The 144,179-nt window shown below is 42.3% G+C and overlaps 1 protein-coding gene and 2 long non-coding RNA genes across 6 annotated transcripts; 1 reads left to right on the top strand and 2 right to left on the bottom strand.

Annotated features, from left to right (window-relative positions):
• Positions 1-11,672: 11,672 nt before the first annotated feature.
• On the bottom strand, positions 11,673-17,218 carry LOC310898681. Its single transcript, XR_014583533.1, has 4 exons — positions 17,091-17,218; positions 16,129-16,274; positions 15,111-15,304; positions 11,673-14,394 (listed from the first exon to the last, which is right to left on the bottom strand). It is a non-coding gene; the product is annotated as an uncharacterized lncRNA (long non-coding RNA).
• A 24,075-nt stretch (positions 17,219-41,293) lies between these two features.
• On the bottom strand, positions 41,294-111,387 carry FAM53A (family with sequence similarity 53 member A). Of its 4 annotated transcripts, none has more exons than XM_083834987.1 (5): positions 111,290-111,387; positions 90,165-90,417; positions 82,488-82,542; positions 79,401-80,200; positions 41,294-42,484 (listed from the first exon to the last, which is right to left on the bottom strand). In XM_083834987.1, exons 2-5 carry the CDS (start codon positions 90,240-90,242, stop codon positions 42,161-42,163), a joined length of 1,257 nt encoding a protein of 418 aa, XP_083691113.1. In that variant the 5' UTR covers positions 90,243-90,417; positions 111,290-111,387; the 3' UTR covers positions 41,294-42,160. The 4 variants fall into 4 exon arrangements, with proteins under 4 accessions (XP_083691113.1, XP_083691110.1, XP_083691112.1 ...); XM_083834984.1 differs by having other exon boundaries at positions 79,401-80,203; positions 111,290-111,386; XM_083834986.1 differs by lacking the exon at positions 111,290-111,387 and adding an exon at positions 110,042-110,175 and having other exon boundaries at positions 79,401-80,203.
• LOC310899046 lies at positions 110,431-119,273 on the top strand. Its single transcript, XR_014583949.1, has 2 exons — positions 110,431-110,562; positions 115,162-119,273. It is a non-coding gene; the product is annotated as an uncharacterized lncRNA (long non-coding RNA).
• Positions 119,274-144,179: the final 24,906 nt, after the last annotated feature.

Below are 144,179 nucleotides of genomic sequence, written 5' to 3'. Positions count from 1 at the left end.
GTTTGAATAAAGAAAGGGTCACTGCCCTTGGAGGCTTGCCTCTCTCTTTTCCCTTTCTTAGACCACATAAATAGAAGAGTAACACCAGCCCATAAGCTGAATACATCAGGTTCTGATCAGTACACCAAAGCTTTTGCAACACACGAAACTCATATATGCAGTCACGTGCGTAGTGTGTCACATGCACTTTAATCCTACGCAGGATTAAATGTGCAGATTCTTGTCTTTCTGTGGTCTGTATCTCCTGTTGCATAATCCCCGAACAGCGCTCTGCCCCTGGAATAAAAATCTGAGAATGTTTTGAACTTTTTTTAACCTCCAAATAGAAGGCCAGTGGTAGGATTAGTAGATACAGATGGAAGAAGGACTAGGATTACAAGTGGGAACCCTAAAAACCATACCCTTTTTCTTTATCATCCTCAAAGGCTCTCACAGCTCCCCCTCTCCCTTGTTTCTTCTCACCCCAATTTACCAACAAAATCCCTCCCACCACATTGTCATTGACTTGCAGCCTTCGTTTATTTTTTCAGTGTTTGGAAACAACTTCCATGCTTAAAAGCAAGATAAATCTAACCAAACTGTCCTCTACTCTCTCATTAATCTTGCAGTAGGAGAGTGGAAGCACCCCACAACCAGGGCCTTTCTGTGAGTACATCCAGTACCTTGCATATGGGGACACCCATCCCTATTAATTGCAGCTGGGGACACCTAAGAATCCTGTGATGGTCCTGTCTGCAGACACAAAGGACAAGGCAATCCAGGACTCAAGCTGTTTACACACAAAGGAGACAAAATCTCACTGTTCCCTGATGTAAAATGGGATGTAAAATGCCAATATTTGCTCCTCAGCAAATCCAGCTGGGTTATCACTGTATTGATCTCTAGGTAGGTACAGAGCTTTTTGTTTGTTTGTTTGTTTGTTGTTTTTTATTTCAATGCTTTTGGCAGCAAGTGCTGGGGCTGGCTGCTCTACATAACCCTGGTTCACCTCTCTCTCTTTTTTTGAGGACAGAGATTATATCTGCACCCCTGCACCCTGCTTTGCTTTGTAATCTCTGTTGAATATATTCAGTTTAACTATATTTTCCCTTGTCCGCTGTTTTCTTCTTTAATCTTGTCTCTTGCCTCCTCGATATCACAAAGAAACTTCTTTTTGTTGGAGGAAACTAAAGCAAAAAGACATTAAATATGTTTGTCTTCTCTAGGTCATCTGTACCTCTCCTGTTCCTCATTAGGTAATGGGTTTCTGCCTGCTGCTGTCTTTCTCTTACTTTACTGTATTTATAGCACCTTTCTCCTTGTTTCCTAACACTCCTTGGTGGTTGTAATTCATTTAGCACAGCAACCTTTCTGCCCTACATGCTTATTTTATTCCTTGATCTCATCCTCAGTAATGTGACCTCATTCTCCTTTTTAAAATGATTCTTTCGGGACTCCTATCCTTATCCTACCCTCTGGCTATCTGCAGAGGGTAGAGGTGGGTCTTCTACCATGAGCTTTGTAGCCTGGCTCGAGCGCTTATCACCCACAAGTGGAGCTGCAGCTCCTCGCCTCCGGCCACACAGAACGAACCTGCCAAGTTGTGGGAGCTCGCTCAAAAGGGGGCAACACAAGTCTTTATCAACCACACAGCACCCACATCACTCCCAGCCCTCCCAGCACCCACAGACAGGGCTATGACCCACATCTGAACCATATCAGGGATATGGCAGATGAAATCCTCTTATCCACATCCCATGTCGCTGACATGTTTTGACAGCAACAGGTGGGAAATGGTGGGCTCCCTGTTCCGTTCCTCATTTCCACCAGCAAAGGACAGGGGAGCATCCAGAGGGAGGAGGACAGGGCACTACAGAAACATCTCAGCCCCTCATTACTGAGGGGAAGCCATGGCAATTTCCCTCCAGTTTTAAAGTCTGTTTGACACCTTAGCATCAGCTAGAGGCTTATTTGGTCTTATTCTGAAGCAGAGATGAGCATTTACATGTGCAGAGCCTCTGTGGCAAGGTTAAAAGGAGGCAACCTTCTCTCCTCCCCACTTCCTACTGCACACAGGAACTGACACCTCCCAAAACCACCTCTAGAAAGTCTGCAGTGAATTAACATTGCCCTGGCAAAAATAAAGCTGTTAAAAACGTTTATATCTTTAAAACATCTATCCCCTTTGGCAAAAACATCTGATATAAAAAGCAAAAGCAATCACACAGTACAGATAACCTGAACAGAAGTGCAGGGGATACTTATTCTGTCCTGCTGCCTGACAAAAAGAAGTTTGCCCACATTTAACTTCCCCAAAGCTTCATCTGTTCCTGCTATGATGCACAGCACCGCAGCTCCCGCGCAAAAATCCCTGTGCTTTGCTGTACCCATCAGCAGGCAGAAATACCTGTTGAGTGGTGGTGGGGTCCAGCCCCACTTCCTATAACCCTGCCCAAACTGTCTTTATTCAGACAAAGAACTGATCACCACCCCAGTCCAGGTAGGACATCAAAGACTTCCCGTGTCCCATTTGGACTTGGTGAAAACAAGGGTGACTCTGCCAAGAGCTGACTTGGTCTCACCAAGAAGCTTTCCCCCTCATCAAAAAAATGACAAATAATTTGCAAAATGCTTGCATTTGCATTGATACATGCTGACTCTTCTGGGCGAGGATGTTTTTGGGGCACTACCTAATCCCAGCATGTACCTCTTCAAAACCCTTCTTCTCTGGGATTGCAAGGACTTGGCATTCAGAAGCTGAGGGAAGAGATTTCTGTTGTGATTTCTGAACCAGCAGCCCAGGGTGTTTCATTTCAGCGCACCCGGAGGCCAACAACTCCAGAGAGAGTCATCTCCTTTATTTAGAGACCACAAACAGTTATTGCAGGGCTAAGAGAAGAAGTCAAGAAGCCTCCCAGGCTGCTCTTCCAAACTTCCTAGATGAAAACCTGATTTTTAAATATTTTGAAGAAGCATTTTAACACTCACTCACACATACGTCTAGTGCACCAGAGCATCAGTTATAATATCACAGAAGCACTCTCCTATTGCCATATCTGTAAATGATCTCAAACCTCTCTTTATCATGGAAAGGATGCTTTTTGTTGTTTAAAACTTAATCCTTTAAATTGGTGGAGACTCCAAGGAGCATCCCAAAGTCATCCTAGAGCTGCCTGCAGTTAGCCCAGGAGGAGATCAGCGGGGCTGGTTTATTTTCCAGCCCGCAGCTGACCCAGGCCCTTGTTGCTGCCGATCTCACCCCATCCGACCCCGGGGGGAAGCAGCCTGGCCCCAGCAGCTCCGTATCAGGTTGTGTGAATGCAAGCTAAATGCAGTAAGCAGCCCTAATTAATGCTCCTCATGTTTATTTGACTCACCGAAGATACACGTCAATCTAAGTAGTAAATCTCATCGTTGCATAGGAACTATAGGGATCAGTTCATTCCTGAATGTGTCCTGGATAGAGCCCAAGATATCTAATACTGTGGGGAAAACACATATTGAGTGTCAAATTAAAGCAACAGCAGCTCTGCAACAAATGGCAACTTCCTCCTGGAGGAGTCAAAGATGGCTGTACGTGCTGGTGCTTTTAAATGTACTTTCAGAGTATTAATAGAGCTGATCTGTTTAAAATAGTTCCTCTCATTCCAGTTCCTGCTTTAACTCATACCCAACTGCAAAACAGACTGTGGCTTTTCCTGCTAATACGCTCCCTCACAAATCACAGCCATGCACAGGTTCCCTTTCAGTATTTTCAATTTACTTTTTTAATGGGAGACAAATGTGTCTGATTTGCTGACTGCTTAATGAGTCTTAAAGACTTTCCAGGCGTGCAATGGGATGGTGCTTATTACAGCTGCTTGCATGTTGTTTTATTTGCTTACTGTCTGTACACTAACATCTACATCAGTGTATTAGGTAAAAAAATAGAAACTTCAGTGGGAGTATTCCCGTTTACACTTGACAAGAGTCAGAAACCAGCACATCAAACTGACAAGATATACATGTAAACAATTGCTTCACTTTCATAGTTGTGGAACAGCTACTGCTATCTGGCTTCCCATCGTGAGCCTCCTGTAGAAGCACATCAAGGGTCTGATCGTGCCAAATTCAGGTCTAGGTTTAAGCACCTAGGGTTTATTATTGATTACACAGAGGGACTCATTGTTTTGGTGGCCATGCAAAGGGAAGATATCTCTTAGTGGATTTATTCATGCATTTGGGGGTTGGATTTATTTATTTATTTTATTATTTTTAGGGTGACAACTCCATCAGTTGCCTCCAGCGCAATCTTGCAGACCTAAATATTTATATTACCACCTGCCTTTCCACCTGCTTTCAGCCACTGGGCCAGAAATGGGAAATGTGGCTTGAAGCCTGGGGACAAGGGGAAATGCAGAAGGGAGAGGAGGTGACAGGGGAGCCCAGGGCAAGGATGCTCAGGGCATGAGAGCAGCTGGAGGAGATGAGAGACAGTCAGGGTAAGAGTCATGGGCAGGGGTTGAGGGGGCTGTAAAAATAGAATATAGAAAATATAATTTTGGTTAGGGTGTGAGCAGGTTTTCAAATCTCTTGCTGTTCCTCTCCCTTTTTTCACAAAGGGGTTTGTGGGGTGCTGGGATTTGTATGAGCTGTGGGTACGTGGCTGTGCACACTGCAGAGCGCCTTTGGCGACAAAGAGCCAGATGCAGTGGGTTTTATCAGTCGGATAGAGTTTGGGGAAATAAAGAAAAAAAAAAAACACAACAAAATAGATGGTCATTGGAATAGAAATAAAAAGAGAAATTGTACATTGACCCTGAGCTCATCTGACCAAAAAAAGGAATAAATCCCTCATTTTTCCAGCATAAAAACCTATGTCATTTTCTAGAGACTCAGAGGCCTTAGATCTTACTGCTTTGTCTTTCCTACTGCTAGTAGGGCATTCAACCTTAAGAAAACAATTAAGAATATGTTTTCCCAGGGTATCCCAGGCTTTTTACTATTCAATAGCAAGAAAAAAAAATGAATTAATATTATTCTGTTGGTTTCACAAGCTGAGAGAGGACTTAAGGATTTTCCCCTTTCAGAAAAATTTTACTTTGCAAGTCTCAACTGTACCATATTAACCACATTTGCTGCAGAATAACCCCTTTAAAGTTTAGCATGCATTTGAAATACACAGGCACGCCAGATGAAAACCAGCAGTATGAAATTAGTGCATCAAGAGAGAAAGGCAAGGATCCGACCCAATCCTCTCAAGCCGGCCGCTGTGCATGTGTGCTTTCCACTTTACTCACAGCGCCCTTGATTTCTCAGGCTGTTTTGAAAGACAAAAAGAAAGTTGGTAATCATACACCGACAGATGGTTCCTTGGTTAGCTGCTCTTTATTTAGAGTGAAGCAACTGCGATTCATCAGATATATATATATATATATATATATATATGGTTACATATATATATATGGCTACATCGTGGTGAACTTCCAACTCAAATCTATTTCTAAGAAATACTGAGCAGCAAAAGATCTATTAATAACAAACCCTGGGATGACTTTAGATTTATGTTTTCAACACACATATTCCATTGTTCATGATGCCTTCATCCAATTTTGTTTCACTTTTCAGTGACAGAGATGTCTAGAAAGTTTTCCAGTCAATGCCACATTAAATAGATTGTTTTTAACACCGATAATTAGGAATTAAATATTTCTTTCTTATTTTTGAACTGTTTTTCTTTAACCTCACCTTAATTGCAAATTGATAGCAAGGGAGCTGTTTGGTGTTTATTTTGATCCTAAACATTTTTCATTGGTTACTTTGGGGCAAACGTTATTTTTTTAGCACCTACCCGTATGCACATCAAAGTTAAGCTGCATCAGTGAACAGTCCTTTTGAATGGAAATTTACAACACTCCATATGCACTTAAAGTTAAGAATGTCCCTAATAACTTGACTAGATGGAGGCTTGAACTGAAAATTTGGCCCATTGCCTTGATGCTGGGAAAGTGTCTCTCTGCAGTAAATAGAGAAAGTATGTTACAGTCCAGCTCATGCCTAAGGCTGCATGTTCCTTTCGACCCTTCTGCATTGATGTAGGAATTCATTGCACATTTTAGAGCCACAAGAACAGCAATTTTTCCATGATACCCTAATTAGGGGAAAATTCAATTTAAAACAAACATATAAATTTAAAAAATAAATAAATCAGAGACTCTTTGGGGGCTTCTGTTTCATGTTTCCTACCTTAGCAGACATCAGTACAGACCTGCCCTAGAATTTGTGAATGCAAACAAGTGCCCGCATGAAGCAGTGTCCAAGTTTTCTTTTACAGATGTGAAGAATGCTTTTACTGATTGTTGTTTTTTTTTTTTTTTTTTCTAGCAACACAAACTCTGACCTAAAATCAGAACTAATCACTGTTTCAGGTACTGAAGTGGGTTGAAGGAAAAAAGATTACAATTTTGACTTTTAAAAAATACATTAAAAAATATTTAAGATTTGAAAAACAGGGGACCATCTCTATATTTAGCTACCACAAATAACTTAATATAGGAGTGATCATTTAACTTTAAAGAATTCCTCTGAATTTTGTGAGGGAAAATCCCAAAGATCTCTAATCTCCAATATGATATCTTTAATTCTAAAAAAAAATCTGATCCAGGCATGCTCTAAATTCTTTTATATTTAGGCCTGACATTTTGGGTTAGTCCACTACAAATCTGTAAAATTCAGATCTACCTCAAAACCAGGCCATAACTGTAGGGATCAAAGCTCATTTCAATACCATTTCCAGGTCAATCAGCACTATGAAAATTTAATATATTTTTTTTAATTCTTCACTTTTTTCTCAGGTTATTACCACTACCAAGTATTGGCCTCAAGGCTCATTCTATAATATGGAAAATGAAAGGAACAGTCCTTTTCTCATAGGTGTTGCACGGATATACCACATTCCTCGCGTTCTAGCCTAAAAATGTATGTATTAGTTTTCTCTGAGGAACGTCATATTGACACTAGACAGGATAACGGGCATGAATGACTCACTGCCTTGCAAACCATGTCTTCCTCATCTTCCTTTTGCATAAAACTCCCTTCTTATTCATATAAATCAGTAGACAAATGGGCACTTCTGGTGTTGTGTTCTCAGTTCACCTGCCATGCCTTGAGCTTGCCCAAGCACTGCTGAAATGCACTAGGCTGATGCCACGTTTAAGACGCCACAAGGAGATGCAATGGGAGGTCCCTTAGACACATTTATCCAGAGGCCCAGGAGAGCTCAGTGTAGGCCCTTTGGTCCAGCCAGGAGGGCAGTCCTTCCCTGTCTCCTTGGCGTGAGAAACAGGCCCATCCTCAGCACTGGGCCCTGCAGGCACCTTCCTCCTTCCCTGGCTCTGCGGACCCCCTGGCCGCTGTTCTCCTCCTCCTCCCCCCCTCTTTGGCACAGACCTGAAACCCCTACGGGTCACACAGTGGGCAATGAGATTAGGGCCCGGATTTGTAAAGATGATGCCTTTTTAGACAGCTTAACAGGCCAGATGCTCATCTGAGGCTCAGGCCATCTGTCTACTCAGGGCCTACCTGTACCAAACAGGTTAGTGCCAGCAGAGCAGTTAAGAGAGAGGGGGAGATGATCACAAACCCCAAACCCTGATACCCAGGGATGCAGAAGGACCTCCTGACATGGAGCATGTGGAAGAGAAAATGGGAGATGACACTCACGGCTGATATTGTAAGAGGGAGACAATCCCAACTGCTCGCATGCCGAAGGACTTCATCCCTCTTTCAGCACATATAAAGGAGTCCAAGCATCAGTAAAAGGCATGATTATAATAACTTTAAAACCCTTTGCACTGCCAGAGTAGTGTGAACTGAGCCTCCCCTATAAATGAGAGTCGGGGCTGGTCTCCTAAGCCAGCTGTTCCTTTAGTGCAGTGATCTGTCTCCATGCTTGCTGATAAGCAGTCTGTGCCCCGTGACTTATAATAAAAGGGAACGATGGTCCCCGAACAAACCCAGAGAAGAGGTATTGATTTGCAAATAGTTTAAAAGAATATTCAAGGGTCATGAGCTGACCCTTTTTCAGCGCTGACATTTTATATCAGGGAGGATCCTATTGAGATGGGAATTCATATCCTAGACATTGTTTTGTCTTGTTTCATAAATAAGTTGAATAGCTTAATTGATTGACACCCACTGCACTTTCCCAGCTTCCTCAAGCTCAAAAGTACACTGCTGTTTTCTGCCATAAATAATATGAACTTTCAATCAGTTGCCAGGCACAAAAAAGAACTGAAAATTCTTCATACAATAGCGGCAATCTGGCATATGAGGCACTGCAGGTCTAAAAAGGAGAGCGGTATTTGATATCACCAGGTATTCATTTTCTTCCTGTGGCAGCAATAGCATTTTCCAACCCAAGTGACCTAAACCCTAAACAAGAAATACCCAGGGGCCCCTGCAGGGAGGAAGGCTATTTTGTCTCAGCATTTGTGTTTGTCCCAGGGCGCTGGGAAACCGGTTTGCAATCCTGTGAACATAACACGGAGAAGGATATGCTGGACCACCAAATACAGTCCCTTGGAGGTGCCAGTGCTGCATCCCCTTGTCCCTTCTGGACTCTGATCCAACTCTGTCTCAAACCAAGCAATGTTATTTGCTCCCAGAATCCCCACTTGTCTCCAACTTTCAGTCCTTTGGTAGTTACAAGCCTCCTAATTTCCAGTCTATGCTTATTCATGAGATCATGAATTAACGTTAATTAGTTAATTGAGATCAACCTGTTTTCATGGCAGGTTTATTCTCTTACTTAAATAGCTCTTTTCCTCCCTGGGTGTTTAGCTTCCCTGATGGATTTTCATTTTTCCTCCTCAGCCTTGGTCTCACAAAGGGAAATAAGCCATGTACTTTGAGTCTTTTAAAGGCAATTGAATGAACTTGTCAGTAATTCTGGTGACTTTTGGTGAGCTCTTGGGTAAGCTAAAAGCCCAAGTTTTCAAAAACTAGGCACAAAAGTGAGTTTGAAAGTGTCAAAGATTTCCTCTTGAGGGAGAAAGGTGTGGATGTAAGTGCTTACCTTCAGCTGCCCAGCTTGAAAAAAGTTAGCTTCTAACCTCCCTGTGTTTTAATTTCCTCATCTGTAAAACAGAACAGACACCACAGGGCTCAGAAGGTAGTAAATAGGGTTTCTAAAATACTCTGATATCTTTAAAAGAAAGGTTCAGTTCTAAATGCGAAACTCTTCTGACTGTTGTTCTTGTCTAGCTACTTTTTAAGGTCTGCAAACCCTGGGGAGGTGACACAGAGCCACACTAAAGCCAAGGGAATCCTTCCCTATTGATTACAGTGGAAAACTTCTGTGCAAGAAGTTACAGACAGGGTGACAGGCATCAGTTGATAAGACAGAGTAATAAAAACTGGGAGAGAAAGAACACTGATAGAAACTATTGCAAGGCTAAGTGCTAAGATCAGTATTTTTTTTTTCTTTAGAAGTAGCAGCAAACAGTTAAGTCCATTTTTCTTGTTTTCAGAAGAAATGTCTCCAAGGATGACCACCATACACATCTTCATCTGTAATTAATAAATGCTTGGAAGGACACTTTCCCACTCAACATATGAAATTATAGATGATCCCTTAATTCCCTAGACATTTGCAAGCCTTGTCTTGTCAGAATTGAATTTACTACAGCTGATTACCCTGAGAATGCACTGACCTTCTTAGCTCCTGCTGTGGTCTTTATTTTTTCCATGGCAAATAATATGGGGACCAGAAACTGGGGACTTAGTAGTAGGGATTATGTGATACTAATGAGACAAAGCTTATTGTTGATGTTAACTGTTATTACCACTAAAAAAAGTACACAACTCCAGACAGATGGACTTCACTTTGTTACACCAGGAGGGAGCAAATGCATTTTGACAGCAGCAGCATCTATTTAAAATCTGGATCACATCTGGTGCCTCTCTGAGGCAGACCATATCTGATCAACCAGAATTATGGCTCTTCAGTCTCCAGATGAGTTAGAAGAAATTCATTATCTGTTTTGAAGCCTGCTTCTCTTTCATCTACTAAAAATGAAATAAGATTCATTGTCACTGGATCCATTTAGCTACTGAAAGAAAAAAAATGGACAGTAATTAAACTAACTAGAAGGCTCCACATCTGAAGACATGATTAATTCTTTAAAACACTGTGCGTGTACGTACTTGGCTCTCACTAGGATTCAGTCTTAAATGGTTTCTTAGCTGACAAAACACTCTAAGACTGCATCTCAATATCTGGTTATTTGATGAAGTCTTGGGAACCCCCATGTGAATTTCTTCAGGCTCTGTCAGAGGCTGATATCTGCCATTCAGTCACATTTATCCCTTGCCTGGGCATGAAGCTTGGGAGATATCAGCTTGGGGACAGCGATGTCCCCATGGTGCCCCCCAGGATGTTCTGGCCATCCTGTGTAACCCTTTCTAGACCAACAGTTTTGAATGCTGAAAACTGATGCCAAAATGCTGGGAAATCTTCCACACAGAAGAGATCTGCCGAATTAATACATCCCAAAAGATGGTGAGAGCCTTGGTTAATGAATGACTAAGAGTAGAATATAAAGGGATAAATCCTGCTCTCTGTCACTTGAATTTCTTTGTATGATTTTTCCGATTACAGAGGGGTTTTTTTTCTTGATGCTGTTGATGATAACAAGAGTCACAGTCATGAGTTAGCCCCTGAAATTCTTGTTACTGCTTCCCTCTTTACCATGTGTTCTCTCTGGGGTCTGCAAGAGCATAGCTTAGAGAGAAGCATTTTAAGGGTAAATGGAGTTTTATTTCTCTCGTACAATTTTTAAAATAAAATATTGAAAAGATAAGGCATTCTATAGTTATCAAACTTAGGGGTGGTAAAAGAAAGTGGTATTTTGGGGACAGGGAATCTCAGAGTTTAGGTTCAAAATTTTAACCTTTAAAGAACAAGTTAAAATGCTCATCAACAGTTGTGAAATATTTTTCAAAATTAATTGTCAAATTGCTATTTTTGATCTATTTGTGCTAATGAAACCCAGAGAAAACATCTATGTCCCTGAGTAGGGTGAGGGCAGTGACCATAGCCTTTCAGTGGAGGATCAGGTGTGCAAAGGAGACCATGGCTGGCATTTCCTGTCAAACTGAGCTTAAGTTTCTTCTGTAGCAGTGATGGCTCAAAAGCAAATGCTTTTGAATACTTATGGATCATGTCCAAATGGGTAAAAAGGAGGTTAAAATAGCTGCTTCACCAAACTGCTAAACCACTCTCTAAATCAGGTGGGGCAGTTCCAAAACCATTTATCTGTCATGCACACAGTAATGTCATGGAAACTTCACTCTGAATGACATATCAAAGATGTCCTTCCAGCAGTACTAACTTTTCTGGAATTTCTACAAATAGTGGATGACAATTTTCTAACCAAGAAGTAAAAGTTAATGGTAATGAAGGTGGAAGTGATTATGTTTGATTCCTGTCCAAGCCAGTTAGAAACACAAGACATTTCAAGACAGCCAGCTTCACAAAGCTGTATCAAGTACAAGCCAACTATAAGGCAGGATTGAAGACTAAAATGCGATGCCTGTTTTGAGTAGCTCAAAATTATTTACCTGGATGTAAAAAGAACTAATCAAGAACAACAAAAATAACCGTGTAAGCAAGAAAGCATACTGACATGGTTCAAAAACAATTTAGGCTAGAAAAGGACGCAAAATGAGTACTAGTAAAGATGAATGACTGGATGCTTAGAAGATAGATGTTGTAAACACTGAAAATACCTTAAAATCTTGGAGCTACAGAAAATTACTAAAAAAGCAAAGGGATACAGGAAAATACATATGGCCACAGAAAAAGTAAGATGTCTGAGCTTATTAGGAACAATTGTAACCCTACCAATCCTATTAGCCCATGAATACTAAGAACATCAGAACAGTCAGTAATAATACAGAAAGTCCAAAGTGTTCAGCAAATACATCCATTCTTTGTCTGGGAGAAAAACAGATATTGTATTCATCTCATAAGTAAAAGATGAACATTTTTGACTCTAGCCATAATCAACACTGATGTAAAACAGTCACTACTACAGTAACATGTTAATATGAGTACATCCAGATACCTTGCAGCAGGATTACTAGAAGAGCAGATTAGGAAGCTCTTCTGGAGGTTGATTTTAATCACTTATGTCCAGAAGTGGCAGAAATTTGAGAAAGCAAGTATCATAGGGATGTGTGGACATGGTAAAGGAGATGATCAAATAAGTATAGGTCTGTCAGCCTGACACTTACTGAGGGTAAGAATAACAGAAAATTTGATACAAGATTTTACCGATAAAGAATTCAAGCAGGTACTGGAAATAAAAACGTTTTGCAACAATTTATGGAAAATGAAGCTTCTAAAAGTTTCTATCCTTTTAATGGAATTTCAAGTTTGTTTGACAAAGGTCCTGAGTCCATAAATGCAGATTTTTTTCAAGCATAGTTGAGTGAAACCTCTCAGCAGTATCCATACCCAAAAACTTAATCATTGCAAAAGACAGAGACAGACAGGACCGATTGCTTTCACTTGTTCTCATCTTCAGAAAGGATGTGAAATATTCAGCTTTATCCCCCAGAAAAGAAACATTTGTGGGTAGGAAAATGTGACACAAAATTCAGTCTTATGTTCCTTGAAATAAATATTTGTTATCAAACTTAGAAGGATGGAGGAGGTCCATTGAAGATTACTAGCTCTAATCTGTAAATTTTGAGTTAGCTGTGGTGATGCAGTAATAGTTCTTTTGTCAGTATCGTATTTTAGGAGTGGTATAAAGCCTTGAAGCAGTGTGATCCAGAGCAGCTGCAGAAATCCATAGTTGATATGAGATACTCTTCTCCCCTCTATTTTTATGCACACTTAGATAATTAAACTCCAAAATGAAGAAATAAAGCATCTGTGAAAAAGTAGAAAAGAAACTGCCAACCTCATCTAATCTCTACTGAAGTCAGAAACAGCCATGAAGCATGGGCTCTGTAAATCACCGAAACACTTTTTTTTTTTTAAATCTGTAATTTCTTTGTTGAACTAAAGCATGTTGAATTCCTTGAGGTGGAGAGACAAATTCTCATTTTGTCCTGAACTTTCTGAAATACTTGGCACACACTTGCAGTTTCCAAACCATCTCACTTGCTTTAAAATTGACCCTGTTTGAAGAGGTGAGGTTGAAATCACAGATCAGAACATGGGAACATACAGAGGTATCCAAATTCCCACTGTGGTCAGTGGAAATGCAGTCAATGCTGTCAGTGAAATCTGATGTGCCCCTTGACTCTTTTTTTGAAGGAAGGAAAATGAGACCATTCTCCCAAATGCTGTGTGTACTCTTCCAGCTTCAACCGTGAAATAACAATGTGTACAAGTCAAGCTTGCAGGGGATGTAAATCCCTTGTACGATGACTGTCCTCCCCAAAAAGCCAGACTATAGCCACCTCTGTCTTGCAGCACCGAGCTAAGAAATGACAGCAGTTTTGCTCGGATCACATAAGCCTTAACCTTTGGTGGAAACCCCCAATGCATGAACAGGGTGGGAGGGCATGGGACGAGAACCAAAGGAGGGAATGCACATTTGCATCAGGTCTCTGACAACCAAGATATGCTGCCAAATGACTGTTTATAGTTACTCCGTTATCACAACATGATTTGCAATATTCCAGAACATACACAAAACAGACTCCAAACCAAGGCTATACCCTGCAGCACCACCTCCAGTGACAGAAATACTTTCCAAACCTGCTGCTTTCACACCCAAACCAATGTCTGTTTTATAAACACTGCAGGGAGAAAAAAATAAAGATCCTGGAGTTTCATCTGCAATTAGAGAAAACCTTCTGGTTTGTCAGCAGTCAGTTGTTTCTGTTTGAGGACTGTCAAGCACTTTGGGATGAGGTGTTTCTTGGCTGTTCTCATTTGGGACAACATCACAATGTGGGTGAATAATAATTTTAAAAAGCAATCAGAAAACCTGACTTATGGGCTGAATTAGAAAAAATCTCATGGTGGAACTCCGGCACAAGATTATCTTGTTCATACGTATGGCACAAGCACACTTCCATCCTAGTTTGTATTTGGATTTTAGTGCTAATTACATTTAGTTAGATAAGACAAGGAGATTTTTAAGCGTGTTGATAGTCTTTTTGCTTTGCAAGCCATGCCAGTTGTCAATTATTAGCACCTCACAGTCTTCAGATCTTTACCTCTGACATTTTTCTTCAAAGCCTTTTATTTCAGATTCTTTGGATACTCCTCAGAGCCCTACCCAGTCCTGCTTGAACGTCACTCGCTCACCTTCACATGTTGAGTGTTACGCGGCTTGTTGATTTACTTAACAATACTGCCTTGCAAGATCCCAAGATGCTTGTCATCACAATGTTTGGTAATGTAAGTACTCCCTAGAAGAAAAATGAAAGGTTTTGGTTTTCTTTTCCCCAATGAAATGTTGCATTCTTACTGAAAATTTTCTGCAAATAAACTTATTGAAACTAAAAGTCTAGCATTTTTATGACTTTCCAAAAAAGCTACTAAGCCTAAATATATCAAAGAACGACCCTGAGCTAGAGCTAGAGTGCAACAAAACATTTTAGTCCCAATTCCTAAAAGCAAGCCAAAATTAAGGATCTTGGCAGGAGTCAAGGTTTCTCCAGCTGAATTTTGGTAACCTGAGAACTTTTATAAACCTGGCCCAAAGCCTTCATCAGCCAAATCACCCTATAAAAGAGGAGCCCCTTCCCCAGGGCCCTCCCTGCAGCTCTGTTTGCCATCAGCTGAGGACGTGTCCTGCTCCGTCCCAGCCCTGCTGGGAGGTTCTCCACCTTTCCCAGCCAGCCAAGTCCACTTGTATCTCACACGCTGCCTGCCCGGGGCCATCCCCTTTTGTGCATGTGCCCACTTGGCAGCCCCCCAGCCCCTTCCTCCTGCCCGCGTTCGTGTTACCACTGTCTGCACACACACGGATCACAGCCAGAGGACCGTGTTGGCACTTCAAATGCTCAACACCTGTTTTGAAGGTTAACAGATGGTGACAAGTATAATCACAGCCTCTGCTGAAGTTTTAGCCAGTCAATTCTGTTAGTACTTTTGTGTTTTTTTTCTCCCCATACATACTTACCCCATCACTTTTGTAAGCCAGCTCCGCAGGCGGTTGCAACACACTCCAGTTTGGGACAATGGGCACCTTTTCTTTCTCCCCATCCTGGTGGCCAACAGCTCTTGATATTGTCCTTCACCATGCCAAGGCACTGTACCACGATGCGACTCCTCGGTGAATGCATGACATGAGGGTGCTCCAGCAGCTTTGGCCACCTGTTGGTCGCAGTCACCACACAAGGCAAGGTTACCTCTGGGGTTCCATCCTCAGATTTCACCACCAACAGCTCCAAGCTCCACAGCCAAGAGGAGTCACAAGCAGCCCTGGTCATGGTTGCATGCTGCGGGCCAAGGATTTGAGCTGGGGTCACTGTGAGGGCAAGAGACGGAGGGATGAGCCACAATGCTGGCTCATATATCCTCATCTAAATGTTCCCGCAACCAGAAAGTTCCTCCTAAGCTCAGTGCAGAGGGCTTTCATTTGTCTATGAAAGTGCTTTGACTGAGGTCTTCTCCCCAGGCAGCATAGCCAAATGTCTTGTGCAGGGAGGAGGACAGGGAAAAGAGCACTGTTTTTATTTCATTTTAACCCAGACAGTAGAGACCAATGCCTCTCCTCCCCTCCCTGGGAGAAGGTCTAAAGACACCTGCAGCACCATGGGCATTCAAAGTCCCATCTCTGCTACAAACCCTGCTGACCCAAGCTAAGCAGCATGGACACCAAATGAGGGTCCTTCCTTTGGGGTGCTTAACACACCCTGCAATTGTATCTCAAGGGTAGAAAGCCAATGTTGAGCCTGGTGGATGCAAACTGTATGGGCAGGGAGAAAAAAGACAGGTTGCTGCTTCGTGAAACACAGACTGTCAACTTTTTAAAAAATACATTATTTTCTCCCCAATTAAACTGAAAAAAGGCAGCAGTAAATGCTAAGGGGTCATTAAGCGTGCTGCCCAAAATAAGGCAAACATAGCATCATTGGAAAGAGCTGTGACAAGATGACAGTCTGCAGCTCTCGTCCACAGTAACATCCATTGCTCACCTCCACTGCTGCAGGCATCCGTCCTCTACAGGGCCACATGAACTTGGTGGCCCTATCCCCATCCCAGTGATGGGGATGTCAGCCACATTCAGCAGGTTCACAGTGATGTGGGCAGCGCTGGGGTCTTTGTGGTGGGAAGTTGCAGGCTAGAAAACAGAACATGATTTGTGTTTATTTTGTCCCAGCATTTAAAAAAAAAAAAAAAAAAAAAAAAAAGCAGGAGGCTTCTCTGTTGATGTGGGAAGAATGGATAGGGCATATGCTTTTTCTTTTTTGCTATCTTCCCAGACATTTAGCATGACCTGCAAATGAACACGACTTTTACAGGTTTGGGGAATGGAATAACATTTCCTCTGTAAATTTCCAGCAAAATATCAGTGGAATCCACAATTTCCCTGTGGACGGGAGGCTGACAGCAGTACAGTTTTCAGTGGGCTCCCTTACATGCTCTAAGATAAGAAAGTTCACAGGCCTGTATGGGATCCATTTAAGGAGGTGGTCACAGGGGAGCTGGGGTTGCCACATGCCAAAAGCTTGTGCCGATGTCCCCGAACCTAAGGTCACACTAGAAAGTCTCAAAGGCAGCACGTCCCTGCAGATGAATGGCAGGGCCTGGCATTGGAGGGACAAGCCTGGAAGCGGTGCCAAGAACAGGCAGACACAACAAGCCCAGATCCCACCTGCCTTGTCCAGGGAGAGGGCTGGGAAAGACTGAGGAGAAGGTGAAGGTGGGACCAGCTTCTGTGTGTCACGGAGTGGTCCTGTGGTGCCTGGAGGTCCTGGCTTTGGCAGATGGCAGATCAACCCCATGGATTCATCTGCTACCTGGCCCATGGAATGGCAGGGGAGTCAGAGCACAAAGTCACAAATGCAGATGATAAAAGCCTGGCTGGAGTGACTCCCACAGGTTCACAGTATTTTTGCTCTAAGCAATTGTTTCCTCAGACATCATGTGCACTCACCTGGATTACTGCAGGGAAGAGAGCTGGCCATCACCGCTGCAAGAGGATCTATCTCAAGATGGCCACAACACTTGGAAGGCATCACAATAATTTTTCTCCTGCAGGGAATAATGAAAATTAGAACCTGCTCCCTCAACAACAGCAACCTGATTCTGTTCCCTTAAACGCAGCCACAACAAATAGTCACCATGCCGTGAAGTCTTCTATTTATTACTTACTACATTTAAATGAAAGGTGAGCCCCTTGTGCTATTGCCAAATCCAAACATTGATACACTTCGGAAAGGACCATGTACATTACTAAAAAAGAATAAAAAATAATAATAAAAAAATCTGGGCTGCAGAGCCAAAAGCACAAACTGAAGCACAGGCAGTTCCGGCTCAATATGAGGGGGTACTTCTTCACAGCGAGGGTGACGGAGCACTGGAACAGGCTGCCCAGAGAAGTTGTGGGGTCTCCTTCTCTGGAGATATCCCAAACCTGCCTGGAGGCCACCCTACACAATGCGCTTTAGGTGATCCTGCTCAGCAGGGGGGTTGGACTGGATGATCTTGAGAGGCCCCTTCCAGCCTTGGCCATTCTGTGATTCTGTGTGGGACTGAGACTCCTCCATTGCTCTAGAGCACCGGCACACAGAGGTTGTTGTGGATGCTAAGAAACCAAAACGACTCAGCAAAACAGTCCGCAGAAGCGAAAAGGTTATTTAAAGGGTGCTTGCCAGGGCTACGCGCTCGCAATGCTCTGTGTGGAGGCCAACAACCCTACCGCGGGGGGAGATGGTGCGAGGTGAGGAGGTAGGTGCCAAGTTCTCATCAGCCTGTTCCAGCCACAACACTGCTGCTAAATTTAAGTGAAATCTGTTCCCGTCCATTCAGCCCGGTCACACCAGCTGACCTGAACCCGATACACGCTCCGGGACGCTAACTATTTATTTATTTATTTACTTGCAGCCTGTTCACCTGGTGACCACCCATCCCTCCAGAACATCCCATGACTTCAGGGGCAGCCGGGGCAGCCGGGGCACCCAGCCACGGCTGCATGGTACAGGCCAGAAAAATGCACTAAAGTTGCTGATGTGGTGCACTAAATGCCCCCAGGAAGAGCCAGGATTTGCACACTGTGTTGTGTTGGAACCAACTGTTCCCGAAGAGAGGCAAAATTCACACTTTTTTTGCCAAAAGAAGGCAAATCCTTTTCCTTTCCTGAGACAGAAGAGGAAAAAAGAAGAGGAAAAGCCTGCTCAGAGCTCTAGCAAAGAGCAAAGAAACAGCCCACTGACCGATCCTGTGCTATTAAATTCAAACCAGTGATGCCACACAAGTTTTCCCCATATTATATAATCAAACAGAACCAAATTTTCCATTCTTTTTCAACTGCACTAATACCATTGGAATGGCAAGGAGGGAAGCACCAGAAAAGTTCATGCTGTAAAATAAGCACCTGGCATTTAGTTTTCGTACAAGCTTGGGTTCCCACACTGCATGGACTGGGGGCTATTATCTGTTTTGATATACTTCTTTTGTGATATATTAGAAGCAGAGCTTTTAGAAGCCTGAGAAACAATATGTTTGCATAGTGCTTGCAACAAACACTGATAATTAAAACATTCTGCAGTATATTGCTAATATGATACTCAAAAGTCCAAAACAAGAACACCACCATCAGCAAAAAAATCATAGGACATGTCCTCAGCAGAAGGAAGAGACAAAACACACCTATATTCCACACTGGCATCCAAAAGTTTCCCATTTGTCAAAGCCAAAATATTGTCATGAGCACAGCATGTCTGAATGAAATCCAAGACGGGTGGGTGGGAAAATGCCAGACCTTTTATTTTTTCCTCAAAATTTTCTGAAAGGAAATAATAATTTAGTTTACAAAGCCTTTCTCATTGGAAAAAAAATCTATTGGGAAAAGGAAAAAAGGAAAAGGAAAAACCATCAACAACCAATTCAAGCTGTATAGGATTCTGCCAAAGCAGTCTTTGTAATTACTACTCCAAGAGAGACCTGGGCTGTTACTTGAGTTCCCCAGCATTTATGTAATTGAATACACAACAACATGAAAGAATTTGTAATTTTTGCCATGGTCACTTGTGGCCTGGGCTGGAAGCTGTGGCCCAGCTACCAGGACTTTCTTCCATCTGGCCTGTGACTTTGTTTTTTTCTTAAGCAGCCCTGTACGGACTGGATGTGGTCTCCAAACAAAGCCACGGGTGTGAGCACCCTCTCCCTGCTGATGACTCCATCCCAGGACTCATCTGTTTGAGCTGCTTGCATGTAAGAACAGAGAGAGAAGAGAGGAAAATTCCTTTTTCATTTGCATTCTTTAGAGTCTAGGTAGCCTCGTATATAACAAGGTGGGGTGGATTTTCAAAAGTCTGTTCCCGCATGGTATTCAGAGGCTGAAAATCCAAAGGTGAGACTCTTTGGCACTACGTAGACAAGCGTGCAGAGAAAACACTCTGAAAGCAGGACCCAACCTCTTCTGCACATTGTCCTAGCAGGTTAATGCTGAATCACTCTTTGTGAACATGCAAATGATTTAAAGCAGCTACATAAGGCACCTGACCAAAGCCTTCACCCCAGAATAATCTGGAAGAAGGCTCAGATTTCTGATTCAATATCTGTTTTTGCCATAGTGGATGAATGATTTCTGTCATACAGACTTGGAGACAGCTCTGCCTATGATAACTTGTCAACAGGAAAGCAGAGAGAGGCAAATGCCTCTCAGTCTTTCAATCTTAGTCTTTCAATCCCCGTGTACAAAAATGGGGATGGGTTTCTGAGCTGTTGGCTTGAGCCTAAATACCAGCTCTGCACCACATGCATTTGGGACATTAGACAAATAAAGCCACAGACATCGCTTATGCATAACAGAAAACAGTGGACAACAGGAAAAACCTCCTTTGACCGTAAGGAGGAGGTCAAATCTGCTTTATGAGCAGAGACCTGCTCCCTGGCACATGGCTGAGAGCACTCACACGTTGCTATGTCGTTCCCCATCACCAGCAAAGCTGCCTCCAGCCCTGGTGAGCTCTCAGTGAACAAGCTGGTCCTAGCACGTGAGGCAAAGTGAGGAGATCATCCTCTATCTTGACTCATCCCTACATAGCATATCATGTCTTGAGCACCCGAGAACAACAGCATGGGAGACACCAGCCTTGTAGAGAGGTGGAGCATCTTCCTCGGTCCTCAGCCATGACTCTGCAGTTGGCAGTGCCAGGCCTGGCCCTAGTCATCCACCACAAGGACATCACGTAGACATTCATTTTAAATATAGGGAGGTGAGCCACTCCTCTGCCACTGTGCAGTTAACTGGTGCTTAGCCAATTAGATTGATCTGAGTGTCCTAAATGGGAGGTAGTCAGCATTTAAGTAGATCATTGACAAAAATAGAAAATTAGAAGGACCTGGGAGCTATTTTGGTCTAACCTTTGACTGTAAATGGTGTGGCTGGTAACTGAGACCACTGGCTCCATTACAAGTAAAAGCCCCATTTAAAGTAGGTAGATTAGCTGAATCAAATAGGTTAGCTTCTGTTTTTATGTCTTTATAAGTCTTTTCCTATGAGAAACACTTGTAACAAGGTCTACAATACTTTATACCAAGGTCCCTTACAAAGGAAGCAATTAACCCCTATTATTCCCAAATACCTTCTCTCTTTCATGTGTATTCAACTATTGCTGTAAACCAATGTTTTCAGATGTGGTTTCTTGATTCCAATATCCATATATGAAAATGTGGCTTATATCCTGTAGCAATATCAGAGGACCTCAGTTTCCAGTAGATAAGATCACTGCACTAAACCTTATTTTGGAATGCAATATACAGCCTCTGACCTCTGACTGATTTGATATTTGCCTCCCACTATAGCGTTTGAGAAATGTTAATTTTTTATTTTTATTTTTGTTTATTTTCTTCCCAGCCAACACCTGTGAGAGGGAGGGAGGTACCATTATCTCTGTTTTACAGAGGATCACTGTTAGCAGAAACAAGCTAATGTCAAGGTTATCTGAAATGTCTACAACCCAGACAGAAATAGTTCTTCTGGGTCCTACTGGGGCTTTAACCACACACTGAAAAAGGTAAGAAAGTTAGTCAAAATTGCTCTTGGAAGCCAAACTTCCCCTGAGAGTAGAAGAACACTTAATCTTGCAAAAAGCATCACAAATCCCAGTGGATGAAAGCTGAAATAAAGCACTGAAATAGACTGTATTTTTCTGAACTGTCAGGATAACTAATCTTACCATCATCTGCCAAAGATAGGGTGGAATCCCCATCACTGTGAGTACTTCAGTCAAGAGTGGATGCCTTTTTCAAGCTCATTTGGAAGCTATGAGCTCAATGTGAAATGATATCTTATGGTCTGAATTATGTAGGAGGTTAGACTGAAAGATCATCATAATCCCTTCTAGCCTTAAAGTCTATGACAGATTAGTGTCTTTCATATGGGTAGTTCTTGCTTTCAGCAAATGCTAAATTATTTCAGCATTTAAGTGTTTTGCTGCTGGCTCTGATAGAATTCAGTGTTTCTACCATGCTGCCTTCTAGCTCTTTATCTTCAAGAGAATGCCCTGCTGGTAAGGGCTGACATGAGCTTTGTTTTCCAGTCATCATTTTATTATAACAAGCACTGGATCCAAAAATGGACTGACAACCCAAGATAAGACAGTGGCAGAATATCAATTTACAACCTCTTTCTCAAGATAGGCACATCCCAGAAACACCAACCGAACACATGGACAAAATGCTTGAAAAGCACTTCCTGAGCTGTTTTGCTCATGTTGTTCCAACATGCCAAGAATACTCAAGAATACCTGTCTGGCAAATTTACAGACAATATTTAGGATGCTAGAATTGGGCTTTAGTAGATGACACCTCCTAATACATCACCTTGGACTGCTGTCCCTTGAGGAGAAACCTAGTATTAGAGTCCAGCCTAATTTTAAAGTCATGGAACAATTTAGGCTGGAAGGGACCTCTGGAGACCCCTACTCCAACCTCTGCTCAAAATGGGGTCAACTTCAGAGCTGTCTGCCCTACTTTTGAACACCATCAAGGATGGAGAATCCCCACACTCAAACTAATTGAATAAGAGCAATAAATAATGGAGCCATATGGAGTTTACACATTCTGACATATATAATAGAGGAAGTTTCTGGAGAGTCCCCCAAGAACTTGTGCTGCAAGTTCATCAGTTTACTGCGATCACAGTGATATGGAACAGGGATGAGCAATGAAATGACCAAGTGATCAGCTGCTAAAAGTTATCCAGGATTTTCAGATCTAAGCCTGAATGTGAATAATCATGGGAAGATCTTATGACACTGAGTGACCAGACAATGAAACCACTGGTAAAATTCAGCGTCAATAAACACACGTTAATGTATGTGGGAGAATTCATCCTAGCCATACAGAGGAAATGGATTAGAGTAATTGTGAGTAATTGTCTGAAAATTCCAGTTCAGTCACTTTGAAAAAGAGAGTGATAGGAATTATCGGAGAAGGGCAGAGAACAAAATAAAGTCTATCGCACACTCCAAAGTTGTGGAGATTTTACACAGCCTTGATCAATTGTTCTTAATAAGGAGATAGCAAAACAACAAAACGCAGCATGAAGATACTTGGAATGGCACCTGTATGCCAAGTGACTGAATCAACTTTCCAGCTTTAAAAAAGCTGATAGAGGGATGGGGCCCTGAATGCAGTGGCACCAGAAAGGAGCTGCTCTATCTGCAGATTTAATTTCCTCCAGCCCTGGCTTAGGTTCTTTGCAAGAAGCTTGATTACTCACAATTTATAGCAGTGTACCCAGATGTCACACTTAACACGTGCAGAGGACAGGGTAATTAGCAGCCTGAGATCCTTCAGGTATTTCATTCTGAGATGGCCAAATTAGACATATGTGACAAGATCTTCCAAAAACCCAAGCTTTTAGTCTTCAAAGGTAGACTGAAAGAAGGAAAGAAAGCCAGAGACAGACCTCTGACTCACAGGTGCTCGGGTGTGATAAGAATAAATGAGAAACGGTTCAAAACAAGCTGCGCCTTTCACACCCGTAGAACCCATAATGGGACAGTAACAACCACGTGTTCTTTGAGTAGCATCAGGAACAGCAGGGATTCCAGTTTAATGCCATTACTATTTGCTTATAAATAGTATCACTCGGTGGAAACTCCCATTTCCCATTTTGTATCGGAACAGATCATTCTACAAGTCCCCAGTTTCTCCAGAAATATCAGCATCAGGGGACGCAACAGGTTCAATAGCTCAAGGGACAAAGTCTGGGCATCAAGAGCAGAAGACAGGTAAATTATATTGCATGTGTCAAATTGGGGCTGGTGTACAAAATCTAGCTCATCTGATACTGTTCCCAGGCAATGAGTCCTGTGAAGTAAAAGCCTGCACCTCTGATTGAAAAGAGCTTTCTCCAGGTCGCAACCACGTGTGGCTGTAAGAGGCAGGGACCTGCCAGAGGCTTCTGTGATAGATGAACAAATGTACTTTCAGTCAATAGAAGACAGGCCTTTCTAGGGAGACTTTCATACAAAGTGCTAAATACACTGAAAGATTTATGATTTGGGACATTAAAAACTAGGATGCCAAAATGGTCAAGTTGCTAGTTCCTACCCATACTCAAGCCCAGCTTTCCAGATAGTATGTATAGACCCTTGACCATAGAGCTCTTAATTTGATGAGCATCAACCAAATGGATTTGGGCTTCTTCTGGTATAATTAGCGTTTAAGTCACAAATTGGTGCTTCTAGGTAGTAATCTGTTGACTTCAGCATCTTAACAGAGTATTAAACACTGGTATTCACAATAATAAGTCCTGCAAAACCAAGCAAGCTCTGAAATAATGCTAAAAACACGCTGCTTTTGAGTTTCAGTGGTGCCTGACAGGTTTCAGAAACCAAAACTCAACCACACAAAGCTTTGCAAACAGAGAGTGACAGGAAAGTTGGCCAGCACCCAAGCCCATCCTGACAGGGGAAACTGGCACAGCTGTTTCTGAAAACACCTACTCAGTTCACCCATGCACCAAGCAGTTTTACAAGTTAGTCATTAACCACCTCGCCCCCCCTGAGGCACCCATGGGCTATAATAACTTAGCGATGTGGCTGTCTTCAGCTGAGTGCTTTGTAGGCATGTAATGGATCTAAACCCTCACACACCTCTTTTGGGGTCTTGGAGAGCCGTGGAAAGAAGGAACCTTGGAAGGAAACTCCCATGCTGTTTTCCATGGTACTTTAGCTGCCAAAGAGGAGTCAGGATCCTCTGTTGGTACGACCCCAAGTGACAAAGATGAGTTACAAAAAGTCAGCTGAGGCATTACAATACCTGAAAATAGCTGCCAGGAGCTGCATTGCACAGTACTGCTCTCTGGCAGCAGCTCACCCTGAATGTGAGAAACCAGAGTTCCTTCTCCATCTAGAAAAGATTCAACTTCCCACGTCACAGGAAGGTGACTTAAACAGAGGGGCACTGTTGCTACTGGGTCAAGGGCATGTCCTGTTGAGGTTGGCCCAACAGGTAGCCACAAAAGTAAGACTCATGGAGTTAGAAATATGTCAGGTGGAAAGGAATGAGACCTGGAAATGTGGGCATTCAGCAGAGACCTGGCTCCTACTTCTTACTCCAGCTGGGTATCCTTATGACTAGGCCATGCCTCCTGAATGCAGTACAAACTGCCCACTAAGCCACCCATATTTTCAGTGGCAGGTTACTTCTTGAAGGGCCAGGAACAGATCACACAGAAGAGTACCAATGCTTTTCTTCTATTTTGAAGAGATCTGCTTTAAGAAAGGAGATTCCTGCTGTGAAGCCCCTTGCCCATTGCCCCCCAGAGCAGGACAAGCCTCGCTAGCACAAGGGAGGATTTCCTGATCACCTTCTGGCACTCGGGGAGGCTGCCAGCAAGCACAGGGGTGCTGCAGCAAAAAGCTGGAGAGAACATTTGATAAACAAAAGGTTTCCCTCCCCTTTGTCACAGTGATATTACGGAAGGAAACCAAACACAAAACTTGTCATAGGGCTGAGATAACGCCCTGCATGCTGTCTAACCCCCCCGGTAGGGCTCCCTCTGCGCTTTTGTGCTGGAAGGCCTGGGAAAGAACACCCTCCAGCCACAGAACCCAAAGTCCTTGTCATCTTTAGATCCCCACCCCCCACCCCTAAATAATTTCTGCTGGTCTTGCCATGGAAAGGTCTACAGCTGCCCTCTCCCAGGCAGCAGCTGTGGTCGCGCCGACTTTCTTTCCTGTCCTGTGCAGAGCCTTTTTTGCAAGGCCGGCGCTGCAGGCAGGGAGCAGGCCCGGTAGGTGGCATTTCCTCAGCTGCACACAGGATCTGGCCACTGCCATCCCGCGCTGCAAGCGGCAGGCCTCGCTGCGGACTGCCACGCTCTTGAAGTACTTTGCTTTATTTCCATCTGGCAGCTCTCTTGTGCAACAAATCAAGCGAGGCATTGTTAGTTTTAAGACAAAAGGGGAGGGGAAGAACAAAAGATCAGAGCAGAACTGATTGCTGTCTTGTCGTCCTCCCCGTGGGGCTCTTTCCTGTTTATGAGAAGATTGCTGAGGGCTACAGATGAGCCTCAAGTCCAACCTCTGCTCCAGACAGCCTCGAGCACCGGGGAGGAGGAAATGACTCTGAACTTGGCAGCACGAGGCCTGTCTCTGCCTGCACGTCCTGCCCCTCTTGAGAGCAGACAGCAGACCCTCTCGGAGGAGGCGTGCAGAGCATTGCTTTTTGGCTCAGCCCTCAAACTGAAGGCAGATTGAAACTGTGGTGCCTAAGAGGATGCAGGGAACCCACTGGCCTGGCGGAGTCAAGGATGTTGTGGTGTCAGCAGCACGTCTAGAAATGAGGCCGTTCTGCAGCACCATCGCCTAGGGCTGTGTGTGGTGACGAGCTGCCCTGCACGGCAGTAACCACGCGAGGGGTTTCTTGCACAAGTGACTCAAAAGGAACAAGGAGCTTGCACCTCCAGGCTGCTGAGCCTGCTTGCTGTGTTCACATGCGAACATTTTTGGCCTACAACTATCAGACGTGCTGCCAAATAGTCGTGTGAAGGCTCTCCCAGATCTGCAAGGAGGTGGCATTTGCTGTGGCATTGCCAGAGTACTCATTCCCGCAGTAAAGGCAAAAAATGTAGGGTCCAGGTTTTGGATCATTTTGAATTAGAATTGGCTTGAAAAACAAACACAATTGCAGCTCAGAATGGGCTGTACAGGAGCTTTGTCCTTTGGGAGCTTGGGTACACACCAAGTCTGTCAAGAGGCCCACAGGTTGACCAAACCATTTAACTGTGGTGTCTCCTCATTTTCCTGTCCAGGCCTCCAGGCCTGAAGGCCTGAAAGCAACTCTGTCTCCCTGGTTCAGCACAGAGCCTGCTGGCCCACCTGGCCACCAACATGCACACCCTGGCTCTGACGGACTGTCACCCTGCCTGGCACCCTTCTGTTCAAAATGACCAGCTAAAACATGCTCATTGCCATGCCCTGGAAAAGTTTTTCTGAAGTGTGACGGTGAACATAAAAACCATCCCCGTGTACAACAGGGAGAGCATCTGTGAGAAAGCATGGCTCAAAGGCACTCATTTGACAAGAAAGACATTTTTCTCCTGAACTGTTAGCCCTGCAAATGCAAGCTGTGGTCTGAAACCCCCTCTGTGGTCCTGCACGTGGTCTATGTGTGGTGCTGCTTCAGCTGTAGCAGGCTGTAGTCCTCCAGCACCCTGCTATGTCTGCTGGCACCGGGACACCCCGGCTGTCAGGGCAGAAAGGAGACAGCTCAGCTTTCCAGTTCCAGATGAGTCTCCAATGTTGGCAGTAAACAACCCACAGCAAATAGAGCACAAGTGACCACAAAGACAGTAAAGTGACAGAGGGCTGGAGTATTTTGCAAGTCAGGGGTGATTTGAGTGGAGTTGGCTCTGAGTTTGCATGCGGGCAGAGCACAAAAGCCCTGCTGGCTTAAACGCAGCATGTCCTACAAGCTAAGAGAAGGAACTGGAGGAGAAGGAATTGGGGGCTGCGTGCCCAAAGGGTCTTGCAAAGGTAGGACCTGACTTGCACAGCCGGTATAAGGAGGTGCTACTCAAAAGAGGTCAGAGTTCTAGTTGCATCACGTAAAAGATGTTCTTCCCTTTGCTGCTTTTCAGACTGATTAACTCATCATTTTAATTAACAGCTTCCCCAGATGGAGGGGTCCTTACCTTGTGGGGCTCTTCCCTCCTGCAGCCTTGCTTGGCAGAGGTTTCTCAGGATCTCCCTGTAGCCAGGTCCTTCTCCGGCTGGTGGAGCAGCATCCAGAGCAGCCGTGTGCAGGGGCCTCCTCACCCCGGGAGGTGAGGCTGTCAGCCACAGAAAGGCCGTTGTTCTCCAAAGCAAAGCCCATAAGTGTCCCCCCCTAAGAGCAGACCCGTGCCAAAGGACACGCTTGAGCTGGGGTGACACGTCCCACCCGGGCAGTGGCCTGTACCCCTGCCAGTGCACTGCAGGTGGCCACAGCAACTGCAAGCTGTCCTGAAACTGGAGCCTTTACGACTTGTTAGATAACAGATATGGTCCATTAGTTTGGCAGGCCGACAGGCCCCGGTGCCAAAAAGCCCATCTCTACTCAAAAGGGACACTGTTAATGGTAACTCAAGAGGATGCAACAGAAGAAAATAAACAACAGTTGAGGCAGTTGGTATAATTGGCCAGCAGATGAAAATAAATTTATGCCAGCTTGTGAATACGGCTGCTGAGCATGATTCAGTGTGTAAATTGTGTGGTGCAGAAATAAAATTAAGTGAGAGACAAAAGCCAGGCTGCCTCTCAGAGGATATCACAGCCCCAGACACCCGGCTTTTCCCATTTATGCCCATTTCACTCACATGTGTCCCCTGATGTCACCAACATGTGGTTTTCCCAGCCAGCCATAATGCATTTCAGGAGAGACATATGCTTGAGCCAATGCTTAGACAAACACCAAAATGCCCCAAAACCCAAGCAGAATAATAAAAAATACATACATCCACAGAAAATCCCAACCATTTCAAGTGCTCTTTGAGCACCACACATGAATAACAAAGACGGCGCCTGCCATTTATTCCTTAGCGGATCACTTTTAAGATCAGCTTTTGTTCTGTACTTTTTAGAGCAGCTCAAGTCCAATGGACAAAAATTCCATTCCCAGGAGCACGCAAGAAAGAGCCATGAGTCCTGGGCTACACATTTCACCTTTACTTTTTTATTCTGTGCTATAAATATTCAGTGTGGTGTTAACACACTGAGCCAGCATCTTCCTTTATGCAGTTGGGACGACAGCTTGGAAATTGTGATTCTACAAGGAGAAAAGCAGGATGGAGGCTATAGCTGAAGTGAACCATCTAGAGAAAAAGTAAGACCTCAGCTAGGCTAGATGGAAGCCTACTGATTGTGAACATAACCTGTGCTTTGCAGATGCTGCATCTGGATCTTACAGGCAGCAGAGGAGAAAATCTCTCTCCTTTTCCAATCCTGACCTGGATACGTATAAAACAATTTAGACACCTACTCATCTCCTAGTTTAGCTGCAAACTGCATGCTCTCATCTCTGCAAAGCACAGACCTACCTTTGCAGGAAAGCTCCAGTTCTTGCTCACACAAAGGTGGTTTCAAAGGCAGAGGAGCCCCAACACTCACGTTCTCTCACACCTTCACAAGGACGTCCTGACTTGTTGCCGGCTCGAACCCTTCCTTCACAGAGAGCTGAGGGTCTCCTTCCTACAGAAAGAGCACAGAAACATCAACAAGCTACCAGCAAGATCTGGCTTTCATGCATTTTTTTCCGCTCAAACTGATGGGCTGTTTGTTTCCCTCTCAAATTCTGATTTGTATCACTCTGTGTTTTTCAAAAAACAGTCAACTAAGTCACAATGCAAAGCAGCGAGGTCACTATAAACTCTTCAGAAGATGTTATCACTGCAGTCCTAAAATTCTCTCTGTCTTTGCTTTGACTGCCTTGTTTTCTTGAGCCATATGGAAAGACGGTCCCACTGCTTCTCAGCAAAATATAGATGTGAGAAATCTCAAGGGGCATGTCTCAGATAACAAAGACACCAGAATTTCCTTAACAATTATAACTCTAAGAATTATAATTTTTTCCTTTTTTTTTTTTTTTTAATTATAGAAGAAATATTTGGGCCAGATTTTAAGGATTAGTTCAAATCCCATTTAGGCACAGCAAATGAATGGCCTGTTTTTTTCCCCAGAACTTGGAGGCGGAGTGCTGAGCTCTTTTAAAGGAATGAGGTCATGACAGTCACACAGGGAGCTGCTGAAGGCAGAGGCCTTCTACCAAACCTTGCCCCAAACAGCTTCCCCTGCCTGCAGCATCACTCCTCTGTAAAGCTTCCAGCAGAGTTTGGGAAATAGCATCAGGCTGGTAGCATCAGACAGCTGGAGGAGGTAGGGACCACTGAAGGTAGTGTTGTTTGGTATGGCTGGCATGTTTAAGTAAATGTATTTTCATACTATGATAGGATGCACGGATTCACTGAAACTGAGGCCAAGAAGATCCACAGAGGTCATCTAGTCTGGCCTGTCATGGCCAGTACAGAAACCATTTCCTAGTTTGAATATGACAAATGCATCCATAGCGTGGCCACAATGTCTCCTAGGCATAAGGCATTGTAGGGTAAGGTTAACCAATTAATCATGAGTTATGTTTCTTTCCTATTTGAAACCACACCATTCCTGTAGGAAATCTGTGGCCCCAAGTGGTTGTACACAGACACATGGACTGCGTTATGTCTGATGGTGAGGAAACTCCAACGCATATCTTTGTACCTGCAGTCATTCATCCAAAGTCCTCCAACTGCCTTGCAAATATTAATTGATGACTCGCATGCCAAGGATGTAGGTAAACATCAACTCCCCTATTTTATGGACAAGTCAACTGTTGCATAATGACAGTTGATTTCATTCAGAAACTAAAACTAAAAGGTCATATGGTCGTTTTTCTGTTTTAAGCACTGTATCCCATTCCCTGCTTTGTGTAATGTTACTTCATGTTATGCAACAAATTTTCCCAGTATTTAACATGTTTCTGTCCTAAATTCTGCTGGCTTCTGTGATTGTCTGTTCTGCAACCATAGATAAGTGTTCTGCTTATTTATTGGAGACCTCCCTTATCTGCAGGCTTTCATCATATTTTGAGGTCCTCCATAGCTCCCATCCCTACAGAGCTCCACCAAGCCTCATACACAGGCACTGGTGGGGACTGTTTGGACCCAAACCTCGAGACTTCATCACTGGGACAAGCTGTGAACCAGACGGTCAGACTTTTAATGACTGTCCAGACACATCTGAAATCCTGCATTAAGCCCAGGTGGCAGGCATGTCTGCCCAGGTAACAGCTGGCAAACCTAAGCCATCACTTGAGGTTCATTTTCAGCATTTGACACACAACATCCTCCACTATTTGGAGAAGCACCACTGATTTTTAATTCGTCAGATCCCCCTGGGGCAGTGGGTGAGTTAAATCGCACCTTGTACAGCGTGAGAGAAAAGGTGTGATCTCAGGACAGCCTGTTAGTGGAGAGTGACACAACAGCTGTGCCACATATCTCAGCTGTGGGACAATTTCTGCTCTTATTTTTGGGACCTTCTGCTGCTGCTTCATTATTAAAGCATGCAGTGCCATCCAGATTTAGCATTACTGCCTTGTTTGCACCACAGGTAGTTCCAAATTTCCTATCTCCAAGTTCATCTTCTGTTTGCCTTTCTCTTGTTGGCCAGACTTGTGGTAGAGCTCTGCTTGGGATGACAACACCAAAGGCTGGGTAGATAAGGAGCAGGAGTGTTTGTCTAATGGATAGAAATTCAATGTCAAGATATCAGGGTCAAGTAGAAGAAGCGATTTTTTTACCACTTCTTTTTAACACCTCACTCCCCTTTTTTATTGTTATTATTATTATTTTTTGGAAACGTGATGAAACAAGAGTGCTATTTTTGTCACAGCTACAACAAAGCTGGTAAGAAGTGGTGCTTGAGGATGTTACTTGACTCTCCTCCCTCTGCTCTACTGTCCCATGGAATGTTCCCCAGCGTCCTGAGGAAATGAACCAGCTTTGACAGGGCCATGACAAAACATACAGTCCAGGAAGATCACCATGAGAGAAGCCAGAAGCAAGTTTTGGCACCAGCCCGAGGAGAGCAATGGTCGGCCAGAATCCAACCATCCACCAGGTCCCGTGTCTCATTTCTCTTGGACGTGGGACAGGACAGCCCTCACATTGCCTCTGCCCCCACACTGCACAAGCAGGAGAGACCGTTTCCAATAACAAGACGAGATACCTTGCAGTCTTTAAAAACACATCTTAGTGTTTGTTGTGGAAGTACCATGGTCATCCCACCACGATGGCAATGCGTGCATTTTGACCCATGTCTACCAATCCAATAGCCATGTTGCTGCTTGTTGCTAAAATATCATCTTCTGGGCAGGTTACCTTGAGCTTCAAACTGTCTCCTCTTCCATCCGTCTGTCCCAGATCTCTTTCCTAACCCAGGGATGTTTTAGGACTTGAAAAAGGAATGACCACAGCTCAGTATGGGTTAGAAAGACGAAGAGCAAACACCACTTACCAAAGGTGCCCCCCGCCCCAGCCAACAGCCGCTGAAGTTAAACGGCATCTTCCAGGTTCCCAAAAGGATCGTTTTACTCTTAGATGGGCTCTTTAACTTTTTTTCTTTCTCTTTTTGCAGCACAGAAGGGGAAACAGTAGCCTTGCTGATTGAGAACTTCGTTTCGTGGAGTGAAACCCAGCAATACTGGGGAGGAACATAAGCTCGAGAAGGAACCGTGCTCAAACGAACGCCCTATTGTGAGATAAGTTTTTCTTTCAGCAACGAATCAACATAATAATCCATCTGTAACATTAGATGCGTCTGTCTGTAGCACAGCAAAGGGCCATCTGCCCATCTGCATATACGTTCAGAACACTGCTGGCCCAACCACGATGGTCTCTTAATGAAAGCTGCTCAGCAATTAGCCCTTAAGTGAAATCACGCCCGTGCGCTTCTGAGCCCTCGTTTGTCCTTCCCACTCCAGTGCAACAAGTGTCCCTAACTTTTTGTTTGTTTGTTTTTTTATTCCGGCAATTTCTTTCCAGAGCAGGTGGGGAGGGGCGAGCGCGTTCCGATTCCTGCGACAGCAGGAGCCAAGCGGAGTTGTTATCGACATATGTCCGGTGTGAGCCGCGCCGCCGCGAATTAGGGGGGCAAAATGCTCGTCGCTTCCAAAATACCCACCTGCTCGGGGGCCAGGCTGCAGCAAAGCCATCCACTGCCCGGCTCCATCTGTCCGACAAACAGGCTGCGGATTTGCTGAGAGCTGAATCGTTTTTGCCTCTATTTACTCCCCTTTCTTTCCCTCTCCTCTCCCCCCCCCCCCCCCGTCTTCTAATTGGAGTTTGCTTGAAAGGTGCAGACACCCACAAAAACAACACAGCACAATGAGGCTGGCGTTCGTTAAACTGCTTCAACCGAAATCTGTGCCTAGCTCTGCCCTGGGATCCCTCGGAGGTTTCAGGGTTAGATGGAGCACAGGACACCAGCACAGCCCCCGTGGTGGGACTTGTACCCCAGAGCAAAGCCTAAGAACGCCGTGGAAATTGTGTGCGTCGGCATCGCAGTGTCCAGGTAGAAGTCATCAGGGAATGCAGCTTCTTGGAGGAAGTCTGCCCTTGCCATCCACAGCCCAGAATCATCCCGGCAGTCCTGTGGCTGGAAAAATAAGGCTATTTCTATTCCTGCTGCAAGAAAATGATAGCCAGGAGGCTGAGTTGCTCCCAGTCTGGAAAGCACAGACTGCTGCTTGAAGTGTCTAGGCCAGGATATATTATGGTCATCATTAATTTTCATCTAGTTGCTTAACTTCATTAGGGAAACACTGGATCCCTGCTCACATCAGACCCCCCATTTCACTTGTAAAGGTGAGGGGGAAAAAAAAAGACAACTAATGGAGATTCTGAATACATTTTTACTGAAAACATTGAATAACTTCTACCAGTCAGCAAAGACATCCTAGGAAGGCATGGTATTTTCCTACTAGCCTGGACTATCCCTGTAGGAATTGGTTAAATACTTAGACTAGTTGCTTGCAAAAGGCATTAAAATTAGACAGTAAGAGCTATTAACAAGAATTAACATCAGAAGAAGCACTGACTCTCCAGTGATAGAGTGGCAAGTGGAGAATGAGTCTCCAAACACACGACAAGTTGAAGAGCAGCTCGCTTTCCCAGGAAAAGCCCTGCAGAGGTGTGGGCTTTGCTTTCTGCGGTCGCTCCCCAGCAGCAGCTCCAGGGAGTAGATGGCAGAGGGCCGAGAGGATCTGAAAGATGCATCGGGTTACTCGAGCATTTAGGATGGGGAGAAGACGGAGGAATAACATCCATTACACACCTACAGGTGTCATCACGTGCCACCGGTACCGCTGCCAAACGCAGTGAATTTCTTCATGGGTTACGTGGCTCAAACCTGGTTCACAGTCTGAAAGAACAGCTCTCTTTCATTCATTTCATCCATGACCTGCTGTTTTCCTTCGGATTTGGAATCCCATCCACCAACCTGCCTGCCCAAGACCACCTCCTTCCCCACAAACATCTCACCACAAGCACAGCCCCCCATAAACCCTCGCTGCCACCCTCACCACCTTCCTCATCTCCCCCACCTTCCCAAAGAGCGCAGCCAAATGCTTGAGCCCAACAATTCACGAGTGCTCTCAGCTCAAGGTTTGCAGGGCAGATTTCAACACCTCCTGAAGCCCCAGGCCCAGCTCTCAACCTTCAAACAGGTGACTTGCCAGCCGTATTTTTCCAGCCCTGCTCCCACCTCTGCCCCAAAGAAGGGGCTGCTTTTGCCGTGGGCTTCAAAGCGGAGTGCTGCTGTTTGGAAATATTAAGGATGCAATGCTGTTTGGAAATGATAAGAAACTCAACCGACGTCCCAGCAGTGACTGGCGGGGAGCCAGCGAGCCTGTGGCACGGCCAGAGCCTGGAGGACACAGCTGCAGGGCGAGCATTGCTATCGGGGGGCTGCAGGCTGCTCCAGCTCCTCCTGGCCCCTTGGGTCATGGCGGTCACTCCTGCTGCCGTCCTGCCTCTCACCTTTGCGTGGCTGAGAAAGCTCTGGGAGCAGAAGGAGCGTGGAAGGTCTGTGGGGTACCCCCAAGAAGTTTTGTGGGGTGCAGGAGCTTGGGGAAGTATTGCAAGCTCACCTGCTGCATGCCGAGCACGGATCTGCTCCCCTCGCCCAGGCAGCTCTCCTGCTTTTAGCGTGGGGCAGGATGCTGAGCTGGCATCTCAGTGCGGAGCAGCGGTGGAAACAGCAACCACCGAGCTGTCCTCTGGGGCAGGAGTGCCCACAGCTCCAGGGCAGCTGCCAAAGCTGCCAACCTTGATGGCCCTGAGAGGCTCACCCGGGCCCCCCCCACCTTGCTCAGAGCCCAGGACACCACTTCAGCCCAGTCTGGGGCTGCCCATCCATGCCCCAGAAGTGCTGGCGCACAGCTCTGCCCATTTTCAGACCACACCATCCTTGTTGCAATGAAGAGATGAAAGCTAGATGAAGGAGGATGGCAAAGGGCAAGCCCTGTCCCGACACACCACAGGTGTGTGCTCATCAAGCAGCCTGGCTAACGAGCAAGCCCAAGTCACAAAGCCCAGCTCATCGCGATGGCTGGTGCCCAGCTGCCTTGCCGCTGCCCCCGCTTGCACCTGTGGGGCGAGCGGGGCAGCCCAACAGCTGGCCATTCGCAAAATGGATTACGCTTTTGTCCCCACGCCTGGCTTGTTCCATGTGTGTATTCAAGGTTCCCCCCCCCAGCCTGGGTGTCTCCTTTGCTGGGGAGCCGTGCTCTGGCTCACGAGATGCCCTTTGCTCCTGACGTTGGGTCTACAAGTGCCTGGGTGAAGAAAGCGCAATCAGATCCAGCAGGGAACAACCCTTTGGCCCAGAGGAGTTAACCTGAACGTGTAAAAATGAGGCTCCATGCCACCACCTGCAAGTGAATTTGGAACAGGTGCAGCTGTGCATGCTCTGAGTGTATGAAAACACAGCATCAGACAAATTAGCCAGGAAAAAAAAATACACGTAAATGTGGCTCAATTCCCATCTGAGAGGCACCAGGGTCACTGCCACCATTCTTAACAGCTCTCGCTATGCAAGAAAGGTACAAGCCTCAAGGAGTTCAAGGTCTAGACAGCTTTGTGTATGCACAAACAAGACTTGCATCCCCAGCCCTTTCCTGCTTATGGCTTAAAAGCGCGTTCCTTTCTCGAAGAGCAAATAGTTTTAGGAAACTCTTCTTGGCAAACAGGATACAAAGATTATCACAGCTGTTCCCATTAGCCCTCACTAAGGTAGGCTGATAGAAATGCCTTCCTTTAGAAGGAATATGTTTCAGATCAAAAAAACCTCAGCAACAACAAATAGGGGGAGGACAACTTGCACTTGCTGCAGTTCTGAGAGTGCGCCACAAACTTTCTGGTTTAAATTATCTATATTAGATTTTTTTTTCTATTCAAATTTCTCTTTATTTCTGTTGATTTCCACGTTTTCCCCTCTTGCTTCTGTCCCCATTTTCTCATGTCCTAGACACACTCCAATATAACATTTGAAATCAGAACACTGGCATTAGGCAGACAAGTGGGACACTCTCACCCTGCCCTAGATGACAGAGAAGAGCTCTAAGAATATTTGCCCAACATTTTTCCACTAAAAGACCCTGTTTTTAGACTTGTTTCTGACGGCTTAAAGGTATTCAGGCTGAAGTTTTTCCACGTCAGGTACTTGCTTTGGGCTGATTTCTTCCATTTATTAAATATGTATATGCTGAAGTGGTTCAGCATTCTTCATATGGAGATAAGGATACTGTGCTTTGCTTAAAAAACAAACATACCACCACCACCTCTTCATAGTCATCCTACCAAGAAGTCTGAGCATCAATAGGGACTTAATTTTGGCAAGGTTGCTGTGATCGTCACAAAGCTGGTGTCACTAATGAGCATTTGTAATTCCTGTAAAATCTAATACAATTTTGACCTTGCATTAAGGGCTGGAATAAACATCAGTTTGTAAACGTCTAGGTTTGAGACTTCAGCAACTCAGCCCTCTGAAAATTGCATACGTGCTGCTCTGGAACTGAATGTCCAAAATGAGAGGGGATGATGGATGTAAATCAGCAGCACATTTGCATGGGGGACAGAATGGTTTGATGGGGGTGTGCGGATTGATATAACCCAGAGAGGAAGAACAGAAGGAGATCTTGTAAGAGCCACACACACAGAAGTAAAATCCATGCTACCTAGGCATGAAAGGAGATGAAAATTGCCAAGTCCTAGAATTGGCAAATAGCAGATGTGAAGCTGCCTGCAGAGCTGTAATTCACTCTCATGCACCTCTGCGTTATGCAGGACTCTCTGTTCATGTACCCACGTGTTCTGTACCATGAAGACATCTCGTTTCTGTGCATGGAAAAAGACACTGGGAGAATGAAGCAGGGTCACGCACCAAAATCAGGCCATTGTATCCTGAACTACAGCCTCACGAGCTGCAAAAAAAAAAATCCAAGAGGTATTGCCATAGCTGTCTAGCCACAGCTCTGACGCTTCCAAAAATGTGTTTAAGCCATGCTGCAGAAACCTCACCTGACGTACAGTGGTGGAAATGTGAAGCAGGTTCAAGAGCAAAGATGAAGAGGGAAGGCAGCTTGGACAGCTGGATGTCTCCCCAGCCCACAGTTGGGTGTTCTGGGAGTGTTTTCTTCTTCCACACTACTGCAGGGAGGAGTTTGGCCACGTCTGTTTCAGCAAGTGGGACATAAGTTTGGAGTACCCAGCAGCACAGCCCTCACTTTAAATTCCCATCATCAGCCAACATCAGGCAAGCTTACCTGAATCAGGGCACTGCATTTCCGTGTCTGAACTGAGATGTCATAAAACATTTAATCTTGTGGTTTGGGTTTTAATAGGATAAAAAATGAAATGCTGCTTTAAGGAAGTTTTCAACTCATCTCCACGGAGTTCGTGCTCCTCCAGCTCAAATCACTCACAGCACAGAACCCTAAGTTACTTTGCAAAAGCAAAAATCCCACATAAAACAGTGCTGCAGATAGTGAAAGCACCCTCATTTTCCCCTGGTAAATACCAGCTTTCAGCATACCAGTGATTGCTGTGCTGACCAGATGGTGGTGGGAGCAGTAGCTTGGATGATGTTAATTACACACAAACTCCAAAACAACTGATGTCAAAACTCGCTTTGAAAACACCAGAATGGGCTGCTAAGCATATGGCAGCAACGTTCCTCCAAAACCGTATTTTGTGTGTGTTAAACAACCGACAAGCTCCACCAAAGGGTCCCAAGATAAGTAGCCACAGGGGAAGGGTCCCAGTCCCTGGCTCTTTGATGCTGGTGAAGGAAAAGGCACATGGATACGTGGTGGAAATGCCCACAGCTCCTACACAAGGTTCTTTGCATGCTGAGAACACGCGATGTCTGCCACATACCCAACCAGTCGTCTCTTTTAAGCCCAAGACGTGAGCTTGAAGGAAATGTCCCAGGTAATCTAAGCTGGCCTGGATAATCTCCAGTGAGAGAACAGAGACTGCTTTGAAAGCCCAGTGTGCAAGCACAGCAAGGTCTACACACACTTGGGTACTTTTAAAAACTGAACACAGTATGGTATGCAAAATGAGATCATGAAAAAGTTTCGAGGAGATCTGCCACTCACCACCAATGACTTTTGGTCAAAGTTGTGTTTTCAGAGGTTCTGCAGGGCCTGGCCTGTTGTTGCCCCAACAGCTCCGTCAGCACCTTTACCTTTATTTTCCAGCTGCAGGTGAAGTCAGCAGGCACCGCCCTGCCAAAATGGACTTGGACACGGTCAGGTACAGCTGCAGGTGTTTCACAAAGATGATTTAGGCCAAGCTTACAAAACAGGGGCCTATTTTCTGGCAAATGGCAACTCTGGATAGGATCTACGTGTTATAGCTGAACCATGCACTGGGAGCTCCTGTTTGTGCTCCATAGTGCTTTCCTTGATGTTATCCTCACGTCTTCCTCCAGCAGTTATTTACCTTGCAACTTTTAGGCTTGCTTGGAAATCCAAGTTGTAGAGATGCAAAGGAAAACAGGACAGGAAAGGACTGTGGGAAGCCAGCCGGCCTTTTCATCTCGCTCTGAGGCAAGGGAAATGCAGCCATCACTCCCGACAGATGCTTACTCTTAACAGATCCACATGTGTGGAAGAGTGACCATCTCTCCACACATCTGTTTGGTGATTCCCAATCCGTGTTTGTTATATTAGGCCTCAGGAGAAAGTACCACTCACCCTAGCTGCAATTTAAGCCTGGCCTACCACAAGATTTCAAATTCAATTCTTTCAGTGCTCCCCCGAGTGCATTTTCCCCTGTTCCAGCATATCTCCACCATATCAGCCATGCCCCTCTCGACTGGACTCCGCACTCCTAAGCGCAGTATCTCGAGTTGTGTACTAAATCCCGTGCTTCCCAGGAGCACCTGTACCTCGTGAGCCTTGCCAAACGCATCGCCGTTTGTGAACCTTAGCCTGAAGCTCACTTTTCTCCTACTGGCAAGGTCAACTCCCAGCTCCCTTATCAGAAGAACTAACGAGTTGGCCCAACACTGGATTTGTGCAGTCATTCAACCCCATCTAAATTTAATGCCTTGCTGAAAAGGATCTTGTCTTTCCCTATCTCCTCCCTGTTGCAACCATTTCTACAAGTTGCCAAGACTATTTAGAATTCTAATGCTATCTTATCTTTCACATCTGTCCAGCTTCCTGTTGACGGCAAATTTAACAAGCATGCTACGTTGTTAGCCTGGTTGCTAATAAAAATGAGAGATAAGTGACCTAGAGTAACTCCCACAGCCCCGTGCAGAAGTCTGCTGTTCTGACACCGGCTGCGAGATGGAAGGAAACCACTCCCAGACCCAAGCTGCTCACAGCCTAGCTCAGCCACTACCAAATACAATCCAATCTCTGAAACCATGTTTTCCCTTTTTGCAAACTGCCTTCTTTAGTTGCCCAAAACAGCCCCTAGATTTTATCCTGTAATCTAGTATAAGAGAAGTGCCAAATTCACCATCCATTAATTTCTTTTGGAGCAGGTCTTGATATCTTGTGTATGATGCAAGGCCAAAGCCTGCCCCAGCTGAAATAACTTCTAACCAGTAATTCCTTTTACTCTTGGTTCTCATGTGGGATTACATTAGGGGCTGGAGACAAAGTGCACAGATTCCTTTCAGCCAACTTCTTCATTTTCTGTGTTCCTGCACAGCTGTTCAACTACTTATTTTCCTGTCACCAACTAATAAGAGCCTGAACTAGATAATTACTACTTCCTACTTTCACAAAACTTGTCCTTCAGTATCTAAAACCACTCCTTTCTGCCTGCATCTATGAAAGGGCTATTTAGAGTTTTAACAGCTGGCTGCCATGGGACTGGAGCCCTGTGTTACCATAAGCAAACACATCTGTACTTTAACTTGGGAAACCCCTTCCGACCCAAGTACGTGGGTAGGAATGTGGCATTGTGTTGAGTGAAAACAATGCACCTACAGAAGGGAACTGCAGAGCCCTGCCTTTGAGGCTGGAGAAATGAATTTGAGATCTCAGCCAGACCATAATTCAGAGCTAGAATATTATCTGCTCTATTCTTGCCTTTGCTTTATCACTGCCTTCTTAACAGCTGCAGTTCCTGCTAAAGCTCCCCCCCCCCTTGACAAAGTACTTCTTACCTCCTTTTATTCATGCCCTTTGAGGTATTTTCTTCTTTTACTTCTTCCAGGAGAGCTTGTCTTCCTTGGAGGAAGAGCCAAACGGATTGCCACGCTAGTTTTCTCATTCCATGCCATTACAGTTTTAACTGTTCAAACAGGCAAATTGGCTTTTAAGTGATCCCAGTTGTACAATTGGCCTTCCCTACAATCCTGCTTTAAAGCTGATTCAATTTTACTTACCTCTATTGCTCAATTAAGAAAAATACACAGAAGTGTAGCTCTGCAACTAGTAATTGCAGCCTAGGAAGGAGCTTGGTAGCCCCATTACCCAAGATGACAGATCGCACTGCAGTGCATTTCCCACCTATCCACAAGGAAAAACAGCTGTACCTTATTCAGCACTTCTTGAAACCTGATCTTCAGAGTGCAAAACCAGTGATTTTCAGTTGCGTGGTCATTTCTGATACCTTGTGCATGTATATACAGCACCACCTGCATGCTCTCTGCTACAGAGGAGCAAATACCTGTGTGTGACACACACTTAACAGGAGCTTCTGAAGGAACTGAAGGCTTTGCTCCAGTACAATCTCCTTTACTCTGCTAGAAAAAGGAGGACGATTTTGTGCTGCTGCAGTGAGCAGCTTCACCATCTCCCACGCAACGTATATTAACATATCAAGAACTTAACAGGTCTTCTCAGTGTTCTTGCACCTTCGTATGCATGTATACCAGCATCAGTATCACAGACCACTGCTGCTCTTTGTAGTACATGCAATAGGAGTCATAAAAGCAAGAAAAACATTCAGAGGTTCTTACTGGTTATCCAAGCTTTTAAAATTGTGTATAGATAAGTTATACAAGCTGATTCAGTAATTACAGGCCAGTTCTTTTTATGACCAAAGGCTGACCTAATCACAAGGCTGGAGCCTGGGTCACACCTTGCTCAGCCTCAAGATATTCTTTTCTCACATAAACACAAGCTGTTCGGTGACTTGGAATGTTGCTGTATTTTGGTTTTACGGTACAAGTTACCATAGGGAGCTGGCTCATTTTAGCAGACCAAGACGATGCACCAAAATGCCATAATCTAAGCCTCTCCATTTCTATTCAATTTAAAAACCTCCGTTTTGAGATTAATTTACTCCTTGAAGAGGAAAATCCCTATTCCATCTGAACTAACGGAGTGTGTTGCAATAGCCTGCAATGAATACACTATTACATTAGAGATGATTATGGTGTATGTAATCACTGAGACACTTCTGGGATCCAGCACGAATTATTCCCCAGCTCCCCAGACTAACTTGACTTCACTTCCTTTTCAGATGACCAGAAGTCTGTCCTCCACCCAGCTCTGTGTATAAATACCACATTGCAGAATATGCCCCAGACTATACATTCTCCTCAAGTAAAATTCATAAACAGACGCAAGTGCAAAGCAAAATGTCATTTTATTTAATTCAAGGACTATTTTCCTTCTAGTATTGCTGAAGGGATCACCTCCTGGGGAATTGATCATTACAAAGTCCCTGTCTAAAAGTTCAAGTGCTCTTGTTGTACATTCTTTTGAACCACAGAAAACATAATGACCAAGTAGGTGGGCAGCTACTTGCAGTTTCATCCCACCTAAATTAGCATTGCTTCAGGCTAGAAAACAATTCAAGTAGTAAATTCATGGAAAATGTTAACCTTTAAGGTTACTACCATATTTTGATCAAAAAGTCCTGAATGTATGAAAAGAACATTTGTACATGTTATGAAATTTTTTTTTAAACCAGACGCTGTCAAAGATGGCAGTTAAGTGTTTGGACCAGTTGTCAACCAGGTATTTAAGAGTTCTGTCTGAAGGTTTATTACCAATTTCATTATGTAATTCACTTTTCACATTAAGCTCTTTAACAAAAGCAACATATACCCGCACCAGAATCACTGTAGACAGATTTAGTTTTATAGAATGCCCTTCTGAAAATTCATTTCAAAATAGAGATGCTTTTTCTCCGGAACTGTAAAAGCCATAAAAATGCAAAATATCTGTTAGGAAATTTTATAATCAAAATTATTCCTTAATGTTCAAAATAACATTTAACCTCCTACTTTTTTATTGTTGTTGTCATCCACATATTGATCAATAGACTAAACAGGTAACAATGGTTCACGTTTTTCCCCCACCTGAAACATTTCTAACACAGGCCCAAGATAGGCAATACAGAGATTCAGGGACATGGATTATGCATGGCAAAGGTAATCCTCTATCATTTTAATTTAGAAAAACTCTGATTCTAGCACACAACTTTGAGTCTCAGTTGTTTTCAATCTGCTCTAGGTCCAAGTCCCCACAGTCCAGAGGAAAGATGCCCTCTTCAGTGCTCTCACAATCACTTGTGTCCTCATCGCTTTCACATACTGCAGCTGCTTTCTTATAATCCCTTGTTTTGAAGCTACCTTGGCATGACCCATGATGCCTGACTTCATCCAGCTGTTCTTTCATCGGACTGGAACCAGGGGTGATGATGTTCATAAGATCATTTGAGTCACATGGGGATGACACTATTGTCTTCATTTGTGTGTCATCATCGTCATCTTCATAATCAAGGGAGCAAAGACTTTTGGAATTTTTTAAAGTCTGCAAGTGAAAAAACATGAATAAATTAGCAATGACTGTACAGGAGGAGCAGAATAAATTCTCTAAGTTCTTGAATGGGTTAAGGGTATGTACACAAGTTTAGAAAGGCATACATGTTTAAAATTACGCTGGAAACAATGTGGAATATGAAGAAAAAGGAAGAAGGGCATTTACTTAATAAACAGTCTGGTTTTGCACAGATGTTTTGCTGATGCAGATTCCAGTTAGCGACGAAAATTAGCAGTCCCCTTATTTATACAAGAAAGTCCAAAAACCTATCTTTACTCAACTAAATAAGGATCAACAAGCATCCGATCTGATATATTAACTCTCCAGCAAATCCAGAGCATAGCAGTTGGTAACATAAGCATTTAGGTCAAACAGTTGCACCGCAGCCTAACCAACAATTAATTTCTCAAAGTTCCCAAATGTGCAGATAACGAGCTCCCTGGCCTCACCTCGGAGACATAAGAGCCTGCAACAAGGCAGCTGGCACATTTCGGTAACCTCAAAACAAGAGAAAGCCAAGCTCCTGCTGGAAACGTCTTGCTCCAGAGACAGCTTAATTTGTTCAAGTGGTACCCGAAAGTAAGACAAGCTCAGAATTTGAGACCTGTTTAAATGAGGAGTATATTAAAAAACAAAGGGGTGCTCACCTAGACTTAGAAGAGAAAAAACCTCAGTAAGTGTGCTACCTCTGCCCCTCAGACACAGGAATAAAGTGCCTAAGCTCCTCATGCAACCAAAATGGATGCTCGATGAGAATCCAAAAGCAGCAATTAACAAGGCCATACAGAAAACAGAAGCTGGATTTTAGTCTGTGCAAAACTTCTAAATTCTGCCTCTTGAATGCACACAGTGAGCAGAAATAGCCAAAAAGGGCTTCTTTCTAAAGCAGTAAGAGCCCGGAGAATCATGTTGTGGGGGCTCTCGATATCGTACTGGTTAAGCGACTCCAGTCTCGCATGCACACGGTGATTGTTTATTACAGCCAGATCCACAGGGAACAAAGTTAACTGTTCACGCCCGTTTTCAACTTCCCCCCTCAGTTTGTCATTTCTTAAGTATTTTATATTTGTTAATATATTTGTATGAAATAGGAACACTGCAACACTCATGATGTGTTATGAACCAGATGCTTTTCCAGAGCACCGGAAAAGTCTTTCTACTCCACCAGTGCACATTAGCAGCCACATGAGCAGCTTACCAGATCTGTTCAGTGGCTTTTAAACAAAACTTCATGAACTCAGAGGAAACCTACAGACATTGGCCTGCCTTGCCTTTATATGACTACCAATATATCCCTACATCCAGTCTACTCAGAAAGATTATTTGAGGGAAAACTCGGATAACGGTGAAAAGCAACACACTTGAGTTCTGGAATTCACAGCCCAGCCAGGTTGAGGAACGAACACAACTGGTAGGGGAGGTGGTTCACCATCACTGGAGCCTCTCCATAGCTAGGACACTGCAGCAGTATTCCCCAAGCCTGCACCAAATGCAAACGCTGCCGTGCTACGCTCTTCATTACTGCCCAGAGGTTTGTTATGCCTGTATGTTACACATATAGGCTCTTCCTTAAACAGCTTTGGTACCTTATAATATGCAGTAGGTCACTAGTTAGCAAGTCATAGGTTTAAGGCCAGAAGGATCTGAGGGGTAACTGTGCTTGGGCAGAGAGAAACAAGACTTCATTTAAGGAGCTGGTTTATGCGATTCCAGGAATTGCATCCAAAGATCAACCTTCAGGGGAAAAAAAGACTGACCACAGTTCCACCAGGAGGAATTCACTGAAGTCTTCGTTAGCCTTTATCAAAACCCACATCCTATTTCACATGTAACAAAATTGATAACCTTGCATAAGCAAAAGGCTTTATACAACTACGTTTCTTTTCCCTGTTTTATATACCAAAAAACAGTTTTGTAACACATTGCTGTTTTCAGAACACATTTCCACATAGCTCACTTACAGCTTATGCAAGCACAAACATTTGAGCTCCTTTTTATGACTAAGAGGTGTGAAATTCTCATATTTACTTAAAAGCAAACCAACATATTTTGAAGTAGAAAGTGTTAAAGGATATTCTAATCTTATCTCATTGCTCTGAAAAAGAGAATACATTTCCTGTTGTGCATCTCTGCATAGGGGACAATATTTCTAGTCCTTTAAATCTTACAGTAGACACTGGGAAGGAAAGGCATCAAATAAAGGAAAGCTTTCAAAGATCTGCTTTCAGTGTTTTAGAAAGGAATTCCCGAGTCCCCCTTCAAAATATCTTTTATTCAATTTACTGCTAGAAATTAATCCAACCACACAGCTGTCTTTCTAGAAGGTTTGTGTACATAAATGGAAAATTGCCTGTTAGCTGCGCTGCGCTGAAACCACTTGAATGGGAACTTTTAGCTGGTTTCAACACAACAGCAAGTGCATTCAACTGGGTCTTTGTTCACCCACTTGTCACAACCGCACCGAACTAAAAATAGGTGGATTTATTATCTTGCAGCACAATCCCACTCCTTTCACAAAGCAAAAAGGTAGAAGTCTCAATGCATTCAAGCCCTCCGAGCTGCAGCTTGACATGTTACGCTGGTACAGTACCACACCTTTCATGCACAATTGTGCTCTGCGGGGAGCCAGCGAGGACTTGCTCAATGGTCCTCCTTCTATAAAGGATGCTGGGCTAACAAGACAAAAGAGTCCGCAGTTGGCAATGGATAGAACTCAATCAGCTAAAAGTATTCTTTTGTGCAATAGGGGGAAAAAAGGGAAAAAAAGAAACTCGGTTTTAAAAGAAGGGAGGCGATAAAATGTCTGAATATTAAGAAAAAAACTTTGTACCAAAAACAATGGCGGGGAGGGAAATAAAAGAAATCTCTCTAGACCCTTGCCATACAAAGCAAACAAGAAAGGCCCAGAGTAGCTTGAAAGGAAGCTAATGTCTGTACTCTTTACTAAACCTCAAGTTCAGAAAGTGATAATACATCACTTTCCAAATATAAAAAGCAATAAAAAGGTTGGGTTTTGTTTTGCTAACAAAACTAGAGCATTCGCTACAGCAGTCGAGGGAAAACCAAGTCATTTGCGCGCATTAAGACCTAGGGCATAATGGGAGCAGCAGTTCTCATGCTTCTTCCCCACGCCCCCCTCACGCCCCAAGCCCACCCGTTCCCCCCTCGGTTTGAATAGGGTGCAGGACACAGCTGCTCCCAGGAGGTGCAGCTGCAGCAGCTGGCACCAAGAGGAGAGCAGAGGAAGCCCAGAAGCCCTGAGCCCACCCTGCTGCCCCTCAGCAGGCATCACAACAGCAATAGCAGCTCCCTGAAGCCACAGATTTAAGAAGAGAGGGAATTCATCACATTAACGAGTTACCTGGCTCGCCTTCTGTCCCATCCTGAGACTCCTGCCTAAGACTGCACAACATGGAGGTGCAGTTTTAAGACATACTGGCACCCAGGGTTTCTTCACTGTTAAGTTCTCCACCAGGGAGATGAAAAATGTGGGTAACATAGGTCCTCATGATGAGGAAACCCTGGAATATCGGCAACTGACCCAAGGGTAAAACACTGAAGAAGCAGCCTGAGCAAGGAGCAACACAGCTTCTTCTGTTGCTTCCCTATACTTAGCCAGCTGATGAAGATGGGGAAGTTAAACAGGCTGCACACCTCTTTGAAGGCTCCCCAGGTCCTTATTTTACTTTCTGGACTTGCTTTTCCTACAGCTTGGTCAGAGCGGCTCTAAATCAAATGCCTCCACTGTTGGCAACTCAGAAGCACGACAGGTTAGCATCTCAGTACCTTATCCCCAACAACGTTATTGCTGAGGCTAAGCTGTAACCAAGTCCAACCATGCTACAAATTCATTACATTTAAGAGAAGAGATTTGATTTATGAAGCTAAGTTGGAGACTTAAAAACTTTAAATTATGCAAACTGTCACAACATAGTGGTCTTAAACACTATGTTGAATCCTGCTGAAAGCTGCCTCCTAAACATACCTCACCTGACATCACCTCCCATCACAAGACATGAACAGAGGTGACCCTTCCTATAAAATGCGTTTTCAGTTCATGCATCTAATTACTTATATTTTCAGTTCATGCATCCAATTAATTGTATTAGTATTTCTCAGGGTGGAGACACATACAGTGTTTATTGCAAACCACTGGATTTTGTAGATTAAGAAATCTGTCTTAACCCCTTCATTTGTACTACACATTAAATGAAATGGTTAAACATCACTTTTCTTACTAACAATAAACCTTACTGTAAAATAAACCGCTTACGGTTTAACCGCGACTCTTGCCTTGCACAGCTCTGACCATTTTGTTCAGAGATGACTTTAAGAGACTGAAGTTCGTTAAGTCCATCCAAGTTAAAAAAAGTTAAAAACAAGGGTGACTGGGAAAAAAATCCCTGTTCAAATTAGAAATCACTGTAAAAAAAAGGAGCTTTTTGTAGTCAAAGAAGGTAAGTCCTCTTTGCAAAAGTAAGGGACCTATCTAAGAATCAATACAAGCTGACACACAGCAATATGAAAGTTGTTCAGTACTTTGTCTCTGCTGTATCTTCAAAAGGTAATTTTAATTTTTTTTAGATATAAGTGCCCAGGAAGAGAAGTAAACTGACATCAACTCATTTCACATCAGATGCTAAACAGGATCATGAAGTAATAGGCTTTCATCTTCCACTAGCCAGACTGTTCTAGATTTAAACATTCTGCTTTCTGATGTAGTCTACCATGAAAGTTGATCTATTTATTGGCCTAGATTTTTTTATGCTTATTCTAAGTTGTGCCACAGTATCCTTGTAAAGTTTGTTTATGAGCTGTAAGAACTTGTGATTTAATTTGGCCTTTTTATTTTGTACTATTAGTTGAAGAAATATGTCCCAATGAAATAGAAATATTTTTCTGAAATGCTGAGTTTGTCTAATTACACTCACATACACAAGGATACGAGGCTATTCATCACATGAAAGAACTCACTTGAAACTACTGGGGTAGTTAAAGGTCTACAAAATGGACAGACTGGGAAGCAGGGGGAGGAAGCACATGTGCTCAATTAAGTTTCATCATTAAGTGACAAGCTAAGCCATTTAAGCAGATTAAAGAATAGTTTGAGTATGTCAGTCTGAAGGTGTTTTCCCTACACTGGATTTAAAACACTACTGCCATTTTACATAATCCTTATCCAAATTAAATTTAGGTCTGATAGGGACAGGTTAGCAGAGCTAATAGACACTGAAAAGAAACTCGGGTAGAAGGGTTTTGCAGTTTCCACAAGTCCAGCACCAGTCATCACAGAGGTCAACGTTTATTATTATTACTATTTTAAAGACAAATTAGAAGCTAAGTGAGTTGATGCAATACTTAATGTAATACAGTCAAGAAAGTGATTCAATGGCAATATTAGCATGAAGGGGGTCAATGTATATAGCGATTTTCCCCTTATGTAAAACCCAGGCCAACATTGAACTACATTTTTAAAAGTTTACAGTATGGAATTTTAATTAAGATTTTGGCATCTTACATTTTCCAAGTCTGTGGATTTGTGAACTGCAACCTTTCGCCTTTGCTGTTTCAATAAGTATAAATCACACAGTCTTTTATTATGGGAATGGGGGAGTACATTCTACAAACATCAGGCCTACCTATTTCACCTGCTTGTAATTAAGTAAAGAAGTTTCAACTGCTCTTAGTACCAGACCAGTAAGAATAAATACCTACAGATGCTATGAATTATTCCATTAGCTAACACAGAAGAGGCTCATACAGTGGGTTTAACTGTTATAAATTGGCCAATAATCAATATAGTGTCAGATGAAGTAGAACATGACAACATTTGCTTTGTTCAGCTGAATAATACAGTGCAAGACTTTGGCCAGGGAGAAAGGAGATAAAGCCAAACAAGACAACTGCTAGATACAGCAGTGTTCATCTGAAATGCACTGATGCATTAAAACAGACATTTCCTCAGAGGGAAAAGCCCCACCATAGGCAAGACTCAAAAGGCTACTGAAGTAGCAGGAAGAGCAGGCAGAGAAAAGGGTTCTAGCCCTCGTCTTGCAGAGGCAGCAGCTGCAGCCTGGAGTCTCTCACAGCACCAAAGTGACTGCCTTTGCGTTTTGTCTAGTTATTTTCCTGCTCCCTGTTTGACCCTATGTACATCTCAAATATGCACAGGGGATTTATCCACCTCACTGATGAGCTGAAGAGCTGGACAACGTGGAACTGGGCTAAAAAGTGCTTGAGCTGCACAAGCAGGAGAGGCTTCAGGCTGGCAAGTTTGCATCAAGTACATTAGTGAGTGTGGTGGGATGAAGGAACAGCTGCAGTGTTTGTGTTCATACGAGGATGATGAACACATCTGGTTTGGTCATAAAATGGCACAGAGGGAAACAATGGAACCACGTGCTCTCCCCATCGGAGCTGATTCATGTCTTGCCAAGGTTGTTCCACCTTTTCCAGTTCAGAAACTTCTACCTTTCAGAAAAGAAATATGAGCTCTGGAAACAAGAAGCAATTTATAGTGCACATCACCATCTTTGTTATTAAAACTAGATCTCTACGAAGTCATTCTTTCACATTATTTGCAATAATGTCCAATTAGTACACAGATTTTTGAAAGATGCATCTAGTTTTCCGCAATTTAAAGTGGGAAAAAGGAAGCGTGCACATCATTAGCATGTCCTAAACACACATCTCTTCAGATAGACAGCAATCAACACACCTCACTGTTGTAGTGGTCACGGACATACCAACATTTGGAACAAGTACACTGCCTAACAGAGGACAACTGCTTGCAGTATTGCCTCTAGGTATTGCAGCGTTCAGGACCTGAAAAACAGAAGACCACTTGTGGCAGCCAAAGCCTTCCAAAGCATTGGTCCCTCTGGCAGAGGAATTACGACTTGCATGGCTACCATCAGCTCTGAAACAAGCAATTCCCTCCAAAACCCGGGATTTTACTGGGCATACATATTTCTAGCTAGATGGATCCTAACAAGAAGAGAAAGTGCTGGTTTGTGGAAGCACAACTGCTCGGTCACATTTTGAAATTCACTTTGCAGTGCCGAAGTGTTCTCAAGTAACAGGGTTTAAGTCGACCGATTACGCACCACAGGATAGGATTTGACCCTCGTGGCTTCAAAACATGACCATATTGGCTTCATTTCCTGCCATTTATGTGTCATCTATTTTTATAGAGAACTTCTATTCCTGAGCACTTCAGCCAAGGTCTTATTCCTGCATGACTCCGCTATGAGCTGCAAACAATTACTTTCACAACTGAATCACATGCGCTGATTTTGAGTACATCATCCATGTACCACCTTCTCTCAGTGTTCCAGTGCATCCGTTTTTCATCCTCAAGTCAAGTATTTAAGTTGATACGATGGGTCAAATTTATAAAAAATTAGAGAGGTAAACTCCGAACCCTCATTCTAAGGCTGCCCTCATTAGTTACTGACAGATGTCAGCCTCACCTATATTATTGGGTTATGCTGGCACTCCATCATAACTAGCATTTTAAGGGATTCTATAATTGGGCCATAAAGCTCACTTCTGCCAGGGAAGGGGGGTGGGAGAGAAGGCAAACAGTCTCAGCTTGGGAACAGTTCCCCCTTCCTCCGATCAATTTTCCACTACAGAAATACTCGTCCAAAACAAAGCCTTGAGATCTCGTTAAGCAACTGCACGCAGGAACACGTGGGTATAAACGCGTGCAGACAAAGTACAAGTGCCATTAGGAATCTTTTGTTCAACTCAATGCAAACACCACAATTTAACAATAAATTCTTGCAGGAGCATTAATTCAAACTGTAGGGGGACTCTGACCACTAATTACTTCCAGAGACAAGGTAAGTTGAACACAACTCATTTGTTTAGAAAGAACACAATTAGCACTGTTCACCTTCAATCTCTAATAAATATACTGTATTTTTTTTTGCTTAGCATCTGATTTTGGAACATTTTGAGCATTTCTGTAACTGTGTGGCTCAAGAAGCATTCCTGACATCAAGCGGTGAGTCCATTACAGGTTTTTAATACTGAGTCAACTTGTGCTAAAACTCGGGTTTGGTTAAAAATACATACAGTTTGGACAAGTCCATTTATTGGCTCAAGAACCAAATCTGGAAGCACAACACTTCAGCACTGGATGGTCAATAGTGTGCATTTGTGGTTTTGTTTGCTTTGTTGGTTTTTAAGTCAAGTCAGAAAACTATTTACATGGTCCTTTATCCTTCAGCTGCACTGAAAAACTATAAAATGTGTTTTAAAATACATTGTACCAAGTCAGAAGACAAGCAAAGCCTAAGCAACTTGCGTGCAAGAGAGTCAATACTCAATCTTAAAGCACTGTGGTAACACTAAAACTGAGCTCAACTTCTTACAGTATGGCCAACTTCAGTTCTTCCCTTTATTTTCTAATACAATCAGCATTTGCATGAAAAAGCTACGCGTTCAAATATTACTCACACTTTGTTTTAAGAGATTGGAAATTATTTATACTACCACAACTTCTAAGCTCCTTAGAGTACTGTAACAGCCTTAAGTTTCAGTCACATAGTCACTACAACAGCAAAAACTGAAATCAGGAAACTGGTCAGAAATCTTATTTAAAACTCAATTTCTGGTGATACTTAAGTTTTATTGCAGAAGCACGTGTCATCATCAGCATGTAAAGAAACGTGTACTTTCAAGTATCTGAATAGACCAACTATCTGCAGCTAACACCAAGCAATCACCTCCCAGATCACTTGCTCAGAAAGCACCTGTTTACAACTGTACTCCTATAGAAATTTACATTTAATACTATAAAAACTCTTCAGTCTGCACATACTTGAAAAAGAGAACATAAGTCAGTGTATTTCATATCTTAAAAATCCAATGGAAGAACAAACTGGCATCATTAGTTGATACAAACTCAAATCAGTTCATTTTCACATGCATGAGACATCTGTTTTGCTTTTATCGCAACTTACGTATCAGTACATAGATACAGCATGAACTGATTGATATAATGCAAGAGTAATGAAAGACAAAATGACAGTTAAACTTAAGACTTCCTAAAGTGATTTTAACAAACCTCTGTAGAGAGAAACTTAAGGTCAAACAATTTGTTTAAAGTCTTTCAGAAGATGGTGCACCAAGTCAGAAAGTGACTGTCAGGAGCAAGGGAAGCACATCTGCCCTACCATCAAGTTTCACAACAGTTAATATTCAGTATATGAAAGTCCAAAGCCTAGTTTCAGAATGAAAGGAATTCTTTTGTTACAAAATCTTTCATTATAAAGATGCAGTAATTTATTTCTTATTACAATATCACAAAAAAAATACCAAGAATTAAGAGGACCCCCTTTCCCAGAATTACCTTGAGTTATGCTCCGAGGTATAATTTACTCTCTAATAAGTTAAACAGTAACATTGGGATTTCCCCCCACCTCCAGATGGAGGAAAGTCACAATATCATTGATGAAACACTACTAAACTCTTCTGATAGCCACCATCTCTTGCAATTTAGAGCAAGAAACAAACCTAATCCCCTGCCACCTGCCAAAACCCAGATGGTAAAACCTGAGAAAAGTGCTCTCACCTCTTTAAACCCTCTGGTGCAGCTCAGGCACATTAACTGTAGGTACCCTATATACAACACTGAACCACAGCTCTTAACTCAATATTGTATTGTATTCCAAACAACATCACCAATAATTTTAGCATAATCCAATTTTATGACAGGCTAAGTAATAATTAAAAAAGAAAATACCCACAGCTGGCTGAAACCTAGCTTGTGAGTTAATAGATGGCCCCTTTGCTCATAATGTCAAATGCAGCTGGTCTGGTACTCATTAGCTCTTTCAACAATGAACACTTACTTGCACATACGGGAACTTGCCAGAAAGGAAAAGTAAATCCACTGCAGATATTAAGCTGCCTCCTCCTCTTATTAGCATACAGCTCAAGAAGCCCTGTAAACATGCAAAGCCAGTTGCACATCTGATGAAAAGCAACACAGTACTGAACAGCTCTGGGCTCTGAACAGCTTATTTTTCAGGCATTTGTTACAGAAGGCCAGTTACAAAAGAGTGGGAAAAAACCTTTATCCTTAATGAGATTTCCCTCCCTTCGCTATCCTTAAGGCTTATAGTGCCTCGCTGTCAGAGCACAGGGAACCTCCAGCGCAAGGGCTCACTTCATTAAACATCGTTTCAGGCCTAATTTCACATTGTGACCCACTCTGCCAGCGCAAAGAAAGCGAGACGCCAGATGCTCTCCACGCCTGCTACCTCTGCAGCATTTCATTCACTACTCCAAAAAAAAAAAAACACACCTCCCAGCACCCATTCAAATCCAAGTACCCCCAGCCTGGGCTCTCCTGTCACAGGACAAAGTGCTGGCTTGTCTTCAGCTTGCGTGATGCTTGACTATCATCTCCCAGCCCAGCCTACTCCTACAGCTCCTCTCCTTCTTCCCAAGCCTGCTGGAATTTGAACTTTAAATGGATGCCCTCCATAGCAACAATAGATAAAAAACAAGCCTTTGATTGTTCATGCATTGTGGAAAAGAAAGGAGGAGATTCATCCTGGCTGTGACCTAGCAGGAACTCATCAAGCGCAGCTCCCCTTCCATTGCAACGGGATGCCTTTGCCTGTAGCTACTCATTCAAGCTCCCTGTGTCTATGTTTTCCATTCAAAGAGGATGAATTCTTCAGGTTTCCCCGTTAAGAAATTAAATGTTGATCCTATGAATGAAGGGCAACACCACGCTTGGAAAGCTGCCAAAGGGTTCTGTAACACTCAGCAGTTTGGAGTTAATTCAATACTTATTGATATCTAGCAGGATTTATAGCTGCATTATTTATAAGGAAAAAAGTCACTGAGCCATATTTAGTCCCTGGTAATAAACTATTTTTAGCACCATCTGTTTTTCTAGTTTGCTCCCTTGTTTAGGCAAGAGCATACTTTTCCCCAGTTCCCTCCTCCTTACCCATTTAAAAGGATCCACAAAGCCTACACCAAAGCACAAGTAAGGATCACGCTGAATATTTGTTGTGCAGCGAACCTCCTAATCACAATTTTGGAAGTAAAATTTGCTGACTAAGGAGAGTCAAGCTGATGCAACAGTACACGCTGTCTTCAGTTGCAAAACTGAGATTTTTTTTATGCAAGGGGAAATGCTTTTCAGAGAAAGGACATTACTATCTAGAAAGAAACAACTGATCATTAACTGCATTAAGCCATCTGAAACACGTTCACAGCCCCTGCACTGCTTTTCTGGGCCACAGTTGCCAAGTTTCACCCTCATTAAACCCACAGATATTTTGTCACAAGTACATTCAGCCAGGCCACTGTTAGAGAGGGAAACGTGAAGTGTAAGCAGCTGCTGCCAGCACCTTGCCTCTGTAAGATGAGGTGTTTGAAGCTGCAGCTGCCACCCAGTCAAAAGCTCCCCCAGACCTCAAATTAACTCTTCAAACTCACATTTATATTCTGCTGATTGTGGGACATGACACCGGTGGCCTCTGCAGCATGACAAGAGGGACGGAGCGGAGGGGTTGCTGGTTCCTCGAATTCTGAGTGAAGCAAGGCTTTGGATCCTTGCATACTGATTAAGTTCTCAGAAACACACTTGATAGAAGCAACACATTCATCTCACCCTCCTGCCTCAACAAAGTTTGTTTGTTAGCTTAAACAGTAGCACAATTATTGAAAAGCTTCACTATTAAGTCAGATTAAGAAATTTTACTGTAGAGCAAGGCAGAAGATTCATTAAAATATGAGCTCATGTAGTCCTTACCCTTTATAAAGGGCAGTAAGGGTTACAAGCTGGTTTACTAGGGCTTGCAGCACAAGTCTGGCATTCCTAGTAAATGGAAGAGATGCAACAAAAGCAAGATTAAGCCCCAGCACGTAACACAGGTCAAAACTAAATTCCACACGTGCATAATGGACAAATGCACAGCTATTTTAGTGGGTTCCAATGAAGTTCTGTGGACTCTGAAACACCTTTTGAGCATTAAATTTAACACTGACATTATATGACAGTTTTGGAGTGTGAAAGTAAAAAAAAAATACTGTCCAACTGATAGCCCTTGGGATGCTTCCTTTCACTCTACTACTTTATTTCAGTGGAGAAAATGGGGCTCAGCGCTTGCAGCAGCAAGTACCACAAGCTGCCTGACAGACGGCCGATATGGGTACAAGATCCAGAGTAGGCCACTGCCAGGATGCTGAAGCATGCTCCTGGTGAGAAGCATCTCCACACACCCCAGCAGTGACCACAGTGTCCCATCTGCTGGACAAAGGCCGGTGGCAGCTGCCCACCATGTTCCAGGAGCGGCCTGGGCCTCTCCAGGGGAAGAGCTCCAGGCCTCAGCCATTTTGACAGGACACATCTCAAAGGACAGCCTGCCTCAACTGAGAGGAGTTCAATAAAAGCCGTTCAAAGGAAAGAATCAAAGTCTGCAGTACTTTCAGTGGCCATATAAAGCACATGGACAAAAGCCAACACATACAGTAACTGTCGCAGTAAATTTAAGAGCTATTGCCAAGTATGTTTGAGAGTAAAAACTAAGCTCGCAACTTGTAGTTCAATTCCCTAAGGCTGTTGCATAACCTGCAAATGTTACAACATGAGAACAAATTAATGCTGGTGATGAACCAGGAATGTAGTCGAAGGGTCTGGAAGTCTTCAAAATGCAGCTTGCTGCAAGCATTGTACCAAAGCATTCAACTTTCATGTGGGCAAGGACACTCACTTGTTTGCACTCAATGTCTATCTTTTATATAACCGTGCACTTTACCCACATTTGGAAGTAGGATGTACAGTACTACTTTTACAGAGTTTATACCTTATTAGCTAGCATGCACATGTTTCACATGATTATGCAGTAAGACATGACAGAGCCTCTAACTCAGAGTCTCAGAAAGCAAATGGTAAATATGATAGAAAAAAAGCCAGAACAGGGCTTGTTTGAAGCTGCCCATCCACCCCTCCCTTACAAGCCAGATGGCCAATGGAAAGGAAAGTTATCTGCCCTTAAAAAACAGTTATCAGAAAGGACTTTGCGATTAACTCTCAAGTCCATACTTGAGAGACGGCCCAACGCCAGTAAAAAGAACAGTGTCAAGTCAGAAAATTCTACACAAACTCCATTTTCTGTCCTAGTCCACCCAGGGAATCTTCCCCTCCACCCTGGTGCCTGGAAGGAAGGGGTCTAAGCAGTTGTGATCCACAGCTCCCGCAATGAAACCCTTTCTCAGACAATATCCTTACATAGCAAGTTTATGTTAAGGTGATCTACAACTGGTTACCACCATACCAGACCACATCTTGGAAAATATCAGAAGCCACTAGGAGATTTGCAATTTATCTTGGTTAAGTAGGTATTAATCTGTGAGCAAAGTCTGAATTCAACCTGATTTTAAAAATAATGTTCCAAATGCACCAAAGTAGCATTAGCCAAAAAATGTGACAAAGGATTTTATAGAAGTGTGCTTTTTTTAAAGAAACTTGAAGCTTGTTATCCCACTTGCATTTTGAACAGTATTACTTCAGTCTTCACTATGATCACCATTCAGCAATATGCTTCCATGTCAAGGACTCCAACTGCTGAGCATAGAGGAAAAAAGGTACAGAAGTTACATAACATGTATAATACTCTTTAAACAGCCACAAACCACCATCTCTTGATATGTTCATCCTAACAGTTTCAAATCTAGCCTAAAAGATTACTTAACACTGAACAAATTAATGCAACTCCTAATTGCAGTGATATCCCCCTTCACAAAATACTTCTGCTAGGAAAACTGTATGCACGCAAATCTCTTTGAGAGTTTCCAGTAGCTTCCCATGTCCTACAACTGGTTTATTTTTCGAGAACACGATGGTTTATGCCCATTACAAGTGTTGGAGGCCCCTTGAACAAGTCTGTGCTATACTTCACTCAAGCTGAAGGTGGGATGCAAAGTCTTTAGTTGTTGAGATAGAAGTGGATGCATAGTTTAGGTATTGCAAGTATCTTGTTTACATAAGATTTCTCTCCCTCCCCAAACATTTGAGAGTACAAGATTCTTCTTACTAGATCTAAATCTACCTTGAAGTTTATTAAAATGGTTTACAGTCAGCCTGCCTCACTACAAGTTGCAACAAAACCATTATACTCCACATCCAGGTACCCTGTTGGCTTGAAGAGTTCAGTTCTGCCTTTCTAATTTTAAAATTGAATTTTCTGCTGACCACTCTTCCAGGAAGAAAACTCTTCCTCAAATACCACATTGAAGAAGTAAGCTAACCTGAATTGGGAAAACTTTTTTCTCCAGGCATAAGGCAGCAACCAAGTAGGTTGAAACTCCAAGAACAATTTAATAGTTCCTCAAAAGATGGGGATCAATTAAGTTTTCTAGTGGAGTCAAGCCACTTAAGATCATTAATTGCTACATAACTACCTAGGGTCTACACTTTCTGTAGTTAAAGTAGCTTGGGCTCAGTAAGAGAGAAGATGGAAAACTTTTTACTTCTTCACACAGTTGCTTGAACTCTAGAGGAGGTCTCCCCTCCCTGTGAGAGGAAGCACAACAAATTCAGTTATTTGAAAATATGAAAAGTAGAAGATAGTATTTTTTTTAAAAGCAGAAAGCATATTCTTTAGTTATAATTCGAGGTGAATCTGGAAGTTAAACATTCCACTGCAAAATTAAGCATTTCTGTATTGTATTAAATCCCATTAATCCATTCCTACTCACTTGACCCCACACGTACTAGGTATTAAATTTAACAAGCTTAAGATCAATTTACCAATCCAACTGAGGGCTTGCATGCCCTGAAAACACATCCTCCTATGCCAACTACATGAGCCTTGCAAGGCCAAAAAAACAATGTTTTTGCTCTGGGATATGCAATTTTTAAAAGCCTAGAGAATTTAAACTTTAAGCAATTTCCGGTTCTATAATAATATATGCACAAGTTACAAGGGCTACCCTATCCAAGTAATACATATTTAAAATATTTAACACAATGAACACCATACACTGAGCACTTCCAGAACTACACAAATCACTGCAATCTTGAAGCCCGTATTTTGATTCACGTAAGTATCTATATGATCAAGAACATTCTCAAGAAAACCTGCTGCGGCAAGCTTCTATGCAAAAGTAAACTGTACTTAAAAGCTGAAAGGAAGGAAACAAAAAATCACATTAAGGTTTTTAAAGACTCTGAACATCAGGAATGTCTGCTTCTGGTTCGATTTTATTGTTGTGCACTAATGAAGAATCACCAGTGAGGCTCTGTGTTGACTATTCTTCAAGCGCATGTGAGATCTGCCACTCCAAACACCATAGCAGTTAAGAGTAACCTTGAAACTCTACAAAATAGGACATGACAGTTAAGCCACAAGGCACCTGTCATATTCTTTGTAAGATCTTATTTAAGATCTTTCATACTACTCAATTGTAACACTAGTTCCTATCACTTATTTTTAACCTACTATTTACATCTAAACATCCTTATAATGTACGTCCTTCTAAAAGGACAAGTTTTAACACAGATTTTTTCAGTTTGCACAATACTACCTAAAGTTCATAATCTTTATTCCTCCAGCTAAACAGTTTATGCAACAGTATTCCTGTTCAAATACTGCAAAGATTGCAAAGTTCTTTGGTTACTTACAGTTAACACACTTTAGTTTACAAGACAGCTAAAGTGCATACTGATCAATGTAAAAACAGAACTGAAAGCTGAGACCGTTAAAATATAACTCAACGACTAAGAGAAAGCTTTGTACTGTATCAACAACTTAGCCTGAAGAATACCTGGAATCTACAAGGGCCTTTTCCAGAAGGAAGGGACTTCTGCAGAGCTTCACCTGCTTCTTTAGCAGGTTGGAAGCTACAACAATTCATGAGTGTGGTGCTGGATGTCCCTGCTATCTCTTCCTGGGTGAAGAAGATAGAAGAAGGGAGAAAAAGAGAACAACCACCACAACCCACAGCAGGTACAGGTTTCAGGGAAGTGCTCCAGCATTCAGGCAAGGGGACACCGAGTTGTGCCCCAGTACTGATGGGTACCAAAGTATCTACTGAAGTGAGATCTACCACTCCTCATTCCCCTTATGCCAAGGCGTACAGCAGGTGGTAGTTCCACTACACTGAATCCCATGCAAGAACATCATGGCCTTATGGAAATAAGCTAAAAGCTTATGGAAATAAACTAAAAGCAAATCTTCTGAGCTGACAAAGGCAACTGATGAAAACCTGAAGACATTAAGCTTTCTCTACCCTGCAGCAAGGGGCAGGCAGGTTTGAGACAGCATTTTCTCTCCCTCCCACATTACACATCTCCGACCAATCTACATCAATAAATAAGGAAGAGGAAAAACCTCCTTAGTTCATCCTTCCACGTTTCCTAACGTTATGTCCTTCCATGCCTTACAAGAGGATTCAGACTTCCCAAGTTTAGGTCTAGAAATACGCACATCCAATTACGACACTGCCCTGTTCAGAACACTTGGTCCCAAATGGATATATTTTGGAGAAGAATGCCCCTTTTTGCAACCCCTGTGATACTAAGATATGCTACTTCTCAAATTTTTAAAAGGAAAATGGCCATTACCAAGTGTTGGCACTTTGAGAAGAACTGATCATGACAGTCAAATGGGAAAAAGACATTAAGAGACAAGCTATTTTACAAGTAATTAGACTAAAAATTCACAGCCTTCCCTACTTGGTAACTGTGCTACATAGGCAAGCCTCAACTAATTTGTATATCAAGGCCTCGCTACAACTTGCCCACTTAAAATAGTTAGTTGTCAAACTCACAGTATCCTCCTGGAAAAAGGACATTTTTAAAGACCAGGTTTCCTTTGGCAATACCGCAAAGTCATTTGTGTGAAGGAACATTAGACCTGTTTCTAAAATAAAACTTGAGGGTGTTGCTCTCCTACAAGAAAGAGCCATTTGACAGTCTCAAGATATCCTTTATCAAATTGTCCTGTGTACCTTGCAACAGTTAAGCACAATGCAATTAAACACAAGTATAGGTGTTGAACTCTATGATCCCTATGGATCTCTTTCAACTCAGGATATTCTGTGATTTTGAGTCAACCAACGTTCATGCAGGTGGAAACAACAGTCCTAGATAAGACAACTACCAAAAACTTGCAAAATTAAATAAATATCCTTCCCCAGCTTCTGAAGTATTCTGCACGTTTTCCTTCTGACATGCTCCCTCTTCTTTGTAATGCTCAGAAGAAAATTTTTGATGCAAAATGATTTAAGTGAACTTGCAAGAACATTAGCCCTAAAATGTTTTAGCTACATTTAACAAAATGTTGAAATCAGGTCTTAGTTTAGAACTGTTTATCAGTTTCTATATATAATTTGAGCACTTCAGTACTCAGGCACTTGAAGTCAACGAGCTTGCCACATTAACCCCAATGGTAGCTGCTTGGCATGAAGTTGGAACAAGCCAAAACTGTTGCATCTGAAGAACTGAAAAAAGTCTTTGCTGTCTTCCCAAAGCTGTGTGAAGGCAGTTGAAAACAAGCTAGAATTAGGCTAATGTAAAGATTATGTAAAGGTCATTTCAAAGACACTGACTCATTTTGTTTTTTAAATATCTTGAACCTGCTGTAATTAAAATAAGTTGAGGTGTACGCAGTGGTCATACCAGTATCGCAACTCTGAAAAACCTAACTAAAAGCTACCTAGGCTTATGTTTCATAACGGGCGTTACAATTGAGACACCAAACAGCTTGGGCTAGGAAATAAGGTCTTCAAAGTTTCACAGTTTAAAGTCAAAAGTACCAATTTTGTTACTACAGATTCGTCAACAAACAGTCAGCAAGTTGCATCTTTTCACTTAGCAAAACAAAGTTTAATACAGAAGGAAATGATATCTACTACTTATTGACTTTTTTACCTGCAAATTGTAGTTCATCTCAAACAACTTTGCACTGGGCTAGAGTTAAGAACAGCTTTCCAGCAGCTCCATTTTATTGTTCATCCCTTTGCTATGACAACAGGACGTCATCTCCAAGGTATCATCTTATTTGCTAGTTAACGCAAATATTTACTTGAACTATTCAATTGTACATTTAAACTAGACAGCTGATGCCTGATCAAAGCATTTTTCTGAAGTCAGGTACACAGCATAGCAGATGTGTTCACGTGGCAAAGCAACCACACAAAACCTACAGTGTGATCTCCCATCCTGGGAACTGAGCAGAGAAGCTATATCCATGACAGCAGCTCATCACCCATAAAAATGCAACACCCACCAGTACCAAAACAACAGGTATGAGTCCTCACTTAATCCTGTGTTGCCCAAATACAAGCTTTTTCATCCAAATGAATACCTGTAATCTCAAGCACTGAAGAACAAGTTCGGATTTGGCTCCTTCAGTTGCACACACACACGAATTAGACTAGAGTATTGTTCAGGAACTATGAAAACCAAAGACTCAAGGACCTACGGAAAAGCATTGTGATGCGCCTTATTTTTTGGCCCTCTGCTTGCACAGAAAGATAGAGGATTCTCAAAGCCAAGAAAGGAAGCAACTAGCAATATTCAAAAGAATTTTAGTCTCATTTACTACACTCGATTTAGATTGACTTGTCTGGAAATGACAATATTGATTTCTGCCATGAAGAGTTCTTGAATTTAAGAAAATCACTGATCTTGTCTTTGAAAGAGTACACTAAGTGAAAGTATACACTAACAAAATCATTCATTTGACCACGTGATTTTTGGAAAATCCCCACATGCACTCTAGGAACATTTAAAATCCTAACCAATGGAGTGCACACTGCTGTCAGGTGTCCTTTTTTCCTCCCTCCAACCCCACCAAAAAAGCCCCCAAGCTTAAGAGACTCTCAATACTTTTTACTCCCAGATACTTCTGAAATACTGACAAAATTCCCACTGTCTTTTGCAAACTTATGCCATTCTTATTTGAAAATAGCAATTCCCCTCCACATACACACAACTCTCCAACCTTATAATTTCAGCAACATAAAAACTCATTTCATCTGCAGCTGCATTTGTTATAAGCCTATTTTGCTCTTCCAACAAAAATCCACGGCAGTCATTTACACTAAAGTAGTCTTACAGATACAAGTCTGAAGCAAGTCATTTTCTGTAATATGTTTATACACCACACTGAATTCAAGAAGTCTTTCTGAACATCAAAAACCCCATAAAAGATGAGTTTTCTGCACTGCTCCAGCTAAAGCCTAGGACCTCCTTATCTCCTCTGTGCGTACCAATCTCACAGGAAGTTTCTTGGGTGGAGACGTGAAGCAGTTTTAAAATGCCTCTAAACTGTATCTGAATTACTAGCACTAGTTCAGTTTTCCTGCACATGCCTATGTGCGCTGTTTAAAGTGCTAGACCCAGACCAGAATAGGGTTCCAGGGAAAAACCACACTCCTAGCACATCTTCAGCCCCTTAGAGCCTCACACAACCCTCAGCACAGCAATTAGTTGCAACTCTGAACATATTTTTACCCGCAGAGACATAATCAAAGCAGATTAATACACGTTACCATAAGCAAGATAGGTAAGGCAGCTAAACAACCAGACTTTGGTCCAAGGGGGCCCATTAGCAGCTGCATGACACAACTCGTCTTGGAAGTTACGCCTCATCCCAAAAGAAAAAAGGGTTAGTTCTTCAAAAAACACACTATGACATACCACTTGGCATAAAAAGTCAAAATAAAGTCTGTTAAAACCCCCTAACAGCAACTAAGTTGAGCTGCCTACAAAAAATAAACTAATTATTGAACTTCTATTGCTTACTGTGCAGAAGTAGGTAGAAAAGTTCAGAGCATTGTAATTGTTTCTTAAATACTCTTCTCAGCATCCATGTAGTGAATGGAAGCATTGACACGTTTACCTCAAGCACAGTACACAAATCTGCTCCACTCTTATGCTACCTACCTCAATGACCAGCTAAAACTTCACATTACTTTTGCCAGACATATACAACAATACTAAGAACATCGAGTAGACATGAGATAGCCAGAACACAAAATAACTGCACAATGATGATGGTGGCTACGCAGATGATGCATCCGAAGACTGGTTAAAAGGCACAAAATTGCCCAAAAGAGTACATCACGCTAACACAGCTCACTAGATAATGCTGAGTGGCATCAGCCACATAAGGGAATGCGGGAATACTCAAGAACCAGATTGAAATGATATCATGGACACATTTATAGAAAAGCACGAGGTCACACTATCAAGCTGCATTATGAGGAATTCATCAGTTGGAAGGGTCATAGCAGGACAAAATACAAGTGACTACAGACAGCAACACAATCCAGCCATAAAAGGAGAGAACACAAAGCAAAAGCAGGCCCAAGGCAGAAGAAAATTGTAGTGTTTCACAGATGGAATTTGAGGTAGGAAAGGTTCATGGCAAGTCTATTTGAAGAGAGCCAATTTTACATAGCCTATGGGGAAAAAAAGGACAAATCAGCAACATAACTCTTCTCTAAATGTGCATACAGTAGAAGGATCAACTGGAACGGAAGAGCTGAAGAACTAGCTCTAGAGATCACATTCACATAAGGGCAACTGCTATAACCCACCATGAATCAGTGTAAGGGATTGCTCTTACAACCTTCTCATCTGTTTTCAAACAGAAGTCAACTGGGTTGAGAATAAACATCAAAATCCAGTTTTACCTATAGCCCATATTAGCTGGTGCTCATATGCTGTTCTTAAAGAAAAAAGACATCTACTTCTGCTTTATACACTCGTGTTTTGCAATGTGTTGAGCCCTAGAAGCCTGTGAAATCGCTTTCAACAAGAAAGATTTAATGAGTTTGGCTATCTAACAGCTCTTTTTGACTGATGTTGCTACACTATACAATCCTAACCAAGAATGTTGCGGAAGAGAAACCATGGTGGGGGGAGATGGTGTTACACAAGAACAAGCTTATCACAAAATTTCAAAACATTTAAATAGATCACAGAAATGTTCTGAACGCAAGTTGGTCAGTGAAGGGTGAACACAGCCTCCTACAAGATAAAATATACTGAGAGCTGTATTTTAAATACAGTAGAATAACAAGAAAGCAACATTTAAACAGCCTGTGTGACAGACTAGCACTCTTAGGCAAGATCTCCATCTCCCTTGAGGAAAAAGTGAGTGGAAACATCTATAAAAGGAACCTGTCCCAAGTTCTCTAAAGTGAAGCTTCACATGTCTGGAGCACAATAAGAGAAAATAAGCACAATAACAACGAGGTGGTACATTTAGTTTTAGTTGACCAATTAGCTTCCAAAAGGGACCAGAAAATGCATATTAAAAACCAGAAGATAAAAGCGTAGAAAAGGCACCATTAGTATTCATTCATGCATACTCAACTCAGAACAGGCCATCTTGCTTACTGGTCTTCAGGCTTTTAACATTCACAATTTAAACTTTAAAAGTCAAAAAAGACACCTAAGTCATTAAAAAAATCTTAATTTAGCAATACTCAAACCCTTTACCTTCCTTGTTAGTGAAAGAAGGTATCATGCTCTGTCTTAATTCTACGTACAAAATGTGTGTTCATTAGGAGAACAATAAAACAAAGCAGGTATGAATCATAGGTGGCTGATCTCCTTCCCCTTCTACATAGGAATTCCAGCTTTAACACTGAGGGAATTAACAACAGCATGCATAGTTTGCTAACATTTCCATCTAGGTTTGTTGCTAGATTAGAGATTACAAATATGACTGCTGAAAAAAGCATTTCAACATCCTGCCATTCCTTTCCATTTCCTTTCCTGTAACCCTCACTTCTACAGTTTCCAAGCACGAACTTCAAGGCTGGAGTTACTCCTGCTGTAACTTTAAGGTAACACTACTATTATGCATTGCAAACTATTTTCATCACAAATTTGGACTTGAACCTTATTCCGAATGGATACAGATTGAGCGATCTCCACGGAATACATGATACAGGGTCTGTTTCATAATAAGGGAAGACCTTAAAGAGAGGTGGAAAAAAATGAGCAAAGCAGCTAAAGGCAGCAAGCAGTACAGTTTGCAGTATTTAACATAAAATATCAAAACAAAAAAGGTCTCTTTTCAGTAAATTTAGTAAACATTGGGATGCTTTGAATTTCTCCTAACTTGTCACGCATTATGTTTTGCGGGAAATGTGTTATTACACTAGATTCAATCTCTCCTATTTAGGTCACAATTCCTGCTACTCCCACAAGTTACGGTGCATGGACAGAGGAACACCTCAAATTGCCTCTATTAGTTGGAATGGACTGGGCAATTCATTGATTTTTACTTTGTATGACTGACAACTGCTTTCATTACTACTTAGGAGAAAAGTGAACTGAAGTTATTTCACAGGTGTGCAGGAAACTCCCAGGGTGGATGATCTAGCATATATCAGCACACTTGCACCTGAAGAAATAGGTATTTATGCTTTGAAAGACATTAAACCAAAGGCTGCATCAAGAACATCAGTTTTACAAATAGCACTGCTTGGGGGAATAATTGGGAAAGACAGACATTGAGAGCTATTCACAAAGAGCATAAACTAAAAAGGTGGCGGAGGACAGAGATCTTCCCTCCTCTGTGAAATCCCAGGACCCTCTCCTGAAGTACCAAAGTCTGCTTTTTCCACCCATTGCTTTAGGGCAGTCAAACATAAAACTGCCAAACTGCTGACAGTGGTAAAGAAAAACAATCCCCAAATTCCATTTGAGAACGAAACTGTTGGGGAAGTAATTTTGGGAAATTCTTGTACCCTTTTGCCACAAACATTGCTTGCTGACTGTGCCATATAAACTATTTGCAATGGTAGTATCACAGCTTCCCACAGGTCTTCATATTTTTCAGGCCTTGGACTAAGACAAAAAACACAGAACCATGTTAAGTTGATTACAATTTAAAACAGAAACGTTAAAGATGGAGAACCAATCATCCTGTAAATAGTTGTACTGAAAGATATAAGCATGTGTCATAACCAGTACTGTTTCAATAAATGATAAAAAAATTATCGTATTTTAGAGTTTTTTTTATTGTGGTTTTGAATAAAAACAGGGTCAGGAAGGGAGAAATATAAAATTTAAGCCAAGACAATTGTGGGTGGGGAGACTGAAGGAGTTCACATGGCTTCACAGATGCTTAATGCTCTCAGGCCTAGTACTCAAGTGTGCAGTGGCCACACTTGAGTCATCCTGCAAACATCAGGGTCACCAGGTCCTACACCTCACTAGTCAGGGAATATTTCCGTAGCTTGCATAAGTCAGCCTCTGCAGTCACACAAAAGCAGCTCAGTAAGCTCCTGCGTTCCTGCAGGAGCCACAGATTCCACTATCTCTTGGTCATGCCACCACTCAGAGAAGGACCAAAAGTCGAACCTACTGCATCTGATATCTATTCATACATATGATGAGAACTATTCATACGTATGATGAGAATATACGGGGAATTTAGCTATGCTCAACACCAGGAAGCACGGTTGGTTTTCTAGGCACTTCTCGAAAAAGGAATCCAAGCAGGATTTTGACACCAAACCACACAACTTGATAAAAACCCAAACGGTAAGCAGCCAAGCAAGGCAGAGCAGCTAAGATCTACATAACACAAAGCAGTACCAAGAGGGGCTTGCTGAGCAGTAACAAATCAAGAAGCAGAACCTGGAGAGCCACGTAAACTGCTTAATTCACCACATGCCTTGGTCTCACAAAACCAATTCCTCCTGCTTCCAACATCCAGCTCTGCCATACTCCCTCCGAGGTATGAGCTTGGAGCAGCAGTAACAGCCCAAAACTTCCTTACAAGACATAAGCGCATGTAGGCACACACGGATCCAGTAACGGGGAAAGAAGCTGGCGAAACTAGGGAGGAAAAAAGTTCAGAGCACGTGGAATTGTCATGAGACATCATGCTGGCTTGCCAAATTCTAGCAAACAGACGTTTTGTAAGGATGCTTAACTGCCATTTGATGAGCGCGTTGCTTCCCAGAAGAACAGTTGCATACTTCAGGTCTGTAGCATTGAAGATTGATTGCAGAAGAAAAAGCTTTATGTGCCCATAGAAAGGTTTGTTTGCTCAAGGCCTGTTACCTAAAAACATTTCCAAGTTCAAGCACCTACACTATTTATTTTAAGAACACAGCTGAGGACAAGAGCATCCAATTCACCAGGAACAGAGGCAAAGACAAGAGGCTCTCCAGACCCTATGTCACAACCCATCGAACTAACCCCTACAGGCAACAGTGCTCAAGGTAAGAAAAACAGTAGTGCCTTTGGAAAATAACTAGGTCAAGCAAATGCTCTGCTGCGGTTAGAAAACCTCAATGCCACTTCTTAACAAACTTTATGACCTGTACAGCTCCGGTCTGGAGCACAGTCATCAGTTATGTTGCAGTACAGAACTTAAATCTGCGCTTGACAGCAAGAGCATTTAAAGTACAAGATTGAAAATCTTACAGTCTAATACAGCTCAACCTAAAAAACTACCTCTAACTAAATTAAGGGCTCAGCTAATTAGCAATTACAGCTGTAAGTAAAGGAGCTTTTACTCATGATGGAGGAGGAAACAACAAGATCTGGATTATCCAAGCTATGTTATTTCTAAAGTGAAGCCCTGGATGGACAGCAATCCCCTGCCTTCCCCACTCTTCCTTGTAATATCGATGTCGTTTTTCTTGTTCAGGGTAGCAAAACAAGAAAGCATCCAATTTAACACTTGCATTATCTCAACAGACTGGCAAAACTCACATTAATCCTCAAGTATTAATACAGAAACCACAATAAAACAAGTTGAAATTAACTGGTCCTGTTTATTAGAACAGGATTAGAAAAGTGAGGAGCAAATTTAAGTTTAAGCCTGGTATAAACTGAAGGTACTGGGACAGCACACGCTGGTCCTGCCTAAAGGCAGTCATTGAAATAAACACTTGCTCCCTTACATCTGAGACTATGCTACAAAGGCTCAGATGCACCCTAAGGGTTCTTTTTGGCAGAGCTTCCTGCTCCGGAACACCTAGAAGTGAAAGATGCTATCTAGTTCGAAAGGCCTTCATTCGCAGAAAGGCACCTCCTTGGAAAAGATACTGAAATTAACAGCTTCAACACCAAAACATCTTTATCACTAACAAAAGCTATTAAGGAACGTTACCAGTTTTAGACTAACTGTACAGCTGCACACGAGCAGCATCAGGTGCACTGAAATAGCACAGATTCAGACAACCATTTATGTTCAGCAGAGCCATTAGGTGCCAAGGGCAAGACTCTCCCATTGAAACAGGAAGCAAGCACTAATGATTAAGCACCCTAGGCTACTCAGAAGAAGGCCACTACTGCCAACTGGAGAGTCCTAGCTTGCTGAAGTAATTATCTGTAATACTTTAAAACTAAGCTAAAGTTAATTCTCTCAAAAACGATTAGGTGACTTTACCTCAAGTTTAAAATAATCCTTATTATATCAAGGATATTTTTCCTGCTCGTCTAAACCAAGTGTGATACTAGTGGCATATGCACACCAACGGAGTTGTTTAGGCACTTGTCTCCTAACCTGTAATAATGGCTTTTTTTACTAGATTATTAAGCCTTGATCTCCACTGTCTGAGAGTAAATTCAGAAGTCCTAAATGGGAAAAAACCAAAAACAGGTAGTGCTGTGAGAACAATTCCCATTGCTTTTTTTTATCATGATCAAAAAAGCTGACACTTAAGACCCCATATGTTAGATCAATTTTTAAATCGGGTAGTAAAATGGTTTTTTAAACCATTCCACTGAATGGTAAAATCCCTGTCAGATACTGAAGCTTAGTGGGAGCAGGACACTATTATACTTTAGCAGTCCCACGAATCCATTATTGCTTCCTCATATGGAAAGTTCTTGAGGACTGTCATATTCTGAAGGCTGGCAGTCAGAAAATGACTCATTTGCTTTGAGACAAAACATTACTAGCAAAATATAATGTCTGTTTCAGACAGACATTGTAATCACCATTGTATTTTAAAAAGGGAAACAAGGAAAAGGAATTCAGCTTCCCTTCCTCTGAGTCGTCCCCATACAAAACTCAAACCACAGGGGTGGTGAGGGGAGTAATGGAGGGAAAAAACAAAGTGGTTTCTATAACCAAAACTTAATGCAGACTTAACTGTACAACACCAATATGCTAAAAGATGATCACAAAGCGGGACACCTTCTGATAGGACATTATCACCAATGCCTGCTTAAAGATAGGCCATCCTCTCCAAAAAGGAAATGTTCCACTACAGCTACTGCTATTAAAAAAACGATGATACAGCAACAGATGCACAAAACCCATCCCCAAATTAAGAGTACTCAAACACAGGGGAAGTCCTATCAAACTTTTTATATAGCATCCCCAAACCTCCATGACTGTTCATCTGCTAGCACAGTCAAGTTGAATCTGCAGCAAAAGGCTTCGGATGAAAGCTGCTTTTCAGTTGTGGGCAAATCAACTTGCACAATGGCATTTGCTTAAGTGTACCATTGAAATACCAACATAAGAATTGAAGCGTTTTGAGAAGCCAAACTCAGAATTACGCAACAGCGGATATGAAAAGAACGAAGAGTTTCACAGTTGACATATCTTCATTTAAGCAACAGGACCAATCAAGAGATGAACTAATATAAGTGGTGAAGGAGGACCTGTAATTCAGAACAAGGAAAAACAAATTCAAGTTCCCAATATGCACTTCACTGAATTACAGGGGGGGAAATGTCTCACCTCAGCTATAGCCCAGATTCAAGGAGCATTTGGAGGAAGCTGACAAGGACTGCAGTTTCAACATCCCATTTTGTATTTGGAAAAGGTCACACTTTTCAGCTGTATTCAACTGCGTAGCTATCTAAACCAGGAAGTTCAAGAAATTTAAGAGCAAGTATTGAGACGTTTTTACTTTGTAAAAAATATATATATTTAAGAGAAATGAAAGCCTTTAATATAAGACATGCTTCCCAGTTTAATTTGTTGGGCTCATCAAGTATCATCAAACAATGAGGATCCAATCATATCTTAGTCTACTACTTCACAAGGTCTCCTATCTTGCTTTTGTAACAATTGCACTCACATTACCATTGTTCTGACAGGAAACCCTTATACAAGCAGCACCATCGACTGCAAACATAAACGTTCACAAAGACTGTTCAAAACAAAAGCTAGTTTAATTCTACAGGACAGTGACAGTCCAATCCCCAGCTGAATTGCAAGTAACCCACACCTGGATAAAGCCCCCTCAAGTTTCACACAAAAAGCTCACACACTAGTTCAGCAGCTACGTACCATAACACTACCTGCTACCCTAAGCCTTATGAAATTCATTTTCAAGTTAACCTGACCTGCTGTTCTTACAGCCAAGATTTAGAAAGGTTTTTATAGTGTTCTCATTCTCTCTGAAAAAAAGGGTATATAAACTTATAACACTTTTCATTCATTTTAGGAACCTAGACTCCTTTCTCACTTCCACGAGAATTTGTCACAGCACAAGAAAGAACTGAAAATCACACTTAAGCCTACACTTCTGCATCAACAGCAGAAGCTCCCAGCATTTGCTCCCTCCCTTCAAAGCTGGTCATGGCACAAAGGTCTTGACTAGACAGTGCTGCTACACAAATCTTGGTGAAAGACGCAGCTCTTTGTACAAGAGTCATTTGGATTTCACCTGGTACAGTACTTAAACTTAAGAGAAGTTAAAAACCATGTCTTCATGTTTTCACTGCAATGAAAGACTATGCATGTCTTCACTGCAAATCACAACAATACAGGCTTTTTCCTTTCATGCAATACAGGTTTTTGGCTTTAAGTTTTGAAGACCGTGGGTTTGAGTGCTATTGTTTTTACATAAAAACTTCAACACAGGAAGCACCATCTGTGTAACACCTCACAAAGAAGCGTAAATAAGACTTAAAAAGACTGAAAATGTTCAAAATTAGTATTTTGTGGAAAGTGATGATCAACCTATTTTCCAGAAGTACTCTGAACAGCTTTAAGTTAGGTTATTCCTCTCAGTAGTCTCAAGTATTTGACTGGGAAGGGAGGTCTACAAGAGCACTCTGCCCTACCCAAGTCCTCAGAAGACTCCAAGGAGTCCGAGTTCTTGACTACTATTTTGTACAGCAAAAACTCATTCCTCCTTAATTCTCATGAGGCATTCCAGCAAAAAAAGTGCATTCATACCCAACATTTTCACAAAACGGAAAAGAATACATGGACACTGACTCCTACTCTAGATGCCATAGTTACGGCCTGCTATCCCTCCTCCTGCAGGAGCTGCTTTCAAATAGAGACAAAAGTTCTCATACGTTTTGTTAGGCAGAGGATAAAGCAGCTTCAAGTTTCATTTCGATAAAATATTATTTGTTATCATGACAGTGGGGAAGAGATCCAAAAGTACATGCTGCTATTTAAAGTGAGCCTAAATAAGTTTTATAGCTTATAGAGAAACTGCCTTGGCTTCCCACAAAAGGCTCTATCTGGTAAGGAAACCACATCCCTGGAGGCATTTAAAAGGCTGCAGTGGACAGAATACTAGAAAGATATTGAGAGAAGTAAACATGAATCAACAGGAAATTAAGATGGATTGATAGCCAAATGTAAATAGTCACCCACATGAACGTCAACTCGAACTACCATACATTTTCCATTTGAGGATATAAGAGGCATGTAATCACACTACACAGCAGTGTACTGCTCAACTTTGAAGGAGCCAATGTAGCCTACAATCCAAATCGAAATACTTCAAGTTTACCTGTTATCTGTTATCCAGACATAAATGCAGACAGCTCAAGAATATCTGTGCTGTGTCACTAATGAGACTGGTGCTGAAGCTGCCTCAGGAAGGCTTTTTTGTTTCAACTGCCAGAGGACAGTAGCACACCCTGTTCCTCCCCAAAGAGGTGGTCTTTCCTAACGTGGTGATTCATTGGATCACAGAACAGCTTGGGTTGGAAGGGACCTCAAAGACCATCCAGTTCCAATCCCCCTGCCATGGGCAGGGACACCTCCCATTACATCAGGTTGCCCAGGGCCTTGTCCAACCTGGCGTTGAACATCTCCAGGGATGGCGCATCCACAGCTACTCTGGGCAACTTGTACCAGTGCCTCACCACCCCCTGAGTGAAGGATTCCCTCCTGACATCTAATCTAATTGTCCCTTACTTTAGTTTAAAACCATTCCCCATTGTCCCATCTTTGTCCGCCCAAGCAAAAGGTTTCTCTCCATCTTCTATAAACCCCCTATAAATATTGAAAAGCTGCAGTTAGGTCACCCCACAGCCTTCTCCACACTGAACATCCCCATCTCCCTTAGCCTTTTTTCATAGGAGAGGTGCTCCAGCCCTCTGAACAAGTGCGTAGCCCATTCAATACATTCTCTAGCTTCCAAGTTCATTTACAATGAATAAGACCTTGACCAAGCTCTAGCAGAAGCTGAATTGCATTTTCTTATTCAAAAACCCTGCAGGCATAGCAGCAGTCTGTTTCCACTCTACTGAAGCTTAGAAAACCTACTAGTAGTTTACTGAATCCATTTCCATTCAGACATTGGTCCTCCAAGTCATAAGGCTGCCCTTAAAGAGAGAAACATTTAAACTTGGTAAAAGTTGATGTACTTTGTCCCTTGCACTTGGGGGAACATTGTATATACAACAAAAACAGTAAAAACATTTTCCTCGAGGTCCACTACTGAATATTACTTTTCAGATATAAATTAAGTTTATACCTTGAATTATACAACACGGATTTCAACTACTGATTTACTCAGCCAGACAACTTTGGCACGTAACTCCTTTCCTCTGAACAAGACCATTGACTTTTGAGCTTAAATTACTTCATGTCTCTTGAAATAGCAATCATCTTTTGCTTCCTTCTTTTATGATCACTCAGAAATTATTACCACAGTGGGGAAAGAAGAAATAAGGCCTCAGAACCATTTCTAAAAGCAAAGGTAGGCCAGGATTAGCTGTTTTTCTTCTCCCAAATGTGAGGTTAATGCTTATTCCTAAGTGTGCCTTTAAGTTTTCAAACACGAACCAAAAATCTGTCCCTGGCTCAACTGCTTTATTCACAGCTTAGCCTTAAAAAAGGGAAAATACTGGCAAATTAGCTAACACTACAGACTTAGATTTGCTGTCATTTCTGTTGATCCCAATCAACCCCGGTCCAATCCCTTCCTACACAACTTATTTGTATTGTATTTCCAATAAAACATGCTCTAAGAGTCAAGGCCATCCAGGTTGCCCGAAGTCAGAAGATTCACCCCACACAGCGCAAGGACATCCACCAGCCATTTTGTTTGAGAAGCAGTGGTACATTCCAACATAACCACTGAGTTGCAAAGTGCTGGCAGAAGGTAGAAAACATGAGACCTATATTCTGACCATGAAGTGCTGTACTAGATATCAACAGTATTACAAGAGCACTGCAAGAGTTTAATACGCTTCCAGCTCTTACTCATTTAAACACCTCCTCTAAATCACACTATATGGATGTGGCATGCCAGGCAGAGAACAGCCTTTGCTGACTTCACTGTTTCTACAAGTAGAAAATACACCCACCCTAAATAACCTGTTTGTTCCTATTTTGACAGGAGGCTATAAGAGATGAGCTTTACATAAGCAACTCAAGGTTTATTTAAAGCAACATGCTTACTATTTAAAGAATGCAATCTGAATGAACTTCATAAGCCAATACTTAACCTACTTGAACCAATCGAGGCTCGACTCACTGGATACCCTGCTAGCAGTTACTTCACTACACTATTCACACATGGTATTCTGCTTTCTATGTCCACACTTGAGTTCTACTTCTAGCTACTTGTGCAGCTTGCGAACACAGATTACGCTATGACAAAGAGAATTGAGGTGAACAAGGCTATTGTAACTATGCCCAACAGTATATACTTGGAAATTTTCTACAGAACAAGAATTCAAAGAATCAAGGCGAATGCTTCAGAGCTTCGCTTAAGTTTAGTATGAGGCCACAGCCTGGCTAATTCATCTACCTGTCCCCTTACTGACCATTACAATGGCCTCAAAAGGTAATAGAAAACCAAACTACTGTTCATAAGTACTCAGTAACAACCAAAAATATCTACAGCAGGATAACAACTTTAAGTAAAATAATTGGTACCACCACCTCATCCTTACATTTACACACATTAGGTTCTGTAAACTGGCCCACAAGGAGTACGCGTCCAAGTAAGTGGATGCAACAGTTCCACAAGAAAGATGAGGAGTTACTACGAAGGTTACTGCAGAAAAACTAGTGGTTACCTCCTGGGATCTAAGGTATGTCACAGCACTCCTGTTATGTTTTGCCCTGCAATAAAATACAGTTTCCCCATCACACCTTTCAAGGAAACTTGTGCATGCCCCGCCACCCATACCATGTGTACATTTTTAAAGTGGTATCAAAAACTCTATTGAATAGTCTCTGCTTAGCCTCATACTTCTATTCTACAAGTGATACTAGTCTTGCTGTTTCAGCTAAAGTTTGCAAAATCTTTGATTCCAATGCTACCTTCTACAAGAAATCCTCTTTGCTTTGTAGATTCAGCAAGCCACTATATCTCCAAAAATGAAGCATGAGGTCAACCATAAAGCAAAAGCAATTTAATTTTGACTTCTAAGAATTAAGTTATCCAAGCGTTTTGGTGATTCAAGATCTTATACTCCACAAAAAAAACATTTAAAGCATTTGGAGATCAGGATGGATAAACAAGAGTGTACAAAAAATAAACTGCTATAGAATATTACAAAGATCCAAGACAAAGGGTTAGAAACAAACTGCTTACAGACAATGGATCTATCGGTGGTTCTCAGACCAGACCACTGATGCACATTTCGGAGCCCCCAGGATGCACACTAGCAGAAGCCAGGCCCTGTCGCTGGAGGAAGTATCACATTGCACGTTCATTGTTCCCACATGCCTCAAAGCAGCTGTTATCCATCAGGCTGGATGCCAGGCTACACAGAATTTGGCCTGACCTGGCATGGCACTTCAGGCCTTTCCCTGTACCTAGAAAAGTCACTAGTATAAAATCCAGATCACGTCAAAGCATTTCTATGAACGCAGAAGCCTCCTGATGCTAGGAAAATCCTAAACAACCTCAGCTCGAGTTCCTTCACTGTTTAGAGACCCCTTAAAACTTCCCACTTGGTCTCATCTGTTCTAACCTCTACCACCCACCCTTCCCAAATCAGTACTGCTCCTTGGAGAAGGACAGAAGGGCACTGAATAAGTATGGAACTAGAACCAGTTTGGCTAAAAACTACTAACACCATCTGCAGCTTACATTTTTGACCACTACTAAGAACACAACATGTCACACTATTTGTTAAAAGTTGGAATATAAATATCTTTGTACTCTTTATCTTACAGGGCCTGGACTGATTTATATACATAAGGAGTAGCGTAAGTGTCTGGAATCTTGTAAAAATGAGACTTGTTGAGACTAAATAACTCTACACCTTAATTTGAGAAGTAAATAACTATCCTCACTCATTTACCAGTAGCTGTTATTTCATGTTACTTCAACACAGTTACAGTAATTGCAATTTAAGCCTGAAGATATTACAAGAAAGCTAGCCTTCAAATAAGCAGAACAGCAACATTTGACTGTACATAAAACACATTGCAACTTGAACCTTGCCTAGTTTAAAAGGTATCCAGTGTTACTGCATCAGATGCCATGCAACTGAATTGTTGAAACTACTCTTTAATACAAACCAGCTGTTTTTATCCCAGTAAAAATTCAAACAAACCAAAGACCACTTCAGACAACACATTTAAAAGGTTTAGGTTTAAGCATGATACCAAGCATGGGTGTTTTTTTTTTGGGGGGGAGGGGGTGGGAAGAGGGAGAAGGCAACTCCATGCCTAAGGGTTGGGGGAAGAGGTGCACAAGTATATTAAACACCAGAAAGTCTTCAAACTATGCTGTGTTTATCTGAAACAGAATAAAATGTCACTATCACAAGAAAACTTGTTTATACATTGAAAAGTATGTGCAACATCTCGGCTGTTCTTTATTTCTCACACCTTTTTCCATTATTGCTAAAAGGATCAACTGATGTACGTCTACACAAAGCTGGACATTTGAAAAAAGCTCAGTTTTCTGGAGGAGAACTCTTCTCTCCAGTAAAGAAAGGTTTCTATCTCCCCAGCTGCAGTTACCTGTCTAAACTCCACCTTTACTTACTCTGCAGCAACCTCTGTGATAGAGGCTATTAGCTGCAGAAGAATGAAAGTCCAAAGAGGCTCCTGTTTGCCATGCAGACATCTTGAGGCACCAGGGTGATCGTATTCCTGCTGCAGAGAAAAAGGACCAAATATCTAACACTAGAGCCAACTTCTTACTCAGGCAGTTGTGAACAAATGCTGAATAGGCATATATACAGTGTACAACTATTCCACAACCCATACAACTATTACAGCACACAACTGAATTGTCATTTTTAGTCCTTAGGGAATGAAGACAGCTATCACATTGTTTCATCATTTACCAGTCTTTTCCACTTGTTTTTACAGCTCTCTTTATATTCTATTAAGCCTGAAGTTGTACAAATTTTTTTCAGCTTTAAATCCAGAATAAGATCCTTCCAGAATCTGACAGGGCTGTACAATGCTGGTCAGCAGCCTGATTATTTTAATTTGTTTTTCCATACATGAATTACTCATTTCACTGAAAATTAATGTTTTTTCAAAGAATTTAAGACATGGTATTCTTTTCCCAAAAGAGCATAAACTAAAACAGAGGGGGTACAGCGAAGTATGAAGGTATTTAGAAGAAAATATTAGGGAACACAGAAAGCTGTTTATTAAGAGCTCCCTGTTTTCCTCTTTAAATGGTAACACAACATTGAATTTTAAAGAGGCAATACCAGAAGAAGAAAGTCGTAAACAAGTACAGAAACTTGAGATAGGTGAGTAAACTCCTTAGTCTATGAGCTCTATTTAGGCTTAGAAACAGCAAACTTGACTTTCACAATTAGTTTATTTTGATTTTTCTAGCATGTATACTTCGTAAATCCAGCATCAAGCCAGTATGTTTGCTAGACCTCAGCTAGAAAACACACACAACTCTGTCACGCTTCACCCAAACACAGCTATTCAAGAACTTCATACCCTAACAACAGAACTTACTTCAGGTTAAGGTACGTCATTTAGCTATGATACATACTGATTTGAGAGAACTACAAGCTCTGAAATCTTGAGCAATTTTGGCAGGCATTCCAATGCCAGCCTCTCGGGACTCAAATAGTGTTGGGAGAAATGGCTGCAGACCCAAGAAATTGCTCTTCACACAGTTGTGGCTCCAGTACTGCACTGCTCTGTACAGCAAGAACTCTTCTCTCTGCACCTTCACATCTATCAGAACATGGGTCAACTATGACATCCACACAAGCAATACTAATTACCCGATTACTGACCTGCTTTTTGGGCAAATGTTTGACAAGTTTTGCTTTTACAAAGATATGAGGATATCAAAACATTTGCAATAAAGCATAGAACACAAATCCTTAAGAGCACTTGTTTTCACGTAGATATTTCATAAACTGACTTAGAAGTGAATTTGAAATCAGAGGAAGTATTTTTGGAAACAATAAGGAGCCCTCAAAATACATGAAAGAGGCCTTACTGAACTTTTCCTTACCGTAGTCCTGTTCTTCACTGAGCTACACGCAGATGTAGGACACATCTACGTCTCCTTATATGACACTTCAGAGCAAGTCTTCTGTAGTATTAGCTTATAATTTGCACAGAAGTAATTTTGTTAAAGTTTATAAAGAAATGTTTAAGACAACAATAATTTAAGACTACAATATAAGTCTCAAAGCATATACATTTGCCAGGAGTTTGGGTATGGAGAAGGCAGGCTATGAAAGAAATTTGTAACAATATAAGATTCAGTAAACTGCCATTCTAGAACATAAAACTTCTTGAAAACTTAATTCCATTTTTGGAATATTTTCAGTACTTGCTGAGTTTTTAAAAGTGTTTTCATTAGTGTTTAGCTCATTTCAAAGACAATTAGTTTTCCAAACTATACTTTGTACCTTTAATACACAGCAGTATCCCTGTGTTTATAGGAAGTTTATAGCAGTTTATAGGAAGATTGTACTGAAACAGCCAAAACCAACCCCATCGAGCCTTCACACCACAGAGTGAACTTTGCTGCATAAAATACTCAGCTTATCATGAAAACAGCTTTCAAAACAGGTCTGACAGCAAAAAGTGATCAAGAATGGCTGAGTATTAGTCTCATGTACTCTTAAACTCACCAGCAAATTTAAATAGCTAAAAAACTTTCTGTAGACATGGACTATACCAGGGCTTCTCCAGATACAGTATCATATGGATTATTTAGAAAGTATAACATCTGGACAAACAAAACATTTGAAACACTGAGTATTATCTCTATAGCTGCTTGCATTCTTCAAGCTCATCTAGCCTAGAAAGGAGCAATTTCTAAGTTTTATAATCAGTTTAAATAAAGGAATCTGCATTAGAGCAGAGAGGCAACTTGGAAGGCAAATCCACTAATATTTCTGGAGCACATTAGCAACCTAAGCTCAACGGTGATTAACACGAAGAAACACATAAGACCTAACTAGTTAAGTAGTAAACTTGCATCTTGACCAAAACCTAGAATGTTGTCTAGGCATATCTAGAACAGAACTGGTTACCAACCTTGTCAACAAACAAGCTTCTTGTTTACTCATTCCGCATCGCTTACCAAAGAAGAAAGTCCTTTAAGCTATTAAGGAAGCTGTTTTACAGAGGTAGAAGAGAAGGACAGATGCTGTCATGCAGACTTTTAGCTAAGTGAAGCGGAAGTAAATTTGCTAGTTCAGTGAGCACTCCACAGCAGACAGTTCAATATTTCACTAGTACTTCTCCCCAGACATTTCTATGTAAAGGCTACTAATATCCAGGTACCGCAGTTTAACCACTCTATTCAGTGATTCAGTGCTAGTTTTTTTTAAGACACAGTTCATCAGATGCAGGGACAGTGGTGAAGAACTATTTCTCTTCCTTACGTTTTTATTGCTACTTCTGCAAACTGTCTCCTCAGCACTAGTGTGACACCTCTTAAGAGGACTACTTAAAAGCCTCCCATCTGGTATCTACTGAAGGCAGCTGAGCTACACACTCACAAGTGCAAAGTGTTCTTTGACCATAATGTGACTCAATTTCACACCTCTTAACAGTTACCTCTGTGGACACAGAAGCTTTGAAAATTTAGTTGTTTCAGTTGTGCACATGCATTTGTATTGCAAGTACAGGCACAAACTGAAGTTGGTTTTTAAATCAGCATCTTTACTTCTACATGAGGGGAGTAGAGCTTTGAGTAACTACAGTAAAACACTTCTCTATTGAAATGGAGCATATATAGTTGATATATTAGACCATAGTTTCCATTTCTGACTGGTTATCAGCAGTTTCTTAAAGTTAATTCTCTAATACAGTCTTTGCTTGCTCTTACTTAGTTCAATGGAATTACTCACATCATAACAGGAGGCTTAACCAAACAGATTTGCATCAAGATGACAAACCATTGTATGTTGCTCTCTGAGAACACAGTGGCCTAACTTTTTTGCTACCCTATTTACACCCCTTCCCCATGGCTTACTTGCATCTTAAAAACAAGCCATTTTAATTTGGCCTCTGCTTCAAGCAATTCCTTTTCATAGCTCATTATATTTTATATTGAACAGACTGGACTTCAGGAAAGAGTAAATAATTGACTATAGGGCATAGCACAGGCAAGTCTAAGAACCCTGCTGTACTGCTGAAGTTAGTATGTATCAGTACTAAAACCCAAGCAAATATAACAGCTAGAAATTAGTCTGGTTTATCTACAAATAGCCTTTCTGCAACATATCCTTTCACACACACTGAGGAAAGTAAAATCTCACCCGTGTCATTTTAAAAAAGTCTAACGATGGCCTGTTCCATCGTACATCCTCCTCCCGTCTGCGCTTTAGCCGGCTTTTCTTTTCGTTCAGGACACAAGGCTGAGAGCGGCATCTCAACAAGCCCTGACGCCGGCTGAGCTCAGGGGTGGAGGTGGGAGTGCTGTTGGCTGAAGGCAAGAGATTTCCTGTCTCAGTGATGTGCTCCTGCGAGAGGGAGAGGCGGCGCCTTGGGTTAAAGTCACAAGGCCCTCCGGAATTCCAGCGGGTACTCGAGCTCGTGCTTCCTTCGCTGCTGTCCACAAACCCGCTGCTGGCGGAGGAAGGTCTGGGTACTGGTGATGTATTGAAGCTGGTGATCGTGAAGACATTATTTAGCGACAGTATGTTTTGGGGCAGGCTGATGCTTGTGCTTCTCTGCAAGGTTGCACTTCCATGGCTGTTGCAGCGCTGCAAGGTAGCGCTGCCGCCGCTGTTACACCGTCTCTTTGACACGGGAGTCCAAACCTTTGAATTGCCGGGTTTCCAGGGCGATCGGCAGCGAGCCAGCTCATCTGGCTCGGAGAGGGACCTACAATGGCGTTTCGTTGGCGGTGCCAAGGGCTGACCCGAGTTTTCGTTCAGGTTTAATTCGCTTATCCATCCTGACACCATAGACGTACTGGAGGGTTCCTGCTGCCACTGCAGGCCACCATTACTGGCAGGGCCGGTGCTGAAGGGGCACACAGAGAAAGGGTAGGCCGAATTCCTCGTTGGGTCGGTCTGGATTGGGCAACCCCCATTTAAAGCTTTCCAAGGACTGTCTTCTAAAAGAAAAAGATAGATAGATATGGGTGAAAAGGGAAGGAAAAAGACTACTCGTTTTAAGCCTAGTTTATGTAAAACTAGGACTCAAACTCAGGTTTGGAAACATAAGCCACAAATACCCAGGTCATCATCAAAATTTCAGAATATATTTACATATTCATTGTAAAGAAGGTAGAAAGTTCCAAAACATGAAGACTAAGTATTTCAGGAGCCAATCCAGTATACATGTGTACCTTGTTAGTTCTTCTTGCTGTACATTGAAGTATTAAAGCACTATTTCTCCTCAGTCAGCAACAGTAACAGCTTCCTAACCTGGTTCCTAGTGCACAACATGTACCCTAACTAAAACCTGCAGCACTGAACCTAAAGCAGAACCAAAGTGGATTAACAAGCCTTGTGAGACCCCATCAGGGATTTTCATTTTTGTATTTAAAGGAGCAGGGTAATTTGTTCATAGACTGCTGTCCTTCATTTGGCTGTAATGCTTTTCCATTTAGAACACCTTACTAATAGAAAAGTTCCAAAGAGACAAGCGTTCACATTCCATGGTGTGAATAGCTCTTCTTTAAATTAGAAACAGTATAAAGTTATTTCAGACTGCGGAGTATTTCCTTTTTTGCTCATATTCAAAGTGTCAGGAAAAAAAATCTTACTTCAACGCATAAAATAAAGCAAGGATCCCTTAAGAACCTCCTGCAAGTTTTACTGTGAATACAGACATAACACAGTGCACAGCTTCTCATCTGAAGTGGCAGTGCTGGGTTAAAAGAAGTCTGCCAGCGAAGCCTCTCACTCCTTTGTAAAGCATTTCTTTGAGAACATTCGGCACATTTTACAGCTGTTCCTCCACATTATACAATGAAGTGTAAGAAGAACTGCAGCAGACTTTGGATTTGCAAATTGAAAAGCAGCAAAACTGTTGGCCAGTTAGCAACGTTTCATGCTTGGTTAGCAAATTTGCTAATTTAAACCAATTAGCCAAGAAAGTTTCACTTATCCTAGGCCTAAAGAAAGAATATTATTTAAAATATCAAGTTTTTTCTCTAGACCTATTTTGAAAACCTAGACTATAGCCTAAATATTAGAATTTTTTTTTTTACAGTTGGCTGTCCAAACCAAGTTTTAGAATAATCAACAGATAAAAGATACGCTGAGTGGCTTTAAAAACTGCAAACCCAAATACTTGTACATGTTCCATGCCCAAAGTATGTCATGGATTATCCTGTTTATTTGGATCTTATTTAAAGAACACCCTATTGTCTCAAAATCATTTAACTGTGCAGACAGCTGGCCTATTCAAACATGTTTTATTAGAATTCCTCTGTCCTTCCTTCTCCATTCTTTCAGATGGGTACAACCACATACTGTGCTTTGCCTTAAGCATGTAAGCTCTTCAAGGCAGGGACCATCCATAATTCAATGCAAGTAAAATAGCCAACACAATGGGATCCAGATACTGTTTGAAACTCCTTGTATCTACTGTAGGATGATTTGTTAGCTTGGACTGGCCTGATTTTTTTTAAAAAATCCTTAGGAAGCTTTCTTCTAGGCTAGGAAGCTAGTTTTAAGTTTACTGTAAAAAAAAGTTAAAAGTTGCACATGTGTTCTCATCATTTACATGGCACCAAAAATGGTATCTTAAGATAAAGTACCATTTCCCTTTGGAAGGCCACACAAACCAAGTATCACATTTTAAGGGGAATCCCATGCATTAAAAAAAATCGTCCATGCTTAAAGACAGGACAGAACATGCAAAGCTTCAAATCCATCCCTTAATAAGGCAGTACGAAGTTTAGATATCAGTAAATAGCATTTCTGGTTTTGCTAGGTAAAATTTACTCTTATTTTAATAAGACCAAGGGGATGCTGAGTGGGTGGGGGAGCTAGATGCACTTCTCCCAAGGCACTGGGCTTCAGCTTATGCTTTGCATCATGCTAGACAGATTCTGTGTGGCAAAGTACACAAGAAGGTGCGTAAAGAGGTGAGTTTTCTTGCAGCAGAGAAGCCTGAAGGGATGTTTCGCATGAAAAACACCACTGCTGGGCTCCTGTACACCATAGCAGATATTGAACAAAAACGTGTTACGAGGGCTTTTACTATGCAAAGCAGATCACAAGTACAAAACTAACAACCAGCTATTCCCAGCATTGTTCAGAGACCAGCTTAAACCAGCAGGCTCTACAACAGCATGCTCCATCCCCCTCACCTTATTTACAAAAGAAAGGCTGCTTGCTATACCAATTACCTCAGTAAAACACAGCTAAGGTTTCTGAAGAACTTACCGTTGATTTCGAAAGGGAACAAGCTGCCACTTTTGTTCAGCTTCTCAGATGAGTACTGAAATCAATCAGAAAAAAAGTTTTAACTGTGTGAAAGAGTCAGCATACACACCTCAAGGAAAACGCATGCAGTTTTCAGTTTCCCTATATGTGCTTCTAACAACCTCCCTAAAAGGACTGGGTTTTGCTGGTTCTCTTAAAGGAGTTCCTGAAGAGCAGATCTAAGAAAAATCTAAGTGAAATCAGAATATATTATGAAAATATCCCAAGTATCAAACTGTTTTGAGAGTTGCAACATTAGCCCATGTATACAAAGTTCAAAATTAAGAGTGATAGATAATTCACCCTCAGTGAAAAAGCTTTGATTCAATTCTCATTTCAATGGAGATGAAACTACAATTTGACAACTGGGTTTCCATGTTCCATCTTAAGGATGAATTGCAAAATACTTCACCTTAAACTGAGGACACATACCGTTAAATTATAGAAACTACTAAGGGTCCCCACCATGAACATTATTCAAAGCAGGCTTTACTAGCATTTTAAGTTTTCTTAAAATCAGAGCAAAGCGTTTCAAAATGTTTTCTTGGTTTAACGTATAAGAGCCGTAAGAATCTTTCCTGTCCAAAACTCATCTTTTGCAGACTAAGTTTTTGATGGTTTGTAAAAGCCATAACTTAAAACAAGGTTTGTGTGTAAAGGCCATCAGAATTTAAGATTAAGCTTAGTCAGTAGCACCTGTACAGTAATACAGGCTTGTATGCAGAATGTTTTCCATTTTCTTAACTAATTTTACCTAGAAAATATCACCACACACAAGTCTCTTAGAGAGCCTAGATTTTTTTCAAGCAAACAGCTTGCTATCTGGCCTCCTACAAATAAAGTACTCTAAATAAAATGGCTTAAGTCCCCATCAGATCCCAAGGACCCTTCTTTAGTCCCCTCCAACAACTCAAGATGGGGACGAATACTACTTTAAAAGAGCAACACATTTTATATAAACCTTATTTTTTAGTGTATAGCCAAAGAAAATGATAGTATTATACACGGACTTCCTTTCCACATACAAAGTTGGTTTTTAAACAAGCATCCTTGGGCTACAAAGCTTTCCTTTCTTGCTACATCAGAAATCGAACACCAGTGATGTATTCAAATCCTTGAATTCCTCATATAATGTACAGACACTAAGCTATGGCAATATTCCCTTGGTGGTTTTGTTTTAGAGGTAGGGAATGAAAGAACTGATGAAAGGACAGACAGCAACCAGATTTTTAATCTTATTTCTTGTCAACAGTTGCATATATGAAAAGCTATTTTGCACAACTTTTACTTAACACTTGCATCTACAGATGCTTCATTTTAAAGAAAATACTTAAAGGACACAGCAAAAATCTGAAACTCCATCGGATTTGCAGCTGGTTAGCCCTTCTCATATGACTTAAGTATGAAACTTGACAGCAGGAGCTATCACTTTTACTATCTTGCCTTTCTTAACTGTCATTGCCGGTTATATAGTACAAACATTAATAAAGCTAGCAATGATTTACTCTAAACAGCTACAAAGATAGCATGCAGAACAAGAGCACACTGAGATAGCAGTAATAGCTGCATTTCAGCCATCTCTGAAGGACAAAGACTGTCAAATTAAAGATACTTAAATATAAGGTTATTCAGTAAATTCCTCCCTCTACAGTTTTCCCAGATCAATCTACTCAACTACCAGATTATAACTAAGGAAAAATCAATTTTTGGAACCAGATTCCATGTTGAGAAGTCTTAAAGTTACAGCACCTCAAACCACACAGAAAGACAATAAGAATGACTTAGCCTGTGTGCACAGTCTTTTACCCATCCTTAATAATTGAGGTTAAGATCTTGGACGTTTAGAAAGAAAAGAACCTTGAAGACAATCCTGTGTGGCAGTTGTTAAATTGCTATTTAGTTTTTACAAAGACTTTCAACCAAATGCATCTTTCACAAGGTCCTCTTCAGGTATCTATCTGCTGCTCTCTAACCACCTTAAAAAGCCTCATCCAACAAATAAAGACTACTCCACTGCATCTCTGACAGTTGAAAAAAGCGTTTTTTTTTTTCAAATCCCTTCTAAATTGGATCACAGACTAGCTGTAGTACAAGGAATGGCTGCAATGTTCTTTAATTGCCAACAACCCCATCCACAGAGCTACTTCTGATCAGCTTCTAGGGAAGTTAGGCCTCAGTTCTACGAGAAATACACGTTACGACTACAATTTGTTCTGTGATGTAAGCATTTATACAGACCCCTGTTAAATTACAAAAAAGTGCCAATTCTTTGGAGATTGAAACCGAAAAGCCTCGTTAAGCACCCCATGTGGCACTGTACGTAGAGAAGGGAGAAGGTGCATCATTTCCAGTACAAACTTGAGGCTGTGAAATAAGGGAGCAACTAAGGGGAGAATAAGTGAAGAATCTCCCTTATATGTACTTGGCTTTCTAGAACTGAAACTAAAAGATACTTGGAAGCGTTATCTGCTAGTGTATTTTAATGATGTCTGGAAGTCCAAACTTGAGTAGAACCTATGAGGCTGTAAGTTGTTTATTGCAGTTAGGAACCTTTTATCTTTAGAGAACATGGCAGACATCTCACTAGATTTACTGCAACAGGGCACTGAACCAGTTTATCAGCTCTCCAGGATCGGCTATACACACCACCTTCCCCCAGTCCCTCTCTTCTGTGTTAAGATCTGCTTGAAGCTTCCTGAATGAAGAGCCTTTTTATTCTTTTATGATTATACTGGAGAAAAGATAAGCAGAGGTCACAAAGCAATAGGGAAGTCTACTAAGTTCCGTGTAGAGGACAGCTTCTTCAGAATAAGGTTAAGTTATTCAACCAGGTCATTTTCCTGATAGACTTGAGCTTATGCATGTTCATCTTCCAACAATTGCTTTTTGAAGTTTGTTTTTTTTTTCAAGTGATGCCTCAAAAAAATCCTCAAAAAGCAGATTTCAAGATAGTTAAGAGAGACAGAACAATGAAACCACAAGCTTCACCTGAGGTTGGAATTGCTTGCTTCATGCAAGAAGGTAGGTCTCGAAGTCCTATTTTAAATGTAGAACCTCTTGTGTTTGGAGAGATTATGCTCGAAGCAGATGAAAATGCATTGTATGACTTGAGACAGTTCTTTGGTTAAAATATTTAACTTAAAAAACACCCTAGTATTGAACTGAGTAAATGGAAGAGGTACATAGATGATACAATAGATTAGTAATATCAGAGTGTGCTTTGCTAGCAAAAACTGCAACAAAAATAATTCAGGCTATTCTACATCCACTCCAACCAACTGTACCAAGAACTCTACAGCCAGTTCTGTCCTTACAGTTACTGCCTGATCTTCATAACCTTAAAATTAACTTCTGTCATTTCAACACATTTTCTGCAATTCCCAAGTGCATTTGGAACTCCTGCAACTTGTTGGCATTCTTCCTAAACCACAGGAAAGCCAGAGTTTACTATTCAAGTACAAATTTAACCACCATCACACAGATGTGACAGGCCTACACATCAGACTTCCATTTCTACCAAACACCTTCTATGTATGACCAGATAGGAGAAACATTTGACCTGTTATCAGCATTTGAAGAAGCATTCATGTCACATCTTTGACCCAGCCCTCACATCTTTTCACCAGTGACTTTCCATCCAAGGCAGACATCCTAATTTTGAGTCTTTCAAGATAAATCAGCTTCATAAAAAATTAAAAATAAAGATTCACATGCACAGAGGGGATTTACAGTAGAGCTTCTTCCTTCCACAAATGCTTGTCTGGAGATGTTTGACTTCACAATGCTGTCAAGTCATGAAAGCCACAACATGTTTATGCAACATCTTAGTGTTGAGGTGGTCAACCAACCATGGATACTGCTCCACTTTCTTTGAGCTACAATGCTTATTTCAGATGAAAGCTTAGGACAACCTAATGCCCCAACCAGGACAACCTTCCTGCTTCTACAACAGGAAATGCAACTGCCTTTTCCCCCCCCTACACACACCAAAGGCAGGTGCAGTACAAGCCTGTTCAACGTAAATGAGCACAAACTGATCAAATGTGTTACATTGCCTTGGAAAGTTAGTATGTTGGTTAACAGAGGAGTAAGAGAAGCTACAGCTGGTATTTTACAACATACTCAGGCCACAGGTAAAAAAAGATACTTGGCCATTGTACAGGTTACACAAATGAGTGTGTTATGTCCTACGTATGTTACCATAGAATCACAGAATGGTTTGGGTTGGAAGGGACCTTAAAGCCCATCCAGTTCCAACCCCCTTGCCATGGGCAACAATGCCACCCACTAGATCAGGTTGCCCAGGGCTCCATCCAACCTGACCTTGAGCACTTCCAGGGATGTTATCTTTATAGAGAATGATAGGTAGAAAGTAAACAGCTTGGAGAGAGCAATTTGTTTCTTTTATAACTAACTTATGAGCTGTGTTACTTTCCTATTTTTCCCCTCTGGCTGAATACAAGCAGTTTTGTTTTTCATACAGGTGGTTACAAGGGAAAGGCAAATTTTTATTCTTTGCATGAACTAGTGAAATACTTCATACAGCTAGAAGAGTTCTTCACTCTTACAAAGACTTAACTCATAATGAAAACTAATCTATAACAGTCTTTTTATGTTCTCACAAAAGTGTACAGGAAGAGAGAAAGTCATGCCAGAGCCTTAGAAGTCCCCCAGATCAGGGTGAATCAGAACATATGTTCAATGAAACAATCTCCTCCCCACCTCCACAAGTCTAATACTGACTTCCTTTGTATTTAGCACCCCACAATATCATTTTCAGGTTCTTTATATTGCTAGGGAAAAAAAAAACACATTAACTTCAGTGAGTTCTAACAGTCTAAGCTGTAACAACTCCATATCAGTTACCCCCAGTGGAGTAACCTACTCCACCCACAGCAGAGAAGCTGTTCTGGAAGCTTGTCCTATCTAAGTTTAAGATCAAAAAACAGTTTTCTGAGGGTACTGAAAGGTCTTTGAGACCACCAGAAGTTATATGCTTGAAAGAATCCATGTAGGCTCCCAAAGCCCAAGTCTAGACTTTGTCTCAGGGTCATTTCAAGTCAGCTTAAACCAACTTTTTCAATTTCACCTTTTCCCCAGCTATTTTATCTACTTATGCCAAGATATGCACTTGTACAGATGCACTGTGAAAGGGATCATGAAACTGATAAGGGTTAACATTAACCCAAGCAAGAGAGGTTACTCATAATCCTCAATCAGCTCAAAAGATGATTCACTGCATTGTCCCACAGAACTTTGTGCCAGCACATCATGGAAGGTGCAGGCAAGACCATTTAAAGAATGGCTCTAAAGCTACTCCTATTAGAAGAAACTACAGCATTAAGATGAATGTATTAAAAAGTACAGTGTGCTACAGCTGATTCACCCCCCCACACACTAACTTAGTCTTTTTCCGCCTATTAAAATTTAACAATAATCTTTACTAGTGAAAAGAAGTGCACTTGACCATATTAGGTTCAAGTTTTGTTCAAGCAGCCATCATTTGCTCCCGTAAATCCTTTTTTTGTAGGGAGCAACCTAGTTGCACAACTCCATTCACACATGCTACTGCATTTCCACAGCTCACCTTGCAATTTCCACACTTTTTCAAGCTGCCATTGTGTAGAGATAGAACCTATCCCTAGCCTCAGAGCCCATTTTCATCAAGGAATACAGCATTTAGAAAAACAATTCCTTGATGGTTTAAAATGGGGACAAGAAGGAAGAAGGGAGAGGATGAAGCCAGTGACAAGATACTGTTTGCCATTCCACTCTAGACATTCTCCCTGCTTTTCTCCCTGTTTTAATTTTAAATACTCCTAAGGACAGGAATAAAAACCAAGTCACAACATGTGACAGCATGACAGCACACTCCTGTATAGACTCCATACAGTGTAAAGCAGTAATACATCCTTCTCTGCCCTTCCAAGCCTCTGATCCAAAACCTGCAGTGACCATCAGTAAAAGCGTAGCTCACTTTTCAACACAGTGTGAACTTTAGCATCTCAAACTAGAAGTTACAAACTGCCACTACAGTTTTAGAGACAAGCACTGCTATGGCCTGGATACAGGCCACCACTTGCCAACATCTAGGCCTAGCATTTAGCTAGAAATAACACAAAATTGCCAGCTCGAGACAACAGCAAATTCCCCTACAAACTGCATATCTCAAGTGCTTCATCATGCTAGCTGAAACGAATGCAAGCTGAGCAAGCATTTCTATTTTAAGAGTTACCCTCTTTTCAAGACCTTACATACACCTTCAAGAATGGTACATATTTAGGGTGAAGAAACTAAAACCGAGTAAGTTATCGGAAGAACCGTTAGTGGAGCTGTTCAAGCTTTAAAAATAAATCCTTTGATGAATGTATGCTATTAGACATCCTTACTTTTGTGTCAGGTTTTACATGTGTGCACATCCTTACTTTTGTGTCAGGTTTTACCATGTGTGCACACAAAACACAGGTGCTTTTCTCTAAGATGGACAAGTAGTCAAGCACTTCACACTAAGAATCAGAGGTACTTGTGCACAACCCCCACTATATTCAGTATATGACTGACCTGGTTTGGGCTTGTGGAGTAACTATGGAAGCTGGTTAGTTACTGAAGTACAGGTTACAACACAGGAGGAAGTCTTACTGCTGAAGTAACTGAGCATGCCTTAGGTTCAATGCTCGTGTTACCTGGTATTTAAATAAAAGAACTAGAGTTGAACTTTGACATTTAGCCATTAATTACTTTTTTTGTTGTTCAATTAGTACCCTAGAGTTGGATCTGCAGAACTGCAATTGAAGTCCATGAAAGCAGGCTAGTGCAGTGCTACAGTGCTTTGCATTACATGCAGAATATGGTCTCATGGTTCTCAGGTACAAACACAAGATTAAGGGGTAGACTACTTTGCACTTTTTTCTTTAAACTCCCTCTGAAGTATAGATTCTCTCATCTCACAAATAAGACTTGAAGAGAATAGATTCCTTATGGTTTGAGTACTATGCTTGAATAGCAGACCCACAGATTAAGTCAGTACTAACAGTAACAGTAACTATTACAGAACTTCTCAGAGCAAACCAGCCATCTGACACCTTCAACAGCAAGGATCTACTGGTGTACATCAGGCTGGTAGTCAGCAACCTTTCAGTTCAGCTGTATGCAACAGATGATCTGTTCTCCTTTTGCCTACTGCTGATTGCTACCTACATAGTGGTCACTGATTTTTGTAATTAAATGTTGTCAAATATCTAGCATTTGCCTACATAAAGAGAAGAAAGCTTGAACAAATACTAGTATTCTTGAACAAATACTAGTATTTGTGTTGTTAGGGGAAAAAAGACAACCAAAAAGCTTTGATAGCTCTTTTGAGTACACAGGCTTTCAGCCATTTAAATAAACAAAATTAAGACTAATTATTTAAACAAAACTAAGATTAAATGATCATTACAATAAGGAAGCATCTCTCCAAAAAGGACCACACACTGAAATTTCATTTTTCCCCTTAAAACTTTCATCCACATCACAAGGCATTCTTAACAAATGGCTGAATTCTGACTGATCTACACTCTTGAGTCTGTTGTGCAGTTTTGAGTTACCTTTGAACTACTGTGCATTTCACATTTACATGTTATTTTCATACATCCTTACCAGATTAATATTGTACGTTTTACACGTCAGATCATCCAAGCTCTGGTTCTGCAACTTTTCTGTTATTAGTGTTACCATTGTAGTTGTTCCTTTTCCACTGCTCACAGGGAAGTGTTAGAGGTTCTTCAGTGTCTTGTTTCAGTACTCGTGAGCCATTTCTGTTTTGGTTAACAGTCAAGATTTATGCTTCCATCTTATTGCCAAAGTTCATTTCCAAATGCTGTCAATGTATCATGTCTGCTTTTCTGTAAAACTGAAGCAGAAAAAGGAGCATGTCAGAAGAGTTGTTGCTTACATCATCATTAGTGGTGGTGTCATAACAAAACTTGTGTTTGGACTAGGAAGACAAACTTTCTTCCCTCATTTAAGCTACCACTAAAGTCTCATCTAGCATGGCCTATGAAATATGTAGATACTTACCATTCTGTTCTGTATGTTCAGCAATATTTATACCATTTTGTTTCATCCCTAAACCCTTTTTAAAGACAAGCAGAGCAGTGGGTAGCTCAAGTACTCTATCAACTTCCCATACCATCATCTACTTTTAACGAATTGCCTGTTATTTTAAATAAAGACTTTGTAACTGCTATCTAAGCAAATATCAGATCTGAAGTTGGAACGCAGGATGGATTACCATACATGTAAAGCATCACAGACTACGGCTTAGATACCTTTGTTCTATGTTCTATTTATATGAAGAGCACTAAGTTCACTGGCTGCCTCTTCCTATCCTCAACATTCTCAAATTAGCTTCCAAACGAATGTCGCTTTCCAAACTAAGTCTCTGCCAGTATTATTCGCGATTTCTCCACAATAATTTCAAGGAACTTCTCTTCCAGTAACTTCACCTTGTTGTGTTACCAAAAACATCTTTACCCAACTCATGCTGATGATCCATTAGCAGCTTGCATTAACCACTCTTGCCTATGACTGAAATTGGTTGAGAGTGTTTCATGACCAAATCTTTATGGAATTAAAGAAATCCACACACACATACTGCCAAATTCAAACAAAGCAACAAATCTTTGAGGAAGTTTGTTTTCCTTTGCTAGATTTTAAGATATATAGTAGAAGAATACCAGAAAATAATCATTTAAAATGAATGTTTGTGTAAAATATTCCATCCTTTCCACACTGTTACTTAATAACTGCTTAAATAACCAGTAGTAGCAAGAGAAAAAAAGTCACTTGGGTTTAACTTGGGTCATGGACTCATCTAAAACTTTAAGATATTAATAGTATTAATGATACTGTTAGATTATCTTTTAAGCCTGTTGCCTTTGAGTACATCCTCAAATATTTCATATGCTAGCCATAGATTATTTCACCTTCACAGAAGTCTGTTGTGTTGGTCTCCCATTAGCCTCAGAGCTGTCCCCAAAAATCTTAATTCCTGTTCATCTTTCATCCTCGCTTATATCTAGCTTTATTTACTACAAGATGCAATGCTTACAAACGTTCATCAACAAGACATAATGCTAGCTGGATTTCTGGAGTCTCCATCGGTCTACTTTTACTGAATATGTAGTATCTTTCCAGAAAGCACCCAAAGATTTGAAATATTTACATCTTGTTCTGAAATTACCCATAGTCAAATATCAAAAGCACAAGTTCATGCTCAGTGGTAAAAATTACATAAACCCTTTCCAAAGTAAGCATCTGCCATGGAAAGTGATTCATGAAATGGTAAGCAAGTTGAAGGACAAATGTGCGAACAAAACAGTACAGCGTATTGTAATGCAAAGGGACTTCTAAGTCCCTTTTAAATCTGGTAAAGTTTGAACTAGATCTAGAAATCCCCAATAAAAGTGGAAAAAAAGGCTGACTGGAGGTCAAAAATTGTCTTTATACAGACTGAAAATATACTGAAACCAAAGAACTCAGTAACTGGCACAAGGGCTGCCAAATTCATTTTGAGGATTAAGATTTCTGCAGCTAAGAGGCTACTATAAAGAAACAGCTGAAAAGTTCAGCAGGTGTTTAATTACTAAGCATCAAGCTTTTGAGTTTTTCCCCACAAAGGAAAGAAAGCAAATCCAATAAAACTATCAAAAACAGTAGGAACAAGGTTTTGATCCATTAACTATAATAATGTATTTGTCTTTTGCCTAGTTCTTCTAATCTTCAAACATTTCACTGGATATGTAAGTGTGCATAACACAAAGTAAAATAAGAAAAGAGATGCAGGAGTATTAATCTTCAGTTAACAAGCCAACACATTCAGTTGCACACAAGGATAACGGGGAGGCAGCACAGCGCTTTCAGATTCAAACTGAATTACCATCCATATTCTTAAACCTTACTAGATGCTGACAGTAACACTCCAGAGTTACAACTGTTCAGGCCCAGGTGCTGTGCTCTCCTCTGGAACACAAGCGAAATGGAGACTCCAAAAAAATGCTTCTCATTTTAACCACTCACAGTTGTATTTCATTTGGTGTTAAAATGAGACATGCTCCATCAAAGAAGTTCTACTGCTCCTCCCATCAGCACATTCCATTTCTCAACGCTAAAATAATACTAATCTAATATACTAATATAATACTAAGCACAGACTAAGAGTATGAGTTTTAGTTCAGATCAGAAGCACACTTTGGAAGCAAATTCCGCATTTTATAGATGAAAGCTGTTCTAGGTTGCACTTCAATGTACCTTGACATGCCTTAGCTGCCACCACTCTGCTATACAACTGCCAACATGTTCCTTCCTCTGGCTATGTGTCACCCCCAGTATGGCACAGGTCTTAGTGCTACTACTAAATCAAGGCATTTTTACAGCTGGATAAAAAAGAAAACCACCTCCTCTTCTCTGGTAAAGAAGGTTTCCCAGCTGGATCAGTTCCCCGGCCTGGTTTGCCACGAACTGGACACAAATGCCTGTGTGGGCACACTGTGGGAAGCTGACACTGCTGACTGCGGTTCCTGCCCAGCTACGGGTTCAGAGAGAATAAAGGGAAAGCTATATGACACTAGCATTTTCCACACTGAGACAAACAGATTATCCTGTAGCTAGGAATTAGCTTTCCCCTTCCAAAACAAGGTTTGAACACGTTTAGCCCCAGTTTTCCTTTTCCAATTCACGCCCCTTTGACCAGCCCAACCCGGAGCACAAAGCGATGTGAGGCCTGCCCTGCAGCCTCAGCGACCAAAGGCCTAGTTCCCTGGAGCTGAGCTACTGACACTCCACAAGGAATTGCTTCTCTCATTTTCGCTAATTAACATCAGCTATTAATTAGTAAACAGGAGATTCTTACAGGTCACTCTAGCTTCACTGTGTTGTCATTTTAAGGCTTCATTAATATATCTGTACTACAGCATTTTCAAGTCTTACAAGCCCTTGACCCTCAATACCTCCTACCTTCCATATACTAAAGAAAATTCCTCATGGTATTTTTTGCATTTTTGGGTATTTTTTGTTTCAAAATCCTCTGCTGTGGTATGTATTTAATGTACCCACATAGACAGTAAGCTGCTCATTTTATGTACTTTTTCCAACCATGCTCTTCTCAGAATTGTTTAAAGGCAGCTAACTTTCTTTTCCAGTCTCTCCTTATAATGCCCTTTACGCTCATCAGCCTGAATCCCTCTCAAACTGCTTGGCACTTCAAACTAATTGAATTTTCAGTAATAGGAAAACCCTTTGACCATCCTTGTTAGGGAAACGTGGATCCTGCTGCATTTGCATTTCTTCAGCTGCTTCACAGCATGGCTCTTAGTACAATCGAGTTTTGTCTACCATTGCAACTGCATACCCTACTTCCTATGCAAGCCACAAGCATACCCAAACATGCACATCTCTGCTGTCACCAAAACTAGACAGGTAGTGTCTGAACTTGCCTGCCTCAGCTGCTGAGACCCTCCAAGCCTCAAGGTAATAATAGCAGCTCCTGGAGGTCCAAATTGGATCAGGTCCTACGAGATTACAGCCATCCTTCCCTTAGCACACCATCCTTTAATGGAGCCTGATTAGGTAAGAAGTGAGAAAGCTGAGCCATCCAAGACAAATATGCATGACAAAAGACGTTAGCCTCCCTCTGTCCTGGAAGACACTTGATTTTACTGGGATGGCCTTAAGCTGGGGGGTGGGAGGTGAGAGAGGTGGAGGTAGAGAAGCTATTTTCCTTACTAAAAGGCAGACTAACAGAGAGGAATAAAATGAACGGGATACAAAAAGACTCCAAATACAACAGCAAGCCAAAGCTAACATTCCTCAGAGATTGAGAATGAGCTGTGATGGAATCAGCATCACCATTATCTCCGATTTAAAGTTCCGTTGTACAACACAAATATTCTGAAGTCTGAGAAGAATGTAATTTGTTATTGTACAGTACTAAAGGAAAGAGGTTTTATTATTATATTTCTATAGCACTATTTAAAGAAAGGAGGGTTTGAGGTTTTATTTCTTAAATTTTAGCCACAAGTAGTAATGTCTTGCAACATCTCTGCCAAAATTAAGGGCAGAGAGAAAAAGCGCGCATGTCACAAATTCTGCATCTTCTCAGTGATGTCACCAGGGTCTTTTTTGGGAAAAATACTAAAAATACAGATTCTCCCCCACAGTCAACTGGAGGATGCCAGAGGCTCATCCAATTTGACAACCTACTTTCAAAGCGATGAAGAGTCCTGTTGAAGAATATAAAGCCAATTCAAAAATCTCTTCTTGGCTCTAAGAGAACAAGGCAGCCAGACTCATTTCCAACCCACTCCTACTCCTCTGCATCCTGCAGGACACAATGTTCCAGCAACAGCTCATCGTGCTGGGAAAATTTACATTTGTTTGAAACGCTTCTAACAATTTCTTCTCTGTCTCTGGAAGTTCCATCTTGGATAAAGAAAAGATCACAAGATTTTAGATGATTTCCCCATAACACTAATGTAGGTGTCTCTTGATGGTTGTAATTCCACAGTTCTGCCTATGGGACTAATACTGCCCAATGAGACTGTAGGTCATTAACTTTTTTCTTCTTTCATATTATTTCCTACTCTTTGTTCCGCGAGCTACATGGAGCCCTTATTACCAACAATCCTATAAAGACATACTTAGCCAGCTCCCAGCAGAAGAAAAGGATTAGCTAGAGTCAAAATTCCAATTCGGATAAGTAGGTCCTTTAAAATATTATCTCTGCTTCAGCAAGCCAAAGCAGCTAATCACCCCAGCAGTACTAACTCCAGATCTAGATGGTTTTGCTACTAGACTCTAGATGAAAGATGCTGTGATTTGTGCCTCCTGGCACTTTTCACAGCATCCAGGAAACATTTCAAAATTGAAACATCACACAAAACCAATCAAGTTTTAACAGAGCATTGTGTGTCCCATCCCAACTTAGTCTTGCTTCAAGCATAACTACAAGACCATTTTTTTTTTTTAGAAAGTGTTAAACTAATACTTTATGACATCTGAAAGAAACTACATAATATCTGGTTTCTTGCAATGCAAAATTCTGCCTTCCAAATGAAAAGAGAGCAGTCTACTCTTAAAATGACACATTTACCACAGTGCTAAGAAGTTCACAGGGAGGGTAAGCATTCCTTGTAACATAAGTCTATTATTAACAACTTTTAACCCAGAAAGGTTCTTGATAGCAGGCATTTCAAGAAAATTTGGACTTTTGCTCTTTTTAGCACTAATCTGCAGGGTTTACTTTGAAGCCTTCCAAAATTCCAAATCAAGTCTAGTGCTTTAATTAGAAAGTTTCCTGCAACTATAGAACTATTCATCAGTGTTTCAGGGGGACAGGTACTAGAGGTGAACGCCCCGATTTCCAGGTTATTCCAGCATGCTATACTTAAGGGGTCCTCTCTTTGTATATAGTTAACTAGCACCCTGTTGTGCTGATGATTTCTGAGGTTCTCTACAAAAAGCAAAAAAATTGTGTATTAGAATGACAAAGTTAAGTTTCTGATCCAAAAGGGGTGAAGAAAATATGGTTAATAACCATAGTTTGTAATCTATAAAAGTCATTACATAACTGTCTAGCAATCCTGTTTAAACAGTAGTGCTCCCTGAAGAGTTCAAATGTGACCAAAAAAAAGCAAGGACCAACACCACCCCCTACACATACTAGAATACAAAACGAAGCCAGATAAGCTAGTTGCAACATTTACAGTTCAGAGATTTTTTTAAAGACTAAAAAGGTATTCCTTGAGCTACAGAATCTCTCAGCTTTCTCTATACAATTCTTTCATAAGCCAGTTTTTATTAGAAGAAAGCCTCAACATTATGAGGTGTTCAAGCCTGGATTATGGTTGCCACAACTCCACCAGAAAACCACAGAAAAAGGGCAAGAAAAATATGCTAGAAGGCATCCTTTATATTAAAGGACGGACACTAGATTCAGGTTTCTTAGATATTCCACAGACTCAGGAAGCATAAGCAATATAAGGAGCTCAAAACAGTCCACAGAAGAACACGCCTCACTTAACATGCAAGACAGGACTATATTTTAGCATCCTAAGGCTGAAGAACTAGGATTTGGATTGTTATTGCCTCCAGTGATAAAAGAGTAAATATCAGGTCCACTTGCCTCAAATGCAAGAGTCATAATGGAGCCAAAATTTCACTGCATTTTGATCCTAAAGCATCACCATTCTAACAGCAACTGGTCACTGAGACAGCTCTGACAAAAATATGAACTGTTACTAAAATAAGACCGCATCCCATACATTCATTTATACTCTAAACCCCACACTTCAGATGTGAGAGCTCCTATGAGGAAGGAGCAAAGCCACAACCATCAAATTCAGCCTTTGGACTCTTACTTAAAATGCAACATGTTTTGGCAAATCCTCTGAACTCAAAGGGAACAAGAAGTACTCAGTTTTCTGATTGAAAAAACAGACCTTGTTCAAAGGCTCCCATGTGAGATGGAGAAAAATCTGCAAGCAGAAGCACCAGAATTAAACTAAAAAGAATATCCTGGCTTAAGGTGGTGGTTTCCAGTTTGCAAAATTCACAGCCAGATGATGTGCTGGAAAGAGGTTAAAGGTGATACTTCAGTATAGACGTTCTCCTTCACAGGCAGGACCCATCCAGCTTGGATGAGAAATACATAGAAAAGAAGGCCTAAAACTGTTTTCATAAAATTTGATTTAGAAATGGAAGATTTTACTCTTTTACAAAATGAACTGTTGTCTGTAAGAAATACTACCCTTAGTTTCTCAAGTTACTATCAGGTGGTTTGGGTTTATTTTTAAATCAGGAAGAGTCTCTTTCCAGAAAGGAGAAGGAAGGGCGAAGATGGGGGATGTTATGAAACGTATTTCTCAAAACAATGGAAGCAGTGGTGAAGTAAGCTCAAGAGACTTTTTCCAGGTCATATGGTAATGTATCACCACATAAAACTAAGGTGAAGAACTCAACCCAATGCCAAAGGTTAAAGCTTTTATTATTGCCAGCTTACAGCAGTATGAAGTCTCAGTCTCCCACGTTTAAACCCATCTTTCAGACTTCAGGAAGACAAACATTCACATCACAGATGTGATGTTATCCTGCATCTTCTGAAGTATCTTTGTCAGACCGGAAAACAGATGAGCTGTGCCTTGTGTCTGATCCCATACCAAAATGCTTTTGGTACTTATGTTTTCTTTTTCTAATAATGTACCACTACTTAAATACAGGCAAGGCTTCCATTAATTTTGCTAAAGGATTTAAGATACATACATCCTTTAGCAAAATTATACTATGTTTGGAGTTGCATTTGAATTTGCTATCAGCGTTAGCCCATGACCTGTCACCTCCCTGCAATGTGCAAGCCCGACTTTTTCCTCCTTCTCAGCACGACTGCAGAAAGCACAGACACAGTCCTATATAGTGCTGAGGAACAGGAAGTCTGCTCCACTGAGGCTTTTACACACAAACTCCAAGCCCTTTGCTTTAGCTATAATTATGAAATAATGACTATTAGCACATTTAGTTTAAGACCGTACTAGCTCAAACTAGATATTATTGCCTGTTTAAGTAGTTCAAATCAAAACCTAGTGGGCAAGCACCACGTAAAGAGCATTACTTTTACTTACAGTCTGTGACATTACTGAAAGCTTGGAGCCCAAGTCTTCCCCTCTCCACATACTGTTTTTAGAAGTATTCTGTTTGTTCTATTTAAAACCAATGGATCGTCATTGAGTATAGAATGCACCAAATGAGACAAAATTCAGATTCACTACAAGTAATTTATTATTATAGTGTTTGAAGAAATGTGCATACCAACCTAAGTCTACCATGCTCCCACTAAAGCAAGTGATAGTGATTACATGAGACCCAGAAGACTGTATTTCACTCTAAAGCTTGTGAAGAGTAATAAGATGAACCAGCCCTACTACTGCGGTACTTGCTTCACTCCAATTAGAGAAAAGGCAGGGGAAAAACTGAAGGTAATAGTATCACCTACTTTCTCTTAGTGATTGCACTTCAAATGAGAAGTTACACAGGTATATGCTTTAAGAACAGGCCTGAAAAACCCATAGCACTGACCCCTAACTTGTATGGTAGTGACAGTGCACACCCATGACAGACTGAAATCAGTAGTAAGGTATATTACCAGATATATTACTAGACCCCATGGGCTTGGTGGGAAGGGATTATACAGATCTCTTCCGTACACCCTGCTCCCAAAACACACACAGCTATTAAACCTCCTCCTACTTGCCTTCGGGTTCATTCTGGAGAGTTTCAAACATCTGGTTCATTTGTTTAAAATAAAAAGCCCAACTAGTAAGTTTGTTTTTATGATCCCAAGTGTGAAGTGTTCTTGCTGTAGGCCTCAGGCCAGGTGAAAAACATTTGTGCTAAGATGCTACTTCATGGCATTTCAGAGATCTAATGAGCTGTATAATCTGCACACAGGGAAGTCTCCCTAACATTAGCCCGCATACAAGCATGGAAGTTAAAAACAAGGAACCTGCAGCAGTCCGAATATTTTCCAATAAATAGTACAGCTGGTGAATTAAAGATACTGCTAAATTTAGAACTCAAGTGCTTAGCAGTGTCCTGTAAATATCCATGCATCTCAGATCTTACAACAACATGGAGAACACTCGCCCCAGTCTCACCACTCTTAATATGGAGAATTAGGACAAGATTTCTCTCTGAGTACTACACCTAATTTAGGAAGGTTTCAATCTTTGTCTCAAAATTATAACTCTCCAGAAGGTCATTTTGTAATTGTACCAAATGAGCACAAGTATGCATGTATCCTTATTTTGGCAGTTTATGACAAATACACTGCATTTTCATGTAAAACCCAGAAGTCTAAGACAAGAAAGCAAGTTACAGGTAGAGATACGCAACAGCAAAGTCCTCTACAAGCTTCCACACAAGTTATGCAAGTAAAAGTTAAAGCTTTCTGCTATATCATCTATCTTGAAAGAGCACAGAAACGCATTGAGCAGACATGAGATATGCTGCATAACAACGCAAGTTCCCTTTCCTGGCCCAAACTTGTTCTCCATCATGGCTATCTAATTTCTTACTGAAGAAACTAGTTCATCTGACAAGAGACACCACCTCAAGAACTTTAGGAGACAGCACACTGAAAGACCAGGTTTTGTAACACCCATCTAGCTTCCTCTTCCATTAGAGCTCAGAAAAACCCAACATTGCCCTCAGCTTTTAAGCAGCGTGAGTTGTCTGTAACAAAAGTGTCAGACATCACATTACAGATACCAAAACTAAATGCTGGCTTGACAAAGTTGTTGCTGGTGCTGCTTACTGTGCTAAACTGCATTTCTTGTCTTAATTTGGTGGTTTTCAACTTCTGTTTTGCACATCCCCATAGGTTTTTGAATACTGATGTCTCTGAGTAGGTCCACGCTACATATATATACTGCTCTGCAACATGAGCCCTCAGAAACAGTCCACAAATGCTCAAAGCATGAGCAGACCATAAATTAAAGTTCACTATAGTCATGCGATGAAATAAAAAAAGGAAAGCAGTACAGACATTGATATTGCGTGCACTTTCAACGTTCAGTTCAGACGGTGCTTGACGTGTAATCAGGGACATCTCTCTTGCCATGTTTATTAAGCTACTTCAATAAAACCAAATTCAGTTGAGCTATGCAGCTCGAGCTTTCCTAGTTCACCAGAGCATTCCAAAAGCAAGGGAACTTTGTCCATGCATCCAGCTGTTCAGTGTGTTGAGGCTGAAATCAGAAAATGCTGTTACGGGCTCAAGACACAAACTAAGGGGTACAAAACTGCAGCAGGTATTCAGGAAAAGCATTTGTAATAATTACATGAATTAAATTTCCTGTGACAAAGGAAGTTACACCATGTAAGAGAAGACAGCTGTGCCAAGTCAGGGAAAAATAGTTTAAAATGAACACCCGTAGAAGTTGAATCGGTTTGGTTTTTTTGCTTTTTAATACTGAAAGACAGCCTTCTGCTTGGTGGAAAGTCTCAGGCTTTTCAGCGAGCACTACCTCACCACTATCAGCTGTTTAACGAATGACTCACTGATTCTACAAGCAAGGTCTGTGGAGAGATTCATTTGCCAAAGTAGATTCATAGAAGTCTCTAGGACTCCAAATCATGTTTACTCACCCCGTGCAGGGTACCAAGCCTTAATGCAAAACCATACTCCTGTATGGAAAGCAAGTGCACACAAGGTGCCAACCAGTACATATGGATTATGGGTTGTACTTCAGGTAGTATAGGGCACAGTAACTCAGTTTTAGTTGAGCCAAAAAATGCCAAGTAAGAAGTGTAAGTAGGGGAACGGGAAAGCCTTCTGTTCCAACCTTTACTGAGTAGGACACAAGTCTGGCAGTTTTAAATGGTGGCAGGTAAATTGCTTGACTAGCAAGTCAAGCACACATCCACAGGCAGCACTGCAAGAGAGGACAGGACCAGGAGCGTTTAAAAGGGAAACGTCCCCCTCTCACTTGGGCAATTAGTTTACAGATGACTGTTCTGACAAGATCAGCTTCTGGTAACCAAGTTGAAGGACAAAACAGTAAAGATTTTATCATATAAAGTCAACAGCAAGAGAGATGCAAGCTTGTACTTTCAGTTCTTCACCTGAAAACTCTCAGCCTTTCAAATGAGGTCTTTCAATACTGATAAAAAGTGTGCTTTCATCTAAAAACACTTTTAAATAAGCCTCTGAAATTACATCTGAGATTCTGGCATCCTCACTCTAGCAAAGGTTAAACATGCCATAGTCTGCATAAGGCAGTAGTAAAATGTTTTCTGCTGAAAGTTCTGAAATGCCAAACCACTGAGATAGAGCAAAGTCAACGGCTGAGCACCTGGACCCAAAGAGTATGTCAGGGATAAACAAGCTTTTGACAGCTGCAGCTTATTCTGCAGGTGCAAGAAGCATTTACTTCAGTTTGTTCAGTTTAACAGTTAGGTCAGAATTTACAAACAGGTTTGGTTTTATTTGATCCTGCTCGATTGAGAAACAGGGAAGAGGGAAGGAACAGCCTCAGTCACCCCCAGCCTTCTCTCACAAATTCTAAACTCCTGCTGGAAATTGTGCTTATGGGCAGTCAAGATCACTAGGGCCAAATATTGTTTTCAATTCAGTTCATTTGAAACCCAAGTGCTGCTTTGAAATGTTGCAATTAATCCAGTTCATTTAATATAGTTTAATTTAATAAAGACTTTGACAAACAAGGTACATTGAATTTAATCTCGCTTCCAACTGAAGAATTATGCATGTCTTGCTATGTCAGAAAACAGTGAAATTAATCAATTTTTGTATATATTTGTATGTTAAGGCTCTCTGTAGTGCACCCTAGAAGACAATAAAGTTTAGATTCAATGATAAGCAGTTATTTTGCTGCTGAATACACTACTACAAATTGAGCACCTACACTTAATACAGAAAAGCCTTACACAACCCAGTGTTACCCCACCTTGAAAAAGACTTTCTGAACACATTTCCCACACAGCTCCCACTGCACCAACCTCAGTCGCAGTTTCCACAGCCCAACTTGTCTAACAGCATCACCAACAGCAGGATGCATCCAGCTAAATAAACCTGAAAAAAGCATCCTCCCAACGAAATCCACGTTTCTCAAGTACTAAGGAGCTTGGAGCAATTAATTCAGCTGTAGGTGTCAGAAGTAAGCAAGCAAATCCCACACTGGCAGCTAACCTGAGGACAGGAACAGGGATATTCCTTGCTGTGAGTGCACAAATGCTGCACATAAGCATAGTGTTAGTGTTATTCCCCACTTTGCACACACCCCCATTCCCAGCACACCACCACCTTTTTGAGGAAGTATTTCTCAGTTCTACTACTCCACGGCAAAAAAAAAAAGTTTGGGGACAACAGCACAGAGCTATTTCTATATTAACAGTTTGAGGAGGTAATGTAGTGATTTTATTTTAAGCCACTGTTATGCAAATAAGCGAACAAAACACCCTTATTTTTAAGCATAAAACCTATATATTATTTAATCAAAATACAAATACGTATTAACTACCTAAGCTATATTCAATACACATTTCACCATCCACACTGTGTTTAACCCCTGGATTCCAAGAGATGCTGCCTTACTTTTGTCAGCACATTGGAGGTTAGAAGTGATCACTGAAGTACACTTAGCTAGGATTCTACGGACTAACATGAAACATTTTTAGAGAAGAATTACCAGCATTTTTAAGCCTCTTCTCAATTTAAGACTGCAGCAAGGATGCATGTTTGTCTTGGATGTCCAGACATCCAAGGATGGATGTCTGTCTCCTTAGAGCATGCAAAGGTAAAAAAAATGCTTACAAGAAATTATTACCCCTTGTAACCAAGTACATCAAAATTTTAACTGTACTTGACTGTATCTGGGTGATGAGGGCAAACTGCTGTACATGTAGAGACCATAAACAATGCAACAATTAGGGCAAAGCTGATGAAGTAGCTGGAAAGCAGGGACGTAGATTATTCTGAAGGTTTACAGGAACAGAGACTAAAGAACAATGAGTACTTCCAGAGCTGCGTCAAACAACCATAAGAGAGACAAGGCTCACAGAAGCCCACCTCTATGAAGTGCAAGACTCCCTACATCAATCAAATTAGAATTCAGTGAGGCAGGAGAGATGTCGTGAAAGCTAAGATTTGAAAAAAAGAAAGTTACACCCACAGAGAAATCAGCAAATACTTAATCCAAGAAAAGTACCTTAAAAAGTTAGCCCCAAGTAGCGGGGTTTATTCTTCAATGCTTAGCTTGTGATACAAGAGGAATTCAGCTTAAGAATGGAAAGCTTAAAACAACTGTAACTACAGATAACTTCAGAGTGACTCCACAATACCTGCAATTATTTGCAAGATACCGGAATTAGGCTGGTGTGTGATAGATTTGAGCCCAGACACCAACAAATCACTTTTTAAAAAATAAAAACAATTTTGGACATCAGTTTCAGAAGCTTCCCTTCATCCCATGTGTGCCTTCAAAATAAAAAGTTAAATTCAGGTGACTGGTCTCCAGCCCCCCGGATTTCAGTAGATCCCCAGGGGAAGGGGTGCAGGCAACCTGTTATAAGCACTATGACATCCCAGTAACGGGGCTTACTTGGACACTTCAGTTCAATGAGCTCTGATGCTGGCAAGCAAGTAAAGGCTGCACGGTGAGAGCAGCCTTGTTGGATAACCACGCTCAGAGAGCACTTACCAGTGGTACATGGGAGAACACACCAAGCACGCGTCCAGTTCAACTCACTGATTTCATTGCCAACAACAAATGGTGAGAAAGAGCGGGCTTGGGACAATAGGAGAAGGGTAGAAGAACGGCAAGGCAATTACAATTCTGCACAACTGACACACTGGAAAAGTGTTCTGGAAGATATCAGATACAATTATGGAAGATATGCTCAGGCAGCATTACCCAACCAACCGAGGCAACAGCGAGTTGAGTTCCTCAGAAGGAAGCTGTTGGCTATGCTGGATCAACAAGCTGACCTTGAAACAATGCTGGGCTGTTGTAATGAAGTCAAACGCATGGGGATGCATAGACAAGCATGCCAGCTCCAGGGCATATGAAACAGTCTTTTTACTCCGCGCAGCACAGGAAAGCCTCAGCTGGAGTACAAAGTTGGGCTTTGAGCACCACGCTTGAAGACCAGTGTGAGCTAACTTGGGTGCTTAGAAAAGAACAAGAACGATTAGAGCTGAAAACAACGTGACCTCTCGGGAAGAAGTGAAGACACTGGCCTTACTTAGGTCAACAGCATCACAAGGCTGCAGGGAGTGAAGGGAGACAACACACAAGGGAACAGGAACACGACAAAAAACAGTTCAAATATATTTAAAGAATTACTACGCGGAAAATAATATGCCCAGGGTATTAGGCAGTAAGCTTGAGCTGCAGTGATGAAGATGTCGAATTCCATATTCAAAAGAAGCTTTAATGCCAAGAACAGCAAAATGCTGAACTGGAGAGAAAGTAGAGCTAAACTTCTCTTCTGAATCACATTAGATGCATAATCCTGTCACAGGGCAGTAGACTCACAACCAGCCCACATCCTTTTCAGCCCTTTTGGGGCTACCTCAATTTCAAGCTACTATGTGTTTGCTATCATCCAACAGGTGAGTTTTATTTGGAATGGGCTAGAAGTCAGTCTTTTGATTTTTCAAATTAAGACTCCATTAGACATTTAATTTGCTTGTCCAGGTGAAATATAGTGTACAACAGAAAAGTCACACCTGCCTTATACCTTCCTCATGCAGAAATAGATCAAGTCCAGTTATCTCCCACAGCAGTATGAGAGTTTTGTCAACATTGTAGTATCCTGCTGGTATTTTCTGCTCTGGCCAACAGAATCCAGAATCAGATGTCTCCAGGACGATGTGTACTTACCCTGCTGACAACCTAGAACCAGCACTTCGGTGATGTAAGAGCTTCCATTGATGTGGTGTCACAAAGCATCCTCACAGAGCGCACACACACACACCTTCCACTGCAGCTGCAGCCTTGGGCCTGGTTACAGCTTCCTGCCTCTGGAAAATGCTGCATGCAAACCAAGTACTCCAAAATAAAAACAGATCCAAAATCTTGCAGACATGGAGCTGATACAGGGGGCTTTAGTTACAGCCAGTCAGAGAGGAAGTCTGTGCCTGAAATAAGTTACACGCTCGCATTTCAACTGCGAAAATCAAAGCTGAGAAACTGGGGAAAAATGAAACCGGGGAAAAAATGAACTGAGTGCCTAAGCACAAACAGGACACCTAAGAAGCACACAACAGTTAGACAAAATACTATGTTTTTTCCTCCTCTGTAATAGTTGCAGTGTACAAATAGTTCTCCAGGTACTGGTCTGATTTGCTTAAATGCCATGCTTCTGAACAGATTTGTGAAACGTGAGAGCAGCAGCAGTCCACCTTGCCCTCCAAGGGTTCAGAAATTTCTTACTCAAATACTGGAGCAGACAGCCCTGGTCAGGATGTAGTGCTAGCAGAAGATACAGTAAGCAAGGACACATAGCTGAGCTTCAGTGGACTACCACACATACTGAGAAGTGAACAGCCTAACCTTAAAATTCACAGCAGTATCTTCTAACCAGTAACTCTGCCTTTCAACAGCCCCTCCTTAGAGCAAACCCCAACACTTCAGTTTAGCCTCCCCAAGATACCCACATGTATCAAATTCATCAAGATTCACTTCAAATCACTTTTTAAAAATGCAAAGATTAAGTTTTGGGTACCCACGCTCTTCCCCCTCCCCACTAGAAGAGATATGTGCCATGTTTTAGCTAATTAAGGCAGTAGTTATTCAATGTTTTCATTACTCCTCTCTCCTCCTCACTAAATATTGTATCAAATTATGCTGTGGAGCACAGCAGCAGACTTAGAGCATGCTTACACACCACTATGCTCAATTACAGACAGGACATAATGAATGATTATTTGCCACTACTATTAGTATGGGATAAGCAAAGAGGTTATTACTTCATTTTTAAATGAAATAGGATTTCAAAATTCTAAATATCAGTTTATCAAAAAACTACTGGCATACACACCAATCCTAGGTACCTAAATACATCCCTTCAAAACAAACCACACCATCAAACAGCACACAGAACAGATGTCTCCTACGCTATGACAGCAAAGCTGCTTCACGCCATGATATGAAAATCACCTGCAACCTCAGTGGCCATCTTTGTGTTGAATACGGAACACTGAGCTGCCAGAGACAGCACCCTGCAGATCCAGAGCCATCCGGCCTCAAGCATGTTTCAACAGCTTGGGGTTTGATTCATGTTCTGCATCGCACCACAGACCCCAAGCAAACAAACCAGCCTTCTTCACATCCTGCACGTGACTTCTGGGTTCTAGGAGTCGATACAGCAACAGGGTTTGATAGAGAAATGACATGCGGGCTTTTTGCTTCTTCCTTAAATACGTGAAGTTTTCATCCCTCTAAAAACAAAATAGGTCACACCAACAGAAGCCTCAAAGAACGGCAAGTGCATTTGTCAGTGGGAAAACGGGGAGTTAAAGGAAGCAGTGGCCTTTAAAACAAGAATTTGCCCTATAAGCAAGACTTTGATGGGTGGAATAAAGAACCCAAACATCACGCAGTATCCACTAGTAACCATACGAAATGTGAGCAAGATAGGAGTACTTTACTACTACAAAGTCTAAAGCCACAATTAAGGCAAAAAGTAATATACGCACAGAGTACTGAAATCAAGGATTTAGTGCCATTTACCTCAACATAAGCTGCACGGAGAAAAGTTAAACATGCCGTAATAATAATTTGAACTGCTCAATTAAGTTAAAAAACACATTTACCATACAAATTAAAAAAACCTCCCAAACCCCTCAAAGGCATTAAAGCTGTTCAGTGTTATTTGAGATGCAAATTACAGACCTAAAGTTAATATAACACCAACAGAAGTTCCTATTATTCCTATTCATGGCTCAAGGGGAGGTGACAGTAGAAAGGAGCCACAGCCTTGTTGTACAAGGTCTCCTTAGGACAGTAGAGGTGCTAGTTTGCTTTTAAAGATAACTCACCTTAGCTTTTAAATAGAAATTGCCAAATTACAACTGATCTTTCATAAACCCATAAGTCTTAAATGCATTAACAAATGCAAGCCAACTGCCTGGGCCGGCTGGGGGCTATTAAAGGGAAACAGGGATTATTCAGAAAAAGAGGAATCCAGATTCTGCCTTCCTGCATCGCAGATCCCAGCACAAAAGTAAAGGTATAGACAGTGCTGCTGCAGTTATTTCATCAACCCTTTCCTGTAGCAGCTGGGTTCCAATTTTAAAGCTCAGCAAATGCAGGAACAGCTTTCTTCCATCTCAGATGCCTTTCCCACAACGACACGCGTTTCTGCCTATACAGAGACAGTTTTGCAAATGACACTTCTAATGACAGCTCCAGGCAAAATACTGTTTGATTTCACACTCCTAGCTCCATCTGCAGACACACCTACACACGCTGAAGGGCGATTACCATCGCTGGCACCGGGCGAGGGTCTCTGAGTGCCTCCAGAGCTCTAGGCCTGCAATCTGATGCATCACTGAAAGTATTCTTCCCTGCACTTAAATACAAGAGGTTAATTTTCATGGGAACTTCAACCAGTGCTGTCATACCAAATTCAGAGCAACGATGCTAGCGTTAAGTCATCAGAACCCTTGATCTTACCGCTAACATCAACAAGCGTAGCGTAAGTGATGGCCTGCATTTCAATAAAATATAACCAAGTACTAACAGCAGAAAGCCAATTATATGTATTTTTTATAATTCAGTAAGTTTTCCTTATGTAAAGTAACTTAAAGACTTTATGCATTCTAAAGCACGATTGTGAACTGTTTGCATAAAGGAATATTGCTGCCAGTAAACCAACGGCCATAACCCAGATCACATATGTAGCAACAACCCGGCCTACCACCTCACCCCAACCTAAAAATTAGCAGAAGCAGGGCCTTCAGAAGGCATTTCTGCCCACTACAAAGCGTTAAGTCAGGAGTTTCTTGCCAGCTTGTCGATGACATCATTTTCCCAAAATGACTGAAACAAAAAAACAGTACAAGTAGTAAAATAAAGGCAGTATTAAAGAGATGACAATTACCTTGATTTCAGGTTTTTCTACACTTGCAGAGTACTGCAGTATCCAGCCATATCATCACAGAAAAAACTGTAACAGTTCTAGACTTAAAACATACCTCCCTTTTGAGAGCGGCAGAAACTCCTTAAAGAAAGCCATTTTCTGAAAAATTGACTGGTTTTACAGACTCTCTTCCTCTCTGGACTGCAGTATTTCACTGATGGCACGGATCTTGTTAGCCACATCTAAAGCGAAGTTGTCAATGGCTACCTCTCAGGCATGCAGTCAATCGATTCAAACAACTTACCTGCCAGGAAGCCATCAGCCAGTACACTACACTGACCTCAGGCAGCTGATTTCCCAGCCTTGAATTTCCTCTCCAAAATTAACAAGGAGAAGGCTACCTGCCATTCACTCCTTCAGGAGTGTTCCTAAAGCCCTTCACAGCTTTGGGGTTGCCACCTCCCAGCAGGCTTCTATTACTCACATAACCTAGAATAAGAGTTACAGCTACTCCTGTACCAAACAGGAATTTCTTAAGTTTTCTACCAAAATATAAACTTAAATAAAAATTTATAAATTTCTGTGGATTGTACAAGACCAAAGATTAGGTCCTATGAACATTTTAGCTCCAAGATAATTCTTACATTAACTAGAGATCTCAAGAATGTAACCTAAAAATAGCCCAATGAGTTTATTCTACAGAAATAAAAGTTTCAAGCAAGCAAAGATTTTTCCTAAGAAAAGCTCAACCTGTATGCTTGCAGACAAGAAGGAAACTCACCATTGCCGAGAGGCAAAACTGCTGTGTATATTACCACCTCCAAACTATGCAAGAAGAAATGAAAACCACAACATAAATACTAATACTTTCCCTTAAAGGTTTAATAAGGCTTCTTACTGCTATTTAAGAAAGCTCGAAGCAAAACCAGAAAGGACAAATTCTTAAAACAAAAACTCAAAGCCAGTAACAAAAAAGTGTAGGGGCAAAAAAAAAAGAATCATGTTTGGAAAGTTTTAAGTACACATGCTTCTAAAGGGAATAATCTATCAAACCACAGGAGGTGACTAGAACTGCCATCATCACTGCTAGCACAAAGGAATGTAGATTGGGGGGAGGCAATAGAGGAAGGGGGAGAAAGAAGAGGGAAGGGAAAAGGGCAAGGAACTAAAAGAGGGAGCTACAATAATGGTTACCAGACTCCCAAGGAATTCCTACAGGAAAGTATAAATCCTACACAGCAAAATAAAACAACCCAAAATAAAAGAGCCAGTGCAATATATTGAAAAATCTCTCAAAGTTAAGCTCTCAGTTTATTTGCCCACCGTATTTTCATAAATTTGGTTTTATGCCATACACTAAGCTTCCAAAAGCTAACTCCAATGTTGCAAATACACACAGTTCTTCTTCCAGCCTCCTTGTCCTTCCCAATCACAGTAGCCTGCCCAAAACAGCTTTCAAGAGAAAACAGGGAAGTTTAACTACCCCAAATCTAAAATATCCCCATATAATTATTTAATCAGCTTTAATTCTTCCACTTAAGAGACAATAACTACGGGTTACACACTGGCAGATACAGGCCGCTAGAGGACAGACAGATTACCCCAGCACAAGATATCCTCTCAGGATATCATCAGGGGGATCCTACAGATCAGTATTTTAAGTTTACATCTAACAGCCAGCTCACGCTTCCGTGTGAAGAGCAGAATCTTGTTATTGACAGAAATGAGAGAAGATTAAAAATACTGGACTGATAGTATTTCCCAGAAATTCAGCATAAATGGATAACAAACTGATTTTTTGGTTAGGAATTCCTCGCTAGCCATATGGAAACCACCTCACGTAAAACTACCTGGAACGTATTTTAGCTCCCTATACATACCAATCTCCTGCCTCGGTGGAGTTATCTGCCAGGCGTTCTCAGGAGCCCAATAACTGTACAGACGCAAGCTCTCCTGTCCTGATTATATTCATTGCACCTCCAATAAAAGCAGATCTCAAGTCACGCACCGCGATAGGAAAGTTTTTTTTTTTTTTGCCTTTCAGGAAACGCTGCCCTCCAGATTTCATAACCCTGTCTCGAAGCGAGCAGCCTATTCACAATTAAAACCCGCAGAAGAAATACTTCAGCTTGCCACAACATACAGAAACTTCCTGCTCCTTGCCAAAAAAGCCTCCGATGGAAACATTTCTCTAGCAGCCCGAATCGGAGGCAACGCGGCAGCGAGGGCTGCAATAACTGTTCTAATTTTAATGTAAGCACAGCGGACCAGAAAACAGACGCGACCAGCTGGCTCAGCTCATCCCCGGGCCTTGGCGTTGGAAGTCGGTGCCTTATCGGGGCTGATTCAGGCTCGCGTGAGGAACCTGAAAGTTGGGGTGCTGTTACACAGAGGGGTTTCGGTAAGGGCTGCTTTTGGGGTAGCCGTGAGGGGTGCGTGGTTTGCCTGCAGGGAAAGGGCTCAGCCCGGAGAGCCCTGCCACAAGGGTGATGCTACGGGGTGCCGGGGGTCAGCTGCACCCAGCCCCTCCGCTTCACCGCACCTTGGGGGATCTCCTCCCATAAAAGCCAAAATTTCCCCCAAATCGGTTAAATTCAGGCCTTACTGCGGGCCGTGCAGGCAATGGGGCCGTTGCTGGAGCCCAACTGCCCGAACAAAGCCGCGCTGCTGCCCAGGCAAGGGCTGGCATGGCACAAAGAGGCTATTTAGCAGCAGATCTCAGGTATTAGTTTATTTTTTTTTTAATCTTCGAGGCCACAAATAGAGGATCACAGCGCTGGGGGGGGGGGGGTACCCGTGATGGTTGGGGTGCGGGGACACCCAGAGCCGCAAGGAGCGGGCGGCGAGGGATCCGCACCCGCACCACAAAGGAGCCCTGCACTGCCACATTAACCCCTTAATTAATTTTTTAATGATTTTTTTTATTATTTCTTGCCTTTCTACCACCCCCCCCCCCAACACCATGAAGCAGCCGAGGCCTCGCCGCCCGGCCCCCCCCAAGCCCCGGACAGCCCCCAGCCGTTATCCCAACGGCCGTTAACGGCCGGCTGCGATCGTTAACGGCCGCCGGGGGCTGCACCCCTGGCCCCCCCCCCCACCCCGCTCCTGTTCCCCCCTGCAGCCTGTACCTGCGCCCGACCGCGCCGCCTCCCCTGCGCCTCTGGCCCGAGCTCCTCAATGGCAATTGAACAAAACACAGCCGGCCCCGCCCCCTCCCGCCGCCCGCCCGCTCCCATTGGTTGCCGCGCCCGCCCGCGGACCTTTCACCCGCCCTGCCATAGGGCGGTGAGGCGAGGCGGCCCCGCCCACAAAGGGGGCGGGGGGCCCGTAACGAGCGCACGGTCCGCGCTGCAGGAGCGAGGCGGGGAGTACGGAGGCGGACTACAGCCCCCAGGAGGCATTGCGGCGGCGCGGCTCCCTTCTCTCGTTGGCTGAGCGGTTGAGGAGGGGGAACACCCATTACGTCATCGCGGCCCCGGATGGAGGCGCAAGGAGGGCGCGCGTGGCGCAGCGAAGCCTAGCCGCCGCTTTTGCGCATGCGCGATAGCGAGGGGCGGGGCGGGCATCGCCGGTCCCGTCATGGTGGCGGGGCCGGGCCCGGGCTGGCGGGGGGCGGCTCCTGAGGCGGCCCCGGGGGGGCGCACCCGGGCCTGGGCGGGCACGGAGGGAGCGGGACGGGCACCATGAGGCTCCCCCCGCTCCTATTTCGGGTCCTTCCCGGCCGTAGTGCTGTGTAACGTGGGGTTACACCGCCCTCTGCCTGCCCCCGTCAGGCGGGCAGCCCGCTGGGGTGCCTCAGGTGCACGTCCCGCGGGGGGTCGGGAGGGGTGCCATGTTCTCTCGTCTCTCAAAATGGAGGCTAAAAAAAAAAATAAATCACGTTATTCTGCAAAAAAAAAAAAAATATTCCTATGGGAGTTTTTCAGAAGCAGCCGTGAGTCAGGCGCAGCGAGGAAGCGGAATGTGTTTGGACAACAATTGCGTTGTACACTTGTCAGGGCAGGGACTGCTTTATGTGGTGCATAATCCCCAGCGCTGTGAGAAACCAAGCCCTGATTTACTGTTGCCTACAGGCCTAACGCCGCTGCGTTACAGGCATTTGGTAACCATTAACAAGCTCTTTGCATCCCTTTAACAAGCATCTGTTATTTCAGCCTTCCACAACCTGTCCTTGAATTTTTGCATGTTACGCTTTGCTTCCACACCTTTCCTTTAACCCAGAAGTTTCTCAGTTCACCTCGTTATCCTGTAAGATTTTGATGAATTACAAGACCATGCAACAGTAGGTATCTTGAGTTTAGCAAAGCAGAGTACAAATCAAAACTCTGTAACTGGGACATCCTTATTTTAGCTTGGCTATCTTCCAGGCTTTCAAATTTTAACCCTAGAAGACCAATACCTTAAAACTAATCTTATTTCAAACAGTATTACCATTTTTTTCTGCTTGCTTTTTGTCACTGTCATACATTTTTGACACCCCATGTAACCCCTAAAGTACCCATTTTCTTGAAATGTTTGCGTATTTATTTTGATAAACCTTAGGCTGAAATCGTTTTGGATGGTTTACCAAAGTACCTTTCACAAATTATACACTGAATATTTAATTTAGTGAACTAGTTCTCTGGAAGATCAACATCTATCTCTCTTTAGAAAGATCTTGCAAGCGATTAAAGGTACACAGCTTTTTTCCCATCGTTCAGTCCTAGTTCTTAAAATACTTTCTGGTTGTGCTCATTTTGCTTCTGGCCTTGTTGTGAATTCTGGTACATGGGAAATTGTAGTTCATCTGTTTCATCATCCTATCCATATCTTTGGCAGGGATTTGGCTCCATTCTGTAATCAGTTTTGTTTCTGTACACAGAATTCCCCATTGAAAACAAATTATCCCTGAAGTATTTCATTGCTAAATCCTTATCCAAACTTAGAATTAACAGTTTAGTTTAAAAAAAATCATCATAATTTTATCTTTCACAACCATTATAACCAAGTGTTTCACCGGAGTTTAACAGTGAGAGCTTTTTAAGTTGGTTTTCCCTTACCTATGCGTTTAACCATTTTCATAGTTGCTCTTAGTTAAGCCACAATTTCTTTTCTCCAGCCTCCCGCACTATTTCCACTGTAAGTAATGTAAAACTAGAGGGAACTTCATACTTCTGAAACTCAACTGCTTCTTGATTGCAGCAGTTTACTTAGAACCATCCCTGTGGCCGTGGGGGAGGCATGTGAAAGGGTTTACAGCTGCATTCCCCCAGCAGTGAGCTCTCAATTTCCACAAGCTAGAGACTTCCAACCAATGTAAGAACCTCACAGTAATTAAATTACCTTATGGACTAGATAACTCTGGTCTTCTCCTGTAATGCTCCCCTGTAATTTCTCCCTTGATTCCTTTTATCACCCTCCATTCTTTTCTCCAACTTTATCAGATTTTTTTTCCATTCTGACAATGGCTTATACTCTGTTCTTTTGGGGTGGAGCTGCTTTCAACCCTGTAGTCCTCAAACGGGTGGGAAGCTGAGCCCTAAGCTGGTCATGGTACAGAGGTGGTATTTCCTCTGATCAGTTGGCTGCATCTCAAAATTTACCTCATGGGCAAATCACATACAACTACAAGGGTCAACAAAGACGAGGGGACTATGAGGGACACAGGAGTGAAAGATCTTATCTGAGACAGGGCAGGTGGCAGCTTTAATCAGTGTCTTTCAGTGTTAAACCACAGTCTTCTTTTATACCCAGGAGTAAAGCTCTGGCAGGGATCCAGGTTATAATTCAGATTTTGGTAAACACGAACCTAAATTTCCCTCATGACAAGGTTTGATAGTAATTGTCTAGCACTTCAAAATATCTAATTACAAACATGCTACCACATGTTAAAGTGGTTGATGTCTGTTCACTCAACTGTGGTCTCTAGGAAGGGCCATCTGTTTCCAACAAAGCAGTGAGACATGAATGTAGACAGGTTTCTAAATTTAAAAACCACAACCACACAACAACAACAACAAAACCACCTAAAGAGGTAGTGACACAAAGATGTCTTTACAATAAAGCACCGGCCAAAATAGGTGTAACGAGACCATCAGAATGACCCTTGGGAGAAAGTTTTCATCTAGGGGAGCAGATGCATGGCATGGTTGTTCTAAGAGAGCGTTCTGGGGAACCCAAAATACTGGAGTAATTATGTGTATACAAGTCTTCAGCACACATACAGATAAGAGGTTGAATTTGGTCAATCGTGACCTATATATACAAATAGGAATAACATATACATAAAGGAATTAGCAGTTCTTAAATCCCATCTCAAGACATATAGGCGCAGTTATTTGGGAAAGAAAAGTTCTTCCTTCCTTGGTCAGAATATGGTGGATACGCATGTGTGGCACGTTGGCTTTACCTCTCCTGTGAAAATAAGTAGACCTTAACGCGCCGTGTGTGGTAGTAAACTTGCCTATCTAGGCAAATTACCACCTAGTATGAAGAAGGGAAATGGAGGAAACTATGCGGCTCAGTTCTTTTTCTTTTTTTTCTTTTTAATTTTTGTTACTAGCTGTAGATAAGAAGCCTAGCAACTCTTTGATCTCGTTATTGTTTTAAAGATAGTACAAAAATGTTCTGACACTCTAAAGTTCAGAGCTGCTCATAAGGTTAAGATGAACATTTCCAACGCCCTATTTCAAATTGGTTGAAAGGTACTTTGTACACTAATCAATTTTTACTTAGCACAGCATTACTAAGCCAAAAGTTGTATATTTACTACATACAGCGGTCCTTTTACAATGAAGCAACACAATTGAGTTGGGATATTGATTGCAAGTACATTGATTGCAAGTCTTAGGCAAATTTACTCAAGTCGTGGTATTTCTCTTCCTGTGGTAGTCATGGTTAGTCATTCATCTGTTTCTACATAAACTGTGTATAATGGAAGAGGGACCTCTGTTTTAGAAGACAAATTTATGAAGATCTGTCAGAAACATTCCATATCCTTCACTGATCCTCTTTCCCTTAGGGTCACTTTGCAGTTGCCCTCAGGAGCAAGTGGGCAATGTGGATTCCATCTCTCAGTCCATGACCTTCTCACTCAAGGGAGTGAAGACAAGAAGTGGACTGACTTCAGAGTCTGACATACAGCAGGTACAGGAGACACAGCAAAAGGTACTGAGGTGCTAAGATATCCTGTGTGATTGAAGGAGATGTTTCAGCATGGCCGATGCTCATCAAAGATGTTTTTTACACTTCTCCATTCTCTCTGTCTAGCAGTTTCACAGCTGAGAGTACAGGTTCTGGGCACAAGAGGAAGTTCTGCCACTAATTATATATTATCAGTTGGTGGTTTTGATGCTAACCTTGCTCAGACTGTTCAAACAGATCAGTTTTCTCTATAAGGAACTTTTCCTTATTTATGTTCAAGGGCTTGTTATGAATGAGATAAAGCAGTAAGAATGCTAAATAAATAAGCTGGAATCGAGAAGCAAGGGAGTGTTCAGCATCAAAATCTGAAACAAGCAGAGAGCTGACATCCTGGGATATTAGAATCAGGGGTCTCATATACCACTACAAGTTGGCTAGACATTATGTTCCATGTGAACTCTTAAACGGATTTTGAAAATGTTGAGTTAATCATGACCAGATCAAGTTTTATGGGATTTCATGGAAGGGTGACTCCATCCCGTGCCCCCTGTACACAGCTGACTTTCCCTACACCCAGCCTTTCACCTCCCTTACCTGCTATTCCAGCTACACAGTTGCCTGCTTCTTGTTAAATTGAGCCATCTGACCAGGATGTACTCCGTTTTTCAGGGTCTGAATTAGCCACAAAATTTCGAAAAGGGCAAATGGAGCTCCAAGTACTGAGCCAATACAGCATTGTTCTGCTTTTCACTGCAGTCCCCTAGGAGCAGTCCCACTCATGAGAACTCTAAATTGCTAAGAGTTCAGCCAAAGCATCTTCTGCCTACTCAAGTTTCTAGTCCCTCCTACATAAATTTCCAAGTGCCTTGTTCTTTTTGCAGAGCACCAATACATGACACTTCCTTCCTAGACCTTCCCTGCACTTGCCTGCTTTACAAAATGTCTTATTCACTTCCTGACGGAGCCTTTTCTCAGCCCAGAACTTTTTCCCACCTTGTCTCTCTTTGAACAAAGCAAGAGATGGTGAAGGTGCATCAGTTACTCACATCCTGCTGCAGCTATAAGGGCTGCTTGTTCTCAAATTCCCATTTTTTCTGTCGAGACAGGGCTTACAAAGGTCTTGCATACTTCTCTAGTGATTTCCAACACAAGGCACAGGGAACACAGATCACTAGCAAATAAATGTGATTAATAAACATTGTTACTGAAAGCACAACATATCGCATGTTATATTTCACCATCCTTAATACAGAATTTCTGCATGAGCCATTTTATCTTTTTCTCATTTTTAACAAGTTCATTGTTTGTCATTATTTTTTGTTTGTTTGTTTTGTTTTGAAGGAGATAGTAGTGAGCATTCATTTGGTACTTAGCTTGGTTCTGTTCTTACTTATCCAGAAAACAAGGCAACAAGTAACAAAGTCATGGTCCTGTGTTAACACCCTGGATAACTACTTTCTTAGTGTAAGAATTGCGTATACTTTAATAGATAGGATTTTCTTTTATTCTACTTCAAAATCTGCTGAGGAGTGGTAGAAGATGTACAGTGGGCAGTGGCATTGTGTCAGGCCTTAATACCTTTTACCTGTTTCCAGGAAACAAAGATCTTCCAAGCATGAAACCTCACTGGAAAACAAAGTGGTTGCAAAACAGTAACTGTGTACTTCATCTCATTTCTAAATTTACTGTGGTTAAATAAAGAAGGAACTATTTTAATCACTAAATCAAACTAGGGATTTAGGGATGAATTTTCACATGCATTTAGCTGAGCAGAGTGATATATACGCAAGATTTTAAACATGAATTCTTCACATAGATTCGTGAATGCTAATCATCAGGTATATTCTTGTATTGAAGGGCTTTCTTTTAATCTTATATTTCTAGATAATTTCCCTTGCAGATGACAATTCAAATGCTATGTTTCTACTCATAGACCCAGACCTGCCTCCTCTGCTCAAACTAAAATTGTAGCCTGTCTCTCAGAAATCCCATCCCAAATACATAACTGTCAGATTGAGCTCATTGTGACTCAGGTAGAACTTTTACTTTTCTCTGACTTTTTTACTTGACTGTTACAACCTTACCTCATTCATATCCATTCAAAATGCTTCTGCAGTGGTTGTCTAGCCACATCCTTTAGCCACACCAACCTTCTTCTAACTCTCCACTGTCTTTGGTTTTGTTATATCAAACACATTCTCTGTCTTTCCGTTCAAAGCCTCACGTAGCCCGTTCCACCTCTATATATCTTACTAAAGCACAGGCAGCTTTTGCCCCAGACACAATGAACTGCACCATATGATCACCTTGTGTGACCTCTACTCACCTCAGACCTTTACATTTAGCAAATAGACCCATATATTAAACCCAAAGGTTTCAATTAAACTGAAGCATTTTAATTCTCAGGAGACTAACCTGTGTTTCACAAGCAGAAAACAAGAGTGATCACCTTTGCCTGAGGCTTTTACGATGGCCTGAATGATTCAGGAGGTCAACCAGGCCGTTGGCTGTAGAGGAAGGGGATAAAAAAAGACAAATGAACCTTCATGTTCCTGCTCCCCTGTCTGGGAGGGAAATCTCATCCTGACCCCCAATGAACCCTGTGCGAGGGACCAAGAGACATCCATCAGTCCTGTAGACAGAGGGGTTTCCTCATCACTTCAAAGCACCCACTTAAGCTGTGTTTCGAGTTGTGAGCCATCTAGGATGCCTGTGAAGAAGGGAGGAGATAATATTTGACCTAATAAATGTGTCTGTTTTAGTGAAACCTGGTGTCTTTTGGATGTATTTCAAGGCTGACTAAGGTGCAAGTCCTGACAATTTTTTCTGCAGCTGGGGTAGGTGCAAAGCCTCACAAGCTTTTTTCTGTGTTCTCTGCGTCTAATACTGTGGGAATTGATGAAGTAGCTTTGTCTTCAGTGGGAACACTTGTAGGGTATCTTCTATTCGGTTGGCTGCTTCCATATATTGTGTACAACCTTAATCATGAGGCCTGTAAGTCTTTACCAAATTCAGATGAAGCTGTCCAACTGGTTTTAAATGTGTTACCATGAGTACAAATATGCATGGATGGCACGCACTGGTGGCTATGGATTGGGAGAAGGAAAACAGAGGAGTAATAATTTCTCCCTCATCTCCTATACTATTGGCTAAAGACAGAAGATTTGATTATAGCGACTATTTTAATACCAAACCAGGATTGTTACAAGAGTGGTGAAGGCCATGCACAAAGCCTTACACAAAGAAAGAAAGGACAGAGCAGGAAGACTCCAGTACAGATACCAGATTCAGGAGGAACCAGTTGAGACCCTTCAGCCCCAAACCTAGAAACCACAGAGGAACCTGTTTTTCCTCTTGAAGATAATGAAGCATCTCACAATTTAGCTTAAACTGATAGCCAGCAAAATGCATTGCTAACTAAGCAGCAATACATACGTACAATCACAACTAAAAACTGTATGTGATTTCAAATTGCAATATATCACAATACAATGGATAATACAAATGGAAATAATAAAATATATCAATATATACAATGAGGACCACCAGAATCCATAATAAGGACCAGCCACTGAACCTCTGTCTCCTTATTAAACTACTGGTTTACGTATTAAACTACTGGTGCATGCTTCTTGGCTTTCTCCTATGCCAGTCTTCAGGCTGTGGAGAAACTCCCTCTAACCACGAGGTTATATTTATCTCCTCTCACATCCCCTCACAATCTCCAGCTTTGCTCTGAGATCTGCAGAAGCTTGACAAAGCCCACAAAGGGTGTGAAGGGTGAAGGCCCTGTTTACCAGGCTGAAGACACTTACTTAGCACGTAGTCTTTTCCCTGAACTCTGGGGGCTGCCTACTACTCTCCTCTTGCTTCATCTTTATTTTGGCAATTCTTCAGACAAGGGCTGTATATTGAACCTATGTTGTACAGTGCCCAGCATAACAGGGGCCTGGACCATCACTAGACTTCTAGGTACTTTGGATAGATAAATTACTGATGGTAATCTTCGTTCAAGAAATTGCTTTAGGGACTTGGAGGGGAGAGGGGGTATTTTCTGTAAACCAACGATTTTTGCTTGCCAAAAAAAAATAAAAAATCCACATACATATCTGCAGATCCAAACTGCAGAGAGGTCACTCCAAACAGCTGAAAGAATTTCCCTTCCCCCAAGAGAGCAATCATCAAATATGTTCTTTGAGGAAGAAGAAGTGCAATTTTAGAGTGTATGTTTCCTGTTTCAGTTCATTTTTAATGTTCTAAAGCCAGCAGGTACTTTATTTATAACAAGTGTTTCAAACTATGTAATTAAGATAGATGTTTTAATTTTTTTTACAAGTGGTGCATTTTAAAACTAACTTTATTTATATGGACGTGCATTTCTATGTATATATGTCTGTATGCTAAAGCCTTACGTTAAAAAAAATGCAAACCTCACAACAGCAATGTAAGGCTCTGCCCATTTTTTTTCCTGGTTACCAACCTTGTACAAATTAAAAGCACATTAGCCACTTTGAAAATAAATCTGACTACAGTTCAACCTCTTCTCTTTGGAGTTTTAGTTTGAAGATAGCATTGGCATTCCACTGCCTAAGCCACTTGAGTGAATTTCCTGATTTTGCTTGGTTGCTTAATTTCCTGTTGGGCTCACATTTTGCCTAATTCAAGACAAAAAGACCCCTATAAATTGGATGAATGATTGAAATTGCAGAGCTGGACATAGTAATTTGATTGCAGTTCAGTATGTGCCTCTCTGAACAGAGGTAGAATTTCTGAGACGTGCGTGTAAGTAACTCTAAAAATGTCTCTAATTCAGCATTTTCTCCCCTTATTGAATTACCCATGTATGCATCTAAATATCTGTTATCAAAGGTCTTCTCTTGGTGTTTGGCTTTTAATGTGTGTCCATGACAAGTTTTGCCCTGTTATGACATCACTCTTAAGTCTCTAAAACAGGACAAAAATAAAACAATAGGAAGTGCTACAGTCTGTTATTCATAAAAGCACTCTAGCAGTACTTAGGAGTACATTTGAAACAGATCTTCTCTGCAACATTTTTCCAGTGTTGGGCTTTGCATTCAATTTTTAAATGCTCGGGATTGTGAATGGGGCTAAATAATGCGTTAGCAAGGGCCTATAAATTATGGATACGTACAATTTAAGTATCTGACCTGATTGTTGTACACATCTTGTCTTTATACATTGCCTATCATGATGTACAAAATTGCTAAACTGTAAAAGCTAAAAGTGGGCTTTTTTCCTGATGTTCCTTCCTCAGAGAAGAATACTGCCTATAGCGGGTTTATTTAGAGGTCATATCAGTGGAAGGCTTCATGAACCAAAAGATGCACTTTGTAGTTGTATCCGAACACCATCAGCCTGGGCTCAGGTTTTTCTGGGAAGGATTTCCAGGGCTCCTCCATCTGAGAATGCAGCCTTTCCACAGCATGAGCAATGCTCCAGGAGTTCCCCAGCATATCACCCGTATGGAGCTGGAGGCTTAAAGATTCAAACTCTGCACAGATTGAGGCTAAACGAGAGTCACGATGACACCCTGTTATAGGGGCCACTTCTGGAATATCAATTATTCAAGTTTCTTTTCAGTCGAGAACTTGCTGGTGCCCAGTTATTAATACAGGTGAGCTGAACACTTGTTGAAATAAAATGTTAGCATGGCTGTAGATGCTTGGGCCGTGACTCTGAAAGGGCTGTTGTGAACCACATTTCCAGCAGCCTGATTTGCTTCAGACGTGACAGATGGATCCTGCAGGAAATGAAAATGCCGTGCCTTCTTTCCTGGAAAATACTGTTATTATTCTTAAGCATTGCTCTTGTATGTGTCTTTTTTCAGATGGTCTGTTAGTGGCAGGGATCTCACTTACTTGTACATCTGGTTAATGGCCTAGAACATCATCGCTGTTTACAGTTATTTCTAACAGGAACTGAGATCAAAGATCAAGTTAATGGAAGAAAGAACAATGAAAGATGAGAGCCAGTCCTCTCTTAGGAGGGACTATATGCTGCCCTTGCACAGCCTTATCTGATAAGTATTTTTCCATCTCTGACGACTTTAAGCCAGATCCTGTGATCTTTATATTGACAAGCTTTGTATTTAAAAGTACATCAGTAAGGCCGCATTTAATTTGGACGCATTTTTAACCCACCGCCCTTTCGATTCTTCCAAAATCCATTTTGCCTAGTAAGAGCTGTAATACTGCCTCTAAAAATACTGTGCCGAGGCATCCTTACAGCTGTGAGCTTGGACTTGATCTGAAGGTTGCATCATCCTCTGGGCTCTTGCAAGCAGAAAAATATAGGTTGAGGCAGGGAAAATAATCTTTCAGAAGAGCCGAGTACATATGGATCCAATAGCATCTTGAGACCTTACAGACTGGGTGTCTTTAGCAGTGGGCTTCACGTTTTTGTCTGTACAGCAGCAAATTCAAAAACGTGTACGTAACATAAACGGGGCCAAGCTACTGTGACCGATTTGGGTGCTTCTATTTTTCTTTTCTTTTCTTTTTAAGCTAGCTAGGAGCAGCCATGGTTTAAATTAAACCCATCACTTCCACATAATTGAAGAGGGATTTACAGATGATGCAGACGCTTTTCGTGCCAAATGTTGTGCATGTACAGAATGAGAACCAACAATTACAATTAATTTCTGAGCCTGCACTCCGTACCGAGGAAGGAGCAAAGAGCCTCCTTATCACCGTGCATGCGCAGAGGAAGGGTGCCATGGCGTTTTGGACGCATTTTTATCAATGATATCAGGACCTGGAAGTTGTGAAATGATTTCGTTCGCCTGCATTTGTCCAGGCCAGCAAGAAAGCTGCTGGGACGGCGAAGGGTCGGGCCGCATCGCAGGGCTTTAAGCAGAAGTTGGGGCAGACAAAGGCGGCGACTGTTGCATTCCACCTGTTATCTCTGGGAGTCAGCAGCGCTGCCTTCCCCCTCCAGCCTCCCGGCAAGTCCTGGCAGCGCCGAGATAACATTTCGCTTCAGATCTGCTCGTGCCAGGTTATCGATGAAGTTAGGAAAACGAATACCTTGAGGGAGCGAGGCTAGATTTTCAGCTCGCTTAATTTATGGGCCAAGTCTGGCCTGGCGCACCGACAGTCCAGCTGTCGGTGTTCTTTGTCATCCAGCTTTTAGGGGATGTCATTTTGCTATGGCACGACATAAAAGAGGGCTTTAAGAATACTTTGCAGCCCAGTAATGGTGGCTGACTGCTGCCTTCTCTGGTTACAGCTAACAGCACATTCTCACCACCTCTCTCCTCCGATTCTGTTTGTTCACAGGCCCGGGGCAAATGGAATATCTTTCTTTTGTCCCACACTCCTTTGTTACCGTGGCAACAAATGGGCAAATATTATAAATATTTTTTTTCTCCTTTGCAAGTAGACCGGTAAGTTTTCAAGACCACACACACAGAGTACAGGTAGCTCGAACCGGAGCGTTATTAGCATGTGGAAAGCGTGGGTTTAAGCTAGGCAGCGGGCCGGCTCCCTTCCAGTGCCCATCTCCCCGTCACGTAGCACATCTCTGCGTGGGTAATGCCCGGTGCCAGCCTGTGGCTGGTGTCACCAGCAGTAAAAGGGACACCGAGGTGCTCTCCAGGACCACCCTGAGCTCATCCTAATTGTGCCACTGGTGGAAACGAAGCTCAGCCCTTGCACAGGGGTTTAAAGGCCGAGCTTGCACTCCCAAGGGGACGCTGTGACCCGCAGCCCTTTTGGACACTGCGGCCACTAACTGGGAACCAAAGTCACCGTCCCCTTCCATATGTGCTGGCCCCAAATGGCAGGGCACGAGGAGCAACATCAGTAACTCCTCCTGGGAGCTGCAGGAAGGGATTCACCTCCGGCGGCTGCCTTTGTGCAAGTCGAAACCCTTGCGTCAGCTCAGGGCCCCACCGGGCAACACTGCCGTGCAGCAGCAATTACAGCACCAGAGCTGTAGACAAGCGTGGACTTCTTATTTCTGGTTCAGAGTCTGGGAAGAGATCCTTGCCAGCTGCAGCTGCTGGAAGGTACAGCGCCTTGGCATGGTCATTAGGCTGATGGATCGTCTGGCGTCAGACCCGAGGAAGCCTGAACGCTCTCATCTGCAGCCTCTGGATCCAGGAGCTAGCCAGAAGGTCTTGAGTTTTTTCCCTAACCTGCGATTTGTTAAGCACCCGGCAACATCTGTATCACTAGGGTATTTCATGGGAAAGTTTTCTTTTTGGTGGTTACGTGTTGCTGCTTGCATGTTTGTTTTTTTTTTTTTTTCCCTGTATCTAGACCATCTATTCTTTTCAAGTGACAGATACTAAAAGTAGTAAACTGTAAAAACATGTACCACCAGAGTTATAAAGGAAATCTCTTGGGAGACGGTAAAACAAACCGAGTCCCAAACACCCTCCCCTTCCCCAAGCTGCCAAACCACCTCCTTTTCTACCTCCCTGCCAACAGCTCAGTTCTTCCACAATACCTACAGGGAGGGAGGTGGGAACAGATTAAAACCCCAAACGCCAGGTTGCTCCCTCCTCGAGGCTTCCCAGCACGTATGGAAGGCCTGGGGAATACGGGGGAAGGGGAAAAGCCGGCGGTGCCCCGTGCAGGGCCAAGCAAGTTTTCAGCCGCGTAAAATAAATTCGATTCCAATCTCGCCGGAGCCAGCGTTGAAAGATTTCAGTGAGGCCAACACTTGACCTTTAGCAGACAATAGCCACGGCCCTAATTGGCAACTGCTCATTGTGCCTTTGCGTGTGTTTTGAACAGGCGGGTTTCATGCTCATTCCCCTGTAGGCTCAGGTCTGGGGCTGCAAAGTGGGAAGCAGCGAAGGTTTGGTGATTTCTGATTGTTCTATAATGCCACCTGCTGACTCGCAGGCGACAGTAGCCAGTGTATCAAAAGTCCTTTCACACAGCCCTGCTTTAAACTTCGGCGCTATTTATATTAATGGGATCATTCAATGCATTTCACTCACGTTCTGATTTAGAGGCCGAGGACCGACCTAAGTTACAAATCCCAAGTGAACACCATAAGATATATTGGACGCTAGCTATTGGGCTCCAGCTGGGTTGCGACTACAAAATATAACTATAAAGTAACTAAATATAACCAGATCTGAGTCGCTCTTCAAGCAAGGCACAGATTTCATCATCCACAGCAATTCATGCAAAGATGCATGGAATAGCAGAGAGGCCCCCATCCAGAAAAAGGCTCCGAATCATCTACTTTGCAAAGCCTGGGAAAGTTCAAACTGGAGTGAATGTCTCACCTCGAGCTTAATCTTGTAGCAAAGGGAAAAATCACGACCCTTTTATCTAACGAGAAGTCTCTCTTCTTGGACTCATCCCACTACAGCAGTTTGTCCTTGTTCTTCCCCATTTCTCTGCCTTGACCGAGATCCTGTTTTCACCCCACATCTGTGGCCAGACCTTTTTATTGGGGTTAGCATTAGCCTTGCAGGGCGTCGTGCTCCCAACACACCCCAGCTGCCCTGACATCCTCGTGGGGCTCCTTCCCTTAGCTCTGCAGCACGCTGTTGGTTTGTGCTCCTGGCACCAGCCCTGTTGTCAGCACCATAAATAAACTCTTCGTGCAGGTCTCCACCAGCACCCGGAGCAAATCCTTACATCTGCCTTATGAGTTCCAGGTTGACACGCAGGGTGTACATTTTTCAGCGGGCTCCTGGCACGGGGAGTTTGATACTCTCCAGTGGAGACAGGCACTGCAAAGCCTTTGCACCACTTTTCTCCTTCTGGCACCTTAATGGGGTCTAATTTTTGCACTGGCCTCCCACACATTTAATAAAAGACGCACATTCAAGCAGGCTTTGTGCCCAGAACGCAATTAAGCATCCAACTGTCCGATCTGTGTGGCCAAATCCGCGGCGTTCCCGGGGGTTCTCAGGTGCAGGTTCACACTGGTTCATCAGGTTTCCATAGGGGGGAGGAAATGTAATTTAGCTCTTTCGGTCTTAGTCATTGAAAATAAAAGGGGAGTAAGTGAAGCTTGTCTTTGGCGGTAGGAATGGCAAACAAACCAGGCATGATTCTTTATCTTAAAGTGAAATTTGCAAGTGAACAAGGCATTATAATTGATGCAGATTTAAAGATGTAAGGTGAGGCTATTCTGTGTTTAGGTTTAAATGACAAACCTTATCTCACTTTTCCCATCCCCTCCCTTTTTCTTCCCTTGCACAGCAGAATGCTTTACCATAATTTCTTGAGACCCAATCCTCAGAACTGCCGTTCCCCAGCAATTTTTAGGGCAGCTGGAGATATTTAGCAGCCCTGAAAAAAATCCCCCCTACCAGACCTTTCTTTCAACACAAGCTGACCACAGAAATGTCGTAATACCTGAGACAAGCAGTTTCGTTACATGCTCCGGGTCATTCCGTGGTGCTAGCAAAAACGTTACATGTGATGGAAAAAAAATCTAAAGCCACAACACAGAAAATATCCGATGCGTCAGCCCACACGAACACGTGGAGGGATGTAGAGATATATATATATGGAAGATATATTAGGTCTGTTTAGTTTGGGACCTAGCTTCAGCGTGCTGCGATGCCAGGCAAGAAGAGCATTCAGAGGCCCCTTTGGGAAAGGAGTTTCAGGTCCCAGGGGGCGGCTCTCTGCTGTTGGTGTGCCCCTCAGCACTCTGCAGGGAACCTCGAAATTCAACCACCACTGATCCCAGTGGCAATGTCTGCACTGCTAATAGATCCAGGGCTGAATTGGACACAAGCTCTGGGCTGTTAATTGTGCACTCCATTAAATTATCAGTATCATTCCTCGTATAGCTGTGGCCTGTGTCCATAAGCACCCTACCAGAGGATGGCAAACATGACCTGGGGGATAGCAGGCACTCCTAAAAGGCAGTGTGGACAATGCGGAGCCAGCTCTGGCTCCCTCTGTGGCTCTCCAACGTTATCTCAGCAGGCTTTGCATCCTCGGGGGTGTCTGGCCCCTTCTTGTGCTGCACTCCTGGGCTCACCGAACGTGCACGCCATCAGTTTCGTATTATGAAAGCACCACCTTGATGGGATGCAGCTCAGCCCTTGTGTTGGTTTGGACACTTTAAGCCTCAAAGTACAATGTCTTAGGCCTACAAGGTCACCATGTGGGCCCAGAGGGGACCCTAGTGCCGTATAGTGTACGTGTAGCTGCTTTTCTTTGTGCCAGAAAACGTCACCTATTCCTTTTTTATTTAACAACATAAATGTCACTAAGGAAACAAACATTTCCACCTCCTAGGACTTACCAGGGGCAAAGTCGTGAATTCTGCCATGAGTTTAATGAACCCCAACTCTGCAACACTGAAAAACACCACGGAAGATTTGGTCTCCTCCGTTTGTTTAAGCACTGAGAACAGGGAGGTTAGAAGACCGCAGGGAATAACTGATGCCAGAAAAATAGTCTAGGATGAATGGAAAATAATGAAAAATATTTTATAGTTGTATTCCTGAATGACAGAGGTTCGTTAGTACACTAATGCATCACGTATTTTACTGTGTGAGAGGCTATTCACCCACCCGGAGATGTATCCACCCAGAGATGGAGCGTAACCTTTCTCTTGTCACAGCAGCTTCCTTTGCATGGGGTTGGGCACGGCGTTGATTTTGCCCCTCAGCTGTAACTAAATAAGGAAATATAAAAGTGTGCAAAGGAATAAAAGCTGTGTAAACACAAACTTCAACGCAAAGCAAGATGCCACGGGAGCAATACGTTCTGACATTTTGATTTGCATTTTCCAGCTATTGCAGAGGACCTTGAAAGTGAGCTGTCATTTGACTGAAGGCAATGCTGTCCCCCAAAATATTTGACTGCAAAGAGAGGCAGATGACCCTTTGATGAATTAGCTAAGGTTTGAAAGTGGTGCACAAAGATGGAGGCAGCGCATTGGAGAACAAATGGAAGCGGAGCACACCTCTGGCTTCATTATAATATTGTGAGATTCATGCAGGGGAAAAAAAAAAAAAGGAAAACTTCATTCCTTCCTCACCCATCCTCTCCAGATATCACAGTTCACCAGTGGCTAGCCATCACCACACCAGGAAAGACCTGGCTTTATGTCAGGCTGCCTGGAGGCAATGCCATGGTCCTGGAGAACTCACCCAAGCTGCAACCCTACTGACTCCTCCCCAGCCTACCCCGGTCCTCTCCCAGGTTATGCCTGCAGCAGAGATCACGAACCAACTTTATCCCTACCGCGGGACTGCTCTGGGACAGGAACACTCAGCTTTTGCTAGCACAGCTCTAAGCACATCGCGTCACTGGTTGTAACAAAGCTGAGAAGCTTCAGTGCTAAGCTGGATGTGGGTGGTCAGGCTTTCCACCTCCCTTAGGACTGCATCCCAAAGAATGAATGGAGCTGGGCCCTCGATGGCAAGAATATGATTTCTGAAGGCAGAGCCCATGAAACTCCTGCCAGTTGCTGGGCGAAGGCAATGATGTGCCAGAGTTGCCAGAGGCGCGAAGCAGCATGGCTGCAGACAAACAGCTCTGCTGATATTTCAGCAAAGGATTCTCCTGTGATTTCATTTACTGGGACAGAGCCCACGGCCTCACTGATGGAAGCAACAAACCTCCAAGCCTGGCTGTCGGAAGGGTTACAGGACAGTACAATTGTACATTGGTGTGGCAGCAGGATTTACTCAGTCTCCGTTTCTCATGCCCTTTCAGGGCCTTCTCAGGTCCGTGCGAGGAAGCTGACCCTAAGAGTAGAAGCAGCAGGGCTTTTTGCCCCGTGCATTTTTCCTCCTCACAAACCGGCCCAAAACCACTAAGCTTGATTGGAAGCAGGCAAAAATGACAGAATTAGAGCCCTGCTCTGTGAGGCGATGTGTGATCCCTGATGCAAACTGTAAGAGATGTCTGATATTTTGAGCCGTGTCAGTCATCTGGGCCAGGCTGAACCCAACCGCTTGTAGGTGAAGTGTTGAACCCTGGATCCAGGTTCCTCTAAATCTCTTGGTCTGTCAGATATTTACTCTGTGTATAACCCCCACAAGAAGAAAAAAAAAAAGAGTGATTTTAAAGATTTTAAGTAATTCATAAGTAAAAACTTACTTTTCAAAACTCACATACGCTTCTATATATTTGTCTAATGTTAATTGCCATCTGTGTGGTACATACTGTGAAGGTACATTTGCTTTAGTCAGCAGATCTCTTCTGAGCAATCCAGAAGGTTGTAGATTTAATAAGGAGTCAGTGTTTAAATGTACTTTTTATTTTATTAGTTATATATTAATTGTATTTTCAATGCCTGAAATGAGAGTGGGAGAGAACACGAGAAAAACTTGCTCTGGGCGGTTACTCTGAAGAACCTGAAGTCTGAAAACACACTTTGAAAAAACAACAGATGTTGCCCAGTGTTTCTGTTGCTTTCTGAGATTATTGGTGCAAATGAAAGTAATGCTGATGTTTTCGTTCCAAATTGGAAATAAAGGCTGCTTAAGGAATAACATTAGAGACTGAAAGTAATTACCTATTTCCAACAAGCTTTGGATGGGATATTTTTCGGAGAAAATGGGAAGCAGTAAGGGACAGCCTGCTTACTTTTCTGCTTTAGAGCAACCTTAAGCCTTTGCATTTTGGTAATCTTCCCAACCCAACTCCAGATGTTAAGTCTGGCTGGCTGGAGGAAGGAAGATATGCAGAAGCAAACGCACCAGATATCCAAGATTAGCATGGACCTAAAAGTTATGCAGTCTCAGGCTTTCATAAGAGATTGGATCTCGCCGGCTCTTCCACATATGGGACGGAGATTTGGAAGTGGAATACAGCTGCTGTCCTGTGCTACCTCCCACAATAGCTAGAGATGCACAAAGACCATTAACATGTTACCAGGCTACAGCTGACCCATGGTAATGACAGCCCAGCCCTTATTCCTTCCCTTGGGGCAAAGAGCAAGTCATACAGTCAGAAACTTTGGGCAACAGCCTTGAAGACATGGTTAGCAGGGATGGACAGGATGGACCTCACTTTAATTTATATGGGGAGAAGACACAGAACCAGTGCTGGAGTTTCTCCCAGCCAAACGTTGGTGGGGCCCCAGTTCTGTGCCCAAAGCCTGCAGAGAAGCAAGGTGTAGATATCAATAAATAACTTCACAGGGCTTCTCTTCTCTTAACAGCTCTGCTCCGTAAGGGAAACTGCCTGGGAGGCTCACTTACACTTCTTCCATACTGGGCTATTGAATTCAGTGCCCCAAAACAACAAAAAAATAACCATTAACTGAATTTGGGGGTCTTTGTGCACAGTCCCCCCTACTTTTCCCTTGAAATTTGTATAACATCAATGTCAGTATATGAAAGGGAAGAAATATGAGGTAGAAAATAATGGTGTAATTTAAACCTATGGGTATGAAATACCAGAACGGTAGAAAGAGGACCTTGCATTTAAGACTCCCACTGCCTTTTCAGGGACTTGGGGCTACCAAAACCACCCAGCTTCACCTCCTGAGTAGCACAGGCCACAGAATTTCATGGAGCCATTATCACACCACAGGCCACAGGATTTCATTATCACACCAAGAAAGACACTTCATTTTCATTTAGAGACACCAAGGGATTTAGCATGTATCTTGGTAAGCTACTGCCAGGGATAGTCACCACCACTACCAGTCTGTGCCTTAATTCAAATTATTTAATTCAGGCTTCATTTCCCCCAGCTAAAGGGACCGATATATGACTGGGGAAGCTCTGATCATGGCACAACAGGCAGAGTATTTTCAAACAATCTGATCCAGCCTGGGGCAGGCGAAGCCCCTTTCCTGGCTGATTGGATCAGGGGAACTTAAAGTCTCTAAGGAACTTTACTCTCTGTCCTCCGATTCTGCTTTTAACTCAGGAAGGGATAATCAGCCCTGAAACAAACACCTTTACAGGGTCTTGTGGATCATGAGAAGGAGGTGCTGCAAAAAGGCAAAGCACAGTTAAATTCAAGTCACAAAGATCTCTGGGCTGAGCAGAGGGAGGGACGTTTCTGCAACCACTGGTCTTTGGCATAATTTTTTTCAAATGCCTTAATTGTGTTCTATTTCAATTTTAATTCATGTTACACAAGACAAAGGGGAAAAAAAAGTGTTTGTAGTTTGGATAGGTCAGCCAGAAGACTGATGGTTTCAACAGTTTCTTGGATAGCTGACTAAGAGCTCAGGAGACATAACAGGAAAGGAAGCACAGTTTTATATTAAACAACAGAGGCATCAGAAGGTTTTGCATATTTTGACTGATGGCAAAAAATTACTGTCATTTGCCAATAAAATTGGGAAAATATTCCCTGAAGAGCAAAGGGAAGCCATGGCTTAAACATTAAGCCATGTCTTAATACTGAATGATGCATTATTTGTTGATGAGAATAATTAATACAGGGCTTGCCCAAGAACCTGGAAGGAGGAGGTAAGTGTGTGAGAGAGCATCTCCTGGCTGCAGACCCACCAGGCAGCCAGCTCGGTTGTCACGTCGCCATGCCTTGGCATGGATGTTGAACTGGAGACCAAAGTCCACCCTGAGTTTGGTCTGGTGGATCATCCCCTCACAGCCGCAAGCAGCAGGTACTTCAGGACCACGAGACACCGAGGGTGATCAGTGTAACCCAACCACAGGAGATGTCTGTTCATTTACAAACATGAGATTTATATCTCCTTTAAATTAAGGATGTGAGCCACTGAGAGCAGCAAAACGAGACAGCATTAACCTCCCCAGAGTATTCATAACCAGCCTTGCTTGATTTCCTTTTTTAAGAAGAGTTTCAATTGCAGTACTGGCTAGAGCTCAAAAGAATTCTAAAAAAAAACAACCACCCTTATATCCTGATATTATTTAACAGGGCTATGGACAACTGATGTTTCATCTTCAGTTTCTTCAACTATCTTTAAATGTTATCTGAAATGCTTCCCAGATGATTGGATTCCTGAAAACAGATGTATTGGAAAGAGCCATTGTGAATGCCCCATTGCAACATTAATGGTGAGGAAAAAAAAAAAACAACAGTGCTCCAGCTGCCCCAGAACCATGCTGCTTACACCTGGCAGGGGAAAAAAAAAAAAAAAAAAAAAGCTCTGTGGTGCAAGTTAAAATAGTTTTTGATTTATATTGTAGTATTAAATAAAGTATCTGTATTAGTTAAATATTTTCTTACTGCCCAAAGCAGAAGGTCACTTTTGTCTTACGAAATAGAAGGCAGAACTGCAGCAAGGGAAACCGCTCCAGCTATGCCTCCGACCTCCTGTGTGACATGGGGCAAGTCATTTCTGTTGTGCTGCAGTTTCCCCATCTGTAATTGGGACCGATGGGGAAGCACTGGCATGTAAAACCCACATATGACTGTCACATCCATTTTCTCTGTACAGTAAAAGTTTCCTAAGTCCCTCTGTATGGCTGATTAGATTTTGCATTTCCCCAAACATCTCCAAAAGGAAGGTGAGGCTTTGTCCAGCTGCAGGCCTGTGTTCCTGCTCGGTTCGCAGGCAGCTCCGGCTGTTACTGCCTGCTGCCCTGGGACGCTGGAATCCTGCACCACACATTGCACTTTGATGTGGCATTGGCACAAGGAGGATGCTCCCCTGCAGCAATGCACACAGCGAAACCATGAAGTGAAGCGCCGAGTCCAGGCAGGGTCAGGATGGATTCCACAGCTTTTGTGTTGCTGCCGCTGCCTCCTCTTCACTTCTCCCTTCCTGTAGCAATTATTACTCATCAGCACAGATTAACAATTGCACAAGCAAACCCTTGGAACAAATGAATTCAGGGCCAAGGGCCAATCTTAGTCGGTGGAGCTTTGCCACCGACTTTAAATGGGTTTGGGATCGAGCCCTGCAGCCTTCCCCTGTGCTTCCTCTTTTCACCCCTTCATGTGCTGCACATGTGCAGCTTTCTGACAGCTGCTCCGGCTCCGGGACGAGGCACTGCCAGGTACGAGCTCCAGAAGTTGCTCTCGTAACCTCCCGGCATTCTTCTCCACCCACTCCCTGGCCCTATCTTTCTGCTATGAGTTGTTCTAGCTATTTTATGGCTCCTTTTAAAAGGTAAAGACAAAAATAGATCTCAGTTCATTCTTACAGGCTTCCGTTGGGCTGTGAAGAGCTTAAAGGTCCTCTCACCTCGTCTCTTGTTTATCTAGTAGCCTCAGGCCTCATCTACATGAAAGAGCTGCACCAATTCAACTAGATGTTAATTCAAACCAATTCATTAAACTAATACCAACCCCGGAGCAAGCGGAGGAATGGACGTTCCTGCAGTGTATTAAAACCTGGCTCCTATCGGTTTGCTTTAATCTGGTGAGAAACTAAACCAAGGCAAGGAGCGCCCATGGACAGGTTTGCTCTGGTTTTACTGAACATATGGAAAAGAGCAATGCAAATCACACCAGGGAGTTCTCACTCGGCAGAGCCCTGCTTCTCATGCGCCTGCAGGGACCAAGTTATGACTTGAACACGTTCCACTCCAACCCAGCTGTCTCTGGTGCAAGACTTTGCTTTCCTTGCTCGCAGAGGAGAAGCAATCTGTCTCTATTTAAACGCTTTAGAGAGGATTCTTCGAGGCACTTGGATAAATCCGCCCCGGGCACAACAGCACCACAGGCAGATCTAAAGGCCTAGCAATCTAACTGCACGGCTGAAAACGCTGCTGCCTGCTCCATGCTGCCGTGGCGGCTTGCACAGCTGCAGGAGGGCTGGCAGGGAGCACGTATCCTGCTCGGGTTCACAGCCCAGGCCTCTGCCTTCACACAGGGTGCCTGGGCAGGGTGGGAGATGCGGCACCAGGTTTGGAAGGGGGTTGGTTGGAAAATCTGCGTGCGGCCTTTCTGCCAGTGCTGCTGGATGCGCAAGAACCTTCCACACTACGGGGAGGTAACTTCTTACGCCACCCCATCAAGGGTCACCAGGGCTGATTTGTCAGTGCCCCAGATCCTGGCCTCAGTCTCTGCTGTTCAACAGAGTTCTGGAAGCCCAAAAACTGGCCAGGAACCTTCAACATACACGTGGCTGCCATGAGCGTGCCTCTTGCACTGGTGTGCGTTGGTCAGGCCTCATACGTTTACCCAACCCAGGGGCTCTGTTCTAGGCCTTTGATTCATGGCCAGTGTCCCTGCAGGTGGTAATAAAGTCAAAACAGTGTTTCCACACCACAGCATGGGGGCTGAACAAGAAGCCAGGTAGAGTATAGCTCACCTGAAAAAAAAATGTTATCAGTAGGAATCAAAAAAAAACCACCCCAAAATAACAACGAAAACAAGAAAGAAGGACAAGGAATGCCACTCCAAAGTCCCAAACAAAGTCACTATTCAATAAAAACAGTCCTAAAAGGAATGAAAGGAGGGATGGCACTGGAGTGCTGTCCTCATTTTCAGTGGCTGAAGAGGGCCACATCACCTATTGTCGAGATCTAACAAGGATTATAGGGAACTTGAAGCCAGACTCTTCTCACAGGTGCCTACTGAAAGGATGAGAGATAACAAATCCAGGCTGCCTCTATGAAATTCAAAAGGATATTAAGAAAAATTACTTCATAATGACAGTGGTTAAACACAGGGCCAAAGAGATGGTAGAATATTCAACACTAAACCAGGCAAGGCCCTGAGCAACTTAATCTAATGTTGGGGCTATCTGTCCTTTGGTACTACCCAGGTGTTCAGCCATCCAGAAGGCAAATAGAAAATTAGGAAACTTGAATGTCTGCAAAATGGTGCCAATCACAAAGTAACACAGAAGGTTTTCCACCAGGAAAGCGCAAGTGGGAAAGTAGAGGCCTACAGTGAAAGCTCCTTGGCAGCCACCTACCTGCTGAGCGGGCCCTGCTGAGATGTCTTGACTCCAGGGGCCCCATCTAAACTGGGGAAGTCTGTGAAAATGTTTCCTGATGTTGATAATATCAGTTGGCTTTCCCCACACTGGTAGGCACTGGGAGTCTGAGTGTAGGTGGCTGCTGGCTGTTTCTGGCACTTCAAAGGTACCTCGGTGAGATATGTTCAAACAGCACTACACCATGTAGGGACCTTTAACAGTGGTCGTGAGCCCTGAATTTCCATCACAGTGAGTGTTCAAGGCAGGAAGAGAAACAGAATCGGTGTTAATGTGGGCAAAAACCTTTAGCATGTGTAGGGGCGGTGTAAATATAACGAGGTTCTCATTATTTAAGGAGAAGAAGAGAAAAAAAGTGGGATGGTTTTGCAAAAGGTACACTGTTTTTACCGGTAATTGAATATTTTTGCCTTTTTTTTGGTCTTGTTTCAATAAATAAATATATACGTTTATACGTATGTATATTTAGGAGGAAGATTTAGAGCTTCTGTTTACAAGAAATTTTCATTACACTGGAGAAAACCTGGTGTTTTCTGCTAGATGCTTTTATATTATGAAGGTTCTTTTCATCCAAGGATCTCAAATTATCATGCCAAAGTTTTCACGGATTCAAAGACACGGTTAAATAAGTTTGCAGGAGGAAAATATGCCAAGGGCTGTGGAACACAAAAGCATAATCTCTAACTTAAGAAGCCTTTAAGTCTCAGATAGCTGGAAGCTAGGAGAGCATACCAGAGAAATCTCAGAGTGTACTTCTCTTCTTACCTTCTTTTCTAGCATCCAGCAGAAGCATGGTACTTATTACATGCTATTTTCATGTTCTTAACCAGCTCCTTACATCTTTGGTCAGAGGAAAGTGATGATGTGTCCTCCCTTGATTTCACTTGCCCTCTTATATCAGCAGATATCCCTATCACACTTTAATTGCATGGTTTGAGCTCATGGCAAATGCCACTTTTCTCTGGCAGGTTGGAAACCAGGCTGAGGTATCCCCACGTAGGTGTTCCTCCCATTTTGGGATGCCTTGTGCTAAGTGATAGTCCCAGCAGCACCCACATCCCTTAGCCTGTGCCCAGGCTCTTGAGGTTTGTCCATATCACCACAGCACCTTCATCTCAGACAGACCAAGGGTTCGACCGCCACCTTTCTCAGCACCCCTCCCTCCCACTGACCCTTTGCGGAGCTGATTCAGGTCCCTCAGAGATACAGGCTCTCTTTTATTCCCTGTGTGCTTTTCTGCCTGCTTAACGAGTTGATTCAACGTGTGCCAGAGCTGGCCCAAGGGAGAGGAAGGGAACGCACAGCTGGAAGCAGAAGGAAGAAAAGCAAGCTTTTCTCTCACCGTGACAAGCTGTTAAATTTGCTCTTGCTGTAAGAGAACTTCTGCCTTCGGGCACAGCTCCACCCTATCTGAAGATCTTCGGTGCATCTCCTGTGCACTCCCAGCCTCTTGGTCCCTTCCCATTCTTGCACTGGCTCTGGCTCTTTTGTGACCTTCACTGAGCTAAATCAAGTGACTGCTCTAGCAATTGATTTGGTTTACAAAGGGGTCTGACAACTACAAGAGATTGTACGAAATAAGTAGGAGGGCCATGTGGCTGGCTGGAGATAAAAGGAGAGGGGGAAGAATAGGAGAAAACAGGGTCCTCGTTTTTGGCAGCAGCTAAGCAGTTCGTACCCTTATACAAAACTTCATGCATCTTTTAAGTATTTTCCCCTTTATAAGGGCCAGGGTCTTAGAAGAGCCTCAAAATCTGCTCATTAACAAAGCAGCACCAATCTTCAAGCAAAACAACTTTTTTAAGGCTTCAAAACTTCTCACACAAGCTGGAGGAGCAGAGGCCAGATGCAATTTGTCCAGACACATGGTTGGTTTGAGTACCATTTAACACTTTCTTGTTCGGTCAGGATAGGGTAAGCTGTCCTGTCCTAAAGCCCACCAGAAAAAAACAGACTTTGGTCTGAATTAAACTTCTAGATACTTGTAGAATTTTGTTTACTCATTGAGAGTAACAGAAATCAGCCTGGCCCCTGGCTTAGGATCTCAGTGTAGGAGGTTTGTCAGGCCAACAAGCTTCACTGCAGTAAAGGAATCCCATGTTTCATAAACTTTAATGAGCTACATCAATTATACCTGCTGCTTTAAAATCTGATGCACTTTATTTACAAAATAAATCTATAAATATTTCAGTACAATAAGGGGATGGTAAATGTTAATACACACTGATATCATGACCAACACCAGAAACTGTCATGTGAATTCTTCCTTTTACAGGATGCAATGGCAGGGAAATTGAATTTTGAACTCCATCAAAATAATATTTTTTCTTTTCTTTAAAAGAAAGTGTCTTTTTTTGTCCAAATACTACTTCTACTTTTTCTGGTCATTTCCTTGCCACCATTTTTGTCAGGTGTAAAAGAACCATAATGCTGAGCTACAGCAAATATTTTGAAGTTAGGAGGCACGAAACCGTAACTTGTCCCCTTTGATCCCCCTTGCCTCAGGAGACAACTGCCTAGGAGAGCTGCCTTCATGCGTGCTTCTCTGTATCTCTTCCCTATAGGGACACTTCCGTTGTTTTTTTTTTTAAACCCGACAATAACCTCAGTTGAGATTTGTCTCTTCACATGCTCCCAAAGATGCTAATCACTCTAATTTTCCACACATTCCTCACTTGTGGTGTTAGTTCCTTCACTCTGAAGATGAGTTGCACCGTGGAGGAGCTGGTGCATCACAAATGGCCATTAAATCACGGCAGCATTGCAAACCTTAATACTCTTGTAAGAACCTAAATCATTGCTCTGGCAAGAAAAGAACAGAGATTCCAAGGGGCAAAGAACCAGAAATGGGTTAATAAACAGGGTGCAGACTTATGCACAATGTCGTCTGTTTGGTGCATCTGTCAGATGGGTTGGTGGTCTTAGTATGACTCCTAAATGATAAGATGCTTACGATGATAAGGTGTTTCTGATGGATAACCTCTGTTCCATGCCCACAGTGGACTGGATGAGAAGTAATTGGTTTAAATTACTGCCAGAAAGTAAAGCACATTTAGGAAGAGTTTTGTAAAAGTGAAAATATGGACACACTGGAAATGATTCCCTAGGGAGGTTTCAGAATCCCAGTGATACATCTGGAGATAGAAAGAGGTCTGGCAATGCTTGCAGGAACGTGATGGGTGAAGCTGATCCTACTTTGGGTAAGAGCATTGTCTCGAGGTCTCTTCCAGTCTTACGTGATGCCTGGCATTAACTAGAACTTGTTTCAGCTGTTAAATTTGACTCACTTTTTCCCTGCCGCTCCACAGAACAAAGACCGTTATAAATTAGAGACAGATACAAGTTTCAATAAAGTGCAAGAATGCATGAGCAACTAACAGATTTTAAATTCTGTTGGGTTGTGCCCTATGTCAACAACTGTCAAGTTGCTGTAACCTTCAGCACAACACAGCCCTAAGTGGTCCTGCAATGTGAACAGAAGATGACATTTCTTTGCCAATACAACTGCAAAGGATGAGGGAACGAGTTCCTATAGACCTCAGAGCTTTCCGAAAGTTTCTTGATAATTGCTGTGAGATGCCTCACAGACACCCTAATCTTGCCCCTATCTGTCCATGGAAGATGCTATGGTCAATCAAAATACAGTTGTAGATGGAAGAATTCACATCTGGCCACCCCGATGGACCAGCTGGGTGCCGGGTGAAGGCCCTGTGTTCCAAAACCACGTTTAGCAACTCCACAACAGAAGCCCAGCCCAATCAACACCTGGCTATAGATGAGAAATGAGAAATCAGATGAGGCAGAAAACCTGATATAATGCTATTTGAGATACTCACTGATCACAAATCATGCCTCGTGGCCTTCCCAAACACCAAATCTAGCAGCCATCTAAAGTCAGTGAGAGAATTACATTTACTGCAACAGACCTTATATCAAAGAATTTATCTATAAAGCATTTATATATGAGTATCTTTCAGCCACCAAAGTCCACTGAACTAGCTACCTGTTGAAGTTTATGCAAGTGCTGAAATTGTTTTCTAAGTATGATGTCTAGACAGAGTTGAGGGTGCTTAGAGAAGAAATCTTTTAATTAAATTATTTTTAAAGGTATAAAAGTCATCCTTCACTGCACGGAGGGCCAGTTTCTATTTGCTTTGAAGTGTTGCAGAAAGTTGACAGGAGGTTCAAGAAATTATACTGAAACTGGTAGCATCGTTGTTAATGGGCTTGTCTTTTGTTTTGTTAAAGAGATTAGAATTTAGGCCGTAGTGAGCTTTTGAAGGTGATTTTCTTCTTTGCTTTTCTTCAGATTTCTACACATAACAGACCTCTCAGTATTTTATGATTGCTTCATTAAATACAGCCACCCGAATACAAGAGAGCAAACCCTTGGACACAGAAGATAAAATAGATTTAAATCATATTTAACATATGGTGCAGTTATTGCACGTTCACAGATGTGAAATAAAGAAAACAAGTGAGAATATAAACAGGCTACAAATGCTGACAGAAGAAGCAAGAACCTGTATCTCATCTTGTTTGGACAGCATGGGAAAGAGGGGGGGACAGCCAGAGCAGCTGCAAATAACTACGTCTGTTTCACATTCAGAACAAATCATCTTCTTGCCATAATTCCTGACAAATAATTTTCTTGCCCAACAATTTTTAGGTTGATCCCATAGGGCTGCTGGGATAATCATCCTGACACTGCGGATAACAGGATTGTGATCATAAATCTCAAGATTCAAGTACATTCACCATGGTCAAGTGACCACCAGCATTTTAAGGGAAGGAGAATATTTTTCCCCTGAAAAGACGGCGGCGCATATGCAGAAAGCAAAGTGAATTACAGAATCTGAATTAGAGAACAAAGCATCAGTTTTATTTGCAGTTTGCCATGCACTCCTTATCGTTTCACCCACATTCTGCCCACTAATCAAGGCAAGAGGGCTTGGCTGGTGCAACTGGTTCTCGACGGATCTATTTGGGGCCGTTGCTATTGGAGCAACAGCAAAACCGCCTTTTTTATAGAAGAATCTAGGCTCTGTCCCAGGATATAAGAGACTTTATCTGAGAACAATTATTTTTGTCTACAGAATGAAAGAACCTTTACTCCAGACTAGCCTTGTGTGGAGCTATTCCAGTCAGGCATGTGTAAACGATGAAGGGAAGCACGTCTGTTCTCATTAGTTGGCCCTGGTTGGTAAAATTCTGCCTTTTCCCCACATATTTAAGCAATATTAAAATTATTGAACTACGTAGATGTGTTTTTCTTTCGGAATAATGAGTTTTGCCTTTTGAAGCCTCTTTGTCTTCCACGGGCAAAATGAGAGCACTACAGACTAGCACCGAGTTGTTTATCAATATGAAACATTCAGCTGATAAAAGCACTAATCCCCAGCCAAACCCTGATAACGGCCCAGCTGACTCATATAAACCACCACCTTGCTCTAAGTAAAGGCTTTTATATGTGAAAACGCTCAAGTCCTAGACAATACCTAGAATTTCAGCCAATCCTACAGTGAACCACAGCCCTACATATCCACAGTGATAAAAAAAAAAAAAAAAAAAAAAAAAGATCACCTCCCAAAATGTGAGGAACGTGACACTAATAAAGGCACGCTACACCCCGCTAGGCAATACACTAACCTAGCAAACATGCCACATTATATCACTTGCAAACTAGCCACAACATAAGGCAAACACGTTAATTGAGAAACTGCTGTCAAAGGAGAAGGGGCTGTAAGTCTGGATTTGCTTTCTTCCCCAAGGACCTCTCCAGCAGCCAGCATCTTGTCCTTAAATAGCTGTCACGTACTGTGTACAATTATGTTTTACTACTAATACCTGGTATGTCGTGTAATTTCTGTCCTAGTGTTACAAAGTGCTCTCCTCCTCTGGACCCTGCACTCTCACGTCGCTGGTTGTCATGCTCAGGTCACACAAGCTCCTCTCTTTAAAAGAACACAAACACCAACAGAGCTAAAATACTGAAGGGGTGGAAGTAAACGACTGAAAAAATGAGAACGGGAATAAATGCTGAACTGCAGTCTTAGCCAACAGGGTCTTACAAGGGGTCCCCTTTGCTTCCATTTTCCCTGTGCTGCTCGTAAAGCAAACAGAGCTCTACAAACAAAGCACCGCACACAGGATGCCCGAGCCTTTCTGGAAAAAGTTTGCTAAGTCAATGAGTAAACAGTTTTGTTCGGATCGAGATGAAAGTGACCTGGAGTACAGCGAAAGCTTCTTACCTTCTTTCTTTGCCACCGCAAAGCTCACGCGACAGGACCCTTATGCTCTTGCCGAAGGGTTTATATAGTCCCTGTGCGTGGGAGTGAGTGCTCGCGGATTTGGGGAGGGAGGGGGGAGGGGGAAGGGTCCAAACAAAACATTTAAATGTACCTCCTTCGATGGTGCAGCTGTGAGAGGGCAACTATCTGAGCCTATTTTGCTGTGATATTTCAGAGGCTGCGTGGTTTTTCTGACCTTTATTAAATATGCTTCAGAAGCAGCACAGAACTCATGTTTCCACAGCCAGCCTCTCCTGAAGTCCTCTCCTCTGCATATTGGACTGCTGCTCTACATTCATACACAACACCAGCTTTGTTTTCACCTTTCTTGTGCCCTCACCTTTCCACCTTCTCTCCCAAACATTGCACGCAGGAGGTATTTCCTAAACACTACAAGCAAAAAAGTGAGAATGAGCCCTATCTGCTTTGGGATAAAACTGCACAAAAGCCCCCAAATGAGGATATAAGTCAGGGAATTGTCCTTTCCCAATTCCTTTAGGTGCCTGTGCACTCCCTTACGTTGTGCGTGACGGGTGCACCACTGAATCTCGGCCTCCACAGTGCAGGGAGCGCAGAGCAGGCACCCCAGCTAAAGGCAATCCAGCAGCATCGGAAGTTGGGGCTGTAGAGCTGGCTCCCGCAGCCACATCGCTTCAGATCCAGGTGTTGTACTGTGCTGAACGGCTTGTCCAAGGGAGCAGACCCCTGGTAGCTTCAGCATGCCCGCACCACACCTCCCTGCCTGCCCCGTCTCGGGAGGAACGATGGCAGCACGCGGCTTTAGGGGATGTTTTCGGAACAAACGCGCTGTAGGGCAGTTCCCTTTCCTTCAGCGATCCGTTCTTGTTCTGCAAACCTCTAGTCCCTAGCTCGAACTACTCAACCTGCTCCTGCTAATACTGGGTAACTCAGTGAGGGCACAAACACAAGAGTGCTACAGGGCCAGGCTGGTGTCAGCAGGCTGCAGGTTCGCAGATAAAGGAGCACGTGGCACAACAAGAAACCCGCTACCTGCAGCGTTACGCTGCTCTATGGCAACGGAAACAGGGAGGGGGAGCGGGGCAGGAGAAGTTTTGCAGTTCTCTTTTTGGTTTTAGCCTCCGTATTCAATAACATATTCAATAAAGGGCTAAACCATTCAGAAATGTCACAAAGAAATGCAGATACAGAGCAAAAGTCTCTCTTCAACCCCTAGTGTCTCCAGCAAGCGCTGGTGTTACACGCCCGACATGATTACAGGGGAATATTTAAATACCCTCCCTTCCAAACCATTCTCATCTTCATAACCTAGCACCTGGCTCCCTGGCTAAGTTCCCCGGTGTCTCCGCGTCCTTGATATTTGCATCATTACCATCGGGTCTGCAAAACCCAGCCACTTCTGTCAGGCTCCGAGCCGCATCTGACAGCCTCCAGAAAGGGGGAGGCGTGGGGAGGGAAAGTGTTACCTAGGAGCTTCGGGATTTTCTCCGATAGACTTGGTGCATTTTCTCTGAAGCTTGTGTTTTCTTTTTTTTTTTTTTTTTTTTCCCCCTTTCGCCCCACTTCTCTCAATGGTCTGGTGCCCTCGGAGAGCCCAGGAGCAGACACCAGCTGGCCCTAGCAAAGGCCACATCCCCCACCGCCTGCCTTGTTCTCCGCAGCCCGGCTATATGGATCCCTTAATTGCATGCATGTCTTTCAGGCTATTCGCCATGCATGAGCTGTCAGCAAAACCTTGCTGGAAACGCTGGAATTTCACATTTTTCATGGAGATTTTCCATATCAACTGGGCAGTTTTACATTTTCCATGAAATTCCGAATGACTACAGAAAAATACAGCCGTGGCGTTTGGGAGGACTTGCTCAGCTTGCCTTCAGGCACCATTTGAGCGTTAAACGCAAGTGTGTGAATTTACTTAGCATCTCATTTCGGGGATGGGATCGGAAGATTTTTTTTTTTGTCGCAGATGACAGGGGAGAAGCATGCATTCATCCATTCATTCATAAACTCGACTTGTGGCACTGCACGCTGGGGAAGGGATCTTTCGCATCATTTTTAAAACAGAAAGAGTGCAAAGCCCTGTCAACTGACAATATCCATCCAAGCTGTCATTGCCAATCACTTGAATGGACTGCAGCAGAGAGTATTTTCCACAATGAGATACCAATGGGGGTGACCATTAGGTCAGGAATCTTATTTTCTCAGCTCACCAACCCCTGCAAATAAATTCTCACCAAAAGGAGAGAAAAGCCTCATTGATTTGACAAGCGATCAGACACTGCAGTTGTCATTTTCCCAGCAGTTGCTGGCATATTTTTGCCTGGTGTGCGAGATATGAATTTCCTGACTTAACCTATCGAGCTCTTAAAGGGATCATCCCTTTTTCATCTGCGTCCATGTGAAAAGCAGAACTCTCAGCAAGAAGAGTCCGAAAGCAAAACACCGCTCTCGGCTTTAACTTACTATTAGTTGATTTACAGCAGTCAAAGTTCGGAGGGGCTATTTTGCTGTTAAGAGTCTGACACACTCACTCTACCAGCAAGAATGTGTTTTTCCCCCATCAACACCCATCTTAATTTGTAAAACAAATCTCTACCAAATTCAGTTGTTTTTCCTTATGTTTTTCCATCAAAACCAAACCAAGAGAGGCAATGAAAGCGAGAAAGCTGCATTCTTCAATGGAAGAAGTCACATTTTCAGGTCTCTTTTTTCTAAGAAATGCACATGGAGTTGAATTATCTTTTTGGAAAACAGACCTTAAAGTTCTGTACTAACGTGAAAGAATCTTTATGTTGAATTCCAGCAAAGGGCTTAAATTCTACTTATGGTTTTAGTGTCACAGACTGGTGCTGGGAGACAAAGCGTGCCTTATTCCGTGCTACCTGTATCTTCGCTTAAAAGTTCACATTAGACTTGTTTGGGAGTTTTTGGAAGGAATATCTTTGCTGACATTTGTACACGAAGGTTTTTTGGGAGTATTTTCTGACCACGAGGAGAGCCCTAGCTGAAGAATAATTAAGAGTCTGCAGGGATGCGACAGTCCTTCCTCTGCCTCCTCCACATCAGGCAGCTGTGGTGAAGCAAGGATCTGAATCCGAATTTTCCAGGGTGACATCTTTGCTTTTCCCATTTTTTTTTGTTTAAAAACAAAAGTTCAACATACAGACGTTTTTCACAAGAAGCCCATCCCTGCCCAGTTCTAGACACTTCCTAAAGGTCTAGCTGAAGTGCTCACCGCTTATTTGAATAGAGCTATTTTACCACCCCAGATTAAGATTTGCAAAACCTGTAATTCCGTTCAGCCATTCTATCTCTAGTTCCCAATAATAAAAATTGCCACAGGCCTCACTTAATCTATGGCATGATTATTATTCAGAAAAATAATGTCATCCATTAATACTGGAAGGACTTACGTTAACATTTCAGTAGATGTGCATATATATACATATATATATAAATATATGTATATGCACATACATATTTATTATATATATGTATAAATTCATCCCAATACTATATATATTTACTATTGGGATCAAAATCTGAGAAAGTTATATTCTGAATAGTGCCGCAAAAAATTGATTAAAAGTCAGGTAAAGCCTCGCATCCATACTTTGCGCTTCGTGCCATACTTGGTCTAGTATAAAGATTGTTAATTTGCCCTAATGGCACTCTCTAAAAAGAGAAAAAGAAGGGAAGGAGTTTTATGGTCAAACGCCAGAGAAAGAAAATTAATAAATTTTCTGGTAAATTGACAGTTTAATAGAGTTGGTATCACATGCATTAACTGTTGCCAGAGCATCGCCTGTTAATCAGCAGTGTATATTTT

Source organism: Anser anser (genome assembly GCF_964211835.1).
Source record: "Anser anser genome assembly, chromosome: 4".
Lineage (NCBI taxonomy): Eukaryota > Metazoa > Chordata > Aves > Anseriformes > Anatidae > Anser > Anser anser.
The sequence above is the reverse complement of the archived record's forward strand: the minus strand, read 5'-3'. Positions and strand labels throughout refer to the sequence as shown.

Coding starts and splice junctions, on each gene's coding strand:
- FAM53A (XM_083834984.1), bottom strand. CDS start 90,242: ATGGTAACACTAATAACAGAAAAGTTGCAGAACCAGAGCTTGGATGAT. Junction 82,543..90,164: donor AAACGTACAATATTAATCTG/GTAAGGATGTAT, acceptor GATTGATTTCAG/TACTCATCTGAGAAGCTGAA. Junction 42,485..79,400: donor ACTTTTTTAAAATGACACGG/GTGAGATTTTAC, acceptor TTTCACTTGCAG/ACTTTAAAAAATTCCAAAAG.